This window comes from Streptopelia decaocto (genome assembly GCF_964273445.1).
Source record: "Streptopelia decaocto genome assembly, chromosome: 9".
In the NCBI taxonomy this organism is placed as follows: domain Eukaryota; kingdom Metazoa; phylum Chordata; class Aves; order Columbiformes; family Columbidae; genus Streptopelia; species Streptopelia decaocto.
This window is the reverse complement of record NC_138664.1, coordinates 5,194,498-5,296,129: the sequence shown is the minus strand read 5'-3', so window position 1 is coordinate 5,296,129 and position 101,632 is coordinate 5,194,498. Positions and strand designations below refer to the sequence as shown.

Here is a 101,632-nt window from a genome sequence, read left to right as displayed (position 1 = left end):
CAGAAGCTTTTGAGGAGAGTGACGGAGCTGGAAGTTGGCAAGGAGCAGCTGAATGAGAATGTGATGGAAAAATACTGAGCAGGTGGGCCACGTGCCATCTCCCCGGCTGTTTTGTATGATGCAGCCGTTCTCCCACCCCTGGCACTTGTCTCCTTACATTGTCAGCTCCTCAGGACAGAAGCTGGTCTATTTAGAGATCTGCAAAGTGCCCATTACGCTTTTAAACATCATTTTCAGAAAGTACGTAAGAGTCCAAAGAGCACCAAGCATCCAGATCCAAGAGGCTCTCAAGCAGCACGGCTCTGCAGCCCACAAGCCAATGCCTCGCTGGCTCTGCAGCGAAGGCAGAGCAGGCAAAGAGGAAAAAGCTTTGCCTTCATTTCCATCTGCAAAGCTTTTTTGTGCTCACATGTCACTGACAGGCACTTCGCTTCTTTTCAGCTGGCAATCAAATGCTGTCATAAGAGATGTTTTCACTTTTGCTCCTGCTACACTGGCAGAGATCAACACCCCGATGTCTCCTCCAGCAAAAAGGTTTCCTCAGAGGTGCAATGTCCCTGGGAGTCCTTCACTGCACAGTGAGTTTGCTGAGCAGAAGAAAAGCTGGGCCAGGGGAAATGAAGCAGAAAAAAAAGAGTTTGAGTTCCTTGTGGCAGCAACAGCCAAGAGAGAGGGGGATGTGAAGAACAAAAGGTGACTGTCACCATGGTGTTGTATAGGGGTGCCTCAGGCTGGCTCAGCACCACACAGAGTTCTCTCTGCCTGGGCCCTTCCCAATTGCTGGGTTTAAAAAGGTGAAATTATCATCAGTCCTTTTTTATGGCCTCATTGTACAGAGGTAAGTGCATCCCCAAAGCACAAGGCAAAGCTGTGTGTTTTTCCTGTGCCTGCAGTTTCCAGCAGTTACACGTGGCCTCTTTTGCAGCATCCACACTATTCACAGAGGGATCCTCCTGTCTCTGAAGCATTAGGGTGTTCCTGGACACCCTGAGCCCACTTCTCCGCAGGATCATCAGACAGGAGCATCTGCTGGGCTGGAGCTGCCAAATCCCTCCCTACAAGGCTGGAAACGAAGCTCAGCTCTTCCCACCACCCTTCGTTTACGGGATGGTTGGGGCTTCCGCTCAGATGGCATTTCCTGAGCATGAGCTGTTTGCTACAAGTGGCACAGCCTTGCTCCTGGCTCTGGGCCAGCGTATTCCACCTCCTGCACAGGCCACCGCTCCTCACAGTGCTCATCATCACACCCGCTCCGCCCCGCCAACATCAGGTCCCCACACACTCAAGAGGTATGGCAGCTTCCCTCACAAGCCACAGTTCACCAGCTGTTTTAGTAGCCCTAAGCCATGTTTTTACTCACAAACACGCTTGCTCCGTCCCAGCCATCTCTGCTCCCACACTAGAACACCCCAATATTATCCAGAGCAAAACACTGACACATACCGGTTCCTCCTTCCCTTTCTGGGGATACAGCGCTTTTCCCACCATATCCCACCTTCTTGCAATACGCAGACAGCTCAGGAGTTGGGCTCCCGCTGCCATGGCCACCTGTGAATTTATGTTGCCGCCTCTCCGGTGTTAGTCCCCTCTGGTTCTCCCCTCACGTTCCTCACTGATGGATCGGAGCACCCCTGGTATAAAAGATCACCCTATGCTTCACTTGAACAAGAGATGGACAGCTAAGAGCTTGGTTTGCTTTGCTTTGTGAGGCTGTGCGTAAGAGAGCTCTCTTGTAGCAGCAGAGCTTTGTTCAGGTCAGAGAAACCTCCAATGGCCTTGAGGATTTAAAATAAAAGCCTTGCCTGGAGGGTCAGCTCCAGTTCCTGGCGTGTTTTCCTGCTTGGATCTTTGTTTCCTTGCCTGGATTGATGGTGAGGAGCCAAAGTACACCTGGAATCAACTGGACTGCAATTTTCTGTAATCAAATTCAAACACATTCTTCAAATATTTAGTTAGGAGGTTGATTCCGGAAGTTTATCCACTAATGCTATCTCACAGCCTGATCACAAGCATCAACCCAGCTGCCTTCAGACATACCAAACCTCAGCCCAGCTGAGTTTCCAACCAGTTTAGCAACCACCATAAACCCTGGTTATTTTCACATGGTTAATTAAAAGCTGAAGATAAGGAATCCAGCTCCCATTTGACTGAATGGTGCAGGATCCCATCTGTAGCAAGAGAGGAGTGCTCGCCATGGGGCTGCCGCTGTTTCTGTTCTGCCCCTGTCACTGCAGCAGTCCCCTCGCTGCCCTTCCTCAGAGCTCCCTTCTTCGCCATGACTCAGTCTACAGCAGTTAGTCATCTCTCCAGATACGTAACTCTCCGTGGAAAATGTGACTTGCTCCTTGAGAGCTTTCGCTACGTAGGAAGCTCCAACTCCCGGTAAACAGAGGAAACAAAATGTCTGAAATCAGGGAAAAGATTTTTCCATCCAGTTATATAAAGCAACCACTAACATAGCTAGGAACAGTTGATGTTACTAGCAACCCAAGCTGGCTCTTTTGGAAAGCTACAAGAAAAGCAAGTTTATAAACATCGCGCTGCTGACATTTTTTATTCTATTATTTGTTTTCCTCCAGCGCCTTCCAGATGTGGCAGGCTCTGTCCACCTCCGGGCAGATTCTGCTGTCCCTGTCCCACATCCCCCTTGCTGGGATGAGACTCGGCGAGTGCTCCTGTGCCTCTTGAGGGGCTGGGGACAGACCCCTTCATCCCTGCTCCAGGCCCTGGAGGTGACCCCAGCTCGCTCCCCAGCGCCAGGGTGGCCACACAGAGGTGGCGTGGGGCTCCACGGGACACAAAACCTCTGAAGGCCCAACCACCATTCTTAAGGCTCTAAGATCTTGTTCTTAAATGATTTTTGATTGCAACGGAATATTACACGAGCAGTATTCAGCACCTTGTGGCAGGCTGGAGAGGTTCTGGCCCACCCAGCCCTCAGGACCACCGAACTCCACGTCACTGAGGGCTGAACACGCACCCCACCCGGAGCCGCTGCTCAGGCCGCCTCCATCCCGCGGCGCGGGTGGTGGCTCGGGCAGCAGGAAGCGAACAGCGCCGAGGCTTCACCCCCGCGTCACCGTACCTGTCACCGTACCTGTCACCGCGCCTGTCACCGCTCCCCACCCCGCACCACCCCGCTCCGCCCGCCGCTGCCCCGCTCTGTCATGGCGCCAGCAGCTCCGGCTCCCCGCAGGCGCCGGTAGCCCCGCCCCACCCCGCCCGCACACGCCAATCACCGCCCGCCGCCTGACTGAAAGGCGCCCAAGCCAACGGAGCCGAAGTGTCCCGCCCTGCTGCGTCTCCACCAGCCAATGGTACCCACGTAACCCGCCTGGCTCGCTCTCCCACCCTCATCTCGCTTTCCGGCCAATCCGCGCTGGGGCTGGGGCGGGAGCACCGCGGCGGCGTGGCCAATGGGAGCGCGAGGGCGGTTGCTAAGGGGCCGCGCGTAGCGGGGCTGGTGCAGACGGGTGGGAGCTGCTGGCGGCGGCGCGGCCGGGCCCGCAGGTGAGGTGGCCGCGTTCCGGGAGGCTCTTTCCCGCAGGGCTGAGGGGGTCTGGTCTGACTCAGTTCCCAGCGGTGCGGGGTCTGAGGGAGTGTTTGCTGACTGGCCGGCTGCTGCCCCGCGGCCGGGTCTGTCAGGCGCCGGGCCGTCAGCGCTGCTTCTCTCCCTCCGGCCTCGGGCTCCCTGTGCCTGCCCAGCACCTTCTGTTTATTTTCCGCAGCAGGGTTGCCTTATGTGTTTATTTCCTGGGGTGGAGGCGGGGGTTTGGCCTGGCTGTGGTGGGCTGCGGTCCCGTTCCCTCCCCGTGCCTTCGCTTTCGGTTCGTGTCGGGGTTGGGAGGCCCGTGGGGCGGTGCTGGCCTTCCCATCGCTTCACGGAGTTGCGCGGGTCTCCGGGGCAGGGAGGGCGGCCTGAGCAGCCTGTGCTGCAGGGTGAAGGCCCAGGCGGGGAGCTGAGTGCAGAGCACCCCGAGGGGATGGTGCTGGGGGGAGACAGAGCCAGGTGTATCAGGTCACCCTGCTCCCCCTAAATGAGGCTCTTCTCTGTTACTGATGCTTCTGCGCCCTAACACTGCTACTAGCACTTTGCACTGACTTTAGACTTCCTTTTGTTGATGTGTACCATATACCTGCTTGTAAGCTTGTGTGATAGAGCTTTGTCCACTCTATTCTATAACTTCATGTATAACTTGTGATTTACTCCAGTGCAGGATGGGTAGATGGATATATCACATGTGATGTGTTACAGCTGGTGAAATCCCTCACCTGGTGCTAACTTTTTCAAAGAGGTATGTTAGCAGCAGCTTTATTCCCACTGTTATGGCTGGAGGGATGGTGTTCTGTAGCTGTATTCTCATGCAGGTCTCCTCAGAGAAGTCAAACAGCTTCCTCTTCTTGCTGATGTACTGTTGTCACTGGTGCAATAGGTACTAAAGATTCCTGTTTGCTGCTTAGAGGTTGCTGTTCAGTGCCTCCTTCTGTAACAAATGTTTGTGGCTTATTAATCAGTTCAGTGGTACAGTGTGTTCATCTTACATGCCGTGTTTATCAATGATTATCATGCTCAGCCACGTTTGTAATATTGCTTAAGGTGACGTATTCTAATCCTCACTGATATGGTGTTCATAGAACACACAGATCAGCGGTTTGCATTTGTGGTATCTCATTTAGAGACCTTCTTTGATAATGTTTGTTTTCTGTGCAGGGAGTTTTGTTATTGACAGTCAACCTCTGGTTGTTCTGTTGTTATCTTTTCTTGGTTCATCTACTTCACATTATTTCCTAGGCACTTGTTTATATATATCGCAAGAGAAGTTTGGAAAGTTTCTCTGGTCTCTTCTGGAATCAGTGGACATGCAGCCTTTCTTATGATTCTAGCCATTGTTTATTTCAGTCTCAAAGTCAAGAGTAAGAACAGGGAGGATATTGAAAAAGAACTAAGCTAATGTTTGGCTTTTTCTGTACTCCTGCCTTACTCTTAAAAGTAGTTGTATTTCAGTTTTTGCATGGGAGGCTCTCTGTTTGATTGAATGAATTAGCTGGATAGAAGATGAGGCTGACCTAGAATTGTACCAGACTGTCTTTTCTAGAGGTAGAAAAAAACTTGGGGGTTGGCGATGAAACCTTCCATCTTGCAAAACTGTTTCTGAAGAAGTTTAATTTGTTCTGCTCTTCTTGTGAAAGCTATATTTTTCTATTCAGGGATGAATAGCAGCTTAGGCTTTTAGTGGTTCATAAAGCTGCATTATTAAACTTGTCATGTGAAAACCCAGAGATTAACACACTGAAATGTCACTGTTCTGAGATGTGGTACTGGGAGGGAGAGGTGGCAGAATAGCATCATTTGTCCTTGACACAGGCATATAGAGAGGCTATCCAAATCTACTAGGTTCCAGCTGTACATTTAGATGTAATTTGATGCACTATAGAAAATAGAGGCATTCTGGCCTCCTGTAGTTTAATCTCACTCAGTAATGGGAGCATCCTGGTGCTGTTGGATTCACATTGTCCTGCTACTCCCCTTTCTTTCTCTTCATCTTTGTTGTCTTCATCGTTACTTCCATGCTGCCAGCTCTGGCAGTGTGAGAACTTGGATTACATTAATGGAGAACAGGATTTAGCAAAGACTCTAGTAAGGGTGTACATGCTCGTGTCTTGGTGCTTGTCACTCCTGTTGAAAAGTGCAGACACCAGCCTGAAACTGGTGTTCTGGACTCTTCAGCAAAGCCTAAATCATCGTAGTTCTGCTAGTATATTGAAGTCTACATTTTCAGGTTTCTCTGGAAGATTTTTTTTTGTGATGTGTTATGCTCAGGATTGCTATTCTTAATGTGTACTATGGATCAGGTGAACTTCTGTGCAAATACTTGCCCTTCAGCCTAAATAGCTTGTGAAGATTAAGCTTATGTGCAGTTTAAAAGATCTGTTCAAACTCAGTTGATGGAGTTCAGTACAAAACAATTGATTTAATGTCAATGTACAAGGGCAGCCTGCCCTTATGGAGAAGCAAAATCCCACTTGCCCAACATATGTGGGTGGCAATGATGCTAAGCGAGTCAGGCAGCTATCTTAGCCTCTTTTTAGCTCTAGGAAGGCTTGTGTGCCCAGGGGCTTGTCTTTTCTCCAGCTATATCAGTTGATTTGATAATAAAGATTGTCTCTGACTGCCAGCCTTAACTCTGACAGCATCAGACAGCAGTAATTCAAAATGCTTTGCAAAGCAGTTCTGTACAAACCAGGTGCTTGGAACATCTATGTGCTTGTGCTCCATTAGAGGTAACAGCAATGGAAGGAAGTGTCATACTTGCAATGTACAGAGGATTTTTGTCTGTATCTCTAGATTGACCAAGAAGTGCAGTTGCCTAGTGCTTACTCTAGATACTTGAGTTTGTCATCATCATAGGTTCAGTCCAACTAAAACTGCAATGACAACTTCCTCTACAGATATGGACTGAGCTCCTGCAAATGCCAAACCCTTCTGAAACTTCTAATATACTAGTTCCTAATAATTAAGCAACAGCCCTGTTCAGAGCATTGAGTATTCAAAACTGTGTAATATGGGTTCTTCATAGAAAGGGTCAGCTAGGACAAGTGACTGGCTTCTAGTGAGGGGTTCACTGTTCAACAATTTGTCCTGCTTCTAAACTTATTTACATCTTCAAAGATACTTTTGCACAGATATACAGGTTCCAGAACAATTATGCTGAGGATGTTCAAGACTCACTGTCCTGTAACTGGGACATCTAGTTCTGTAGAGTGTTGGTTGAGCACATGTGAGTATGAAAGGCTGTACCAAGTGAAATAAGCGGATGGAGAGTCATGTACAGTGAACTTTCTTGTAAGAGGTAAGGGGAAAATATCCTCAGATGTGTGCCCCTAATTTCCCTGCCCTTCCACTCAGATTCTGCAGGATGGTGGGCAGTGCAGCTCTTCAGACTTTGAGTTGCTGGTGACTGCTCTAGTGCTCCAAACCGGGGTTTTGTTTTGGCTTTTTTTCTATTGGCATTCTGACAAAACTCAAGTATTCTGTAGTAGTGGAAGCTGTATGTTGGTCAGGTCCTGTCTCTTTGTATTTGGTTCTTTTGTCCTGAAGCATTGTTGCTTAATTTTTAATGTAGTGATGTGAATTAAACTACTTCAGCGTCAGTGTTCTGTCTTGGTCAGACTCTGAGAGAATGACTCTGCAAATCTCCTGTACTGCTGTGGAGCAGAGCCGCTCACCGGGGAGTGGGGGGAAATAATGCATGTGAAGACTTCAGAGTGAAATGGCAGCTCAGCTTTTGATCATGTTCAGATATTGGTATGTTCTGATGGCTTGAACTGGAGCACTTGTGGATAAAGTTCTGTTAGCTGTCTTAATTTGTGCTTTGCTGATAGATGCTCTCTCCCTGCTGTGCAGCTCATCTGGTGTGGAGCTGAGTAAACAGCTGTGATGTGTTTGGACTTCGAACTGCTGCTCTGATGTGCATGTCTGTGACAGTACAGGGTCTGAAGGTAAATGATGCTTTAACAGTATGATGCTTCATTTCAAAATACAGTGAAGGAATACAGCAGACTCTTTGAGGGTGGGTTAAGCCTGTACTGCGGTTAGTATTGGTTCACTTGGCTATCTGGCTTGATGCTAGTAGTATTCCCTCTGCTACCGAGCATGGGTTGTCAGGTTCTCTGCAACGTGTTTGAGTTTCTTCCCTTGAGCTTAATGCTGCCTGCTGACATGGGGTTACCTGGTAGGTAAGTGGCACCTGCTAATGCTGTTAGACTGTGGAAGTATGTTAGTCATTATTTCTTCTCTCTCAGTACTTAAAATTAAGCTCAACCTCTTCTACAGGGAGCTGAAGCGCTGTCCCGTAGTTCTGTAAGGCAACGATTTGAGTGTGACAAAGTTTCAAGTCTCTGCAGTAATCTATTAATTGTTTGCTTACATAACATGGGCCTTTCCTTTAAGATAAGATGCAATTAATTGGTTTTTGTGGAGTCATCAGAGCCTTGTCTTGTCTTAGCTTAATCTTGTAGATCAGGTGTGTGCAATAAAAGCTAATGCAGTGTTTTTCAACCCATCTGTGACAAGCAGGAACCAGATAAGGTGACTTACAGGTGGTCTATGTAGCAACCCTCTTAGATAACATACAGAAGCTGCCTGTTGTGTAGTAGAGCCATTTTGATCAGTTAAAACGATATTGTGAAGAAATAAAAGGAGTTCCTGTAGTTGGAAGGAAGTGAAATTCAAGGCTCATTAGACTGTAAATTAGTCTTGGGAAGTGAAAGACTTGAAGAGTCTGTCCTTGTTGGCTATAGAATTATTCCCAGGTGTGTTCCCAAGCCAGCTGTCTTGGCACATACACCCCGCCCTATTAGGTGCTTGACTTCTGCTCTGAAGGCATAGGACTCCTCAAAGTCAAAAAAGGGAAAAAAGCTCCAGTTAAAAGCACCTGTCTTTCTGACTGTGCTGATGGTGCCTTATGCTATGAACTTTGTCCCTGTAACCTCACAGTAACTCTAACTTTAGTATATGAGCCAAGTATTGTATCTTATGAAAAGGTCAAATTCCAGTGATGGCACCAGCCAATAAATCCTTGTTGGAACACGGTGTAAACAGTACCTGCTGCTTTTTATACTTGCCAGCCAGCCAAATCCTGGCCTGGGTGCTGGCTCTGGCACGGGGCAGAGGGATTTGCACAAAGCACTTCCACGTGCTGTCCAAATAATGTTCTTTTAAGCATCCTTGAGATGGGGCATGTCAGTGTGCCCTCTTTATTTGTAGATAAAAATCTGTCAGATGTTTGACCGCAAAAATGTGGTGGGCATTGCCAGCCTGCTGATGACTCTGGTGAGGACTGAATGTGATTTCTCATGGCCACATCTCCTGAAAGCCTAAGCTTAAGTGCTTGAAGTGTTCAGCTAATTCTCAATTATACTCTCTATGCTTTGAGACCTGAGACTTAATGGGCTATTTTAAATGGCCAGAGGTACCAAACGGTACATCAAGATGATCTTGGAGTTTGCTTCTGATGTGTTTGCTTCTGACCTAGCACTGAAGATGATGGGGGCTTCTGCATGGGGTGAGCTTGGTTAGATGCCAGTCTCAAAATAAGCAGCATAATGCCTTGTTTTGTGTGCCTAAACAGATGAGGCATAGTACTGATCTGGCCCTAAAATACTCATATCTATGCAATTCTTTGTGGAAGTCTTTTTCTGTAAAAACGAAAGCATCTCTTATACAAAAAGTGCTGGATAAAAGGCAGGATACAGGACTGCACAATAAAGCTTGAGGTTGTTTTCATGATTCCCCTTGCACAGATTCCTGTACTCATGTAGCTTGTGTGACCTCAGACTGTTCTCCAGTGATTTACAAAAACTTAGGTTGGCAGCCTTTCCCATCAATCATATTGCTTCAGTCTTTCCCAGTGTGTATGTTCCCTGTGTCTGTTTTCATCCAAATGGCCTCTAAACATCCTCCTCTGTATTTAAACCATTGAATGCTCAGCAGTGAGATACTTCTGTATACTTCCTGGAGTGACATTTGAATAATATGCTGGAATAAAACTTAACTTTGTTTAAAGACCTTTGTAGTACTCTGACTATCCACCCTTTCCTTGTTAAAGTTCCCTCTTCCATAATATGGTTCTAAATAACTTACCTGGTAGCAAGAGGCCTGTAACTTCTGGTTTTGCAGTGTATCTTTAGGAAGAGGCATTAACTTTGGCTGCATGGGTACAACTCTTTAGAGTTTTTTCTTTCCTCATGTTTAGCAGACTTGCTTTCAGAGTTTCATTCCCCAACCAGGCACTACAAATAAATGAAGCCAGTCCAAGAAACATCTGGTACATTAGTTCATGAAGTCTGTCTGCTTAATCTGTCTAGAAGCAGATGCTTTGTCTCATCTGAATCTTGATGGGGAAGACAAAGGGTATTACACTATTTGGTAGAAGCTGTAAAATGGTAGGAAAGGGGATTTTTCAATGTGTTCAGTTTGGGCCAGATAACTTCCAGTGGTTTGGCGTCCAGTGGAACTTTGGGAGCACCCGTGAGCCAGGACACTGCCTGGTGGGAGGGCATCTAGGAGGCTTTTGTATCGAACTGTCATTCCTGGAAATGGGATTCTTTCAGCATTCTTCAGTGAATGTAATGGAGCATAAAATATCTTGCTAGTGGAGCCTCTTAAGGAGGCTGCCTTTACTCCTTTGTGAGCAGTTTTGTAGAGCTGCATCTTTGCTTTAGCCCAAAGCATTTCTAATTCCTCAGTGAAATGAGTCTGCCAGGCTTTCAGTTGTTCATGAAAAGGTTTGAGGGAAGGACCCTGTGGGAGTGGCTGCCTTTAATGTCTTTGCTTTTTCACTGTTGGCTTTCCAGTATGCAGAGTCAGGTTCAGCTTCAGCATGGCTGGAGGAGCTGTGATGCTTGGTAGCTACCAGATCCCGTGCATACTGCGTTGAGTCATGAAATGAAGTACCTTTTCTTCCTGGAAAAGTCTCCTCTTCCCCAGGAAACCTGGAACAGAAGTGTGTACAGGTCTCAGATGTGTTGTCAGTTGTGACTTCGCTTACTGTACAGATAAATATCTTGATGATGGCTTTCCCAAAACCCAGTGTCTTTGAAATGATACATAAGGAATTTGCTGTAGCTCTACTGGCTTTTGTTGTACTTGGTTCTGTTCCTGTCTGGAAAGGAGACACATAAGGTTTTCTCACCATACTTGTACAGGTGAGGTGCACTCTGTTAACAGTAACACTGAAGTGTTTCCTTTAACATGATTTTCAGCTTTTTATTCCATGGTGAAAGGACAAATGAAAAGAGGTCACAAATCCAGCACTCTTTCCAATAATTGATCTTAAAGTTAATCCTCAGTCACAAATGGGACGTCAGAATATTGGATGACTTATTCCTTGAGGCTGTCATGCCTTTAGGTGACTTTTAAAGAACTGGACACATAAGGTACTTCAAAAATAACATCTTTGGCCACAAGAGCTTCAACTTCTTTGTGTTCTTCAATGTCAATCTCAAACCCTGGGATGGATAAGAAGGCAGGTATGATTGCTCCCAGTGATATACTTACTACCTCTTGTTAATTTTATCTAGGCTTCTAAAAGTGAATCTAATGTTCTGTATACAGAAAAGGACAAATGTTTGTTTGTATTAATGCTGAGCCATTTAGAGGAGATTCTAGATAACCAGTGTTGAGCCAGTCAAATTTTTATCTGCCCTTTTTTTAGTAAACAGACAAGTGTATTGGGTCAATGCAAAAAGGGTTTAACAAAACAGAAGCAAGGTGACCTTATCCCTGCTTGTAAATAGGGAGGAATTTGTCTGATGTGATTAGAGGCCAGAGCTCTCAAATCCATTTCTGCAAGTTAAACCCTTAAAATTTTAGGGCAGAGTGTTCTGGCAAATCTGCCCTGGCTAAGACAGGTCTGTTTAGGTCTTCAGAAATACCAGACCCCTGAGGAATTACTTGAAGTGCCACAACTGAGCTTGTAGGTGAGATCCTGACAAACACATGAACCTTGAGCACATACTTGAGACATGTAAGTTCAGTGAATGTGTATTTAGGCTAAAATGGAAGAATACTAGTTCACAAGTGTAAAAGCATAATCTTGCCTATCAACACCTGATTTTTCTGAAAGGAACTCCAAGCTGGTATGCTTTTTTAAGGCAGTGAGAGATAAAAGTATCAGAAAAGGTGTGGTGTGTTTTTAATCTAAAAATTATGTGGGAGAGACGACTTCCAGGAAGATACAGCTTAGCTGGATCAATTATATTGAGTCACTAGTATAAACGGCTAATGACTCATCATGTCCAGTTTTATTTTTAACAAACTCACTAATGTAAAAGGTGTAAACAGTGAGCTAACTTAAAATTCAGGTGGCAGGAAGTTCTTAGGTAACTTTTGTATTGGTGTCTTTATTAATTTTCTAAATAAAACAATGAAAAGAAGATGCCAACAGAACCTCTGGAAGTTTCAACTGGAGAAGATTTGCTTGAGCACCTGGTTGTCCTTGAGTTCAGGAGCTTGGTTCTCTCTTCTGCTGATTGTACCTTCACTGGAGAAACTATTGCTGTAATTTGCCTGTGTCTTCTGTGCAGCTGGAGGTAGTGTTGGTGGCAGTCTTGATAAAGTAGGTAACATAGTACAGATGAACATTGAACTCTGACTCTTCATTGAGACACATGATGCCAATGTAATCTCCTGATTAGAAGAATAAATGGCTTCTCATAGCCCACTCCTCTCTCCCTTCTACTGTGACACTCAGAATTGGAAAACAAAAGCTTCGGAGTTGTCTAATGTTAAATGTCTCCCCTTTCTTCACCCTCTGTTCTCCTGCAACGCACATGGTTATGGTGGCAGAAACCTGTGGCTTTCCAGCATGCTGTTAATCAATAGCTGATGTCAGACTTGTTTTCTTCCAAGGGATTTTGGTGTAACTGCATTGAGTACAAAAAGTACATATTGTCTTTCTGCTAGGGAGAGAAGAACAGGACTTTGGTATGGCCTGCCCTGTTGGTGTGTTTTCCAAGTTGGAAGCAACAACCATGGTAGAGAGCAGATGGTTCTGGAGCTTTTTCCTGGAAGCTCCAATTCCCCATCAGTTTGTTTGTGCCTGTAGGGAATCCAGTTCTAATTGTAAATATCACTTACATTGTGGTTACAGGCTGAAAGCCATCTTTTTTATTTGCATCATCAAATTCTTGTAACAAGCCTTGGGGTGTGTGCTCGTGTAATTAGGTGGCTGTATCTGAACCTCCTGGTGGCTCTTACCATCTTGTTGAAGTGTGATATGTGGTAACTTCTCAAAAAAGCAAGTTTGGGAACAAGCAGAGACTGTTCACAAGGTCCTGTCTGTAGGAGTGAACTGCCGTGCTCAGTAAAAGTAGCAGGAAACTTACTTCAGACTTGCTTCATGCTTAGTAACAGTGTAGATATTGCACAATGTTGAGAAGAACAGTAGCCTGTTAATTTTAGTCCCTTAAATACAAAAGGGTTTGTGTAGTTTTTGTAACTGGGGACAATGTCACTGTCTTGCAAAGATATGGACTGTGTGGTCTTCTGGAAGTTCACAGCTTGGCTTTCCTCTGGAGTTACGCTGGTTTTCATTATTGCTTTTTGTTTATCTTCGCTCATGGAGGAGTATTTATGTACTACAGATTAATTAATATGCTGTAGGCAACTGATCTAGTCTGGAATCTGTCCATAGGCAAGAGGTCTGCAGGTGGATCAGTGTTGGAGCAGTTATGACTGAATATACAAATTAATTGCAATGTCTGCAATGAGATGTCTGTATAAATTCATGTTCTTCCCTTCTAGCTGAGAGATGCAGCATTATTAATAATAATAAATTTACTTCTTCTCCCTTCACAGAGTAGCTCGGGTAGCACGTGGGTCCAGACACTGAAAATTCTACTGAGGACTGGCAGTTATTTCTAGTTTGAAGGAAAAGTGACATTGGTAAGACCTGACTTGTCACTTGTGATCTTATTTGGGTAACCCATGTTGCTGAGGAAAGATCTGGGGAAAAAATGGCCCCTTCAACATGGATGGAATGTCCTTGTAATAACTAAACATATGGCTCAAATAGCTGGCTATAAAAGAAGCTGGATCAGTTTAAGAATTTGATTTCAAGCTGGAAGGATATTGTTAGTTTAATTATCTCCCCTGCCACACTTCCTTTACTCAGAAGTCTTTGAAAGACTAAATATTAATCTAGTCCTTCTTCAGCTGCAGAACTACAGTGAATTAAAAGAAATGCTGAACTCACTGGTACATAAAGTGACCACCTTAAATACATGCAGGTGTTAGTACCAATGTTCTCTTGGAGTTGCAAAATTCAGGCTGAGGAGCTAATACAGTGATTCTTTCAAGTTCTCCTTTTTGAGCCTGGCTTGTATGTCTGGGAAGAAACGCACACCCGAAGCTGCTGATGTGACTTTATAGCCTGGCTTTACACTCAGCTTCTATTTGAGCTGGGTAGTCTTGGCCAAGATCCTGAAAGTATTGACTGGCTGGGGACTGGTCGGTTTGACACCTGAGACACTGTTGCAATTCTAATGCAGCACTGATTAGGAATAAATCTCCTGCCTGACAGATACCCAGTTTCTATTTCATGCGGTTGTCAGGGTGTTTAGAGCAGTACAGAATAAACTGCCTTTCATCTTAAAAGTTGCTAGTCCGAGTTGATATGCTAGGATTTCTGTAGCGGTGTTAATTGACAAATTGAGTTGGTTAGCAGTCTCTTATATTTAATATGGCAATTGATATTCAGTTTATTGCAAAAAGCTCTAATATTGTTTTTTTTATCTCCAGGCTCAAAATGAGCGCGATGTTGGAAACCCCTGAGCTGCCGGCGGTGTTTGATGGGGTGAAGCTGGCTGCGGTTGCTGCTGTTCTGTATGTGATTGTTCGCTGCTTGAATTTAAAAAGCCCCACTGCCCCTCCTGAACTCATTTACCAGGACTCTGCTCTGGCCCGCTTTCTACTCAAATCCTGCCCACTGTTGACCAAAGAGTAAGTGGTCTGCTTTTTCCATCTTGACTTACAGGGAGAAGACCTGCACTTAACCATTCTTTAGCTGTGTGTGTGTGTTTGAGTTTCTTGCACCTGAATGCAAATGAATGTCAGGGTATTCTCTTGGGAAAATAAACATGTTCCAAGTGAAACATTTTGTTATTGTTATTGTAGCCAGGTACCTGGCTTTAGGACCAAGTCTTGTTGTGCATATATCTCCATGGATATATATGGGAAAAGTCATCCCTGCCTCTTTGTTTAGTAGCTATATACTGATATTATACTATATCAGCACTATCTAGCCCACGGTCTGTGGAAATGGGGGAGTGATGGATGCAGTCAGCCCTTGTTCCTGTTCATGTACTCTCTGTTAGGGAAGAAATTTGGCGTGGCTCACAGGAAGGAAGCATTTTTGCTGTGTGTCTGTGCACTTATAATGAATACAGGGATGGCTATTAGTTTTGAAGTGTCTGCTCTTATTTGAAGCACCTTAAGTTGACTGAAGACTAATGAAATCTATTACTGGGTAGAGCACATCATCATAACTAGTTTAATAAAGTAATGACATACTGGCTAGCTCCAAGGCAGTTGAATTGACTTTCAAATTGACTTTTTGTCAACTGTGTATTTGAGCAGGCTGATCTTTACCCTCCTGTTCTAGGACCTCCAGAATCTGTGCAGCTGCCCTTACCTTCATCAATAATATGAAGCATTTACTACAATTTCATGAGGCTTTGGAGGGACAAGGACTTTGATTACAGTATTTCTCTTCTGCAATCACTTTGAAAACTTGCAAGTCCTATTTAGAAGCCCTAAATACATCAATTATCTACTAAGTACTGAGTGCAGCTGCATGAACCTTCCTTTTGGATCTCAAAAGTCAAACTGACTTAATGATAGTCATTCTGGGGGAGATGAGAGGCTTTTAGCAATGCTGTGTCAGGTGCCTTGATTACACAGGGTGTAATATCTTAGGCCATAGGGTCTGTAAACTCTTAGAGGAAACAAAGCATTATCTGTTTTAAATTGGAGCCCAAAGAGGGTTCCTGGATGCCATTTGAGTTTGGTAGTAACATAAGTTTGTGGTGAAGCTGGGCATTGAAATTGGATTCTTGATTCTGGCTAGTGCCTTAACTGCAAAGCAGTTGCTTACCTAAAAAATACCAAGTAACTAGAACCTCCTTAGTGTATCTTAGACACTTGTCACCTCAGTGTTGGCACTCCAGATTGACATGTCCCTGGTCACTGAAAGAGCAAGCATGAAGCTGTACTGATTACCAGTCTCGAAGGCATATTAGTATCAGTCTAATCTTTGGAAGCAGATTGTAAGCTACTTCAGAGTATGTTATACTCCTGTTCCAGCTGTGTTCTCATGGCAGAAGCTCCTTGCACTACTGTATTATGGGCATGTTTTTGACTTCTACTCAGTTGGAGAACAGAGCAGTCCCAAAGGAGCAAAAATGCAGAAGGTGTCTAAAAATTGCAGTACACATGTTGTACCTTAATTGCAGGAGTAAGAGCTTCTTGCAGAACCCTGATATTGTGTTAAGTGTGCAATCTTGTATTCTTTGCTTTCTCTGGATTGGGTCAGAGCTCAGGCTTGCTGACTTGTCTGAAAACTGTAACAGGGATTTCCAACCTATGGATCTTGGGCAGGACATTGCCTGAAAGGCTTGCATGTCCCCAGGAAACAAACTCAACTGAAACAAACTAGAATAAAATGTGTCAATAGGTAGTTTTTCAGTCCTGTTACCTGTATACATGTGTTAGGGGAGACAGGGATGTGATTGCTATTGGGGACTGAAAGGGTTTACAGAAAAGACAAATCTAAGATGATGTACATGTGATTTTTTTTTTTTTTCCTATTCTATTGAGGTTATCACAGACTCCTTTCAATATAGAAATTTTTAAAATATCAAAGAAACCCTGTCCTCAGGCATGAAAGTCACTTGGAGACTAACAGGGAACAAATATATTTTAATTCTTGCAATTATGCATGAAATAGTTTGTAGGACTAATTAGCAAAAAGCTATGTGGAAACAGCTTGTGCAATACTCTGCTAAAAAATCTTGCAAGGCTTTGATTACTTGCTAATTATTCAGAGTGTTAGGAGAGCTGATTAAGCAGCTCTTTTCAAATTCTACCATGAAAGCAAAAGAAGTAGCCCAGCAATCCCTCCTGTTACATCAGTACTTGGCTTGTTGTATGATCTATTATAAGACCAGTTCCTCTGTACAGCTGTGAACTGGCTTTCAGACCTGGTTTGTTCAGTTCCCTTATGCTTAAGGGAGGAAGAAGTGAGGTTATTGCTTTAAAAAAAAAAAAAACCAGGGTGGCAGAGAGAAATAGAAATAAGCAAAGTTATTCTATCTGTGCAGCTGTTCAGAAATACGTGGAAGAAACACCTTTGGATTTATTTCCCCTTTATGGCACTGTCCTCACCTATGGACTTACTCAATAGATTGTAACTGTAGTGTCATTCAGTAAGCCAAGTGGCAGTGGATGAATAATTGAAGAGCTTTGGAAAGTAAAACTGCCTGAGATGGCTGCGTGCCAGGTACCTTGTACTTGCAGATGTTAGTACTGCTTTTACAATTCTCTAAACTGCCAGAAGCTTTCTCCATATCGATCAAACACTGATAAGCAATAAAGCGTATTCCTACAGCTCGTATTTTGTTACCTCTAGATTTCCTTTCTTCTACCACTGCCCAGATCTGTACTTTGGCTTTACCAAGTGGAGTAGCGCAGTCAGACCCTCTTTCATTCAAAGAACGGTTTCTTCCATGGGAGCTCTTGCAAACGAGCGCAGCTACTGGTACCCTCAAGCACTGAGGTTTAACCCCTGCCTGCAGCTGTCTTCTTTTCCTGGCTTTCAAACTGGTACAGAAAGTCTGCCATCGGCTCTTATCCCTGCAGAGAAATGCAGCATTGGCTCTTTGATTCACAAAGACAAATCTGACTAGTGCTTGCTGGGCTGGGCTAGAGGTTTTTGGCTTTTTTGGCTGTTCGTAAGTTCTTTTTACTATTAAGTGCATGTGTATATCTTTATTCCTGTAGAGTTGTGGCACAAGTGTCATCCTTACAGAAAATAATTATTTATCCTTGCTGTCTGCACACTTTTATCCTTAATAAAGGCAAGCTTCTCAAAGATTGAAGCAGATGACTGTCAAGCCTGTTAGTAAACAGTGTCAAAGATCCAGCTTAGATCCTTCTTATCCTGTGTTTGCACAGTAACCTACATTGGATAAGCAGGCAGCCTGGTACCAGAAGACTCTTTTGCACTGTCATTGCTTTTCTCCTAGATGCAAGGAGTCAGAAAAGCTGGCTTCAAGCTTTTCAAATGTTCTTTACCTCTATCAAATAGCAAACACTGTTTGGTTCCTGTCAGCTCTTTAGTGTTTTACTCTGTGAAGAACACTTCCAGGAGAATAATAAACTAGAAGAACAGTGTTACTCCTGAAGCTTTGGCAGGTGAACATGTTGAGAGGCAGAGGAGAATGGCAGCTCCCTGTTGGTAAATTGGAGCAGTGACCTTGAGGAGAGACGTGGCCTCGGGGCATCCATGTCCTTGCTGGGTTCTCTGCTGTGGCACTGGCAACAGCCTTGAGTTCTCCAGCTTTTGTCAGCAAGGATGATGCACTGTAATATTTGTGCCCTGGTTTGACTAGAATACTTATTGTAATCACTGAAGGCTGAGGGAGGGGTATGACGGGCACTTTGCTAAATAAAAGCTGCCTAAACTGGTAAGGAGATGGTTTAACTGAGGCGGCCAGTCTGTACTTTTAAATAGTTCTGACTTCATGCAGTGTCCGTGGGCAGCAGCACTTCTATTCCACTTACGTTGGTTTCTGTTTCAGAGGCTCAGGCCACATGGAAACTCCATGAGATGCTTCAAATTTTTGCTGTTACATATATGCTGTGTCTTCATCATGTTGAACAGTCTGAGCTGATGCAGAATAAGCTGCTTTTAATATGTTTGTGGGGGGAGGGGATTGAACCCTGCGGACTTCTAGATGAGCTTTCTTGACTGGAGTTCAAATTACATTCCCTACCATCGAAAAAGAGACAATGTTCAAACAAGGTTTGATTTGTAAAGCGTCCCTTAAATACTTCCGAACTCCTCTGGAAAGGGGCAAAAAAACCCCACAAAACCTGTCACCTGTTGTAGTGCAGGTGGCAATTCTCAGGGTGTCCCCTGACATGGACAACTTGTATATTCTGCCTTCTTGTCATCAGTGTCTGATGCACAATAGCACATCAAAGGTGATGTAAGAGTTAATGTTTAAAGTGTTAATCTCCTCAGATGAAGTGAAGTAATGCTCCAGAAATAAGCCTGTTGCTGAACTTCCACTTCAGATCTTTGAGGACCTGAATGCTGATGCTTGCTAATAAAAATAGCACAGTTTTCATGTGCTTTTTGTGAGCTGCTTATACAGCTGCTGCTTTCCTAAATTCCTGCATACTGGGCAACGTACGTGCTCTAAAATCATAATCTGCTGCCTGAGAGCCACTAAAACTTAATCTACAATTACATATTGGAATTGTTTTTAATATTAAAATGCTAGGAGAATGTTTGTGCGATATGTAGGAATTCTCTTGCTCTTGGGCACTGTTTGTGGACAGCCACCTATCCAGATGTGGGGCTGTGCTGCACAGCTGAAATGCAGCATTTAAAGCTAAAACATTAGCATTTGTGAGCAGATTTATGTAACTGGCTGTGAATTCACTTAGCCAGTTAAGACTCATGAGCTCTGTACTTGTTGTGCCATGTACGTCAGCTTCCATAGCAAGTAACTGGCATCCCCAGACCTGTTCTCCTGTCTGCGTGCTGTTGCAGAATCCTGTTACTGGAAGTTATGGGTCTGGGTACTGGAAGCCATAAATAACTGCTTCGAATATGTTTTTACTCAGAGTGCCTGATATCTATTGCAACTGACCACAGCCAAACAGAGAAATGACTCAGTTAAAAGCCTTTGGGTCTGGAGAAACCTGGGAAAACACTTTTGTTTCACAGAAACTGAGTTTTTTGTTTCCAGTACGACACAACTTTTCGTTTGTATCTCCTGTGTTATCAGTACTTGCTTGTCTGTGCTGTTGTAGTACATTGTCCTGGTGTGGGCTTGCACTTTGGGAAGAGGTCTTCCTGACCACTCTTCACCACCCAGCTGGCTGCTCAGCTCCTGTCAGCTGTAAACCCGTATTGCGGAACAGTGGAAATACTGCTCATAGACATGGTGTCTGTGCCTGGGCTCTTGTACATCTTTGAGCAGCTTTGTTGGAACTGGGCACACCAAGGAATGTGTAATGAGTCATCTCTATACAGTGAAATTAGCTTTGCTGGGTAATCTTTACAGCATGCTGTTTTTCAAAACCACTTTAGTTTATAGTAGGAGTTATAGAGAATTTGAAGTCCATCATGTCCTTGAACACTTTCCCTATTTCTGCTTAATATTAATGCTGGAGGGAAGCTGCCTGCTTTTGTGAATGAAAGGGTCTTCTTTGGAAGACATGGTTAAATTTAGCAGTACTGATAGTTTTAGCATAAAATCTAAAAGGCAATCAATGCTTGAATGTTTCTTAAACTGGATACTACTTAGTTGCTCAGTCTGCATGATATCTAGCTTGTGTTCCCACAATGTCACACCCTGCTGAGCTTGTTTTGTTAAGGGAAGCCATAAGAAAAATACCAAGAGTACATGCTCTCCTGCTTACAGGATGAGTGTTTCACGAGGCATCTCTTTTCAGCTGTTTGCCATGAGGCATGTTGGCTTCCATACAAAACAGTCTGTGCTAGCTATTCCTATCAGCACTGGATAGTTGTTGTTCTTGGGTTTTTGTGTTTTTTTTTCCAGCTGGATTTAGTATTAAAATATCTCTGGAACTGTTTTTCACATAACGGGCTTAAGCAAAATTTAGTTTATCTGATCTGCACTTTAAGAGGGTGAAGACTCTTATGCAATTCCTGGCAAGCTTTTCCCCCCACACCAGTGTGGTATCACACACCTTCATGACTGAAGAGTTCTTTTGTTCCCTCCTTGTTGAATGCTTTAAGTAAAAGCAAGTTGAAAGTCCTCACAAGCCCTAGATAAACAGATGTCTTGTCCTTCAGTCCTGTACAGTCTTGCACTGTTGTGCTCAGTACTTGGTCTTGGAAGTTCTTGTGGACTTTGCCTCGCTGAAAGATATAGATAGAAACTCATAGAAGACTTTAAAAAACAGATTTTTTCCATTGCCAAAATGGTCAACAGAAATATCCTGACAGAGATCATGCACCCAATTCTGCTATAGATTTATAAGGATGCTTTGCAAGTTCAAACTTGTCCATCAGCTGAGGACAGCATTTACTGGAATGCAGTGATACAGATGCATTGCTTTGTTACTGCTAAGGTTTTATAGGGTTTTGTTGGTTAAATTGGCAACTTGTCTTGGTAAATGAAAGTGGGTTTTTTTGATAGCTTCTTGCTTTTGCATTGGTCTGGTAAGGTGAGTTTTAATTTCTGTTTTTCTCTCATTATGCAAATCTGTACAATCTGGTCAACTTCTTTCTCTCTCCTTGTTGAGATCTTGTGATGTTCAGTCTTCTGGAATCTGGATACTGAAGGTGTTTAAAGATATCTATCTCACCACTAGCCTATTGCTTGAAGGCTGATGGTCAGTAGGAAAAGATAGGTGAGATACATGCCAGTGTTAGGGTAGCAGCTTATTTTCAGAGCTATAAGTGCTTTATTTTTAAATGCGAACTGCAGGAATACACGTAACATGCTTAAGTATGACTAAGTGGGAGTAACAAATCTCTGAATCAGAGTCCTGTCCTGTGCACATTACCCACGCTGGAACTTGACCTTTGAATATTTATGTAGAAGAGTGTAGTTACATGTAGAGTGACTAACACATCTTTACTGCAGGCAGTGTGAGGTTTAAAAAACTGACTGGAATTAACATAAGATAAGCTGAGCATTTTACTTGGTGTGTAGAATGCTCAGAAACACTGATTTGTGCCCTCTGAAGGGAGCAAGCCATGAAACCACCCTTGTCCATAGGGCTTAACACAGTTTTAGCTTTGAGGGGAAATGTGTAATCTGTAGGTATCATGTGTCTGTTATATGTGGAGTCACAGGGATTCCTGCCATGGTTTTAGCCTTTAATGAGGCACATATCAATGAACTGCATGTACTGTTTGCCTATGTAAAAGATGCAGAAAGGTTTGACTTACTGAAGATCAGTTAACTTCCAGTTGGGTTATTTGAAGGCATGTTTGGGTATTCTTTTTCCCAAAGAAACCAGCTGTGACCTGAGAAGGCAGGCTGTGGTAAGCAGTACACTCTTGGTAAGCAGGATGCTCGAAGCCATTTGTCTTCATTTAAACTCCGGCAGTAGTGATGAGGCTTTGAAGACTCTAATTTCCTCTCTAACAACATCCTGTGATATGTGCTGCTGCAGCTGCTGCATCTATTGCCCTGGATGACTGTAACTTAGAGGTAGAAGCTAAAGTGGAGGTAAACATGAGGGAAGGGTTGGTGCTTGCAGAGATCCTTGATTATTTTTTTCTTTTTTTTAATCAAGGTGGTAGCAGTAATTAGTCACAGCTGTATAACTTACAATCCCTGCTGTAGCTGAAGAAACTGCTTCCCTTTTAGCACTATGGGGTAAGACTTTGGGTTCTATCTGGGATAATTTTTGATTTGGAAAGCATTATACAGAAACAGAACTGCCATAATTTTCCAAAGCATGCACTTAACCTAAGAATAGAAACCATGCAACAGTTTTGACATCTGAGTCTCTTCTAAAAGAGCTGCAAATTCTTATTATAGATTGTGTTTGACAGCTCTACTCAAAAGCTGCTAGCAAAATCTATCTGCAGAGGACTTCTGTGGAAGAAGATGAAGAGCCAGTCAAGTCCCCTCTAGTGTGGGGTACAGCTACTGACCTGAACTGGTGGTAAACAACTGGGCTGAAGCTGCTTTTTCTTGTGCTAGGAGAGTCTCTTCCATCTGGCACGATAGTTGCTGTTCAAAATCCTCTGCAGTGAGCTGCATGTGACTTGAGCAGAACCATCTGTAGTTCTTCTTGTCAAGCTTGTTTACATTGATGTTACTATCCCGATGGATATCTGCTTTAAATCGTGCGAATGTATCCACCGACTACTTTCCATCTCTACCAGCAATTGCAGAGGAGGAGTGTGCGGAGCCCCTGTCATTGCTGGGAATCTCTGCACGGCTGGTAAACACTGTGTGTTGCGCTTGGCAAGATCCACCTGCAGTGCTTGTCTCCCAGTGCAGGATGCTGGGCTGATAGAAGATAAATAATGCTGCTAGCCCCACATGGATTCTTTGGAAAGCTTTATGGTTGAGTGATCAAATCCAAGATGCACTGAGAGCTAATTTACAAGGCTACAAGTATCAGCTGGCAGCTTTTGCAGCCTTTATTGAAGTTGTATCTACTTCTACGGGAATCTATTTTGGGTCTCCTTGGGAAGTACACTTGCAAAAACTGAGTGAAACTGTACAATGAGCTGCTATGTTGCTTTGACTGTAAGAAGTCCCCTTCATAAATGAGGGAGGAGAACAGAGAGAAAAAGCGAACTGCTGATCTTGTCCTGCCAAACAAGCCTAGATAGACTTCCTATAAGATAAGAACTATTGTTTTTTTGAGGAGTGTGTGGGGAACAGGGAGTTGTGGATATGATACATAAGAGCTGGCACGGGGAAGGAGGTCGAACTGTGTGAGTAGGTAGCGTCAGAGCACAAAGGTAAGGTTTCTGTCACATTCTCTAGTATATCTGGGTCCTGAGCCACCTGGTTTTCTGTGAACAGGGAAGTGCATGATCTCTGCTTTATCTGGATAAAGAAGTCAAAAGAAATAATTGCAGGAAGCGCTGAGAAACACAATAGGGAGGGAGTTGCTGATCTCTCAGGACCCAAGGTGGCATCAGCAGCTCTCAAACTTCTTTTGGAGATCGTGCTCTGTGTAGCAGAGACCATAGCTCCTTAATTGGAAGCGTGTCCCCTGGGACTGCAGTTCTCCTAAACAATAAATCATTTGTGTTTTCCTATTGAGAGCTGATGTAACTATCTTTTTCAAGGCATTGGTTCAGTCTCTCCTCTGCGGAGTGGCCAGGTGACTGCCCTACCACCATGTGAGCAACAGTATGTTTCCTGTTAAACCACTTGCAGCTCTGCTTGTACTAAAAAAAACCCCAGTAACTAAGCCTTTAATGCCTCCAGCTAATAGCTGTGTTTTCTCCCGAATGTTTTTTGGTTTGGGGTTTTTTTTGAGGGCCTGTAAGCCAGGAAAAGACAAACAATCTGCTTTGTCACCTGGCTTTAATATGCCCTTGATAAACAAACATAACTGTTAGACTCCCCACTCTTATGTTGAAAGGGATTTATTATTCAGTGGAGTTTGGCCAATTCTGAGAGGTCCTTTTAAAACTGTCCCAGCCTTACCTAACTCTTCTTGAGAGGCAAAATCACCCTCTACTGTGCTCTTCACTTAATTTAGAAAAGCTGTTCTTTGCAAAATTGCCCCGACAAGCAAGTTTTGGGGCGTTCTGTTTTCTAGAACTCCCTATGAATCCTGTTGTTTCTGCCACTGCCTTGTACAGTCAAGTGCTTACAAAAGTTCATGTGGCTCAGCCCAGCAGGCTTCAGTGTTTCAATTAAAACAGATTTACAACACTTTACGGGTTCTGGAGGTCAGTTTGGTTGGCTGGCAACATGCTGCCCATTCTCACTGAGGCATGAGGCCTCTGCATATTTAGTGAGAAATATTTGTGCATGTAACATTTCAATATAGAGGAATGTCTGGGTTTTGGCTTCTGCTGATATCAGTGCTGGTTTGTCAGATTTGCGAGCATGTCGGTCTCTCGCCTTGTGTAAGGCTGCGAAGATCAGTGCTGCTGGTTCAGTCGCAGTAACAAATATGAAATTGGTTTTGCTATATTTGGTAGCAAGAGTTGTTAAAGTGCTTATCTGTTCTCAAAGGCTTGTTAGCACAGCAGAGATAAGGGATTAAATTACTGCCTCTTTCAGGTACATTCCACCCCTGATCTGGGGAAAGAGTGGACATATCCAGACTGCCCTTTATGGAAAAATGGGGAGAGTGAGATCACCACATCCGTATGGACTTCGCAAGTACCTCACGATGCCAGATGGAGCGACGGCCACCTTTGATCTCTTTGAGCCGCGGTCCGAGCACTGCATTGGAGGTCAGTCAAACAGCTGCTGGCTGCATCTAGCTGCTGACCTTGCTTCTGTGCTCTGGGGGATGGATGAGGACACGGTTACTTGATTTATCAGAAAGGATAGATGTTAACTCTTGTGGTGGAAGGGGACTGCTAAGCAATACTGACCAATGTGTGGAGGCTATGAGGCCATCTTGCTGTATACCTATATCTCAGAAGAAAACTCTCTGAAAATGTAGAAAATCATGGTGATTCCTTAAAACATCATGTATGTATATTCAGAGTGAGTGTCAGCTTTCACACTTACTGTTACTACTAGTAACAGCAACACTTAAAACTGAGTTACTGTGGCTTGACTTCAGCAGTACAATTTACCCCTGCAGTAGATTATTTCATTGTAAGCCTGTGACTCCCATTTGGCCTTCAGGAAAGCGGAGTTCTTTTCTGAACTGTCGGTCTTGAGATCCTCATGGTATAACACTGCACTTGAACAGTTACTGTTATCTCTGTCAGTATCACTGATGAGAATCTGAGCAGTATTTTCCTAATGAGGCAAAAATTCAGTGACTGGAGCTGCTAATGTTGGAGCTTTGCACATAAGAGTCTAATTGCTAATTCAATGTGCATGTGCTAATGCTGAATGTAACTTATTGTGCTTACTTGAATTACAACAATTACTTTCTCAGTTGATCAAATGATATCTTGTTAAACTATTGAACAGTGTCAGCAGATCAAATACCGTTAGATTAGCCACAAAGCAGATGGTGGCTAATGTCAGCTGATCAGAATGTCTGTGCTTAGTAAAGCTTCATTTTGAAGTTACACCCAACTCTGGAAGGGGAAAAATAGTGTAGCCAGTCTAATTGGTGCATGAGGGAGTGGTGGGCTCCAGAACTTCCACACACTTAGCAGTCACAACAGGCTGTCAGAAGGCAGAACGTGTAATATCAAAAACATCCTCCAAAGGGGAGAATTTATTCTTGGTCTCTAGGCAGTGCTTGTAGAACTGTTTGAGCAGCCTTCCCTGAAGTTAGAAAACTGTTCATCTCCTGTAACATGAATTACTTTTTCACATCTGTAGCACTAGAGCTGCTAGTCTCCTGTCCCATACTGGATTTTTGGCAGACTAGTAGGATTTTTAGCTTGCTTCTGGTAGATGGTTTCCCACGGATCTGAAATGGAAACCTTCTGAATCTCTTGATTTGCATGAAGTGACATTTACTTAACTTCTCTCTTTCTGTGCACAGAGGATGTCACGATGGTAATCTGCCCTGGGATTGCTAACCACAGTGAAAAGCAGTATATCCGCACTTTTGTTGACTACGCGCAAAAAAATGGGTACAGATGTGCTGTCCTGAATCACTTGGGAGCCTTACCAAATATTGAGCTCACTTCTCCACGAATGTTCACGTATGGTAGGTACTTTATGGCAGCTGGGGACTTATTTTCAAGCTTGCAGAACTTCTAGGGTAGGGCTTGACCAGCCTCCTTCAGCATAACACAGCTGCTGTGTCTGAATAAGGATCATAATTTTTATACTGTTTCTTAGGAACTAAAATGAAGTTACATGTGAGGAAGAGATAAGGCTGATGCTGGGATTCACTCTTCCTTATCTCTCCTCTCAGCTATTACGCGTGTATCTTAATCAAGGTGGCAGTTTTTTGGACAGAAAACTTTTTTGGGAAAAAAAAAAAACACCAAACAAACAATAAAAATCTCTTGTAGCTACTAAGAGCCCACTCAAATGATTTTAGAGGCACTGAAATGGTAGTTTAGTGGAATAGGAAACAAATGTGGCTCTCAGTGAAAAATACGACTCCTGAAGCTTTGTAAATATTATATAAGAGGAGATTGTACCAGCCTATCCAGAAAGTATGTTTCTCCCTTAGGAGGGACGCATGGGGATTGATTCCTGGATTTTTCACACTAATGTCAAGGAACAGCAACCATTCTACAGTGTTGCAGAAGTGGTAGTGCTTCACTGCCGTGATTTTGGGCTTTCTCCTTGAGCATAAGGAAATCTTTCTTAATCTAAAAACTAAAAGGAATAAAGGATTTGGAACTGTGTTAAAGGCGACTCCAGCTATTCTTAACTGCCCTGCTAGTGAGTAGCATGATCTTTGTAGAATGTGGCCACCTGATCTGCTTGTTCCTGAGCTCTCTTGAGCTCTCATGTCCCTCTTTACTGGAAACACCTATAGGCACATTATGTCAGGAGTCAATTGCAGGTTTAGCAGACTGCTGTTAGGTTTCTGTTTCTTTTTTAGAGATATTTAAAATACTTACTGTTAAGAGTTTAGATTAACAGTTTGAATGTTTATCTTGAAAGGTTGACTTGCCAAAATAGAAATATTGTGCTTTGAGATTCTGGGTCTAGCAAGCAAATAGGTTGTAATGTTTTGCTTGTTTTGTAGTTATTAAATCTACTCCTCAGTGGAAAACATTTCACGAATACAGAGTACATCAATTTGTATTGTGGCCCTAGGCTGTTAATGGCTACAAGCCTACCATGTTTTGGGAAATAAGCCTGGCCTCCTTAAAGCATTTGCTTTTTGTGGTAAAAATTGAGAGCTTTCTTCTACAGAGCTTTGGTTTAGACCTTAGGGAGTTATTCTGTAGTGCATTGCTTGAGACATACCTTTCCATGTCTTTTATAGCCTTGGAAAGGGCAAGGAATGCCTAGCACTTCCTTTGAGTAAGACAGTAAATCACTTGGCAGAGTTGCTGGTCAAGTGGAGTGTCAGCAAGACCATGAGCAGACTTGACTCTGTCTCTAACCCAAATATCCCAGTGTCCTTCTGGCTTTTGCTGGATTCCTGGCATATTTGTTGAGGAGCAAGTAGCCTAAATTTGGGATTTGCTGAATCCTCCAGCCTTTACATTAAGCTTGACCTGTTGCTATTCTAGTTTTGGATTTCTCAAATAGTTATCAGCTGCCCTTGAATCCTGAAGGTCAAACACTCAAGTATTTTGACTGCTGGCTTTTTCCAGAGGAAACTAGAGCAATGCAGCATTTGTCATCTTGAGGAAAATTGCTCATTAAGAATGTTTGCAAGGAAGTGCCCACGCCCTGCTGAAACTCTCAGCCAGAAGCCTGCTGGTTCATAATAAACGCAAACCCTGGTGCTCACACTCTACACCAATTAGTTAAGACCTGAGTGTGATGTCTAGCAAGGTCCCTACAGTTGGGGTGGGGCCACACTGGAGCAGTGAGTTGGCACAGGGTAGAATCCTGACTCTTAGGATTTATTGTCCTGGACAAGTTCCACAGGACAGAGCTGAGTTTCTGACTCTAGACAGGAATAAACAGCTGGAGTTTTATTTCTGTTGTTCACGTGATGCCTCCTGTGTGGTTTGTGGTCTTAAATTCAATTGGAAGTTTATCAAAGTGCATAGGCAGTTGATAGCAGTGTAATAATGCCATCAGTTTTGCAGCTGCTTCTCTTCATGTTTCCTTTTCCCAGACTCAAAGGCAGGAGAAGTAGCTGTAGGTGCTCAAATGTGGAGGCCTTAAAGTCTGTCAAACAGTCTGAGAACCCCAGTACTGACAGAAACTGGACCCCTCAGTGCCTGCAGGCTGTGGGATGCAAGAGAGTATCAGCTGAGAACAGAATAGATCTCTATAGAGGCACTTACCTCTTCTCGTGAAGAGAAGATACCAGTATGTCTTCTAGGAAGCTGCAGTATCTTCACTTTTGGTTAAGAAGGGCTTGCTGCCTCTGCTTAAACCCTTCCCTGTGATTCAGCGAGCACCTGCTTAGTCAGGCTCTGCAACAGTCCCCTGAGAGTGGTCCTGACCAGCCAACTTTGCGTTTCCATCCCCTCCCTCAGCATGGATACACGGCAACCTTGCTAAAAGCAAAGGAGCAAGCTGCTGTCCAGATACCTGAGTTCAGAAGTGGCTAACTGCCTCAGGAAGGTAACGAGGAACACTGTTCTTGGATAGTAATGTCATGGCCAGAGTTGCTGGACTCTGCTTTTTAAGCTGCTTTAGAAAGGAAGAGTTTCAGTTGTCAGATTAGCTGTTGCTGCGATTTTTAAATAAGTTAATTTCATCTGATTTTGGCAGTCTGTCAGAACTAAGTATGAGGTAAGGTCCACAGGGCTCATAAAACAGATGCACGAACATGTGTGTGAATCAGAGCTCTAAAAACCATAAGGTTATTGAAAAGTCAGAAAGGGCAAGAAGCTGAACACACAGCTGAAGCTTGAAGTGGAACTCTAGTTAAGTTAAAGATGATTATTGACTTTGTCCTTATTTTCAGGTTGCACCTGGGAGTTTGGTGCCATGGTTAATCACATCAAGAAGACCTACCCTCAGACCCAGCTGGTTGTTGTGGGCTTCAGCCTGGGTGGAAACATCGTGTGCAAGTATCTGGGAGAGAGCCAGGCCAACCAGGAGCGAGTCCTGTGCTGTGTCAGCGTGTGCCAGGGGTACAGTGCACTGAGGTGGGTCTGGAGACTTCTCCATGCTCTCTGTTCTCTTCTGGGGGGGCAGGTCCTTGGCAAGGTTGCATGTGGGAGTACAAAGTGACTGGTGTGGTGTTTCTCCTGCGCTGAACTGGTCTGACAGACCGCAGCATGCAGGATGCCATCCTCATGAAGGAGCAGCCAGAGCTTTGATTTGGCAGCACCAATAAGCTTTCTGTACCTGGCCAGGTACATGCTGGCAGCATCTGGTCTGTGTGCGTGAGCTGGCCAAACTGTCTCATTGCTACAGCCTCCTAAGAGGAGGCATTCCCTGTGCAGTCCTGGTGTAACTAACCAGGCAGGCTGGGCATGACAAATTGCTGGGATAATGCCATGTTTGCAAATAAGAGTTTACACTTTCTCATCACTCTGAGAAGTATCCCTTGGTTCATAATAGCTTGTCTGGCTTCAGTGTGCACTTTCATCTGGCAGCTCTTACCTGGGGAAGACTCAAAAGAGACACACAGCTCATACACTGGCAGTCCATGCTCCATTCTTAGTGTCTGTTACTGAAACAGAGCTGTGGGCTGATAATGAGATAGAGAGGCGCTTACAACCATGCTATACAATTCAAAAGGTGAGGAGAAGGCTTATAGCCCTAAAGTCTGCCTAAAATGTTAACTTGTGGTTCCCCACCTGGAAACCAAGGCTGTAGCACTTCATTAGAGCTGTTGCATCTCTACCTAGTGCTTACACTTGCATTGACTGATAGAGGATCTGGGAAGAGCACTGCTGCTTGAGAACTGGTGGCCCGACTTTGCAAATATGCATAGTTAACGGAGATTAAAACAGTGTAACTGGCTACGCTACTACTTTCAGTACTTACTGTCTGTACATATGGACAGCTAATAGCATAGCTGACTTTACAGTAATTTAACTACATTTTTGAGGCCTGAGATTATTTGAAAGGCAAAAGAGTGAGACTAGAGTGTTTGGGTCAAGATCCTTTGGACAGATCAACATAATGAAACTATGGCATCCCTGTGAGAGGCTTGCTATGGAATCTGGCCTCCTGGCCTGGTGAAGACAGCTGATGCTGCTCGTGCTCTGCCTGTACAGGGACCAGTTTGAGAGTCAGCAGTCTGAAGATACCTTTTATAAGTTAAGCTTTTACAAGTGAGAGAAGCTTTTCTGGAAGCATTAAGATGTGACTGAAAGCTTTATATGTGCTTGAGTACTATTCCAGCATACCTAATCCTTTTTGAGATCTGATGTGACTATGTGAAAAGAGTTTGTAACCTACAGCTAGGTCCCCGTGAGTTAGCACCCTTAAAATCTGAACAGATGCTTTCAGGAACAGTTTTTCTGTTTTGTTTCAAGTAAAATGTTTTTAGTTGCTGTGGGGTTCTGCCATGGAGCACAGAGTATCCCTTTGAAGTCAGGTCCTCAACTGCAGCCATCAGACAGTTTGCAAGGATCACATCTGGCTGTGGTCCACTTGGTTTTGCAGTTACGCAATATTGTGTTTCTGGTCTCCAAAATGATGTTGTGAGTAATGCTGTTCCCTAAGCTGATTTCTGCAGTAGTACGTCATGATGTGCTGGTAGAATAGCAGGGTAAGGACAACCTGTTTAACAATACTGCACTTGAATATTTGTGTAGAAAAGTAACAGCTGCTTGACTTTAGTGCAAGTCTTCAGTGGGTTGTGTGGATTATTGAGCTCTTGACTCCACCTGCTGGGTAAACTTCTCCTAGCAGATCTCCAGTCCCAAAACATCTGCTACATCTTACTGGGCAATCAGTAGGAACGTTTTTCAGATCTTGTCTCCTTGCCTATCATCTACTTGAAATGTTAATTAGCTAAAGATCTATGGAAAAGCAATATCAGTAAATATCTACTAAGTAAAAGACAGGATAAGGAGGGCCTTGTGTCCCTGGTTATAGAAGTGGGAGGGAGGAGGTACGGAACACCTCCAGGTGGAATGATTAATTAAGCCTTTGCCTTCCTAGGCTTAGTCTGGTGGGTTAAAACAATTGGCCTCATCCCTCTGGGCTACTTGAAAGTCGATTATCCAGGTAGACGTTAACAGTTAGTTTACAATTTCTTTTTTTATCAGCTTGTACAGCCTTTATTCCCCAAATAACTTTAGGAAGTGAAGGAAAAAAAAAAATGGTGGTGAACAAGGTGAACCAGGGATCTGAAATATGAAAGCCTTTCCAGAGCATTAAGCTTGAGTCCTGTAGATGGGCATAATAAAGTAGTAGCAATACTAGGATCTGCCAGAAGAATGCGGCTCTTAGTTTAATGAATTAACAGAGTCTGTGGAATTTGTCCCCTGAGGCTAAATGGGGACATGTCTCCTTATTCCTTAATCTCTGCCTGCACAGGCTTGATTCTACTTCTTGATCTTGTGGAATGCATCTTTACCATAGCTACAGGCTGTGGGGAGAGTCCTCAGCTTCGAAACCTGTATAGTCCTCAAAATACCCAAAGCCGTGGGTTTTTTCCAGTGCTTGCAGCTCTTTGTTTTGGGAGCACTGCTGTACTACAGGAACTGCAGGGAAGTGTAGTAGCTTTAACTTCAAACATCTTGTAATAATTTTCCAAGCAAACATTTTGAGTTGTTTTTTTTTTTTGTGAAGAAACGTGCATCTTCCTGTTGTCTTCATTCTCCTGCCCTGGTATAAATATGGGAGATCTAGTTTGCCTAGACAAAAATATAAGCTTTTTACAAAAAAGAAATTAAAAATCATACTCCAGCATGGCTTACTACAAGAAAACACAGTTTGCATTTGCTCTGGTAGGGGACTTGCAGGTTGTGACTTGGGAAGTCATGCTAAATCCACTGTAGTTCTCATGGTATGTTAATGTTTAAATGGCAGGAGTACTTCAGTAGCTGAAACTGCTCCCAGCATTCTTAGGTTGCTCAGTAAATGATAGCGTGTTTCCTCAGTAACAGCAAACCCTGCTAAGGGTGAAGTTATAACCTGCCCATGACCCTGCATAGCAAAGGAGTGCTGGTATCTGGCACAGCTCACAGAAGTCTGGATGACTTTAATTCTGTTTTAACAACAGATAAGCTGTGAAGGGCTATTTTGCTTTGAGAATAGGTAAAGACTTCAACTCAGATGCCACTTGCAGCTGCATCTAGTATTTGTTCCAACAGCTCCTGCCAATGAAGCTAAAACAATAACAGTGCCTGTACATATTAGAAACATCTGCACAAATTATTTCCTCTGCAGAGCTAATACACACAATAGACAAGACTTTGTTTAGCAACAGGTTTTAGTCCTTTCCTTGGTAGTCCCATTAGGTAAATTACATTCAACTTATGCAAAGCAATACTAAAATACTCTTGTCAGTGTTGCAGATCTTGATTGATGGCTCTTAAATGCTCTGATCAAAACAGCTAATTGCACTGTGCAAAATGAGGCTGCAGATCTGCTTTCTGATACTACCAAACTTCACCAAAGTGGAAGTCATTTCCTGGAAAAGGTTAAGCCCTGTCAGGGAAGGCCTGGAGATTTGTTTACATAGCCTCTAGGCTGCCATAAGTTGTTGCAATATATTCATCTGGTCTTTCAGGATCTCCATTAACAGCTTTGATCGTTTTGCACTGTGTTTTTTCTAGGGCACAGGAAACCTTCATGCAATGGGATCAATGTAGAAGATTTTATAACTTCCTCATGGCAGACAACATGAAGAAGATCATCCTTTCTCACAGGTACTGCAGTATATCACTTACACTGATAGTACTGATTGGGTCAATTGCTATATCAGATTTGTCTTCTTGGTCCTTTAAAATAAGACTCCTGAAAAATTATGCACCAGTTCTTGCTTGGTGGTCTTTAGATGAACCAACAGAGAAGGGGAGCTTGTCTCAGTCTTGCTCATATACCATAGCATATACAAATAAGCTCTGGTGATCTTGTTAGAAGAAAGCTTAGTCTTTTTGCCTTCCAAGGAGACTCAATGAATAAACAAGATGTGTAGAGGAAAACATTGCAATTAGACCTCAAGGTGGAGTATTCTGCATCTGTTTCACTTCTAGCCCAAGAATTCCCTGTTCAAGGAGCCTCTTGTTCTGCCACCTACCTGAGGTAGGATAAATCTGCTGTATGGGGCTGCTGCCTATCAAACAAGCAAATAGTCAAACTGTAGCTCTGGCTTCTAGCAGTTCCTCTAGAAAGAGCATGTAGCCAGTAAAATACTTAGTATTGCTGTTCCTGGAGTGCAAGTGTACTTGTAGGATCCCTGTGCTGCTGTTGTGATCTGTGGTTCTCACATATCAAAGGAATGTGTTTGTTAAACAGGTAACATGCTCAATGTTGTTTCCTCTATCAGGAAGTTCTCTGGATACTTCTTTCCAGGACAGTAGATGTGGAAGTACCTAATTGGTGTATATTTGACATTACCTGACTCAAGGGAAAAGGAGAGGAATATCTAAGATCCATTCCAGTTAAGAGCAAGTGTCACTTGCAAACTTTTGATTCATTGTTTACACTTCTGTGCAGCATGAAACACTTGTAGAAGGAATTAGGGCAGCTGACATGTGGGATGATCTGCATAATTCATTCCAGAATGACAAATATTTAGACAACTTGACCAAATTTAACATGTGAAGTTAAGTAAGCCCCCATTAAAAGGCACTTAAATTCATGACCCAGAAAAAGCCAGTGCTGGCTTGAAGGCAAGTCTGTTAAGTAAACTTTTTTCTATAATTGCTTGTGCTCTAAGTCAGCTCCCCCAAATCAAACCTTTCCTCCCTCCTACTCTGCCCTGCAGCTGCCTCTGAAAGGGAATAAAAACTCCTTTCCAAATTGTGGCTTTTGTTCTGTTTGTTAGAGGAGCAGTTTGTTCTGGTAAAGAAACGCATCCTCTCCTGAGGGCAACAACTAATTATGACAAGTGTCCATAGTAAATAGCTTTCTGCTAAGGTAATGCCCCAAGTAATTCCTGCTGTGTGAGCTAACCCAATATGTGTGCTGGGGAGACTTGAGAACCAGATGGTGAAGGAGATGCTATGCCCAGGACTGCAAGTGCTCTCACCCGAGCCACCCACGGGTTTGGGCTGAAGCCAGAGAACCCTCCCTCTAACCCAGCCTCAGTTCCAAATACCCTGAACACTGTCTGTTCTGGGAAGATTCCATTTAGAGGTCCCTCGTGCAGTTTTTCAATATAAGAGGAAATTATTTTTTTATGAAGAGGCTGTTAGGGTTTCTGTTATGCCTTGGTGTGAAGGGAGGTGGACAAAGAAGCTGTGCTTGTTCCCAAGAAAGCCTCACATACATGTAGCCCAGTTCTATTATTATTATTTTGGCAAACTTGGTAAACTTAGTTGTCCTTGAATGGGTCGTGGCTTTGTTGCCCCTTTTTATGTTACTTGGATGTTTTTGTTTCTGTTACTTTTTCAGACAAGTTCTTTTTGGAGATAACATGAAGAAGCCACAGAGCCTGTCAGATACTGATCTGAGCAAACTCTATACAGCAACATCCCTCATGCAGATTGATGATAGCGTTATGAGGTATGAAGGGTGATTATCTGATCCTATATAGATCTCTGAAACTACCTTCTCTTTCAAGTGTTGCTCTAGCACAGCCCTTGCTGTGCCTCTAGGAATCTGTTGAAATACAGTGCTGACAACCTCAGAAATTCTTCCTTGCTGTCACATTGAACAAAACTTACCAAAAAGAAAAATAACTTAGTATTGACACTCACAGCTTCTGTAAAATCATCTAGAAGGCATTTATCAGTAAATGTGAACCTGCAGCCTTCAATAACTTGAAAGAGGCCAACTGTGCTTCAAACTCTACCAAAAACCAGTATAGAATGTGGAAGACAGCTCAGAACTGCTCATGAATGTCCTTAGCCCTGCTTGAATTCTGAAACAAATCTTTCGCCCAAAAAACCAATTTCTGCCTTCTCAATAAACATTAGGGTTGGCTGAAATGGTACAACTTCTTTTGCTTGTCATACTACTACCTAAATTAAGCTCTCTGCTTTATTAAGCAGTAGCCTGTTGCTGCCTCTGTCCTTGAAAACAACACAGCACTTTCTTCAGTGGCAGTGTTCATATCATAGCATGTTCTCTATCAGGCACTTGATACCTTTCCAAAATGACGCTGTAAACTGTTGGCTATACAGCTATAACACTTTTGGCAGACTGGGAGTATTACTGGCTGCTTTTTAAAAGCCATTCCTAGGGAAATCTCCCTGCTTGTCCTTCACCCCAAGGCCTTTCTAGTTTGGGCCAACAGCTATGTTGCCTCTTAAGTTTAAAAAAAAATAAATGCACTTGAGTATAGGTTTACTGAATTCTTCATTTGGGATGGAGAGCTAAGGACTTGGCAAAGAACTGGAACCACAGTGAATTCTGGTTGGCTTTTAGGCAGGCCCTTTTGTCTGGTATGTTTGAGGTTCATAAACTGGTGGGTTTGTATTTGAAAAGGCTTTCAGGTAAAGATGAACAAGATCATAACTTTTTCTTTCCATATGTACAATTACTTAAGTGAAACAGGATACTTTAAAAGAAATGTGCTGTAGACTGCTAGACTTCAACTTGCATGTTTAACTTGCCCACACTATCACCATGTTTGAATAAGCACGGAAAGCATAAAGGCATGTGCTGCCAAAGGTGCGTTTGGCAGAAGTACCGGGTAGGAAGAAAGCATTGTGCAGGGAAATTGAGGCATCATTCCTATCTCTGCATGTATGTCCTCACTTGAAAGTAAGATTCATGTAGGTGCTAGAAGCAGGTGATTGCAATGACAGTCTTCTGTATTTCAGGAAGTTCCATGGCTACAGTTCCCTGAAGGAATACTATGAAGAGGAAAGCTGCCTGCATTACTTGCATGGGGTAAGCTCTTGCAATAGAGACTGTTCTTGTACCTTTGTTTTCCTACTGGAGAGAAAATGGACTGTGGTTTCTGTTACCAATACCTAGACTCAGCTCTTAGCTGGGATTTTCAGAAATAATCACACACAGTATATTGGAGTGGTATTTCAGTTCTTGCTACCTTCAATACTGGAGCTAAATGATCTTAAGAGCTTAAAACTGACAGGTACTACCACCCAAGTGATGTAGGTAAAGCCATTAATTCAGCTGAACCTCTGAGTGTATGAGGATAGAGTGGGAAATAGGTGGTGGTGCAGAGCCTGCAGTTGCGAGGAAGGCAAGACTTACTAGATACTGTAGAAGAGACTTGGGATGCTATCTGGCAGCAGATTTTTAGCAGACCAAAGTTTTGCAGAAGTGTAACTGGAAGATTAATTCTTCCTTGATCTACTGAGCCAGAGAATGGAGATGTTCCAAGGGAGTTTCCTGGACTTTAACCAAGGTGTCCATAATGGAGCTGGCACTAACTCCCTGATGTGCAAAGCAATGGAGAGCAGAAAAGGGTGTAGCTATTTGAATTCTGAGAATGGGAAAGATCTGTGACTCTATCTGTATCTGCTCTGATGCACCTCTGCCCATTTCATACAATTGAGTACAGGAAAAAAAAAAATCAAGTGCTGCAGAGTACTCCATTGGTGAAAAGCTACCACTCTTGCACTTCAACTCTTTCTGCTTTTTTGCTGATTTTCCAGGTACAGGACAAATCTGAAATAAGATGTCTTAATCGAGTTAAGCTAAGATGCTTTTACAGTTGGTAACCTGGAATTTAAATACCAAGCCCTTACTGGTTTTGTTTTTTTCCCTTTTCTGCTGTGTTTCTTGATGCAGATCTATGTTCCCCTTCTGTTGGTTAATGCTGCTGATGACCCTCTTGTGCATGAGAGTCTTCTATCAATTCCAAGAGCTCTTTCAGGTATGTTGAAGCAGTCTGCTCCAGCTGTGCATATTTGTGTACCTGCAGCTTCCTTATCACATCATGAGCCATGATTTCAAAGCAGCTTGACTTGGCCTCCTTACATCTCTAATCCTGTGGGAGATGTACCAAGCCTCTTTAAATCACCAGTCACTAGAACTAACAAGGTTAACCTTGAGCAGGAAGAACCTGAGTTTTTTCAGGCACCTTCTGCTGTTTTGGCTTGTGTTGATAGCCAGCACATTATATTCAAGAATGGAAAAATGCTTCCTTGTGCCTTCATTCCTCATTGGGATTTAGTAGGAAGATGGGTTATTACAGTGATAGTCTTGATTGAGTGCAGATGAACAGCCCCTTCTGCTGATGAAGGGGTGGGGGGCACATGCATGGATGTGTTATTTGGTACTCAACAACCCTTGAAAGTTCTTCAGTTCAGGAAAAAAAAGGTAAATTACCTTCAGAAGCTCGTAAGAGTGAGCTGGCTGCTGCTTCATCACACAAGCAGTTGGTGCATAGGGAGGGAAGTTTATTCTTTTCCTGGTTGAAAGCATGAGCAGAGAATTTATCCATAGCTGCTTCCAGACAGAAGCAAGCATGGGGATTTTCTCACTGTACATGGAACAGGGTGGCTGATGCACTGTCAGAGCTTTGGTGCGGCTCAACATGATGCTAACAGTCCTGATTCCAGTGTTGATGACTTAAAGATGTTCATTTGTTAAAGAATGAGCATACTTACAGCAATAAAGGTTTTACTGTAAGGGCATTTCTTGGGCAACCTTCTTGTACTGGCTGGGATTGGTTCCTGCAGACTGTCCTGTTCTGGGAAGCAGTAAAGTTATGTGCTTTGAACTTCAAAGTATCTGTGGTCGTCTTTAGTAGATTTCTGCTTCCTACATACAATGTTCCTTTAGTTCAGATGCTGTGCCAAGGATAGAGTTGATTATCACAACTTAATATGGTTTCATTCTCAGTTCTAGGATGTTAACTTTCTGAAACTTTGCTTCCTTTTGTTTTACAGAGAAACGGGAAAATGTCATGCATGTGCTGCCCCTTCATGGAGGCCACCTGGGATTTTTTGAGGGGTCTGTACTATTCCCAGAACCTCTCACCTGGATGGATAAGCTCGTGGTGCAGTACGCCAACGCCATCTGCCAGTGGGAGAAGACAAAGTCTCACTGCTCGGACACAGAGCAGCCTGTATCTGGCCAGGAGTAATAGATCCAAAGACTCTGGATCACTTCACTATGTCTCTCCCTTTGGGAACATGTTGTTCCCTCACCTGCTGCTTCAGGTTTCCATTCTCCTTGATATACTATGGCTGGGGTTTGATCACAATGTTTTCTTCCGGAGTGGAGTTAAAGCAGAGGTTAATGTTTGGTTAGAGCGTCTTTGCATATATAGTCACTTGGGTTTGTAATTTACTGCTCTGCTTGAAGAATTAGGTTGCTGACTGTGACTTCTTACAGGGTTACTGAGCTAAAGACTGCTTGCTTTAATATAGCAGAAGTTTCAAATGTGAAGATATCTTCACCTGCTGGTCAAAAACTTGATCTGCAGCATTTGCTTAGGTGTAGATGACAGGGTAACTATGATTGTCTCGTCTGTCCTGGTGCTGGAAAAACCTTGTACCAAGCTACAAGCTGGCTAATGGTTCAGTCTGTAAGCCACTAAAGTGTGACTTGGAAAACAGCTGCTTGACTGCAAGTGGAGTTCCAGCATTGCACCATCTCAAGGGAAGCCTTTTAGTTCCTCGGAATGCACTTACACAAGTGAATCAGTTTAAAAACACTGAATTTTTCCGTGCTTCAACTATCTGTGAGTTGGTGTCTTTATGCTGGGACTCCAAGTAGAGAAAATCTGTGGGCTGGTAATAGCAGTTAATGTTTCTATGTAAATGTGGTCTCTTGCACCAAGACCGAATCAGTCACCTTCTTGTCACCTTTGACACTTTTTAATGTAGTAATCTTTCTAGTACTGGATTTTTTTTGTTTGACCCAGGGCTTTTTAAAGCTGGCTCTGGCTTCCAAATGGAAACCAGTGATTAAGAATCTGCAGGATCTTTCTGTGAGCTCAATCTGTTTTTAAGAATATTTCATAGAGAATTATGTACTCTGTTAGGGATTAATTTGTTGAGGAGAAGCTATCTGTGTAGATTTACTCCCCTTATGTCAGGGTTAATCATAACACAATTTTTCCTCTTAGCTTTCGAAGCATCAAACGGTTTTCAGACCCATGACTTGCCTTACAGCTGATGAGGAACTGGATGTTTCTAGCCCTGTACAACTTAAATGATATCTCTGCATTACTGACTACTTCCATATCTGTGTAAATGCTGTAGGATTACTGGCTTCAGTAAGACACTGGGCTCTTCCTTGCTTGAACTCCTTTTCCACACCCAGTTCTAGTTTTAATATGCAAAGTGAAGTGTGAAAGCTGTTTGCAGGAAAGATGCCTACTCACTTGTGCTTTTCCCTCAAGTGGCTGTTCTGGTCTGTGCCAAGATGGTTGTTAAAGACTCTGGTCTATCCCCTCAAAGGAAAGTTGTCCCATGACAATCTGGAGAAACTTTGTGGTCAAAATATTTTTTCCTTTTACTGTTTGTTCTGTCAATATTGTCTCATTAATTCATCCTTAGGACTCTTATCACAGTGTCAATGAAGTTCTTTTCCCACATCAGTTAGCACTTTATTGCTTCAGCCTTGGACTGTGTTGCAGGCACTTTAGCTTATAGCTTAAAGGTGAAACAAGCTGTGAGACTGGTAATATCGGGGAACAAGCCTGGACTGCCCTGTTCCTGTGCTTCAGTAGGTTGGAGAGGTTTTAGGGGTTTTGTTTTAATAAAGCAATAATTAACTATTGTAGCAAAGGTGCATTGTCATATCAGGAAATTCCTTTCATTTGCCTTAGGCCAGACACCTTGGCCTGTTACAATGAACTGTGGCTATCTGCACATTCTCCTTGTTAGTAAATCCATGTTGCCTCTTTGAGGAAAAGATATGGCAAGGTAAAGCTATAGCAAGACTTGGCCATGCTTATGGCTGTTCCTTAAGAACTATTTTAGGGCATCAGTTAGCAAGGATATTCTTAGCTGATGGACACTTTGTCTGTTTTTATCCTCTTATTCATACTGCATCTGTATGTCACTAAAATGTCACAAGACACTTCAGATTTTTTTGCTTAAGTAGCTGTTCATGTAATATTCATCAGATACAACTTAAATATCTTCTCGCTTTAATAGAAGAGGGTGTAAAATACCATTTGTATACACCAAATAGATACAGTATAAATTTAGATGTGTAGGGGGATGTGGCTTTTATCTCCAGTGGGTTACAACTTCAGAAGTGTTTCAGCTTTCATAGTATGTTACAGCTGTGGCTCACACAGGCCTTGAGGAAACAACACTCTCCTTCCTCAGTCCAGCTTTACTTTGCTGAGATGAGCATTGACTTCAGACAGCTCCAGAAGAACACAAGGTGTCCTTGGTACTGATACTGCTGTTGAAGTGAAGAGCCCATCATATGACCCAGCATGTGGATACCTATGAAAGAAAGGTCAGTGACCCCCTTTGAGAGCAGAATATCTGCCTTCCTCAACTCGAGAGCCTTATCAAATCAGGGGCTCTCTGTCCAGCTCCCCACGTGTCTGAAGCTCTACTTTCCATCCCAGGACCCCAGATCTGGCTCTGTACTGTCTGGGAAGGTTAATGCTGAGGCAGAGCACATGTTTTGTCTTTGCTTTTTGGCTAAGTTGTGCCAGTCCCTCTGAAAATGGAGTTTTGTCCTAGGAAGCTTTTTTTCTTGGAAAAAAACTTCATCCTTCCCTTTTGTAAAGATCATTCTTGACGGACCAGGCCTTCAAACATGTTTTTCTGTTTCTGAGGTATGAGGAAGCTACTTTTTTAGTGCTGGTGCACCAAGATGCATGGCACTTTGTCCAATCCTAATCTGGAATACAATTCTCTCCAAAAATAAGGTGATACTAGTCTTGTGATATGGGCAGGTTGTCTTAATCTGCCCAGTGAACTCAACCTTAAATGCAGTCTGAATTTTGAAGTCTTAGAGGTGAAGGTGTCTTTTTTTTTTAATCTCTTGTCAAGACACATGAGGTTGTTGAAGTGTGCACTTGTAGATCGTGACAGTGCAGGCTGATAGTGCAGTTCAAGATTACAGCATGATGGCTGTATCATGTGTTCTGTTTAGTTTCAAACTGGGATTAGAAAAAGCATTTCTAAAGAAAAAGCACACACCTTTCCTGTTTTCCCGTCACTGGATGTAAGCAGCACTTGAACATAAACCCTAAAGACTCTCTCAATTGGTTTGCAGGTTGCAGAACTATTCCTGTTTGGTTAGGCTTGTCCAACCATCACCTTTGTCAGTGTCTGGAGAGATCTGAAGCTTGTAGGTGAGCAGCTGGGACTTGCTCTTACTGGATACAAGGAACTAGCAGCTTCCACTACATCAGATCTCACAGCAATTTGTAATGGTCCCTTGGTTACCTTCTAAATCGAAGGTGTTTTCAGATGGGTCTGACAGTGTTGTAGTTGCACTGTAAAGACAGATACTTGAATTTCCCTGTGGTCTTTTCCTGAGCATTTTTCTGCAGTTTCTGTTTATGAAGATATAAGTTAAAGACAGGGCATTAAGCAAAGATATTGGGAACTATTCTCTCTAGTACCGAATTTAGCCAAGCTGCCTGTGTGTCATCTGTCCTGGGTCTGCCACAAGTTCCTAGACCACAGCCCTTTGACACGTGGTGCCTTGCCCTTTTTCTCCTCTTCCCTTGACATCAGCATATCTAGAGACTTCAGTAACAGCCCTGTCAGAGCTTTTGGGGCTTTGCTTTTTAGTAAAGGAATTTTCAGACACAAGGTAGTGAGACACCTCTGGCAATGCACACTGTAGAAGTGTGCCCTGACTTAAAGGACTGTTGTGGGCAGCCTACAACTAGCTACAGTCTATTTTAAGGCTTAAAATACCAATGTATATAAGCAATGGATCATTTTTCAGCTCTCTGCTCCTCAGTAGGGATTGAGTCATAGAGGGAGGGTTTGCTTTGCTTAATGTGACTTGTTACCTTTCGATCCCAAAGTTCTTACGTCTATTAAATATCCAGAAGTGTAGCTGGAAGTAAATTGCTTAAGTGACTGCATCTCAAAAGAAAGAGCAGAGTAGCAACTTCAGGGTTAATTGCCAAACAGTTTAGACACCTGAATTACTTCCAAGTTTTTCTAGAAATACTATGCCTGTCTGGAGTTTACTGAAGTTCTTCACATCCTTTTACTAGGAGACCAGGAAAGTCCCTAGCCCACTGTTGCGTGTATAATTTGTTGCAATGAGCATCTTGTTTCTGGCTTGACTCATGTTCTGTGTGTCCTTACTCCTTTGGTGGTTCTGTTGGGTGGGTCCCAGGGCCACAGTGACTCAAAACAGTGTCAGTGTTTCTTTCATGGCTTCTGGGTGAAAAGCAAACAGCTCCTCTTGGTGTGAGGACTTAGTTTCCTCTGAGTTTATAATGACTCAGAGCAATACTCACCAAGGAAGGGGTGCCCTGTAGCTGTCCCTCTCTTATCACTGGAAGCGACTGTTACACTGGCCTGGTGGAAAGATTTCTAGGGTTATCCTGAACATCTGTATTTGTGGTTTTGTTGGTCAATCAATGGACACAAACACTGCAATCCAGAGCAACATTTATCAGGTTGGATTTGCTGGTGTTGAATGACCTTTTTCCAGGTCTCTCTGATGTTCTCCAAAAGCTCCAGCTGTGCATCTGCAAAAGGTGTCTTTCCTTCTCACCCAAAGGCCTTGCCTAATCCAGATGGCTTTAATGCCAGTAAGGAGCTGACCACACAAGGTTGCTCTGCACAAAGCTGTCTTGCTTCTGTCCGGATGACAAGCTCACATTGGTCATGCAAGAGCTTTGATTAGGTACAGAGCGTTTTTCTGGGATCTCCACCATGGCTCTGCTGGGATGCTGACCCTTCTGATGGCTCCTGCTAACTGGGAAGCCTTAAAAAAAGCCAAACAAAACCCATTTGTACTTGATATAACCAAACATTACTGCTTAGCCCAAGTCAACAGCTTTCTGAAGGAGCATGTTTTCTCATCGTGTCACTTGACAGCTTGACCATGATTCCCCATGACAGATCACTAGACATTCTTATTGAGAAAGCATAACTCCTTTCTCTGAATCCCGACCTGAGGATTTGTGTGGAGAGCTCAGGAAAAAACGGCCTGTGCCCTTCTCGTTTTGCCCATGCAGCTGTGTTAGAACAGGCTCAGTGATTTCTGATGTTCTTGATGAGCGGTTTACTATGAAAATATTTTTCAAATTGACAACACTGTACTCTGGAACCATCTCTAAATGCTGCCCTGAAAAAGCTTGTGTACCAAGACACCCTCCCTGCTGCCATGTTCTGAGTCAGATTCTCTGGAGCTGAGAGCTGCAGGGGAGATGATTTGCAACTAGCAATGCAATTTTTCTATATCTGCTGATGTTTACCTTTAAAATTATATATAAATATATAACAGTGTCTTTGACTTTTTTCTTTAATTTTTGTTCTTCTGTGTGGTGTAAAATGGAGGTCATTGCAAAACAAAATGTAATTTTGTTATCTTTGATTCAGTGGGATTTCTTTATTTAAAAATAAAGGACTTATTGAAGTCAGTGCTACATGTAGTGACTGTGTGTGATGTTTTTGGGTGGTGATGTCCAGCTCTCTCTTGACAGGTGAAGCAGCCATGCCTCCTTACTTCCTCTGCAGTGAGGATTGTCTAATACAGCAATATATTGGGCCAACAAGGTAACCCCTAACTGAGGGGTGACTTCATCTTCTCCCCCCTTTCTCTCTTGCAGCATGTGGCACAAGCCCCAGTGCTGCTCAAGCCTTTCCTAGTGGATTTTTTTTTTGTCTTCTGGCCAATAGAGGTCACTGATGCCTCTAATAGAGAATAGAGATGGTATCAGCTTAAAAAGCGGAATGCCTGAAGAAGGGCCAGTGGGTAAGAGCAGGTTCTGACAGTCCTGTGTCAGCCCCCAGGTTCTCCCAGGATCGCTAAGTTGCTGGCTGGAGGAATTGTCCAGAGATGAACCCATGGTTGTGCCAGGACTAAGACCTGAAGCCGTGGCCCTTTCTGCAGCATGCACAGGGACTCTCCTCTGGGGTGACAGCTTCGCTGGAGCGGGCGTCAAAGCCTTTGGCTGATGTCTCTACAGAAACAGCTATGTGTTATTTTATCCTTATTTGAGACTGAGTGGAGCTCCTAATCTTCCAACAGCTGGCAGAAAAAAACAAACACACAACAGCATCTCTGGCTGGGACAGTGACATCTAAAGGGTTAACCACTTGCTTGAGTCCAGGCCATAGAAAAGCCCAGCTAAAAGCACTCCCTGACTGACACTGAGTTCACTGGTGGGTGTTTTGTTTTGTTTTTTTTACCTAGACACCAAGTGAGACACATATGGAAGGTAACTGTGACTGATGAGCTGACTGGGTGCTGGGCTGGCCCAGGACCATTGCTGCTATTTCCCTGCAGTGAGAATTGCTCTTTGGGAGGCAATGTGTTGCTCTCCAACTCTAGTTTATTGGCCATTGTGGTTTAGCTGTTAGATCTACTTGAAAACTTCCTCCTGGCTTGGGGAGAGTCACTATGGGGTGAGCTGAGGCCAGTGTGGATTGTGCTCCCTGCTCTGTTTGCTGTGCTGCTCTCTATCCCCATCAAAGCAAGCTCCTGGCTGACAATTTGTCCCCACAGTGGTGAGCAGCCACAGGGACCTCCCAAGAGCTGTGGCTGTCCCAGTCCAAATCCCAGAGGCAGCAATGTTGTGCTCCCATCTGTGTGTATAGGCTGGGGTTTTTTGTCTTTTTCTGTCTTTACAAGCGAGCTGAAATTGCTCTGTGTCCCAAGCAAGCTATGCTGGCATGTTTGCACTGGCCTGATGGTTGTGTGGTTGTCACAAGCGGTTTCCTTGGGATGATTCCAGATGCTGCCCAGCCCCATGGGAAGCACCACACAGTACGGAGCCAAAACACAGCGGAGAGGTGCCTTTCGCTCTCCCTCTGGGCCCTCGCACAAGGCTGGTGCAGCCTGAAGCTGGGACCCACTGTGCATGGAGCAGCCGTGCTGCTGAGGCTGGAGAAAACAGATTTAACCCCAGTTGCCTCCGCCCAGACAGGCCCCATCCTCCCCGCAGCTCTGGAGCTGACATCCTGTCTGGTTTGAGCCCGAGCCAGTGCCCTGATGAATGCGGCTCTTGTCAGCACCCTTCACCTTGGCCAACTCCTGGTGGGCATCTGGTCCTCTGCTTGGCTGATGAAAGGTGCCCGTGCGTAGCTGCAGAGCTGGGAGGTGAAACGGGGCCTGCTGTGGGACCAGCTTGGAGAAGCCGCTAACCTGGGAGGAGACCAGCGCCTTGCTCCTCTGAGCCCTACTGCTCACCAAGCGGGGAGAAGATGGTCTGGAAACAGGTATCAGATCAGCTCCTTGGAGGAGATGCCTGGTTCATGAACCAGAACAGGCTCCCTTCCCTGAAACAGCTACTTCTGCCACCCTCCTCACCACCCCTGTTCTGCCGACTCCATATTAGCAAGGGCTAATTAGCATCAGGCACAGCTTGTTTGCCAGGTGATGACCCTCCTCTGTCCTCTGTGGTGGCTTTTGGTGGGGTTTCCCTGACCAAGCTCCCTCTCACAGTGCAGTGCTAGGAGAACCAGCTGAGCTGAGGCTTTTGAAGGATTCAGGAGGGTATATTTTGCTCGTCTTTCACTGTCCTGCAGTTAAAATCCATCTCCTGCAGCCTCTGTTCCTCCTCCCTGCCTGACTGAGCAGGGATTAGGTAGAGCCAGCTCCACCTGAGCTGCTGGTTGGTTTCTTGTTTGCATCTTCTGGGCTGTTTTCTCTTTCCTGGTTAGAGTGGATGACTGAGAATCGGGGATCCTTGCCTGGGCAAGGGGGGGCTCATTCTGGGACTTGGGGAGGATGGAGATGGCTGGTTCCTTGGCCCCTGTGCCAAAGGGCAGTCAATGATGGGGGACAGCGCTGATACTCCTGCCCTCCTTCAAACCAGCACTGCAGCCTGTGCTCGACAAGCTGCACCCCTGTCCCTCACCACATGCCACAAGGGACCCCAGAGCTCCACTGTCAAACACTTTATTTCTCTCTTGCTGCAGCTCTCCTTTCCCAGAGCAGACACTCTCCTCTCCTCCCATCACAGCTCCAGGGTGTGCTGCAGGACATGGCTGGTGGCCTTTCTCTGCTGGCTCCTGAGGGAAGGATGCTCTGCCAAGGATGCTTTGCCTGGGGGGAACAGGGCTGTGGGCAGCCTGCTGCCAGTTTGGGGAGGGGAGGGACAGGCATGGAGCAACACACCTGGAGTGCCTCATCATGAGCAGTCATTCAACCAAAGCTACGGTAAGGAGGTGGTGGGGGTTAGAGGGCCACCTCTGATCCTGTTAAACAGGGGAGGTGGAGAAGACCCTGGTTTAGAGAGCTGTGTCTTCAGCCTCGATGCGGGGCCCAAAGAGCTTCTCTGCAGTTTCTTTGCCATCATATTTGGGCAAGTTGCCACCAAAGTCTGCTGGCAAGATGTCAGCATCGATCTCCTGATAGAAGGACTCCAGCTCCTCCCCGTGCACAAAGACCTGGATGGAGATGAGAATGACCCTCAGCAGAGGACCAGGGTGACTCTTCCCAGCTGCTCTGTCTCACCCAGGGAGGTACCTCTGCCTCTGGGTCCCTTTCCTGCACTCACCCTCTCCAGCAGTTTGCTCTTCAGGAACGGTTTGACCACGTTGTAGGTAGTGGTGAAGTACCACGGCTGGTGGATGAAGTGGACAGCCTTGAACCGTGCTGGGAAGGAGTCCTAGGATCCCAAACCCAGACATGGATGGTTACAGAGGGTGCTGGCCATTGCGTGGGCAGCAATGGACACCCCAGCACTGCCACGGTTCCCCTTGCCCAACGTCCCCTTCTCTCTTTGATGGCCACTTTTTTATTCTGACACAGAGGATTGACCATCCCATCCCCTGGAGTACCAGGAAAGCTGAAGAGCCTCTCACATGGTCTATTGCTCCCACTCCACAAGAAGGACAACATCTTAGCTGTCCTCCTTCCCTGGCAAGGGCCAAGTGTCTATGGCCTCTGGTCCAAGGGCAGAAATCCTGGGGTGCCTGTGAGTCTCTGGGCCAGGCTGGGCTGAGAAGGTGGTGGGGAAAGGCCTTCAGGCCATATTGTAGGATGCTGCAAGGAGTGGTGGTACTGCTTCTGGTTGGCCATTTGAGAGGACAGGGAGCTGGGACCAGGAAAACAGAATCCATCTTGCAGGACTAAGCCAGTTAGCTGGCAAGGAAAGGAGCACGTGATGGGGAACAGCCTCTCCATGGTGCTCTCTTGTGTTGCCAGTGTGGTGGCAATCCCAAACCATGCTAGCTCTGCCTTCACCCTTCCCTGAGCTCTCTGCTCCCCCAGGACCCCTCTGCCAGGCACAAACTTTGCCACCTCACCTGCAGCATGTCCACCATCTTCTTGAGCTCAGAGGGTTTGATCCCTGATGCCTGCTGCATGGTGAAACCCTTGAAGTTCTCAATGATGCAGAACCCATTGATCTGTGTCTCTTCATTTTCCAGCAGCTTCTCCAAGATAACACAATAGGCACGAAGGATCTGATGGCGAGGAGAGAGGGCTAGTATTAGGTCTCACCTCCCATAGACCCCAGAAGGTTCCCAGGAAGAGTCCAATGGAGAGTTAGGCAGGGTCTGCTTGTCACAGGCAGCCCCAGGTCTTCAGAGCAGGGAGAGCATTTTGAGGGATGCTCAACAACTGCCACATTCTCCTTTCAAGGTGAGTGCCTCTCAGATCTGGATCAGTTATATCAGTTATATGTTACCACCAGAGCTGAGCAGAAACAGGAGCTGGGAGAACTTGTGAGTTACGTGCCTGGAGAACATTTTGCCAAGAAGGCCTTTCCATGCCCCATGCCTCAGTCTCCTCCTCTGCCCTGCAAGTCCCTCCTTCCTAAAGCAACTTGATTTAAGGGTGTGGTGCTTTTCCTCACCTTGTGTTACCTCAGCTGGGGGATGCACACCCCAAATTTGGCCTGCACCTTGCCCCACATTGGAGGGAAGGAAGGGGAGCCCTTAGGGATGGACCATTGGCTCCCTGGAAGGAAAAATTCAAAGGGCTACGGATTTGCTTTAACCTGGGAGGCTGAAGGCTGTGTGTGGACATATACACATAAACGTGTGTGTAAGGGATGCTGTGCTGAGTGGGACAAGCCCAGGAACGGGACCACTTTGCTCCAGGAGTGATGGCTGGGCTGGACTGACCTCATCGAAGGTGATCTCCTCATAATCCCAGTTCTCAATGTTGAAGAGCATCACCACCCGGCCGTACTTGTCTCTGTTGCTCAGGATGCCAGGGTAACCAGCTTCGATGGTGCTGCGCACGGCCTCGGGGGTCAGGTTGTCGAAGAGCTCGGGGTACTGCTGGCGGAAGGTCACATAGCCTGGAGAGATGTAGAAATCGGGGAGGACAAGGGCTGCTCGCCCAGCCTCAGGAAGCCAGGGCAGCACTGGGGAAACCACTGGAAACAGGGCAGGCTGGTGATGGTGAGATGTTGGTCCTTAGCCCAAGAGCTGGGGACCAGTCCATGTGGGTCTTCTCCAGCCAAGGGGGTGAGAAGAGCTCAGCCCTGACCACAGCACACTTGGTGTTCTCCTCCCCATGGCAGGGGCTGCCCATGCCTGCCTTCCCTCCAACACCTCAATAAACAGATAAGCTTTTTCCCCTTTATTTCCCATCTCCCTTTCTTCCCCATACGGGTGACATCCCCCAGCTCCCCTCCCTTGGCACCCTGTGGGCACAAAATAAGGAATCTCGTCCTGGGAAAATGCAGGCGCACAAAACAGCTTGTCTGGGAGCCAGCACTGATAATTACAACTCATTATCCCCCAAGCAGACACAAAGAAGAGCAGAGCCAGGAAGGTCCCCACCAGCAGCCACCCCCTGGGCTGCCCTCCCACTCCCCTACCATCCCAATGGGTCACTGTCATTGTGTGGAGGGGGTGACACAGCCCCCAACCTGCTCCAGCCCCCGAGGGGTCCCAGGGGTGCTGAGCCCACCCGTGCACAGAAGCATCAGGATGGGTGCAGGACTGGCAGGGATACATAGGGGTGTGTATAGGGCATGGACGTCTCAAGGGGATGCAACCCAAACCAGCTGTGTTTCCATTTTGTTCAGGAAAACAGCAATGAATAGGACTGTCCTGATGTTGTGGGGTGCCTGGCACCACCCTTATTTATTTCCTTCCCCATCCCAACTCTTTCCTTTGCATCCCCAGCCCTGCCTTTTCCTATTTGTCCTTTCTCCTCATCCCCATCCCATGCCAGGGTCCTGCTCTGCTGGCACAGCCCAGGGGGCTGGAAGGCTCCAGCACAGGGCTGGGAGCTGCAGGTGGATGTGTCCCCCCCATCCTCGTCCGCTGTCACTGCCTGGGACTCCTCCCCACCTTTCAGCAGGTCGTAGGCCCTGTGTACGTCGAACTTGCGTGCGCGGATGAAGCGGAGGAAGAAGGAGTCGTCCTTCCCCTGCACCTTGTCAGCCACCGCCTTGCACACCTCCTCGCCGCCTGCCCGCTCCTGCACCAGCTCCCGCAGTGCCTTCACCGCCACCGCCCTCTGCTCCTCTGTCTCATTCAGCTCATCCTTTGCCTGGGGTGGGTACAGGGAGGGGGTCCGGCTTAGTGATGCCCCCCTATGCACCCAAAAGCACCCCAAGGATCATTTAGGCACCCAAAAGCTGGATGGGGTGCAGCGATGCTCACTGCAGCATCCTGGTGTGGGGAGGGCAGGGTCCTCCAGGTCCCCTACTCAGAGATCCTCTGGAGTAAGCACGTCTCCCCCCCAAACACAAGTGCCCATCGCCCATCTCCTCTGGCCCCTGAGAAGGAGCAGGACTAGCAGGAAGTGCCTGCCCCCCACTCCCCACAGCCACCCTCACCTTCTGCAGGGTGTGCGGGGGGATCTTCTCGCACCTCCCGAAGACAGGGCCATGGTCCTTGGTGGTGAGGCGTTCCAGTTTGGTGCGCAGTGCCTGCTCCTCTTCGGAGACGATGCGGAAGGTGCCGGTCTGGGGGCGAGGAGGGGATGTGGGGTTTCACCGGCCAGACCCTCAATCCCCTGCCCCACTGCATTTCACCCTGGCTGGAGGGGCTATGGGGAAGGGCAGAGCCTTTGGACACACACCCCAAGGGGTGCAATGGGATGGGGTTGGGCTCGTGCCACCCAGGCTTCCCAATACAAAATAAGATCTTCTGGGGAGGCAAGGGGTGCGTGGGGTGTGCCTCACCCCAGTGCTGTGGGGTGGGGATGCTCAGAACCCAGGGGACAGGGCGGCGCAGGAACAGTACTCACAACTGCAGACATGTCGTCCTCTGTCCTCCGTTGGCCACACGACACTGGGAGAGGGAAGGAGGAATCAGCAGCAGTGGGGATCCCAATAGCCTCCGCAGCATCCCCTGTGTTTCATCCCATGCCTCTCTTGCTCAGAAAAGGACACCCCAACCCTCGTCAGCTCCATCACATACTGCCTTTATCCCTGCCTGCCTGCCGGAGGCTGAGCAGCTTTGAGAAACACCAGGGATGTTTGTGAAAGTCACTTAAAAATGTGGGTATCGGTCATCAGACACCTTCATCCTTTTTTTCCCAGATCTGCTTTTCCACTGGAGGTTGGGGGCATCTCATGGGGACCCTCAATGCCATGGACTCACGCAGTGCCATTTAATCTCAGACTGCCTTCATGCGGGCAGAGGCAAGACCCCAGCTTTGCCCAAGTTGACAGCCAGCTCATGCTTTTATTGCCTTTTATTTCTACCACCCTGTTATACCCAAGAAGTTTCCCAAACCCTTGAACCCCTCTGCTTCAGCCAAGAGCCCATTACCAGCTGCAAGGTTGGACTGTGAGCCTCTTGGCGGCTTTCTGATGCCTTATGGGTGAAACAGCTTGTTCCTGCATATGAGGAGGAGGAGGAGGAAGCCTGCCTTCATGCCCCCTCCGGTGCCTGACCCTGCCCTGCCTGGCCATAGTACCAGCTCTGAGACCAGGCTGTGTGAGGGATGCTTCAAACACTTCCCAGGGGCATCCTCTTCCCCACCAGCTCCCCTTTTTCCAGGCACTAAAAGCAATCCCAGCCTTGGAGATGCCAGACTAAGTCTCCGATGCAGTTATTTCAGGTGGAAAAAGTCCCTGATACTCACCAGGGAGAGGAAAAGCTGAACTGTCCGCAGCGGGTCAGTGCACGGGGCTGAGACGGATGCACGGATGGCGAGGCTGGAGTGGGACCACAAGAAAGCCGAGTGAAAGCTTTGTAGAGTCACCGGGTTGGGATTAGACTGTCACAAGGCATCAACTCACTGCAGCTTTGTAATTAAGTCAGCACAACCCAGGCAAGAAACCCCATTAAAACATTACAAAAGGCAGCTGAGGAGAGGGAAGGAGGAGCAGGGGCTCTGCCAGCCAGCCGGACTGTGTGTGTGGAGGGGCGGGCTGGGATGCCGGACCTGATTAACGAAGTATAAAAGCTTCTCGTTGTGTAACTTACTCATTAGTACGGAGCAGGAGCAGAGGCAGGCGGTGGGCAGCCTGCCACCCCCGCTGGCTCCCCCAGGTCCAGGTCTTTCTCCCAGCTTCTGCCCCAAAAAGCCTGGCAAGGTCCCACTATGAATTTGGCTCCATGGGCAGGGTCCAGCTGTGGGGATGGGTCCATGGAAGATGGGGCTGGTCCCACCTGGGGCTCTGCAACTCCTCCCCAGTGAAGTCACCCAAACCAGCACCCATACAGGGCCCTTTTCACCTTTTAAAATTAAAAAAAAAAAGCCATGGGCAGATATCTTTTATTTATTTATTTATTATTATGCCCCTGAGTGATTGTTGCCTGCTTAGAGCTTTGGGAACTGGAACCCCATTCACCCCCAGGGTGGTGCTGCGGACCCATAGGGAAGGGAAGCCCTGGGATGTGGTAGGGACTACACTGAGCCTACACGTGGGTGCAGTGGGATGGCAAAACAAGGTTTTTTTGGGACATCCCAGCATGCTGAAGCCACATGGGGCAAGGGAACCCTTGCAGCCTTTAGTCTTTTTGGGTGCAGGGTTGTGGGAGCTGGATGAGGACGTGGTGAGGACGGATGTGCCTGTGCACAGCACTTTGCCTAAGACCAGGAGAAGAGCTCTGCTGGGCTGTTACCACGATGGGGATTTTGGGGAGATGGTGGGGGCAGGCTAAGCACCAGAGCAGGACTGAAGGGGCTTACACAAGGCATGTTTTGTAATGCCACAGGATTTACGGATTTGGTTTCCACGGGGCTGCCCTGCAAAGAGAGCTGAGACCCTGCTGCGACAGAGGGAGGAGGAGGAAGGCACGAGCCTCCAGGTGAAGGGCAGACGGGTACAGGGAGGGAAAGCCCAGACCTGTGCCAAGACCCTGAGCGATGATGCTGTGAGCACAGCCACCACGTGCTGCTCTCCATGGGAGATCCTGACCTCCCCATCCCCTTCCCACGCCAGCCCTGGCACAAGGCTCAGCTGCCTCCTAGAGCTCGTTGGACATTTGTCTGCAGCCCAGTGAGCAAGATGGTGCATGACAGGGGGACATTATCAGTGTGGTGGCTCCCAAACAGGCCCAACAGCCCTGCACGGGATGGCAGAGGGGACCTGCACTCCCCTGGTCACCTAGACATCCCGGCCATCATGCTCATTGCAGATTAAATAGTTTTGCAGAGTAATGCACAACCCCTGGCATCACTGAGCGGGTGCTTTGTCCTGGGAAAAGGGGTCTTGGGAAAGGTGGCAGCCCCAAGGGGGACCCACCCAAGGTGTTGTGGCCAGATCCCTTTGGGTCTCAGCTGGGTCTCGTCATCCCCCTTCCCACGGTCCCTGACCCCAGGCAAACCTATTCCCCCTCTCTTGGCAGCATCAGCTCCCGCTCCCCGTGAGCAGAGTGTTTGCGAAAGCTCCCGCGCCATGCTGGCACCGGATCCTCCAGCTAAATCCCGCTGCTATAAGGCGGGCTAAACCTCCTCATGCACCCAAGGCCACCCCTTGTGCCCTCCGGAATTAAGGGGTTTATTCCAAGGGATCCGTGCCCCACGTGGGTGACGCTCATGGGGGCCAGACGCTGCTGCTGTGGGGTGACGCTGAATGGGCACTTTGTGCCGAGCATCCCCGTCACCTCCCCAGCTGCCCGCCCCACGTGCCTGCACCTCACACCACCCTGCACCCCACGTGCCTGCACCCCATGCTGCCTGCATCCCACAGCACCCTGCACCCAACGCTGTCCTGTGCTCCAAGCTGCCCTGCGCCCCACACTACTGCACCCCACACCACCCTGCACCCCACGTTTCTGCACCCCGCACTGCCTGCACCCACAGCGCTCTGCATGCCGTGTGCCTGCATCCCAGGCTGCCCTGCATCCCACGTATCTGCACTGCACGCTGTCCTACATGCTGCACCCCACACTGTCCTGCACCCCACACGCTTCGACCCCAGGTGTCTGCGGATTGCGGGACTCGAACCCGTGATCTCCGGGGCGGCCGGGAGCGGCGGCAGCGGCCGGTGGCGGGGAAGTGAGCGCTTGGGGGCGGGCGCTGTTGCCCGGGTGACGGGAGGGCGCTTCCGGGCGGGAATTTCGGGGTGACGGAATTGAGGGCGGCCGCGTTGCGGGCGGCTCTGCGGCACCATGGCCCAGCGCATCCTGGAGCTGGCGGCCGAGGAGGCCCCGGAGCGACTCCAGGAGGCCCTGCAGAGCCTGGGGGAGAGCGAGGTGAGCGGGAGCCCCGCGGGCTGGGCCCTGTGTGCGGAGGAGCGGGGGGTGTGCGCTGCCGGGCCCTGTCAGCCGGGCGGAGGCGGCTTCTCCTCGGGCGAGGTGCAGCTCACAGCATCCCGTTCTCTTTGCAGCTGGGCGACATGGTGACAAGGCAGGCCCTGAAGGGGAGGGAGACGGCAGCTTTGCTAAGAGGCATCTTCAAAGGTGGGTGATGTCTGAGCTGCGCTTTGCGGGGCGGGTGGGGAGGAGACTGTGGCCCCAGCCGTGCTGGTGGCCCATGGGCTACAGGCTGGCAGCACAAAGCCGTGTCGTTTTTATAAGAACCAGCCAGTCAGAGATGTCTCAGGGAAATGGGACACCCAAAAAGAGTTAGGGGCAAATAGCAAACCAGATTAATGTATTTGTAATGAACCTGTTGTAAGTGGGCTTTACTTTCAGGAGCCCTTAGGTACCTTGGAGCAGCACTGAGCTGGCCAGTCGAAACTTAATTACCAAGCTGATTCTTCTCAACATTTTGATACTTCCTGATCTGGGGCAGCAGGTTGAGTGAACCACAGGGTGTGATAACAGCGCTGAGTGCTCCAGCTGTTTTACGCAGGAGGCTCTGGTCTCCTGTGCTCTGTTTTTTACCCTGTTTCCCCAAAAATATGATAGGGTCTTATATTAATTTTTGCTCCAAAAGATGCATTAGGACCTACTTTCAGAGGGTGTCTTATTTTTCCATGAACAACAATCTACATTTATTCTTGAACAAAAAATGAACATTTATTCAAATATAGTCATATCATCACATTCTGTCACATCTGTCGTGCTGCATTCTATTGCCAATTAATTTTACTTCTTCACATGTATAGCTGCCTGGACACTATTTAAATTGACTTTTTATGAACTGTAACTAGGGCTTATTTTTGGAGCAGGGCTTATATTTAGAGCATCCTCAAAAATCCTGAAAAGTCATGCTAGGGCTGATTTTTGGGGTAGGTCTTTTTTTTTGGGAAGCACGGTATCTGTTTTGTCAGATAAATAAAATGGGGACTTGCTGTCAGGTGACAGTTTAGCCCTGCTGATTTCCTGTTTACCAACATGTTGTTACTTAAATAACTTCTTATTTTTCCCCATTCTTTGTTTTCTTTATTTCCTCATTAAAAGGCTCCCCTTGTTCCCAGAGAAGCGGTGTTCTCAGGAGGCTTCAGGTTTACAAGCACTGCATCCCGTTAGTGGAGTCAGGGGACCTGAATTTGGGCAAGGTGTCTGAAATCATAGGACTGCTGATGCTGGAGGTAGGAGCTCCTTTGGGCTGGCTTTCCTGGGGTCTGCTGGGTATAATTTCATATGTAGATTGAGATACTTCACTAGGGCACTGAGGAAAATGAGTTGTGTCTTGTCTATGGATCTGCATTGGGCTAAGTTGGCTGGTCTTGGAATTTGCGTTGTGTGTGTAAATGTGGTTATCATTGGATATTTAGTTTTAGATTCAGAACTCAAAATCTATAATTATATCAGCTTGATTGACCGCTCAGTTCTATAAAAAAACATATGAAACAGAGGTCTTGGGGCTGAATTCTCCTGTTAGGGGAATATATCGCTGTAAGAAATATTGTCCTTTGCTGGGTTTTGGTGACGGTTTGGACGTATGTGTGGAATTCTCCCATGCACTGCCCAGGTTCTTTCATGTTGCATCTTCTCCCAGGCTCGCCAGCTGCCAGGCCACGCATTGGCTGAACTTGCCACCCTGTTTGTTGATGTTGTTAAAGGCGGCAGCCTGTCTAATGGGAAATCCTTGGAGTTGTTTTCCACTGTTCTCACTGCACTGGCCAGTCTGAAGGAGAACCTGGCTTATGGGAAAGGTAACCCCTTTCAGTTCCTTCTCCCCAGCCTGTCCCCCCTTCCTCTGGAATCAGCTCCTAAAAGCCTTTTGCTTTTTTCAGGTGAACTGAACGGGGAAGAGTTTAAGAAACAACTGATAAACACCCTCTGTTCGAGCAAGTACGTACATCTCTGCCAGCTCCACCATGCTTTAGTCTGTTTAAAAATCAGTCAGTGCCTAGTCCTGTTTGGGCCTTTTTCAGAATTCCCCGTGACACCCTACAGACACAGTGAGAGGTAAATCTACAGTTGCTGGGTGTGTCTGTAGCCCCGACAGTTATGTGGCAAAACTGTTTCATGTTTTGCTTTGAAAAAGATCATGATAAGCTGGACAACACCGTCTTTCCTGTTCTATCATCTTTGATTCTGTGCCCCCTGTGACAGCACGTTCTCTGGCTGGGAGGGCAAGGGGACAGTGTGTCCCTATATCTTGTAATAGTGTTCTGTGAACTGGTCTCAGGAAGCTCTTGTTTTTATTCCTTTCTTGGTTATTTGTTATTGTGGGGACAGGGGCAGTTTGGAGCCTAAGTCTGAGTGGGTAGGGTGGTGGTGGTGACTTCTGGTGGAAAATTGGCTTCTAATTTTAATATCAGAATGTAACAGGGAAATGGTGACACTGAGTAATTGTATATGAGGAGGGAAGAGATAAGCAACAATTCTGCTTGCTTTCAATTTTCCAGTATGTTCTTGTTTTACCAGGTGGGATCCTCAGAGTGTGATACATCTTGCCAACATGTTCAGGTAATTAATTTTCCCTTTAACTTCAACATTTTCTTGTGCTGCAGTTATGACCACATCCTATTTCACATATAGTTTGAGGCAAGTATGATTAGTAGGTCTGAACATACCAGGCCAAGCCCCATGGATGTTTGAGTCCATGAACATCCACATTGGATCCGTCTGGATACAAACCACAGCTGGGCAAGCATGCCTCAGAGACTGGGCATGGAATTGTGGGTTTTGTTCCATGTGCGTGAGCCTTGGCAAATTAACAGTACATTAATGAACAAGCATAATGTGAGGGAGATCTAAGCACTGAAGGTTGAAGAGTATCCTGGGACAGTGGTAGGGTATGGAGGGATCTGTCGGAACTGCTGCTGGTGAGGGTTTGGGGATCACTTGCTGCCTTGTCTGTTCATTAGGATTCTGTTTATTTATAGCCTGGGTTTGCTGTGGGATTCTGAAGCAAATTAGTGAAAATTATTAAATGATTAGGGTATATCTTTGATTCGACAGGGATATTCCGCTATCGGGAGAGGAGCTGCAGTTTGTGGTGGAAAAGGTCCTTAGGATGTTCTCCAAATTAGACCTGCAGGAAATTCCCCCTCTGGTCTATCAGCTGCTGCTGCTTTCTGCAAAGGTAAAAGCTCCTGGGAGCTGGCCTCCCCCTAAGCATGTGCCATGAGAAAAAGTGTACGTACAGACTGAGCTATAGGCTGGATTTTGGAGAGAATTCTGATTGTTCCCAAACTGTGCTGTGGGGAGCAGAACACAGGAGGATATCAGTAGTTTGTTGGGTTTTTTTCCTCTAACTCCCTCTAGCCTGAAGAACTGAATGCTCAGAGGAAGATACAATCTTGATCTTCCTTGTGGGGAAAGAAGGAAACCTTTGGGAAATAAAGGATGAGCACAGACCTAGCAGACAGCAGAGAGGATTGTGGGTTTTGGTGTTCTTAAGTGTGGTTTTGCTCACTCTCTGTGGTTTGCACACTGTAATAATAGCTCATGCAGTGTGACCGTCTTCTGGCTTGTAGCCTGACTTATACTGGAAATGTCTCAACTCTTGTGGTTCTCCTTCAAACAGAGGTTGCCAGTGACACCGCTACTCTTTGACAGGGTGGTCTGGCTCTTTTGATTGCTGCATTCATGACCAATTCAATGCCAAAATCATTCAGTCAAGACAAATTACATGTGTGTTATAGGAGGTCGTTTAGGTTCACTGGCCAAAATGGAAAGTTAGGTTTAAGGTTAGGAGTTTGAATGCCTCCCTAATTGATTATAACATGCAGGATTCTTTCTAATTAATAATAACTTTTAAAAAAGAATAGATGGGAGCTTCAGCTTCTTCCAGCTCTTCAATAAGAGCAGTTAAAGGAAACATGTAAACTAAACCAGCATCACTTCATCTGGAAATGAACCACACAGGAGCCCTTCCACACCTCAGTGATTTATGAAGGGAAATGAAGAACACCATGACATTTGTAATTGGTGTGGGAGTAGAGTGCAGTTCTCTGGGATACTGCAGTCCCTGCAGTGCCTTAATGTAATGTCCTCCCTTGTAGGGCAGTAAGAAGACTGTTTTAGAAGGAATAATCAGTTTTTTCAATGAGTTGGATAAGAGACAAAAGGAAGAACAGAGGGTTCCACAGTAAGTTATTTCTCTGTTGTCACCTTTATTACCAGCTGGGTATTTGTAGTCACCCTGGTCCTGCCCAGGGCTCCTTCAATTTAAACTGTGAAACCAAGTTTCTTAGTACGTAAGAAATTATTTATGGTATTAGATGCCTTGTTTTTCCTCTGATAAATCTTACAGATCAGTGGACCTTAAGGTAGCCACAATGCCCCTGGACCAGCTCCGCCATGTGGAAGGTACCGTTATTCTCCATATCGTTTCTGTTATCAACCTGGATCAGGACCTAGGCAAGGAACTAATCAGACTTCTAAAGGTACGGCAAAGATGGGACAGGCACAGCTGTTGAAAGTGTTGAAGCAGAGTTTTGAAAATCAGCTCAACTGGTTACTTTTAGAAGGGATTTAATAATTTTTATAATCACAGTCACGTTCAATTTAGCAAGTGCTATGATATGTTTGAAGAGACATGTCCCTTTCTGCACCACAACAGCAGTGTGATATGGGCCTGACAGCTTCGTGGGACTCTGCAGTTGAAGACAAAGAGCTCTCTGACTGTTGCTTGCTCTCTCCTAGGCTGAGCAACAAAAGGACCCTGGCAGAGCCCTGTGTCCCTTCAGTGTGGCTCTTTTGCTGTCGGTTGCAGTAAAACACAGACTGCAGGAGCAGGTATGTGGCTGATAAGATTGTAAAGAACTCCCTTGTAAAGGAAAGGAAGCATGGTTAGGTCATAGTCCCATCAGAATTAGGCTGAAAATGGTTTCAGGATGCTCCTGGGGAGGCAGTTAGATCATTAGTATGCTGTATTTTACTGAACACTATAAAAGACCCCAGAGCAATGTCAGAATTTTCCAGAGTTGTGGTACCTGTGGATTGGTACTGTAGGATAAGAATAAAAGAAATGTCTTAGTTTTTAAATGTTTTGGCTCTGTGATGGCCACCTGAAATGCCTCTGGCAGCAAATTACTCTCCTTGAGGCACTTAATGAGGTTGGTGTGTTTGTCCTGAGAAAGAAGTGAGTTAAGATTTTTGGCAGGCTGTATTGAAACTTGTGCTCTGGCTTTTACTGGAACATGCCCAAAACTATAAAGGTCCCATTTGAAGGATCATTTCCTCACACTCAATGATTTTTGTGTTCCAGATATTTGATTTATTGAAAACATCAATCACAAGGAGCTGCAAGGACCTGCAGTTCCTTCAGGCCTCCAAGTTCCTGCAAGATTTGTTTCCTCAACAGTATGATGTAACTGCTGTAATTCTGGAAGTGGTAAAAAATAGGTGAGTTGTTGCCACATGCTGCAGAATTCACAACGGGATTTGTGAGGGGGAGACTTTTAGCCTCACTAGAATGCTCTGGGGTGCTAAATACTGTTGACCAGGTGCTGGCAGGGAACAGTATCAAAATCCAAAGGTTTTATCACTGTTTTATATTTACAAATTAAAAACCAAAGCACAACTATATAAATCTGCCCCCTCCACCCCAAATCTCAGCATCTGGTGGTACAGAGGACTAAACTGACCAGGGCCCTCTCTGTTTCTTACTGGTAAAGCAGCTGACGGTGTGAGTCATGCTGCCAACTGTAGTTTGTGTTCTGATCAAGGGATGAGTGACAGGTTCACTGTTTTCTTCCCCCACATGGTTAGTCCTTTAATCATCCCGTGGGACAGGTCTGTTATCTGTCACCCACTGTCCTTTAATCTGAGGAGAGGCCTTCATTCCTCTTCTGTCCTCTCTCTGACTTGAGGATCTCAGGGTCAGTAGGATTTTTGTATACCTTGACTGTAGAATACTGTCATATTTAGATCAGACCTCAGTGCACATCATTCCCCATAGTGAGGAAACCTTTAGACTGCAGAACAAGGACTGCAAGATTTGTTGTGCTGAGCACCTGTCCCTCAGCCTAAAGACAGTCTTGGGGCTGTGAGGGGTGTCATCTTCCCTGGAGTGACCAAACATCGCTGCTTTGGACCCTGGAATGACTGTGCAAGATTTTGCTTTAGACTGCTCTAATCTAAACCTTTTCTGTGACTAAGTTGTTTCTTTCTGGGACCGTTTAATGTTTTCCTCAGTGCATTTGGCTGGGACCATGTTACTCAGGGCCTGGTGGATCTTGGCTTCAGCCTAATGGAATCATATGAACCAAAAAAGCCCTTTGGAGGAAAAACTGCTGATACCAGTTCTGGCCTTTCAAAAATGCCAGCCCAGCAGGCTTGCAGACTGGGAGCGAGTATCCTGCTGGAAACGTTTAAGGTACTATATGTTTTGGAGAAGGCTGGGGTTTTTTTTGGGTGGGGAGGACTCTGTTCTTATTCTCTCTTGGTAAATGGTGTCAAAGCCTTGCCTGCTGTATCCATCATGAGTGTTTTACAAACAGTACTAGATTTAGTCTTCTGTTTGCCCCTCTACATCTAGAAGAGGCTGTCCTAATAAAGACCTAACCCTAATCTGTTCCACCTGCTGTGATACTTGTGTAATCCCTAGTACAGTTTCCAAGAAACTGCAGAGGAGGTAGAGAAATTCAGTGGTACAAAAAAAATCTGTCAGAGGTGAGACTGAAACCAGCATCTTCACTGAAGTGATAAATTTGCATCCCACAGAGGATCTGACCCATTATGTTCCGAGTATACTGTGTGTCTCTCTGATGTGCTGGTTCTGGTCGAACTGGAATGAAATCTGAATTGGTCTATGTGAATTTAGCTGAAAAGGGGATTTCTGGCAACCAGTCCCAGCTTACCTGTCAGATCTGGATTTGCTTTGCACTGCACAATGCATGTGCTCTGAGGTACAGGAATATCTTAAATTTATGTAGGTTTTGATTTTTATTTATTGTTCTTTCTCATTTCAGGTTCATGACCCCATCAGAAGTGATATTCTTGAGCAGGTCCTGAATAGAGTCCTTACAAAAGCAGCGTCTCCTGTCAGTCACTTCATAGGTAATGGAAAAAGGAAGAAATGTGTCCTGCTCTGTGGACACTCAGAATGTAGTTTCTCAGAACAAGTTCCTGCTGAAGTGACCTGAAGCCAAGAAAAATCAGTTGTTCCTTCCCCTCTTACTGAGGTGCCAGCTGCATCAGATTACCTTGTATTCGTCGCAGGTGAAAACATGTTTGCAGGCAGTTGCCATGGAACAGCTGACGCACAAAGAGTTCGGATCCATCAGTCAGTACCTTGTTACGCGTTCCTGGCCTTGCTTTCCTCCTTGTCCTTGGGCAGGTGCTTAGGAGTTTCTGGGGCTGCAGAGATGCTGCTGCAGCCTCTTCTCTTACACCTCAGTGCCCTCTGGTGGGGTGAGGCCCTGCAGCCGGGTTGTGTTTTACACTGTGTGCCTACAGCAGAGCTCAGATTTTTGCTGCTGAGCCTATCAAGACCTCTCCGTGTAATGGAAGAGCTTTGATTATTCTGTAATTGTTATCTATAAAGACATCTTTTGCTCTGACTTTTCTGGCCACTTGGCAGCAGCTGCTCTTTTGTCATTTTATTTTTCAGACTTGCTGTCCAATATTGTTGTGTCTGCTCCTCTTGTGCTTCAGACTTCATCCTCCAAAGTCACAGAGACCTTTGACAATTTGTCCTTTCTACCCATTGACACAGTGCAAGGGCTCCTCCGGGCAGTACAGGTAAAGCTTTGCATTTCTCCGTGAATATCCTTGCTAGTTTAGTTCCAGTGACAGCTCTAGGCCACAATTATATGCATGATCTAATAACCCTTCTCGTAAAATAAACCTTCGTACTCTGCTGTAGGTTGTTCGGTGTAGCATGGAACTGTTGTTCAAGCATGGATTTGCATGTGCCCTCTAGCAAAAAGCACATGGTGCGGTCTGGCATGGTATTGAAACTGCTCTGTGCTGACCTTTCATCTGGAAGATGCCCAGATGCTGTGCAGCATAGAAAATTAAATATACAGTGTTTAGCTGAACAGCTGTAGCTGTCATGTTGATTTTTCTCCTTCCAAGCTCCATGTCAATATTTCTTTTTTCTTGGACTGAGATATTGTCCTGGCCTTAAACTTTTACCTGCTTTGTCCAATCTGAGCATAACAGTTCTTTCCCCAAATGCCTGCACTGTGTCCGCAGTAACATGCTAAGGTGTCTCACTGCTACAGCTCTCTGGGTTTAATTTTATATTGTTTTGAAATGGTTTGGTTCTCCTACTGTACTGATGACAGTATTGGAAATGCAGGGCCAGATGGGCCTGAGGAAGATGAGCTCATGTGCCCCAAGGGCTTGGCATGTCTTAGTGCTTTTCTATCCAAAGTATTAATATATTTTCCTTTCCAGCCTCTGCTCAAAGTCAGCATGTCAGCGAGGGACTCCCTGATACTTGTTCTCCAAAAAGCTATATTTTCCAGGTAAGCTTGGAAAGGGATTCTTTGAAAAGATTTCTAGAAGTCATTTATGTTATTGTAGCAGAAGTATTTTTTGTTGGTTTTGGCTAAGTGTTTTCTTACTATGTTCTTCCTGTAACCAGGCGATGACATCTCCTACCTCTTTAGCACAGGGCTGTAATACAGTCACAGCTCTACCCACTGAGATATGAATCCCAACTCCAAGATCAATGGGGTTTGGAAATTCAGAAGGCAGGTGGGAACTTCAAACAAGTAGGCAAAATTAAAACCAATTTCAACATGTGGCTACACAGCTGAGTACATCCAGATGCTAGGGAGAGTCTGGAAGGAACCGCTGATCGGAATGTTGAGCTGCCACCTTCCCTCTGATGCTTTACAAGGAGATAGAGAAGCAGGCCTGTTGTCTTGGTAATGCTTTGAGCAAACCATCCTGCTGCCTTCATAATGCGATCGTAGACTGGATTTTGTTGGGCAGTGGCTGCCTGGTTATGAACACAGAATTAATAATTCAGGATTATTATTCAAGGCAAGAGACTTGACTTTGGGAAAGACTTGGGGGTTCAGTGAGCAAAGCAAAACACCAGCTTTTTGTGAGGAATATACCAACTCTGAGAAGAGCTCTGTGAGACGCTCCCATTCCAGTTTTCAGGGGACATTTAGTGCTTGCATCTCAGCCTGGGACTCTCCCTCGGTGCGAGCGTTGTGAGGGCAGAAAGGAATTTAATGTTGTGAGAGTGCAGACCAAAGGAGTTCCCAGCAAACCACCAAGCTCCTCACTGCCTGGGACTGTGCTGCCCTCTCAGGGAACAAAGGCCTGCTGGGCCCAGTCACCCTGTGTTTGTGTACCCTTTTTCATTACCAGGTTTATAGTGTATAATATTTCCTTCTGGGCACCTTGCTTCCATTTTTTTCTTATGCTTCTCTTTTCTCCCCCTGACTCACAGGCAGCTTGATGCTCGTAAAGCTGCAGTTGCTGGCTTCTTGCTTCTGTTAAGAAATTTTAAGATTCTGGGCAGCTTGTCCTCTTCCCAGTGCAGCCAGGCCATTGGTGCCACTCAGGTAAGTGCTGTTCTGCAGTCCCTGGTGTGGATATATGAGACAGTCTCATGTCTAATATGCGCTGTTCGAAATCACTCAAGAGTGGAGTGTTTCCCCAAAACAGAAATATATCTTCAGTAAGGGTTAGTCCTGGAAGGAAAGCTTTGGGAAGTGCAATTGGCAAAGAGAAGCTGGGGTAGGGATGTTACTTTCTAGAGTTGTTCTTTCTTACATCACCAGTATTCTGGGGAGCATTTATGCTGCTCCATGGTGATGATGACGAAGAACCTGGCAGCACACTAAGGACTATTTCAGTGATTGTTTAGGGGCCAGGTACCTTATCACCTTGCTTATGTGTTGTGATATTTGAGAACTGTAACCAGTATAATGTGACTAATATTCCCTCTCAGGTCCAGGCAGATGTTCATGCCTGCTATAATTCTGCAGCTAATGAGGCCTTCTGCCTGGAAATCCTGGGCAGCCTGAGGCGATGTTTGAGCCAGCAAGCGGATGTTCGACTCATGTTATATGAGGTAAACATGATTTCTTCAATCTGCTTTTAAACAGCCACTAGTCTGGTTCTACTGTAGCCCCAGGTAAATAGTGATCACTTTATCGTGGAAAACAACCTATCATCTCAGTTACATTCTACATGGGACACATGTACCAAGGACTACTTGAGTTTTTTCAGTCCTTCTGCTTCCTTTTATTTTGGACCATTATAAGCCCAAAGATATATTGATGTATCTTCCCCATCTCATGCATTGCTTAAGAACAAAAATGCATCAAAATTTCTCTTCGTGTGGTGCAACCTGGGAGACTGGAAGCATGTCTGATGCCCAGTGAGGAGGAGTGTTGTTACAGGCACTGGATTTAAGCAGAGTTGCTGGGAGTTAAGGATGGGCTTCAAAGAAAACTCTGACTGGACAGTATGGGGAAGCATCTTAAAGGCTGCATCAGGGATCCATCTTTTCCTTTTGCAAGTTGCTATAAAGCCTTGTCTGTCCCTTAGATTTCTTGTGACAAATGGCCTAATATAAAGAGCCATTTTGGGGTACCTATCTTAGCTCCCAAGGTAACCATGGGGTACCACCTTGAGAAAACCAAAATCTCAGGTCAGAGAGATTTGCTTCCTTCTTGACTTGGTTGGACTGACCTTTGGTGAGCTGCAAGTGTTCGTCACTGTAGCTGTAAGACTTGTGCTTTCTTTATCCATCCACTGAGTTTTCTCAGTATGAAAGATCTTTTTTTTTCCCCTCCTACAGTTTCCCCACTGTCTTGTTTTGCCTTTGAAGCAGGATTTCACAGTTTGAAGTTGGATCTAGTGCTAGTGTTAGATAGCAGCGAAAGTCACTCTGGGCTTGATGCCACCGCTGCTAGGGAGATACAGCTTGTCAGAGGGCCCTTGTGAGGAAATTCATACTCTTTCTGATTAATACCTTCTTTGTGTGGTGCCTTTGCTTTGCCAGGTATGGGGTTTTACACTGAGCACATTGTTACTTCCTTATGGTTCCTTGCAGTGCCAAAGCGTCGTTGCTGTCGTATGACGCCAGTTTGTTATGCATGTGCTTAATTTTCTTTGTTGTGTAAGCCAACTTGTCCTTCCTTCCTGTCTTCAGGGTTTTTATGATGTCCTTCGCAGGAACTCCCAGCTGGCCAGCTCTATAATGGAAATGCTCTTGTCCCAGGTAAGTACTGCTCTGTGGCGTGGCTGCAGAGACCCTAAGAATTCTGCATTGCAACCAGTATAGCAAGCAATCCAGTTAAAATATTGGCAAAATAGTTCTCCCTTACACTGGAAACATGTTTAAGTGCTGTAGCACCTCTATAATGAGGTGTTCAAATCCTTGCCATATTGAGAGAGCGGACTGGGTAAACGTCTGGAGACTGCTTCATATCCTGTCACAGGGTGGAAGAGAAGGGAGCTCTTGCAGCCCTTTCCAGCCCTTCAGTTCTGAGATGCTGTGAGAAGCGTGATGCCCAGAGAAGTGCTTTGTGCACTCCCTGTTCCTCAGCAGTGTGCAGCAGTTACCCTCCCATGCTTCCCCAACGATGTGTGCTGACACACTAATTATTATTGCTGTCCTCCCATTGGGACAATACCCAAGTCCATGTGGGATCAAGGAGGATTAACTCATCCCCCAACAGTGTTGCTCATGGCAACAAGACAATCACATTTCCTCAATCCATTGGACAGGCTGTGCTTTCTTTGAGACAAGTAATTTTCTTCCCTTTAATCATCCGTAGAGTTCATGCTGACTAATTCCAGCTTTCCCATGACAGTATAGGGTCTGAGAAGGGAATATGAACAGAGCAAAGGCAGCTTTTGGGAAGGAGCAGAGGGCACTAAATGGGGACTTGGTGTAAATGTATAAAATTGCATTGCATCATTGTATGTATAACCTTCCCTATTTGGTTGTGATCCCATCTCAGAACTCAGAGTTTATCTCCTTCCAGTGGTGTGCCAAACAGCCATGATTTGGCACAAGCATGGTCTCATGGATTTGTTTTAGTGCCAAGTGTAGCCTCCATAACTGTCTGTGCCCTTAGGCTGGGAAGCTGGATGCCATAACAGGGTCAAGTGTTAAGGACGGATGACAGGCAACAGGAGCAGTTACCTCTGTGGTGAGCAGCACTGCAGATGAAGCACAAGTGATGCCGTGTGTTGAGGCAACACAACAGCCAGTGGTCAGATAAACTTGTTTTAGGGCAGTGATGTGCCCTCGCTGAGAGGTACATAGGCAACTCAAGAGATTATTTTAATTACTAATAGAGCAGATGGCATGGCTCAGGTACATGTACCATTATCATAGGTTCAGTTTTCCCTCTGTAGAATGGAGTACAAAGATTATCATATTCTGTATTGAAACAACCTAAGAGGCTCAGTTACCAAGTAACTGGTTATTTTTATTTCTTGTTTTCTGTGACAGATAAAGCAATATTACTTGCCCCAGCCAGACCTCCTGCCTCCACTGAAACTTGAAGGATGTATTATGGCTCAAGGAGATCAAATCTTTCTGCAAGAACCACTGGTAAGAGCTATACTGGCTGGCCACAGCTGCAAGCTCATCTGTTTCATAGCATTTCAGTTGTGCTGCTACGTTGTGTTTCTTCAGCCTCTTCTAGCCTGCAGCAAGTATTTTAATAACAGCAGAGCAGGCAACCCACCCCTGCCTCAGGCTGTCTATTAGAGCTCCCTTAGCAAAGTGGTTTGGCGAACCTGTGTGAAAAATGCTCTAGAACAGCGTAGTTCTGTTACCCTCTGTTGAGCTCACTGTTTTTTCTTTTTCCTCCTTCAACTTAATTCCACATAAACCAGTCATGCAGTGTGCATGTAGCAGGGGGAGGAATCCGCCCTTTGACTTGCTCCTTTTATATTGTTGGAAATGAGACCTCAACGATTCATTGGATTTCCAAGGGAACAAACCAAAATTCATCATTTTATTTTGCCCTAAGGAAGCTTCTGTGCTATGCTGCAGTAGCATAGCAGAAAGGGAGCAAACACTTCAGCTGGAGTGAGAGCCCTTTTGGAAATCCCCTGTCCATCTCCTTCAGCAGTTGAGGGAGCTGGGTTGAGGGAGCAGCGGGAGTTAAGCCTTGTATGGGCAAGCTCAGGCAGAAACACTGAAGTTAGAACTGGGTAGCTGTGTGTAGGACTACAGAGCTCCTCATTCTGGGAAGGAGGAATGTTCTTGAGACTTACATGAACCTCTGAAGGCAGCTGTGGCTCTTTGCATCCATAATTGTCTGGCCTGTGTCCACTTCTGCCAGTGAGCTCCAGCTACAAGGCTGAGTGTGACTGTGTGGCTGCTTCCTTCAGGCCCATCTGCTCTGCTGTATCCAGCACTGTCTTGCCTGGTATAAGAGCACTGTGCATTTGTGCCAGCAAGCTGAAGATGACGATGAGGAGGAGGATGTGGGATTTGAGCAAAACTTTGAAGACATGCTAGAATCTGTCACACGGCGAATGATCAAGAGTGAGCTGGAAGACTTTGAACTGGTAAATCAGGTTTTCAGTGTGACGCAATGGAAGAATAACTGACTTCTTGTCAGGTTTTGAAAAGATTTTTCACTTGTTTTCTTTACCTCTTAGGATAAGTCAGCAGATTTTTCTCTGTCTTCTGGTGTTGGTGTAAAGAATAACATCTATGCCATCCAGGTGATGGGAATTTGTGAGGTCCTGATTGAGTACAATTTCAACATAGGGAATTTCAGGTAAAACATCAAGTCTTACCTTGTGCTATGCTGTGCCTAGCTCTTTGGAGTACAGGACACAAACTCATTGCAAGCACAGGGTAATAGTGCCAACACAGAGTCAGAATGTTGTTTTCTGAGCATGCACCCCTTGTGGCACAGGCATTCAAAGAACCTTGGGAGTGTCTTCCTTTTGAATGTCATGTGTTGTGAGAGATGGGATGTGACATTTTGTAGAAGAGCAAGTCAAGGAGAAATGGATGAGTTATGCACTGCTAGGGAAGCAGGGAGATGTCTTGTGTCATGGTTTTATCATTTAGAAAGTGTCATTTGGCAACTGAAGCTTCAAATGGGAAACTCTAAGGCTGGATTTTCTCCATTAATACTTTCTACTACTTTATTGCAGTAAGAACAAGTTTGAGGATGTCCTAGGCTTGTTTACATGTTACAACAAACTCTCTGAAATCCTGAAGGAGAAAGCCGGAAAGAACAAATCTACCTTGGGTAACAAAACTGCACGGAGCTTCCTGTCCATGGGTTTTGTATCTACTCTGCTCACAGCTCTGTTCAGGTGAGAAACTCTCATTATCTGGAGAAGGTTTAAGGCCTATTCGCAAGCTGCTTTTGTGGTGCCTGTGTGCTGGCTGTCTTGTGCACCACATAGGCAGTGCAGGCATTTTCATTTCCGTGCAAAGCATGCATGGTAACAGCATTTGTCTGGATCATTGTAGTCCAGGCAGGAACTGTAGCGGTTCAGCTCCTGGTATTGACAAACCAGCTTTCCTGGACCTTGCTCATGACTTGTAAGACCTTGGAGAATCTCTGTTCTTCCAGTCCCTGGCCATTCCCAGACAACAAACTCCAGTGTTAGAGCTCCAGTCCTCTATGAATCAGAGACAGATGTCAATCTGAACATGTCTGTTAGTATATTCAGCGAGGCTGGTAGAGCTCTATCCTCTGAGTGTTCACTACAAGCTACCAAAACAAAGGGTCTTTCCACCATGAATTCAGCTAGTGATTTTTATTCGTAAATGCATATTCAGGTTTTGAATCTAGGCCATCCCCACGCTTTTTCAGTGCATCCTCAGTTCTCTGACAGTGCTCTTGATTCTTCAGGGACAATGCCCAAAGCCACAAGGAGAGTCTGACAGTTCTGCGCTCCAGTACAGAGTTCCTGCGCTATGCTGTCAGTGTAGCTCTGCAGAAAGTGCAGCAGCTGGAGGAGACAGGACAGACTGATGGACCAGATGGACAAAATCCTGAGAAGATGTTTCAGAACCTCTGCAAAATCACACGGTGAGTCACTGTGGCACGTGAAGCCATCAGCCTTAATCAGCAATGCATTTTGGGGATTTTTGATTCTTAGGTAGGGTTTTGGAAGAAGAATGCAGTCTATAACTGTTTCAAACTGTTATTTTTACTGGGTTGAGATCATTGCCTTTCTTTGCTCCTGAGAAATCAAGTGGAGGCACTGCAGTTTCTGTGCCAGGGTGAGTGATACAGCTCTAATAACAGTACTTGGCCTGGAAGAACCAAACGCCATTAAACTCTCATTTTCAGCCTCTTTCTGATTTTTGGGTCATCACTCATTGTCACAGAGGAGGTAGGATGGTTACAGGCTGGATTCTTGAGGCCTCTGGGCTTCAATGAAGTTAAAATTCACTTTTAGCTCCAGTATAAAACAGATGTAAGAGGGACACAAGCTTTAGAAAACATTCGTTTAGGACTTTTGCAAGTCCTTTGGAAAACCCAAGAATGTTAAGCATCTAAATGTCTTTAGGATCTAGGTCATATCTGCATGTGGTCTTTTCAGATCCCAGTCAGCAGAGAGCACAAAATGCAAATTACCGCTGCCATGAATAATGCCCGTTTTGTGTCTCGACCCAAATAATAGAGACTGTTTTTGTTGCAGTCGTTAGGACTACATGTGAGCTACACGTTTTGTGTGATTGGACGTTGAAATAGAATAAGATCATCTGTGCAGGCAACAGAACTAATGAGAAGAAAGGAGAGGGAACAAAAAAGGGAAGAAGTGGGCTTAGGGGAGAAGGAAAAAGATGTTTGCCTACAAACAGAAAAGCCTTCTTTGGGCCAAACAATTTTGCTTTCTTCAAAGCTTCTCACTTCACTTTGCCTGCCTTTACCTTTCTTATTTTATTTATATAGAGCCCTATAGAGATATCTGACATTTCACAGTTTCAAACTGCCAAGAGACAAGCTCTTTTTGTCACTGACAGATCTGACACCAGTGGTCAGTGTTTGGGCAGTCTGAGACAGAGGAAAGCCAGGTGGAAGAAATGAGTGTATAAAGATGGACTTGAAATGTGATTGGAAGGTCCCTTGGCATCTGGAAAGAATTAAATTATTTAGCTGTGCAGGAAGAATGCAGTAGCTATTTTGCTGACACTGAAACAAAATCGTCTTAAAAATGGATCTCTTCTCCCTCCACTTTCCTATAGGAAAAAGACCTTCCAATTTAGTTATATTAAAAACACAACACTTAGAGTAGAACCTGTGATTAGCACTGTCGTATTTCTTGCACTGTGCAGCCAGTGTTACTGGAGTGTGTGGTGTTAACTCTTCTCCCATCCCCTAGGGTTCTGCTTTGGAGGTACACATCAGTTCCCACTGTTGTTGAAGAGTCGGGGAAGAAGAAGGGCAAAAGCATTTCGCTTCTGTGCTTGGAGGGTTTGCTGCGGATCTTCAACACGGTGCAGCAGCTCTATGCTGCCAGGATCCCCCAGTTTCTACAAGCCCTGGGTAGGCACACGGGACAATTCCATTTTGGTTTCCAGCCGTCGTGTTCCAGCCCATGTGTGGGCAGTCAATAAGCCAGTGCTCTTTGCCCATAACTAAGGAGAGGGGTCTGCTCCTCATCTCTCAGTAACAAGGTGGGCTTAGTAGTGTTGATTTGCACACCAGAGACAAGTTCCAGAGATATCTTTACCTGCTTTTATAGAACTTCTGGTCTGTCAGCAGAGGATAGTTGGAGTCTGATATAGCATTTGCCTATTCGAAGTTTGCCTTTAACACATTTTTGTGCTCACCATGGTTTTTCAGTCTGTATTCCTTCTCTAGCTGTGAGCAGTCTCAGTCTTTCCCACTTTTGGAAAGAAATCCTGTACTGTGCTCTTGGCATTTAGCTTTTTTCTGCACCTCTCTGTCTCTGCCAGATATTACTGATGGTGACGCAGAAGAAACGGATATTAATGTCACAGAGAAAGCTGCCTTCCAGATCCGACAGTTTCAGGTAAGTACCACTGTGTGCTGCAAGTGTTCCAAAGCACTGGTAATTCTGGCAGACAAACACTGCTAGCTCTCTGTTACTTGACCACGGGATTGAGTATGCGATAGCAACTGTGACCCTGGCATTTTACAAAAGTTTCTGATCCCTAAGGAAAGTTTTTTCAGGGTGCTGTGCAGAGACGGATTGAAGTGCACTTTATTTACAGAACTATAGGGTCCTTCAGTGCAGCATAAGCTTAGCCGAGTATTGTAAAAGTCACACTGAATCACATGTGGGCCGCTATGTAAGCACTCATAACAAAAACCAGCTCTTACTCTTAAGAAGAGTCCTCTTTTTATATTATTTGTCATTCTCCTTGCTGCTGATTCCTTTATCTGCTGCAGCTTCTTGTTATTTGCTTCTTCAAATGACCTTACAACAAGCATGCACGCTCTTTCCTTCCCATGATCAGAGGTCTCTGGTGAACCAGTTCAACAGTGCTGAAGATGACTTCAACTCCAAGGAAACGCAGTCACTCATCACAGTTCTCTCCACTTTGTCCAAACATCTCGATCCAGCCTCTCAGCAGGTACTTCACAACCTTCATGGACTGGCAGGGCTGGGTGTTGTAGCTATGGGTGAGGGAAGAAGATTATCTGATTGGGTTGACATCTGAGGGCTCTGACACGTGTGCATGTTCTGCCTTCTCCTGCAGACCCCACTGTGTCAAAGTGACAGTTGTTACCTTGTCAAGCATTCTCTTGTCACACGCCTGCAAGGATAGTTGAGAACAAGTTGTCTTCCCACCCTACTCCTGCACATTCTGATCCTGCCTTTGGCCACCCAGAGTCTGAACGACTTGTTCTCCTGAGCAGGGACTCCTAACAGGGCCTAGATGTGGTGTGGCTTCTACATGGAACAGAGCCAAAAAAGGCCAGCAGACTTGTGACCAGTCCAAACTGGCCAAGTGCCCAATTCCTTCCATTTAAGGAGACATTTTCTAAAGTGGACTAGAGGTGCCCCATTTTTACAAGCTATTGACTGCACTCAAGGTCTGCCAGAAGTCTGGAGTCATAATTTACTTTAAATTAAATGGAGCTTTTACTCTGTCCAAGGGAATGTATAGCCATTCCCCTGTCCTGGATCTCAGCTTTTCATTTTTTAGTAGGCTAAGTGTCTCTTATGGAACTTCACAGAGCGTGACTGGGTGCCTTTCTGCCAGAACGGGACTCTGCTGGTCTCCCTTTTCTGTTTTTTGGGGGGGTTTGTTTTTGTTGTGTGTTTCTTTTATTATTATACTTTGAATTCTGTTTCAAAGCCATAACATCTTTTCTCCTGTTATGCAGTTCCTTCAATTCCTGACTTGGACAGTGAAAATTTGCAAAGAAAATGCTCTTGGTAAGTAAGCTTTGGGGAACACGTTTAGACGTGATGTGACAGGTCTGATATTAGACCCATAGATGCTCCGCTGTTGTCTGTCCTGGTTTTACCTCTTTGTCACAGGTACAGTCAGGTCCCATTCTGTGACAGATTGCCATGACGTTGTGGTCATTAACACAAGTATGAGGGAAGAAACTCCATCTCTATAAACATTAGCATCGCTGAAGAAAGAGAAGCCACACTTACTTGACTTTTCTCCCTAATTATTTAGCACTTACGTTGCTCAAATCTGGGTTTATATTCTAGAAAGATATTACTCTTGCCAGAGTTTTTATTGCACTTCCTCAGTGCTTCTGGTCATCATTTTTCTGTGAGCTGAGGGCTCCAGTGTGCCATACCTCCCTTTGGAGTATATGTGATGCTCGATGTCGTCAACTCTGCTTTTGTAACTGCAGTATTTTGATAGGATTTTCATCTACTGCCAATCATTTCTGGGAATGCAGGCTATTCAATCCATACTAAATATGAGACTTTTCCTCACTGGATGTCTAACATTCCTAAGTAGCCAGGGGAGCTCCGCACCTGCTAATGCATTGTTTTCTTTTCCCTTCCCCACAGAGGATGTCGCTTGCTGCAAAGGTTTGCTGTCTCTGCTCTTCAGTCTCCATGTTCTGTACAAGAGCCCCGTCGGTCTGCTGCGTGAGCTCGCACAAGACATCCATGCTTGCCTGGGAGACATAGATCAGGTATGATGCAGAAGCAGCCTAACTCTTCACCACTTAGTGGTGTCAGGGCAAAACTGAGCACATCGCTGGTGCAATTATGTGACAGCAGCTAAAGTTTTACAAGAATTTGCTTTCTCTTCTCTGACCAGGATATGGAGGTGGAGAGTCGATCCCATTTTGCCATAGTGAATGCCAAGACTGCAGCCCCTACTGTCTGTGTGAGTCAAAACAGTGTGTACGGAACAACCTGTAGTGTCCAGGGCTACTCTGCTGCAGTGGCTTGTAGATTCCTGTTGTGCCAAACTCCTCCAAACCCCTGTTTTGTTGGTGTTTCTGTCTTAGCTGCTGGTTCTGGCTCAGGCGGATAAGGTCCTTGAAGAGGTGGATTGGCTTATCAAGAAACTCACCAGTCTGGGATCAGATGCATCAGGTAATAAAAGTGGTCTACTTCTTACTGTTACACCTTTGTCAAAAACAGATGAAGATAGAGAGCAAAAAGACATTTTGTGATTTTGAGGTAGCAGCATCTGAGGGCAGGTTAAACTCTCTCTTGAGCTGGTTCCACATGAACAATGTAGAATAGTGTTGTCACACAATCCCTCCAGTTATTATTTTCCCTGTGCCACACTGGTGCTTTGTGCACCAGATGCAAAGGTGGTCTCGTGTCCCTCCCACCTGCCTAATTGGATTCATTAGAGACCCATTCACCAGGTATTCATCTCTTTCTTCTAGAAGACTCTTCTCAGGCATCAAACCAAAGCCAGGCTCTGGAGAAAGGTGTAATTCTGCAGCTGGGAACTCTGCTGACAGTTTATCATGAGCTGGTACAGGCAGCACTCCCTGCGGGGAGCTGTGTGGACACGCTGCTGCGAAGCCTCAGCAAGACATACGCAATTCTCACCTCCCTCATCAAACATGTGAGTGCTGCTCTGCTGACAGTGGGATGTCAAAACTTTTTCCCTATCTGCTACAGCAAGCTCACAGTGACCCCTGGCAGCAGCTATGCTCAAGACTGGGCTGTTGATCTCTTGCAGGAGTCAAGTCCTTATTCTGTTGGCTTTTGTGCCCTCAATTTTGAGACCTTTCTGCAGCAGTGATAGTCTTATCAGTGGAGATAAAGGAAAGCTTCTCTCCAGCCAAATTTGGCTGTGTGTAGCTTGGAGTGGCTCTTCCCGGTGTATCATCTAGGTTCCTCTGTACGCAGCCGTGTGCCACAAGGAACAGCACCAGTGATGTTCTCACAGCAGTCAGCCATCCTGACGTTGCCACTCATTCCCATCTAAGACTTGAAGCATCAGATCTGAGGGTGCTGGACCCTGAAAACAGGCCCGTGGAGCTAACTTGAGTCAAGGCAGTGAATACCCCAGAGCTTTCTCGCAGCTCTGGAATGCAGACACGGAATTTGGGATATAGCAAACCACTGGGGAGGATGGTTCTTGCAAATCCTGCCCTCCCCATTGTGCTGCTGGATGAGCTGCTTTGAACCGTGCCTGGAAGTACAGGTTCCAGGATGGGAACACCACACCTAGAATAAATTCTCTTATGTTTTCCTTGCAGTATATCCAAGCTTGCCGCAGCACCTCGAATACAATTCCAGGAAGGCTAGAAAAGCTGGTGAGTGTGAGCAAATTGCTGGAGGAAATGGCTCATGGCCTTGAGTTGCAAGTAACACCAACCTCTCTGCTTCTTTGCAGGTGAAGCTCTCGGGTTCCCATTTGACTCCACAGTGTTACTCATTCATTACGTATGTACAGGTAAGGCCTAAATTAACTGTGGCAAAATCCCAATCTATCTGATGCCGAGTTGTGTATCAACTATAGCACATGGGCACCTTTGGGGATTATCAATCTTCTTGACGTGACTTGAGTTTCTTATAGTTCAAGCTTTACTATGTCAAATAATAGTATAAGACATTTCAGCAGCACTGGGACTGAGCACGCTGATTTCTGCTTGGGCAGGGAAGGAAGAGTGCTTGGGGAGCTGGGTTTTAGTTGAGATTTTTTTCCTTCTGTTTACGTGGGGTTTTTTTGATGAGATTAATACTGCTGTTAACCACAGTGGCAAATAAAGGTTAACAACCCCGCAGGCATCCCAGTGTAAAGTATGTGGGTGCCAAAGACTGCAGGGCTGAGGATGGGATTCAGCTGTTTAGATAGGAACTGGGTGCTTGAGTGAGAACCACAGGAACTGCAGAACAGAGATGGCATATTGGGGAAAGCGTAGTGGTGTGCAGAACTACCACTCCTGGGGACTTCTCACACGTACATATTTCTGAATGTATAAATTATGAAATGAATTTTTCTTTCCTTCTTTTTTTGAGATTACCCTCAATTTCATCCTTCTTGTATCGCTGCTTTCCTGTCATCTAGCTTGTAATGCTGTCAGCTGGCCAGAGCCTTACTTGGCTGGCCTTTCCTCCCTGCTGACCCTCTAATGCCACATGTTTTGGCATCCTCCTTCAGAACATCCACAGTGAGAGCTTAAGCTTTGCAGAAGAGAAGAAAAAGAAGAAGAAAGAGGGTGAAGCTGCTGCGGTCTCCACAGCCATGGTAAGATTGACTCACTCCCTATTGGAACATGGGCTGTATTTGAACTTGGGATCATATCTTAAGGCTTGTGTTACCTGATGGCTTCTTGTAGGTTACCAATGACAAATTGTCATTTGGGCCTTTAAGTAAAAATCAACTTTATTCTGCCTTAACTTCAGTGAAAAGTCTAAAAAAACCCCAACAAAATAAACAAATGAAAAATCCAACCAAAAGCCACCTTCACTTAATGCAGCTTATAAGCTCGCAGACATGAAACAAAGATTAAGTCTGTCTTGTCTGGTATTTTGTCAAGGCTTGGTGGGGCAGGACTGGTACGGAACAAGGTTACTTGAAGAGACTTTGCTGAACTGGAGCGACTGTGGTTTTTATGTCATGCTACAGCATCATGTTTTTTGGGGGGAACTAAGCTGCTGATACAGGCTCTACCTTAGTGCCGTAGCTGGGATGCTTGTTAGTGATGACATTTCAAGGGAATTTTCAGGCTGTTCACTTCCAAATCTGATCTTTTGCCCTCCTTTCTGCATTTCAGGCTAAGGTGCTTCGGGAGACTAAGCCAATCCCAAATCTGATTTTTGCAATAGAGCAATATGAGAAGTTCCTTATCCATCTCTCCAAGAAATCAAAGGTAATGCACAGCGGAGCTCATCTGTGACCTGAATTCAGCAGACCAGTGGCAGGGTGAAGGGCTATTGCTGTTCCAGTTTTTAAAATCTCCATTGCTGCTCAAATTAGGAAAGTGTAAGGACATCACCACTCTCCCAGCCTTTGCCCAAGCTCCTGGTCCAACATGACAGGATTGCTGGCACACTGGGGGGGGTCAGTGGCACAACCACCTGGGACCAGCACTGGACGGGTTCTGGTTGAGCAGAAACTTAACCACCTAATGCCAGCTTTCCTCACCCCACTTCCCCAGGCTGTTTCATAAACAGAAGTGTACCACAGTGAGGTCTTGACTACACGAGAGTGAGAATAACTTGGCTTTTAGGAAAACATAAGTGGGCCACTGCTTTGCATGGGGCAGGTGCTTTTTCACGTAACCTTTTTCTCCAGTCCTGCATAATTACTGTGATTGACTCAGTCTCAGTGCTGTACAAGGGATTAGGCAGAGTAGAAAACTAAACTAAGATGCTAATGGTATATGTCCTCTCCTCCTGGTGTCACCTTGGCTGCTGCAGGTGAACTTGATGCAATACATGAAGCTAAGCACCTCCCGGGACTTCCGCATCAACGTGTCCATGCTGGACAGCACCTTGCAGGAGCACAACACAGAGGATGCTGAAAACGAGCCAGACAATGACCAGGTCAGAACTCATTTAGCTGCTTTTACCAACAGGTTCCCCCTCTTTTGAGGCCAACTGTATTGTGAGCGGTGCAGGTTTATGTGAAATTAGGACAGTTTCTCTTCCTCAGGTTAGCTCTCACTTTAAGCTGATACAAAGGAGTGAACAGTTACTTAGGCTAACATCCCCTACACTCCACTCCCCTGCCTTAAGTGACCTTTATTTCCATCTGTATCTCTGGTCTTAGGAAGTGAGACTGCTCTTAAGGCCAGGTTGTTGGCCTTAGCAAGTAGAGAGGTCTATCTACGTTACCTCTGAGGTAACTGGCTGCCCGGGATCAGATCATGCAATGTGGTTTGGCATCCTGGTTAACTTTTGTAGATAAACAGCTGGCAGGGCAAACTCTCCAAGGAATCATTCTCTCTGAACCCATCTCCTCTACTAGACAGTGCTGGTGAATGTAGCACAACCTGTGCTGGATTCAAACAAACAGACAAAAAAAAACCTACACAACAACAATTTACTTTGCTGATTGTCCAGGTTTTTATTGGTGCTTCTGTCCATATTTTCCTGAGTGTTTCAACAAACCAAAACCCAGCAGAAACAGCCCCTCTTCTGTGCCACTGTTAATCTGTGGGCTAAGTTACAGCGTGAATTGGGAGGGGCCACAGGGAAAGTCTCAGTGGGTGAGAGGAGTCCCATATTCACATCATTTTGTTAGGGAAAAAGAGCTAAATCCTGTTCTGCTCATCTGGTTTCTTGCTTTAGATAAACATTCCTTAAACTAGCCCCACAAAAACAATCACAGTCTGTACTGCTACTCTCTCCATCCCTTCTCCAGAGCTGCACAGCAGAGCAGACAGATGAGAACCAGGAACCCAAGAAGAAGAAACAGCGAAAAAAATAAAGCTGCTGCTGCTGCTCCCTCCTCCCAGTGCCTCCCAGGGCTCACCTTGACTTTGGAGATGGTTTGTTGTTTCTCTTGCCAAATAAACACTTATGACTTCTTCCTTTGTGCCCATGGGTGTGCAAGCAGTGATTCTGGCCTTTGTATCAGGTTTTACAGCTAGCTGCTGCCCTCAGACACACTACGGTTAAGATCTCCTTCCCCAGAAACACCCTTTCTTACAGCAGAAAGGAAAGAGGATCAGGATCAGTCCCTGCCAAAAGATCTCCTGAAAGGACAGCCAGGCTCTGGCACACAATCTGGACAGTTGTCATTCTGGCACTCTAGCGTCATCATTTCTTCTCCAGTGAACCTTTGGTTATTTCAATTAGCTGATAGATATCCAGTGCTTCTCCTGGAAGACAAGAGGACAATCAGTTCCCTGCAGTACACTCACAGTGACGGTCATGATTTGCTTTAATTCAGAGTATGTAGCACAAAAAGTCCTGGGCAGTTCTGTGAACAGAAATGTACCAGGCTAAAGGGGAGCGGGGAAGGAGAGAATGCTTCAAAGGCTGGAAAAATTAGGGGCTTGAGGGCAAAATACACAAGGTTCCTTCTCCTTTCAGCTTCAGCTGTGTTAAAAGTGCACAGGAGGGCTCCTCTTGAGGGGCACAAAGCAAACGTGTGCAGGGGATAACGGAGCCAAGCCCAGTTCATGACTGTCAGAAATGTTTGGAAGCAGCAGCACAAACTACTCAGGGACTGAGAAAGGGAAGAGGGGCTGGCACTAGGGTGATGGTTGCCCTGCAGGGTGACCGATAGGTCAGGAAACAAGGGACTGGGGAACAGCTGCTTAGGCCCAATGCTCCGCCTAAGCTGGGGCAGCTCGTGCAGAGGGGTTTGGCTCGCGCAGCCACAGCTCACCTTGTGGGATGCCATATTTCTTCTCCATCCCGGTTGGATTGGAGGGCGTTGTGCAGTTCATGGTCACCTCTTTCCTTAAGCACTGGTCAACATCCACCGCGCTGAAGAAAGCCACGGACTGGGGCAGATCCTGCAGGCCCAGTTTATAGGCAAACATGCACCTGGGAGAAGACGAGACTAGGTCAGGCAGTGCTAAACATCACCTGTAGCCTTGTCACACCTGGCTCCCATCAGCCACAGGGTCACAAACCACTGGGCAGCCATCGCTATAACGGGTCACTTTGCACCCATGTCACTCAGCAGCTGAACACAAGGTGCTGGGTAGCAGGAGGGTCATGTATTGCTGAAATGGGTGTGGGAGGAACAGAGTAACCATATGTGGAGCCTCCTCAGAAGAAAGAAAGGACCTGGCCCATCACTGCTGGCTAATCCTCCCCTGCAGCAGATGCTGTATTTTCCCAGCAGGAAGCTCCTGTGCTCGCAGGAGCTGGCACAAAGGCACGAACGTCAGGGCTCCTGCACCTGCCACACCGGCATAGAGAGGCTGTTTGCTGTATCCCAAAAAACAGCTCAGCTTCAGCCGGCTCCTGTGTCACCAAACACCTCACAGTGCCAGGAAGGAGATTTGACACAGCTGGCAGTGCCGAAGCTGGAGCAAAGGGCACCTTTTGAGCTCCAGAGCTTTCTAGGCTGAGCTTAACCTCGCACAGGGGGAGGAGGTAGCAGGAACACCCCATGCTGTACAAATGGCAGTTTGCAACAGAGACAAGCAGCTGTGCCCCTTGCTGTCCCCTGATGGCAGTGGGGTGACAAGGGATGGGGACAGTTTCAGACTCCCGGCTGCTCCATCGAGCCCAAGAGTTGCTGCCACACAATGTGCTTGCATCCCAGTAGGGTGGAACAATTGGCCTCATCTCTGCAAGAGCCAAAAGCTGACACTATCCCCCTCTTGCCAGCAGATTATCCCTGGAAATCAAAGCTGAGCTCCATTTATAGCCACCTGACTCACACAACCTCCAGTGTTGACAGCTTCCCCTGAGCAGAAGAAAACTGCTCTGCACCAGCTTGCTGCAGGCAAATCCAACCCCTCCACTGTCACCCCCATCCCTTGGGCTGGCCCTGTCCCACCCAGAGGTGCTGGGGCTCGTCCCCAGGAGACACATCTGTCACATCTCACCGTGTGAGGAGGTTGGTGACCTGCAGGGCCAGGGCTGCCCGGTAGCGATCCTGGTGCTGGACCAGGTAGCGCACCTCATCGTGGATGCTGATGCAGAAGCGCCCGTTGATGTCGAATTCCTCGAAAAGCCACTTCATGGCCACCAGCATGAGGTGCAGGTAGTCGACAGCTGAGCTCTGTACCACCCAGTTCACTCTGCTGGTCAGAAACTGGTGGAGGAAAACACAGATAGATGCTCTGGGAGTATCAGGTTCCAGTGTCTGGTCCTGATACAGGACAGGTCCTAAGAGAAGCCTGTTAAATCCAGTGTTGTTGGGCTTTCATGATAGCATGCAGATAAATCATAGAATAGTTTGGGTTGGAAGAGACCTTCAAAATTCACCCAGTCCAACCCACTGCCATGGGCAGGGACATCTTCACCAGCTCAGGTTGCTCAGAGCCCTGTCCAGCCTGGCCTGGGATGTCTCCAGGGATGGCTCATCCACCACCTCTCTGGGCAACCTGGGCCAGTGTTTCACAACCCTCAGTGTAAAAAATTTCTTCCTCACATCTAAATAAATAAATAAATTAATTAATTAATAAGCTCCAACAACCTACTGGGTCTCCAACAACTGAGGAGGGCTGAACTTGGGGCTGTTGTTTTGGAGAAAACAAGCAAAGCCAAGAGCTCAGCAGCACAGAGCTGCACCTTACCTCGCCCTTGGCCACAGCAGGCTCCAGGGCCCTGCTGATGTGACAGCCCAGCACCGGGGTCTGTGGGGATGGAGATAAGGCGATGCTCTCCAGCTTGTTGAACATCTCGGACTCAGTGCCTCCAGCCCACACTCGGTGCTCCACCACATCCCACTTCTTCTTCCTCCGGGACCTGGTGAGGCAGAAGGAAAGTTTGCTGGAAGTGTGGGAGGAGGCTCCAGGTCCCATTTGAGAGCCTCAAACGTTCCCTCCCAGTTTGTGACAGTCTCCTGCTGCTAATTGCTCACTGGGAGGGACTGGGAGCCTCTAGATTAAACCTCCTCAGCCCTGGCGGAGCAGAGGGGGAGTATCGGGACTATCCAGCCTCATCTCCTGTCTCTGCCTGACAGCACTGGGCTGCAGCTCCCCCCACCTCGCACCTCGATGGCACAAGAGCCACGTGGGGTCAGAGCATCTCACCTTTTCGTGGCTTCTCTCTGGAGCCGCTGAACATCCTGGAGCGACACGGATCCATCCTCTGCCCTGTCCAGAGCCAGGTCCAGCTCCCTCACCAGCCACTCCCCTTCCTCAGAGAGAAAAAACCTGGAGAGAAGAGTGACCTGTGCCCAGGTCCCATGGGACACCGCCGCTCTCCCTGTCCCCACTCAGCAGCACCCACCTCCGCACACCCTTGGTGACCGCGTACATCTGCTGAGCCTTCTCGCGCGCCTGCTGCTGGCTCAGCCGATGGTTGAACTGCATCAGCAGCCGCTCGGCAAAGGGCTGCCCGGCCCCGTAGATGCGCCCATAGTTGAAGATTTTGGCGTGTTCCCGGCTGATGCCCACCGTGGCGGCCGTCTTGCTGTGCAGGTCTGTGGCGTTACTCTTCTTCCCCTGCAGAGTCATCCAGCCGAAAGCCGTGCAGCCTGTGGGGAGGGGAACAGGAGTTCGACTTCAAACAGGAACGGGTTTGAGGGGGTAACCCCACTACCGCGCTCACCGTGCATGCCGGCAAAATGTGCCTCGCCAAGGACAGCGGCGATCCAGAGCTCCTGGGAATCCACGTCTGCTCCCACCAGGGAGTAGCCGGGTGGCACCTGGACCATGGCTTTCAGCTCGCTGCCCACCCGGTCAGCCTGTGGAACACAATGCTCAGCTCAACGCCAACCCTGCACCTCCCCAGCGGCACAGAAGCGACCGCTCCCCATCCCCTAAATTCTGTTCTGAAAGTCAGAGATAGGTTTAACACACACGTGGGGCATCACCCATTTGGATACTCTCTCCACATTCTTCCAGCATGGAGGAAGGGGAGCTTGGGGAATGAAAGAAACAAGCACTTCAGTGTTTTCTTCTTTCACCAAATTTTGAAGCTCAGAAGCCTCTGCTGACCTCTCTCCCAAAGTCAAAACACATCATCAAAAGGGCTCCAGCACCAGCCCTGCCTGTGATTCTGTGATTCATACCCCAGCACCCAACCCAGGCTGCTCCCACCAGTCCAAAACACGCAGAGGGTGCCCCAAGACACCCCCACAAGGACTCAAACGCGGGCGTACCCGGGCGTTGCTGGCCGTCAGCCAGGTGGGCTCCACCGCCCGGCGGGTGATGGTGCCTGCGGTCACCACCTGTGGCAGGATGGCTCCGTAATCGTCCTCCTCGTTATAGTCGGGGTGCCTGGGACGGAGGAGAGGCTGAGCAGCATCCTGCGAGAGCCCTCCCAGTGCAACACAGAGGGGACCGTGGCCCCAGCTGGGGCTGTTCCTCCCCATACCTGGTCACCGCGCGAGGCAGCTCCCCTTTCTTCAGCCACACCACCATCTGCGAACTGGGGGGACACACAGCAGGTGAGATGCGGAGCCCCCCCACATCCACACAACCTCCTCTAGGTGCGACGCAGCCTCTGCCCACAGGGATGTCACAATTCAGCTGAAGGCAGCCACTCACCTGATCCGCTTGTGAGCGTTCCTCCAAAATGAGATCATTTTGTTAATCTCAAGGGCTCTGGTCCCGTGGGTACGGCCCACGGCAGCTCGCAGGGTGCCGTCCTCCATCTGGGGCAAGAAATCCTTGGCAAAAGGGCTTCCCACGTTGTTATCGTTCCCATCCTTTAGGAGCAAAACAGATGTCAGGGCTCAGCGTATCAGTAAAGCTCTACCCACCCTCCTGCCCAGCTAGAGAGATGCATTCCCACCGCCCTGTCTCATGGGGCAAGATCATGGGGTCCCAGGAGCTGTGCAGCATGGGGGTGACGGGCAAGGGGACACAGGACCACTGCAGAGCCCCAGAAGCACCCAGATGATGCTGTCCATCACCAACTTGCCTTGTGAGGCAGCTTGAAGAACCAGCACCCAGGGATGTTGACATCGTTGTAGGGCCCGTTGCCGTGGTGGTGGGATGGCCGGCTGCTCGCCTCTGCCACCTCGCACAGCTCATCCGCGTCCTCCTGCCACCAGTGATACGAGGTGGTGCTGGGAACCCCCCCAAGCATGGCGGGAGGGGGAAATCGAGGAAAGAGGGATTGAACTGATAGCCCATCCCACAGTAAACCCGTTTCACCTGCACCAGGCTTTGGTTTGCTCTGCCCATTTTCTCCTCCACATCCACCTCCAGCCGGCTCAACTCCTCCACCTGCAGCACAGATGGACCACAGAGGGAGCCAGGTCAAACAACAGTTCTCCAGTGATTTAACACTTATTAAAGGAAATTTCTTACTTCCACATTCTAGAGACATGGGACTGGTTTTTGCATGTACATGGAAAGCAGCCCAGCCCCACATCTCCCTCCCACCAAGGGACCCTCCACCCCTTCCTTCACCTTCTGCCACATGGTGCTGCCGTCCATCACCAGCATCTCATCCTCCACAGCAGTCTCTGGCCCCGGGAGCTGCTCTTTGCCTTTCTCCAGGCAGTGCTGCCTGTACAGGGACTCGATCACCCTGGCAGGGGACAGGACAGGGCTCACGCACCCACAACAGGGACCGAGGCTCCAGGGCAGTGCCTGGGCAGGGTCCTAGGGAACTCCTGAACCCCCAAAAACGGGCAGCCCCCAGCTCAGCACCCCGCTATATCCCCTCACCTGTGTGGGCAGACAGGGCCCTTCTCCTCCAAGGGGGCTGCTGGCAAATTGTCCTGCCGCCCTGGCACCAGGTAGCCCCAGCCGTGCTTCTCCGAATAATGGAGGGGGAAGCCGTCCCAAGCCAGGCGCATCAGCTTGGGGGTCACCCTCATCTGCAGGCTGATGAGGCTGGGTCCCGGCACCCACCCGGCATCCTCCAGGCGTGGGCACAGCTTGCGGTACCAGCTGGGGAGCAGCAGAGATGGGTCAGAGAGCGCAGGGCAACCCCTGGGGACACCCAGGGTCCCCAACTCACCCCGGGTGGCCTGGAAGGTGCTGGAGTCTCTTGGGTTGCAACACAACCGTCTCCTTGAGACGCTCCAGGTGGACCCGGCTCGCAGGGGCTTCCAGCTCCTCATCCTCACCAGGGGGACCAGGGTCTGATAGGGCAAGGAGGACTAGCTGGAAGAGAGCTCTCCGGGCCACCATGACAGGGACCTCGAGCCAGCCACCCACCACACACCTCAGAATGGGGACACAGGCCAGTGATGCTTCACCCTGCTGCTGTCAAACTGTGTCCCTTCGTCTGGGTGCTCACGGGAGGGCATCCCTCAAGCATCCCTCATCCCTGGAGACCACCCGTGCTCACCCTCTTGCCACTCTTGCGTGGTCCCATCTACACCCGCTGCTGCCACGGGGGCTTTGCTGTTCCCGTTCTGATTCTTCTTCTTTTTCCCCGGATTCTTCTTCTGCTTAAATTCCTGCGTGTCCCACTCGAGATCCCAGAGCCAGGGGTCATCCTTGTACCTGCCCAACAGACTGTTGTCACACCACAGCTTTGCTCCTGTCCCCAGCAGCCACCTGGAGCCTGCCAGGGACCACCAGAGCTGCACCCCCAGCCCGCGGGTACCTGTCCTCGTGCAGCAGCTGGCAGGCATCGTTGGCCAGGTTCATCAGGGACTTCTTCATCTCCTTCTGCAGCTCCTCGTAGATGCTCTGAGCATCATCCAGGTACCTTTTCCAGTTCCCATTGACTGGCAGGTAGGACACCCCCATCTCCAGCATACCTGCAAACGTCACAGGGTGGGGGCACCTAGAGCCCAAAGCAAGAAGGAATTAGATGCTTACTGGAGGGGATTTGCCTTCGAAGCACCAGACTACAACTGACATGAATGTGTCTTCACTTAGAGCTCCCCAGCCCCATTCAGCCCTTGATGCTCTTCCCCAAACCCATAACAATCCCTGTCTCTTCTGCCTGCCCTGCACATAAACCGCTGCCCGAAAAACAACCCTGTGCAAAAACCCCAAAGCTATATCATTCTGATCTGCCTCACTAAGTCTGCTCACCTCCTCCAGCCACACTGTGCCGCTCCTTATTCTTTCTCACCTACACGGTGGGGGTCTGAACTCCCTCCTTAAAAGGGGTCAGGGCCCTCCAACCTCACACCGCAACCCCAAGGAAAAGAGGAGCTGCATCCCATCCCCAGACTGACTGCAATCTGGGGAAATTCCACAGACCACTGCCAGCCAAAGCCACAGCCCCTCAGCCAACACCAACCAGAGCTCGGCGGCTCCCACCTCTCCATGAAGAGCGGCAGCTGCTCCTGAAACACCTCGTGGGTGGCCTGGACATCACGGGCGCAGTACGACATCAGGTCCTGGGGACAAAGACAGGTGAGAGCAGGCAAAGCAGCAACCCCTCTGCTGGCACGGGGCTGTGGGAGGACGTCACAGCCCCACGCACACCCAAAGCCCTTGCAAGAAAGGGCAGCAAAATGGAAACTACTCCAGCAGCTGCTGCCGCCCCATTGCGATCTCCAGCTCCTGCCGCCCACCGGGATGCTGGGATGGAGCCCGCACCTGGAAGTGACTCCTGATGTCGGCCATCGTCCCCTTCACAAAGAGCTCCCGCGCCTCCTTCTCCAGCGGCTCCCCACCAACGTACAGAGCGTGCACGTCTGCCAGGTTGTTGATGCTGCTGACATGCACCCAGTCCCACGACGTGATCTGTGAACAAAACAGAGGTGTCACACGGTGCAGGACAAGGCCACGGCCAAGATCATGAGAGGTAAAGGATGCTGCTGTTCCATTTGCAACCACGGCAAATTCATCCGGAAGGCACAGGGAGAGCTTCATTCCGCAGAGCTGCTCCTACAGCTCCTACTCTGCCAGTACAGCAGCAGAGGGTCCCAGTACAGACGCAAACAGTCCTATTACAGAATCAAACTGTCCCCTGTCACCCATGCTACCGCCAGCGGTTCAGCTCCTTTACTCACAGCTGGTCCCTCCGTTTTGCTCCGCGTTCTCTTCATGTGCTCCTTGACCTGCTGCAGCCCCTTCCTCTTGCCGTGCCTGGCTGCCATCCAAAGGCTGCGCTGGAAGCCCGTCAGCCCTGAGATGGCCATGTGCATGCTCATGGTGTCCAGGAAACGCACCTGGGAGCCCTGGGATGCACCGAGAGGGAGAAAATAAATAGTGTGGGACATGCTGGAGGAGAAACGTGCTGCCAAACGTCCTGCAGCTGCCAGCAAGTGCATCCTGATTATGGAGCTGCAAGTCCTCTGCTCAGGTTACTTTTCTCAAGGCAAAGTTTTGCCTTGCAGCACCCCTCTTGTGAGAGCTGAGAACATCCCCAGCACAGGCTGTAGGGTGCTCAAAGGCTCCTGCCACATCCCCAGATACAGCCCTGCACCCTCCAACCACTTTAGGGGGTGCAAGAATGAGGCAAGCACAACCCTGGGGAATCCGTGCAAAACAGCACCTGCCAAACTAACCCAGAAAAGCCAGGGCAAACAAATATCAGAGTAACGAACCACAGCTGCCAATGTGAAGCAGCAGCAGCACCGCAGTTACCTGGATGAGGTACTGCTCCTTGATGAACGCCCGGTCGAAAGCCACATTGTGTCCTACCACCACTCTCTCTGGCCAGTCCTGCTTGCCGGCACAGCTGGCGCCCGCTGGGCTCTCCAGGGGAATGAGGTCGGCCAGGGTGAGGTGGCTGGACCAGGAGTAGCGCTGCTCCAGCAGCCGCTTGCTGCACCACGAGTACCTGCGGAGGACAGGCAGCACCTCACAGCCCTAGAAAATGAAGTAGGGGCTCCCAGGACCAAAAGCACCCGCTGTGACGTGGGGTGCTGAGCAGAAGGGAGGTGGCCGACCCCAGGGAGTGCTGCACTCACTAACCAGGACACATATCCCAAAGCCATGCTTTGGGGCTTTGCTGCATTTTCCCTCCAATCTGGTGTTGGTTTCCTGGAAGAGGCTCCACTCAGGAGCATCCCCATCCTTCCCAAAGCCACGTGTGCCCCCCCGCCACAACAGGCGTGACCCCAGAATCGCAGCCGGCACCGCATCTCACCAGGCGTGCGGTGACACCGCCACAGCCAGCGTCGGGCAGTGGCCGTCGGCCACGCACACCTCCACGTCCAACACCACCGCCCGCTCCTCGGGGAAGTCGACGGCTTCTGCTTGCCCATCAGGGCCGTAGCGGGTCCAGCCCAGCTGCCATGCCCACTGCGCGGGCACGGGGGGCAGCTCGCACTGCAGCAGCTCGTTGGCCACCTCCAAGTAGGGCAAGCTCTGCTTCTGCGCCAGGATGCGAAAATGCTCGTCGATGTTGTCCCCGTACATGCGGGGCAGCTGCAGGTCCACGTCGGGCAGCGTGGAGGTCTCCTTGCCCCACAGGTCGTGGCGCTGCAGGTGCTCCACGCTCCTCTGGATATCGGCTGCCGAGTAGTGCACCTGGGCACCCCGGAAGATCTGTTCGTGGAGGGTCCTGGACAGCATCTGGATGTTGAGGGGGTTCATGCGCCGCTGGCCCTGGGCAGGCTCCTGGCTCAGGTTCTCTGGCAGCGGGACGCTGGCGGAGGAGCTGGAGGTGCATCGCTGGGGCTCAGCACCGCGGGCTGCAGTGCAGCTCCTCACTGGCCTCCTCCAGAGCAAGCGCCTCATCTCCCCCCACTCTGGGGATGCACCTGCAGCACTGGCTGCTTCCTCCGGGCGGCCGGAGCTGTAGGGAAAGAACAACAAGGGGTGGGCTCGGTACCACTCGCTCAGCCCCGTCCCGGGACAGCCCCGACCGCCGCGCACAGCCGGAGCTGCCCGGGGAACCTCCCGGCCGGGAAGGCTGCCCGGCTGTGCTGCAACCCCCCCGAGCCGTGCAACCCCCTTCCCCGCAGCTCTGCACCCCCCCCTGCGGGAATGCACCCCCCGCCCCCCCAAGGAGCGCATTCCCCCGCAGCCGTGCACACGCACACCCCTTCCCTCCTCACGCATGCAACCCCCTGCGGCCGCGCAGCCCCTCCCGCAGCCGTGCGGACTCCCCTTGCAGGAACGCACCCCTCCCCGGGAGCGCACTCCCCCGCAGCCGTGCAGAGCCCCGAGCGGCAGCACACACCCCGCCGTACCCACGCACACCCTCTCCGGAGCCGTGCAAACTCCCTCGCAGGCGTGCACAGCCTCCATAGGTACGCACCCCGCGGCCGTGCACACCTCCCGCAGTCGTGCACCCCCCTATAGAACCACGCACCCCCCTATAGAACCGTGCACCCCCCTATACATCCCTGCACCGCAGACCCCCGCTCACCCGCCAGCACCCTCCGCGCGCCGCCGCGCCCGGGCCGGAGGGCGGATCCAAACCGAGGCGCCCGGAGGAGCTTCCGGCCGTGCTGACGTCCCGTCCCGTGTCGTCCTCCTCCACAGCCCCCCCCCCTCCGATATGGTACGGTCCACCGGCAGCGAACTCAGTACAGGGCGCGGGAAGTGAGTAACAGAGGTGGCCGCGTGGCCTAATGGATAAGGCGTCTGACTTCGGATCAGAAGATTGCAGGTTCGAGTCCTGCCGCGGTCGACCATGGAGCGCTCGGTAGCGCTCTGCGTTTTGATTTGCTTGCTTCATTCCTGCGGTGGCCTCGGGGCGCCAAGCGGCGGCAGCCCGGGACTGCCGTTTCCAAGCTACCGGAGCTGCTGTCGCCGGACTCACCCCACGCGTGGGTCACTTTTTGCTCGTCTGTTTAACCGGAGAGAAGGAAGGAGAGAGAGGCCGGCTGCGCGCGCGGAGCCTGAGACCCCCCGCGCTTGTGACGCGAGTGGGGTAGGGCCGCCCTGGAGCACGGCCCGTGGGGACCAGCCCCGCAGCATGGCGGGGTCCGGCACGGTGTCACCCCCGTCCTGCGGGTGCTCAGGCTCCACCCCGCTCCCCAGCTCCCCTCCTGGCTCCCAGGGGAGGCCAGGCCCCGGGCGGGCAGGTCCAGCAGCCACCGCCCTGCTCCCCATCCCCGTCACCCTTAAGCCCCGCAGCCATTCCTGCTTCGTGTCAGGTGTTGATGTGGTTTCTTATAGCCCATCAGCAGAGTTCAACAAGAGCCGGGGCACCCACCCACACCCCAAAACCTCGTGCCTTAAAGCTCCGGTCCTCAAGGGTTGTTTGGAACGAGCAGTGGGGTCCTGGGTCAGGGTGGGTGGTGTGTGGCTGCAGAGGTGAAAGTTGGGCATGGGGTGTGCGTGGGGACACAAGCAGCCCCCACTGCTGGGGTGTGTGACAAGGATGGGGAGGCTGGAGAGCCCAGGGCGGTTGTAGGGTGCAGGGAAGAAGCCATAGGGTGCAGGCAAGGGGCTGTAGGGTGCTGGGGAAGGGAATCAAGAGGTGCCAGGGTCAGGGCAGGTGGGTGCAGGCTCCCTGGCCCCCTCAGAGGCTCTGCTGGCCGGAAAGGTGGCTCATGACAGAGGCCAACCTGACCTTGACGTTGTAGGGTGCCGTGCCGTGCCAAACTGAGCCGTGCCGTGCCGTACCGAGACGCCAGGTGGCGCTGCGGCCCCACAGCTACCGGCCGTACCGGGCCGGTTCCCCCGGGACCGGGGCCGTCGGGGTGCGGGTACCGCTCCGAGCCCATCCCGCTCCGGGGACACCAGGCGGGGGGCGTCGGGCACTGTGATCCCCTCGTCTCGTCGCTCCCGGACTCTGCGGAGCTCCAAACCTGGAGTGCGCCCCCCCGCCCAGCCCTGCACACCCGAGGAGAGGGAGATGCACGGCTGAAGGCCGCAGGATTGGGAGTGCAGGATTGGGGGGCTTTGGGGTCAGTTATGCCCCGTCCTGTCCAAAAAGACTGCACCAGCATGGGGGACGAAAGCGCCATCCCTCTCCTCTCCCCGATGCTGTTTTCTGCGTCTTTGAATGCATTTCACAGCTCTCCTGGTGCCCCCAAAATACCTGCTGCCCCCGCGCCAGCCTAGGAATCGATGCGGGGCGGAGACCTTCACCCTGTTTCTCCCAGCAGCGGAGGGCACTCCGTGCCTCCTCCTGGCAGGGGAGATGCCCGTGCTCAGCCGCGGGCTGGAGGTTTCCCGGTCCTTCCGCGGGCACAGCGGGGACTTGGGGTTGCGCGGGGTGCGGATGCAGCAAGGAGGAATTCTCCGGGGCTGCCGATGCTCTGGGTGAGAGGGAGCGCCGTGAGCTACGCTGGGGCGACGCAGGAAAGGGTTTGGGGACCCCCTGCTACGGGTTGGCTCTGGGGAAGGAGCCGGTAGCGGGGGACTTGTTCTCCTCTTCGATGCATTACATTAACACCAATCTCCTCTTATTTGAGGTCCTCGATTTGCTTATTTTTATCGTGCTCTCGAAAACGTAAATGAAAAAACATCCAAACCTCCCCCACCAAAACAAATCCCTCCCGCCTCAAGCGGAAAAAAAGAAAAATCCAAACAATTCTCCCCGAAATTATCCTCCCTGCCTATTTCTGAAGCCCTCCCGGGCAGCAGTGCTATGGGGAGGGTCGATGACGAGCACCGGTGCCTTGCCCGCAGGGAGGACATCACCGGGGCTGCCTGCACCTCACCCGAGTGCGAGCAGGGAGGGTCGGCAGGGCGCGGCATCGCTAGAAGAAAAATCAACGCCATAAAAAACCCAAAACGAAATAAACCCCAAAATCCGCTGTTTCAGGAGAGCTGGTTGCAATACATTACTCTGGATGGAGTGTGTAGGCTTTTGTTTGGTTTCGTTTTGGTTTTTTTTTTCCCCCTAGGCTCTTGGTCTGTCTGTCTGTCCGTCGGGTTAGCATCCCCATCCCGGTGCGCCCCGTCGGGGTGGGGTACGGTGGAAGACGCGACTTTCCCCCGCTTGGAGACCCCGCTCGCCCCGGGGTTTCGATACTGTCAGTCGGATAATGGGGCCGTGGGACTTTGTTTAACCCCGTTGCCCCCGGGGCCAGGGGTCAAGGGCTTCCTCTTCCCCCGGGGCACGGCGGAGAGGCTGCCGGTCACACCGGGAGGGCCGAGGCGGAGCGGACGGCGGCCGCCACATCCCCCCTCCCCGCCGCGGCCCTCTCGGTGCGACCAGCGTAGGACCCCGCAAACCCCTGTCGCCGCCCCAGTATCAAGCGGCTGCGAAGGCTCCGGGTGTGTGTTTTGGAGGATCAAGGGGCGGCCAAACATTTACCCCAGGCCAAAGGGTGAGATACAAAGCAGCGGCCCCTGCTTTCCACAATCTCCCGACTCTGCCCTCCCCTCCCAGCTGGAAGAAGTCTGTTTTAACGGGGTGCCGCTCTTAACGGGGTTTTAACCCCCCGCTGCAGGCAGAGGTATCTCAGCCACCCCCCCCGGAGCCAAGAAACGGGAAAAACGGGCAATTTTTATAGGTGACGTGCGGGCTTACGTGGGAATTCGTGCCCACCACCTCTCTTTCATCTTTTTTATCCTGAAATAACACTTCCCTGCAGGTGGTACACCCCTTTTCCAGCTTGCACCCTCTTTTCCAGACTGAGGGGGCGGGAGCCGGGAGGGGGGAATAAAAAGGGAAAATAAAAGCAGCCCCCCACACCCCTCTCTTTTCCTGCTCGGGAGACGAGCCCCGAAGCTCCGAAAGTGAGAGATGGAGAAGGCGAGGGGAGGCAGGCGGGAGACGGCTCCGAGGTGGAGGGGTCGGGGGTGGGATGAAGGTTGGAGGGAAGAGTCTCATTTTCGGGATTAAAGGAGAACCGGCGAGGGAGGGAGGCTGGCGGCACCGCGGGCACCCCAGGTGAGTCCTCTCCTGCCCGCAGCGGTGGTACCGGAGCCGGGGCGCTGCTGGCACGGGCGGTGGCGGCGCTGGGGGGAGTGGAATGCTTTGAGGGTGCAAAGAGGCCCTAATCTGGGGGATACCCAGGCCCGGGGCTGCCCCATCGCCACTCCCGGGCCGGGCTCCTGCGGGGCCGGGGCTGCTTTAGCGGCTGCGGCTCCCGGGGAAATCAGTGTCGGTTATCCCGGCCCGGGGGCTGCGGGAAGCCCCTGCCCCGCGCCCTGCCCGCTCCCTCGGGGCTGGGCCGGGGTCCCCCCGGGCGGAGCAGCACACGGAGCCCGCTCCCAGCCCCCGGGACTCCTCCCGTGTGTGTCTCAATTCGCTCAGGCTTGACTTGGCAATAAGCTCTCTCAATAGGGTGACAATAGAGCCCCGGTGGGACCCGAACAAAGAATTTGAAAGTGGTTAAATTGCAGGACACGTCCATCGCCTGGGTGCTTGAATAAAAAAAAAAAAAAAAAAAAAAAAAAAAATCGGAGAAAAGAAAAAAGGAGAGAGACTTTTATTTGCGCTGGTGAGAAAATGCTCAGGGTAAAAGTTGGTTTGGCGTCTTCATTTCAGCGACAATGGAGCAGAGCTAATTCAATAGGAAACGCGGGGATTTTTTAATGAAAAGACCGCCAGGGTTACACCGAAGTTAAGCTCTTGTGAATTAATTATTAGGGCAAATAAACTGGGGGGGGAGAAGCGCTCTGGAGGGAGTGTTGCAATTTCTTAATATTCTCCTTTTCGTGTTTAACGACAATGCCATTAGGTTTTCGACTCTGGGTGAGCAAAAGGATTTCTTACACTCCTGGAGAAGAGGAGAAGACACGCCTTTTCTTTTTTTTTTTTTTTTTATTTTTAATGATGTTACTTAATTGCTTTTAAAATAAAATACTACGGAATTTGGCAACGAGCTCCGGTTTCTGCTGCTGGTGGCACTTGGGGTTATATTTCCTTTCGTGTCAACTCGCAAATGCAAAAAGGAAAATAACGGGGGAATTTAAAAACATGAATGTAAAGGCGAGGCGGCGTGTTCGGCTGTTGCAGTTTTCTCGGGCTCGATCGGTTTATTTTTTTCTACATAGAAAACCTGTCTGGAGATCCCTGTGTATTCATCGGGGCGGCGAGAGACTCCCCAGAGCCGCTCCGGGGCATCGGTGGAGTGAATCGGAGATAAAAAATAGGAGCCAGGTTACACGCAGGAGGGAAGAGGAGGAGAGGTCGGAAGCGAAGTAAAGGTGTGCCAAGAGGGGATTGGGGGTGGCCGAGAAGGGGGGCTGGGGTGGCTTTTTTGCCTTACCGCAAAGGCTGCAGGCGAAGCAATATGTGTGTAATTCTGTAAAGAAGATAAGGCAGACGGAAATGGAGAGGGAACGGAGGAGGGAAGCGCAGGCGGTACCTGCCGTGCCCGCGCCCCGCTTTCCAGCTCGCTGCGGTCGCCGGGAGCTGCGCTACGGCTGTCGGGGCGCAGAGTGCTCCGGGGCTCGGCCTGGATATCGGGGCAGGGATGGCCCGGCCCAGCCCGGCTCCAGGAAGGCCCCCCACCTCCAGGGCCGGGGCCGCAGCCCGGGGGCAGCCGGTGCCCCGCTCTGCCCGACGGCTGCAGGCGGGCTGGGCCGGGCCGGGTCGTGCCGGGAGCTGCGGGACGTTCAGCATTTGGACAGCGGTGCGGGGCCGTGCCGGGCAGTGCCGGGCCGTGCCGGGGCGGGGGAGCTGGGGGAGGCGGCCGGGGGGCTGCGGGCAGATGCCCGGGGCAGCGGAGGGCTGGCGACGGCTACAGCCCTTTCCCTGCTCCACGTGGGGGGGGTCTTCCTCGAGGGAAGGGGGACACTGCCGAGGGGGTTCCCGCACTGCATTTGGGGGGTTGGCCTCGGCACTTCCCCTGGAGAGCTGCTCCCGGGGCCGGGAGAGAGAGCGGGGTGCCCGGCGATGCGGCGAAGCACCCAGCTGAGCGGCGACAGCCCCGCGGGAGCGGGTGGCAGAGGGTCTCACTGCGGGGGGGGGGGAGGAGGTTGGGGGGACCTGGCTCCTCTCCCACGCGCAGCCCCATCCTCGGGGGGTAATTAAGGGATGAGGCAGAGGGGCTGCGCTTTCTGCTCGGCGGAGCCTGGCAGCCACCAACCCCCGCCGCCACCGCCGCCTTCCTCCCGTCCTCCTCCTCTCCCCCTCCTTTCCCCCGCCTCCTCCCCTCCCCCTCTCCCTCCTCCTCCTCCTCTCCGCCATGGTTGGAGTGAATAGGAGGCTGCCGGGCTGACGTCAGTGCGGGCAGAGCCTGCCGGCGGCGGCAGCTCCTGGCCAGCAAGCAGAGCCGGCACCGGCAGCAGCCGGGAAGACGCAAGGAACCCGGGCAGAGCCGCCCCCGCCGGCCCGCGCCCGGGGCTGGGGCCCGCGGAGGCCGCTGTTCGGCCGGGGACAGCCCTGCCCGCCCCTCTGCCCGCCCGGGTTTGGTGGCCCCCGCCGTCTGCTTCTCCCGGGGACCAACGTCTTGCCCTCGGCACGGCAGCAAGAGTGAGTGTCGCGGCCGGGCACCGCCGCCTCGGCGGGGCGGCCCCGGGAGGCGGGAGGGCGCGGGGGGACTTTTCCCCTGGGGGTGAACAGGCCCGCTGCCAGAGGCGGAGGGCGGAGGCAGGGAGGGGGGAGACGAAGTTGGGTCGGTCCCCGGGGGGAACTTGGGCACCTCTAGGTGCCGGCACCACACGGAACCGGGACCGGGACAGGGACCGCCCCGCGCCGCTCCCCGGCCCCAGCCCACCCATCGCGGGGGACGAGCGGGAGACACGAGGGACCTTTTCCTGCCGGGGACGCGTTTGCTCCGGCAGCCTCTCCCCGGCTGCCCGGAACGCAACAGCTCGGCTGCGGAACCTGGGGCGGGCTGAGGCCCGACGGGACGGGGGAGAGCCGGGGCCGAGCGCTGCCGGGGGTTGAAGAGTTGCCCCCAAGCCTCCCCGATCGCCGGACGGAGAGGCGCACCGGACAAAACGCCTAGATAAGGCCGAGCATCCCGTGGTACCCAGGCTTTAGGCCGCGGGAGAAATCATGGGCTCCCGGGGAAGTTCTTCCTCCCGGTGCAGCGGGGGATGCTGCGGGGCCTCGTTTCGCAGGGATGGGGCGCCAGGGTGCCCTGCTCCACTGCTCGGATATACCACCTAGGAGCATCAGCGGAGCCACTGCTGCCCCTGCCCTGATCGTCCACCGGCTTCTGGTGCTGGAGGATTTATTTTATTTTTCATTTGCTGTATCTTTTTTCTTTGACCTCCCCCCTTTTTATTTTTGTTCCCCCCCCCCCTTTTTTTTTAGTATTTGATTTAATCCTTTTTTTCCTATTTTTTCTTTCCCTTTCTTTTTTTGCTTTCTTTGATTTTTTTTTTTGCTTTTGCGATTTTTTTCTCCCATCCATTCTTCCCTTTTGCTGCCTCCCTTCCTGAAAATGCTTATTTCCTCGGGATTCGGTGTTTTGTTTTGTTTTTCCCGTATCTCCCTGGAAGTGAAAAGCGTTTTAGGCCTCAGCCTTAAGGAAACCGAATCATAGCAGTGCAGGTCACCCCAGAGCCTGCATTTGGCCGGATCCCCTCGACGTACCTCCAGCCCCGATCCCCGGCCGGGTAGAGCCTCGCTCCACCGAGCAAGGAGGGTCCGGGACCGTCCCCGCCTGGGTCCCGGGCCCCGACGGCCGGAGAGAAAAAAGAGCAGCCGGGGTCCGAGGGCCGCTGCTCTGCCTTTTCAGCGCCGGGGCTTGCTCAGAGACGGCTTTTAATTGGTAAACAAAGCAACTCGTTTCCTTCACGCCCGTCGGGAGCTGCCGCTTGTATACGAAACCGGCGAAGCCCCGATTGTGGGATGAAAAAAAAAAAAGGAAAGAAAGAAAGAAAAAACCCTCCCACAATTAATAGAAGATGCAGCTCGAGGCGGCGAGGCGCGGGGGGTTACTCCAGGTTGGCTAAAAATAACTTCTCCTAATTAAAGAAAGGTGACGTCAGACGTGCAGGACGTAGAAGAGGGGAAGGCAGCGGACTCATTACAAGGCGATCACGTTAAATAACTCAGGGGCGGCCCGGTGACCGGGCGGGCGCTGGGCAGCGGGGCTCTTCCGAGATGCGGCCGGCGGGACCGCCCGTCCTGCCCGGCGCCGGGGTCACCCGAGGAAGGAGCGGGCAGCGGGGGCCGTGCCGCCCGCAGGTAGGCGCGGAAGGTCCGCGGGCGTGGCGGGGCCGCCGGGCGGTGCAGCACCATGGCCAGAGCCGCGCCGGAACCACCGCCCCTCCGCGTCCCGTCGAGCCGCCCGCAGCCGCGGGGTGTTTTCTCACGTGAGTGCATGCAGGGGAAGGACGGTCCCACGGTCCCCAGGGCTCCCGTGGGCTGCCCAGGTGAGGCAGGACGCGGGCGGCCTCTGGGCGCTGCCCACTGCGGCTGCCGGAGCTCGGGAGCCCGGGCAGCCCCCGCTGATCCCTCCCAGGCTGCTCGCTGGTGCTTTGCGCTGTGCCAAGGAGACATTTTGTAAGTATCCTGCTATAATTGCGAAAAAAAAAAAAAAACCCACCGAAACAACTCCCCCCCTCAAAAAAACAAAAAACACGGCTCGACGCCAAAAGGCCCCCAAACCAAACGAGAACAACAAAAATAATCCAACGCCTAAAAGACCCCAAAATACCCCAAGCGCAAAGTGCAATTTTCTGCCAGGTGCTTGGGCTTTGCTATCTCGGAGCAGACCGAGGCGGGGGCTCCGCAAAGCATTGTCGAAAAGTAACAGAGGGAAAAAACATATTATATATATTCTTGTCAATAAAATCACCTCCTTTGCCCAGCGGAGAGAGGGGACCTCGTTCCCAGCTCCGAGCAGCCCGGCGGGGTGCGGTACCTCACCCGCAACATCCTCGTCCGAGAGACAAGGGGGCCCGGGGCCTCGGCCCGGCGGGCGGGCAGAGCTGCGGCTTGGTGGGTCTGGCGCTGCCTGCCCGGTCCCCTTGGCCGTTGCCGCAGGGACGGCGGGGCCGCATCACCGCCAGAACGGCTCCGGGAGCGGGGGAGGCTGCCGTCGGCACCCCACGCTGCTCCCCGCCGCTGGGGCCCCGCAGTGAGTCAAGGAGCCTCCTCTCGTGGGTGGTAAACTGAGGCCGGGCCGTGGCCCAGGTGAGCCGCCCGTGTCCCTGTGTCCGCCCGACAACGCCGTTCCCGCACCCCCGGGCTGACCCTCGAAGGCAGCGGGGCGGGCGGGCTCCTTTCCCCGTCCCAGCCGGGGAGCATACGGGCGGTGGTCACCCTAACAGCAACAGCGATAAATCGTGAGAAAGTCCACGGCCGGAAAATTAAGGAGATCCGATTCGTGGCAATTTATTTCCCGCCCTCTCTTCGGGGCAGGTTAAAATAAACCCCGGCCAAAGCCCTCCTGAGCAGCTACGGGACGCGGGGAAGGCACCGAGGGGCTGTGGACGGAGCAAAGATTTCCCCCTACCCTCCACAGACCCGTCGGTGCGGCCGGAGTACCCCTGGGCCCGTTTCTCGTTGGGCATGAGGCAGAAGGGAACCGGCGGTTACCGGGCGCCGGGCAGGGCGGCTGTGCTCGCCCGGGCGCCGGGAGCAGTGCCGGCTCCCAGCGGAGCTGGCAGCGCTGATCCTTTAGCTTTTAGCATAATTGAACTGGTAGCTTTTTTTAAAAAAAATATTCTATTTATTTTTTAAAAATTATTTTAAAGGGGATGGTGGGGAGGGGAGAGACGAGGAGAGGAAGAAATAAATAATCCGAGCCGAGCTCGCCGAGAGCCGGAGCCAGGGGGACTGCAGGCTGCGCTCAGCCGCGGCTGCTCCCGCCGCGATCGCTTCGTTTCGTGGATTCCTCGTTTTGCAGCAGGTCACATTTTACCCTCGGCTCGGATTTAAAGGAAAGCGATGTTCGGAGCCGGCGAGGGATTACAATTTAAAAAATGTTTTTTATTTTATTTTTTAAAATCAGAGTAGGTCAGATAAGCAGCCCGGATAATAATATTTACCTCCTGGTATTTTATTATTATTATTGCTGTTGTTATTATTTGTAAGTGCCTGATTCGTCCCTATAAGCATATCACGGGAAACAGCAGAATCTGGAGGGAAATAATTAACACAGTGGGGGAAAGGGAGCAGGGAAGATCGGTGCGGGATCGCGGGTGCGTCCACAAACCCCGGGTGCGTCTCGGGACGGGCGGGCCCCGCACCTGGCTGCGGAGAAAGGGACACTTCGAGCTGTCCCCGGGAGCAGAGGTCGGACAGGGCAGAGGTTGCTGGGGGAGGATAAGGTGTGAGAGGGGTGCGCTGGATGGGGGGGGGATAGCGTGGGTGGGAAGTGGGAAAAGGCAGAAGGAGAGGGCTCGAGAAAAGAGAAGGAAAATGGACAGAAAGGGAAAAGGAGGGGAAAAAAGAAAAGGCCGGGGAAAGGGAGAGGGAAAAGGGAAAGGGAGAGAGGGGAGTGCAGAGAACAGGGAAGTTAGTTGCAGGTGAGTCGTCCCGGGCCGCGCCGTGCAGGGGTGCAAACCCGCCTCTCCCCCCTCGCTGCCGGCCCAGCGGAGCTGCCGCGGGGGCACGGCGGGGCGGGAGGAGGCGGAGGGGGCGCAGAGCGACCCGCGGCGCAGCCCCGCCGGCACAAGCTCGGCTGGCGGAGAGAGGCCGGTGTCGGGGCGCCGCGGGGGAGCCGGTCCCGCCCTGTGCCGTGCCGGTCCGTGTCTGTCCCGATCCGCCCCGTCCAGCCGCGGGGGCGCGGCTCGACCGGCCGCTCTCTGCCGGTGGGACCGGGGCTGGAAAGCGCGGGAAAGGGGGCGCTGATTTAAATGCGGGGTCGGGGATTGGCTGTGCGCGGCGTGACGTCACTTCCCAAAGGGGGCGATTACCATGCGAGGGGAGTAGAAGTTGGGCAGCGGGGCGGGAGTGCGAGCGCCGCTCGCCCGGGCCGGTACCGCGGCAGGCTGGGCACGGCACGGCTCGGCGCAGCCCCGCACAGCCCTGCTCGGCTCGCTGCAGCGCGGCTCGGCAAGGCCCAGCTCGGTACGGCTCGATTCGGCTCTTCACAGCCCGCCCCGAGCCACCGCGGCAGCCCCGCAGCTGGCGATGCCGCCTGCCTGCCGTGCGCCCGCGGCTCAGCCCCGGCTCGCCCTCTCCGCCTCCTATTTATCTTTTTTCTCTGTTTTCTCTGTTTTCTTTTTTTTTTTTCTTTTTTTTCCTTTTTTTTCCTTTTTTTTTTTTTATTATTATTTATGTGTGTGTGGTTCCCGGTGGCAGCTCCCGACCGCCCTGCCCCGGCCGTGCCCACACCCTGGAGCGGACGGACGGACGGATGGCCGGCATCCCCGACGGAGGGATGTTTCTGTCTTTGGTTATCTAGCTGTATGAGTGTTGTGGAGCCATCATAAAGCTAGATAACCGAAAGTAGAAATGACTTCCAGACCTGCTCGCCCGGGGGAAGCGGCCGCACCAGGACCGGCGGTGCAGAGACGAGCCGACCGGCCGCCCTCGGGGCTCCAGGTAAGGGCTGCGGCTCCGCGCCCTCCCCGTCGGGCCGCTCCGGACAGCGGCAGCTCGGGGCTCCGCGACAGCAGGCGGGAGGGCCGGGGATAAGGAGGCGAGCCCTGCGCGAATGCTTTCATTGCCAAAGAAATTCGGGGTTTAATACTCGGTTAAACGCATCTCGAAATTCACTCCTAGTCTGTGGGGTGTCACAGCTCTGGGAGGATGGAAGGAACGGGCACTCTTTCCAAATAAATTCTCCCCCATCCCAGCCTGCGGGTCAGACCTCGAAAAAAAAAAAAAAACAACAAAACGGCTTTTGGACGTTTTCCCTTTTCTCCTCTCTCCCTTACTCTCTCTTTATTTTTTCGGCTTTGGGTTTGATCCTGGCCTCTCTTTGGAAGGTCAAGTTGGTGATAATGTGATCACTTTTCTTGTGCGGTGGCTGTTGCTTTTGTCCGTAGCTGGAGGGGGGTCTCCGGGGAAGGGGATGCCCAAGGAAGGGGTCCTGCTGCTGGGAGCACCCCTCCGGCGTGCAGCCGCCTGGCCCTGGGGTTTCTTTGGGAGCCGAGAGCTTGGCGAACACAAAGCCTCCCTCACCTCCGCGGCAAGCCTCAGAAGTTGAAACATAATATGTATTACAATGTCTGGCAAATAATTAAAAAAAAAAAAAAAAAAAAAGAAAGAAAAGAAAAGAAAAAAAAGCAATTGGCAAATCTGCATTCCGTTCCCATGGCGACACAAAGCACCGCGCTCTCCACCGAGCCTCCCCGGCACGTTTTCCCAGTTTTCCCAGCTGGTGTGGGGCGACCGTCCCTGGCCGGGGTCCCCCGGACCTCCCGGTCACCCTGGGCAGGGCCATCGCCCCCAGCCCCTCGTCCGGCTCTGGCAGTTTGCATCCCACAGGGATGGTTCCCGTGCTGCTGTGAACCCACGCCGGCTGTGACAGCTCCGGGGAGGCTGCCGAGAAAAAGCTTCCCGTGTCTGGGGTCGCGAGTGGGCTGTTCGCTGGCTCTGTGCACCCCGGGAGATGCTGCGGGAGATGGGGTGGGAAAGATGCTGCTGCGCTCCCACGGCTCGGAGAGGTGGAGTGTGGGTACCTTGTTCCATTATTGCGGCTGGGCATCCTTTGCCGAGGGGAGCACCGTGGGGCTGAGCCACCCGTGTCCATCGGCATGCAGGGCTGGCGAGAGGTGGGAGCCCCGCACACCTCGGAGGCAGGTTTTCCACCTTCCCTAGCACGGGGTAATGGCGTCAGATGCCATGTAGGCCCGCAAAGCTAAATATGCCTGTGCACCCTTCCAGGGCCAGCAAAGCACCGCCATAACCACAGTAAGGAAAAAGGATCTCAGCCTGAAATTGGCTATACCGGGAGAAAGAAAAGTTCTGAGGAGCTGTTGTTATTATGTATTCTAATGAGAAGTCATTGGAGAAATTAAAAAGGGCAGAGAAAGACGAAGACGCCAGCACTAATTCCGCAGGAAGCCTCCCAGGGAAAAGTCTGTGTGAGTGTGAACGCTGAAAAGCATGAAGGCCTGGAATTAGACTATCATTTAGAAAGCGTTACTAATCCGAAGTTACAGCAGTAATTCCATGATTTGCTGGGTCCCACACGCAGCGCCAGAATTAAAGATACGGATTTTCTAGAAATGTAACTCAACTGTGGCACCGAGTCTCGGCAAGATCCGAATGAATCATTCATTCCAAAGGCAGCGAAAGACGTGTTGTTAAGAACCAACCTCCTCTCCAGCCCATCTGGAATATGTATGCTTGATGCAATCCCAGAAATTGTGGAAGGGATCGGAGGTGTGGAGGAGGGAATGTAGTCCTTTCCCTCCTTTATTATGTTGGCTATTTTTAAGAAATAATTTTCCAATTATTTCCACAATATTGTGAGTGGCACTCAGTTCTTCTCCTATTTATTTTCCCCCCGCCTTCTGTACGCTAGCATCGAGTCAGGTACAAACGGTTTCAGTGGAGATGCTTTAAAACTAGACTGAACAAAGCAGGAGGGAACTGAGCAAGGTGCTTGATGAATGCATTTATTCCGGAGTAATGATTTGATGGGGGGATGGAGGAAAGAAGCATTCAAATTCCTAATGAATATAATTCAGTAGGAATCATTCGACCAGTGTGTTACAGAAAAATGTGTTTGGTGGGAGTGTTTCTGCACTGACAGAACCCAGGAGGTATTTCTGTCCCTGGCTTTTGTAATTGCAAAAGGCGAAAATATAAAAAGAGAACCTGAGGGGAAAAAAAATTTTATATATATATATATATATACACACATATGTATATACACACACATATAATAAATATCTTTGTGTGTGTGTGTGTATAAATACATATATATATATATATATAATTATATGAAATAAAATGGAAGCGTGGAAATCCGTGTCTACATGTGAACTCTTACAAAGGATCGATGCAAGCTTTTTCACCTTGCTATTCGATCAGCTAGTCAGAAACCACCCTTGACTCTCAGATTTTTTTTCTCCCCAAGATCACCTTTTCTGAGATGATTTTTCAGGTAATTTTTCAGGCTATGGCCTGGGTTCACTTATCCCAGAGCAGCTTCTCCAAAGGGAATTGAGACAGGGGCTGAGCAATTTGGCCTTTAGTTTCCAGGAGAGAGGAACCGTGGTTGAATTTTTGCTGGCCCTTATATTCTTCATTTTCACCCCCGTTGTCAGTCTGAACCTGTGGTTATTTGGGGAAGGTGTGGAGGCAGCCCCCTCCGT

The 101,632-nt window shown here is 48.8% G+C and overlaps 4 protein-coding genes across 13 annotated transcripts; 2 read left to right on the top strand and 2 right to left on the bottom strand.

Moving 5' to 3' along the window:
• The first annotated feature begins 3,427 nt into the window (after nt 1-3,427).
• On the top strand, nt 3,428-43,576 carry ABHD2 (abhydrolase domain containing 2, acylglycerol lipase). Of its 8 annotated transcripts, XM_082061503.1 has the most exons (12): nt 4,235-4,295; nt 7,406-7,500; nt 13,361-13,447; nt 14,303-14,503; nt 24,535-24,710; nt 25,934-26,101; nt 28,952-29,135; nt 32,730-32,822; nt 34,513-34,623; nt 35,886-35,955; nt 36,823-36,907; nt 37,926-43,576. In XM_082061503.1, exons 4-12 carry the CDS (start codon nt 14,310-14,312, stop codon nt 38,120-38,122), a joined length of 1,278 nt encoding a protein of 425 aa, XP_081917629.1. In that variant the 5' UTR covers nt 4,235-4,295; nt 7,406-7,500; nt 13,361-13,447; nt 14,303-14,309; the 3' UTR covers nt 38,123-43,576. The 8 variants fall into 8 exon arrangements, with proteins under 8 accessions (XP_081917630.1, XP_081917627.1, XP_081917628.1 ...); XM_082061501.1 differs by lacking the exons at nt 4,235-4,295; nt 7,406-7,500 and adding an exon at nt 3,444-3,510; XM_082061502.1 differs by lacking the exon at nt 7,406-7,500 and having other exon boundaries at nt 4,213-4,295.
• Nucleotides 43,577-43,656: 80 nt separating this feature from the next.
• RLBP1 (retinaldehyde binding protein 1) lies at nt 43,657-50,325 on the bottom strand (the record flags this gene model as incomplete). Its single annotated transcript, XM_082061087.1, has 7 exons — nt 43,657-46,544; nt 46,655-46,765; nt 47,406-47,564; nt 48,228-48,406; nt 49,410-49,611; nt 49,901-50,029; nt 50,314-50,325. The coding sequence occupies 7 exons, from the start codon at nt 50,323-50,325 to the stop codon at nt 46,386-46,388; spliced, it is 951 nt and encodes a 316-aa protein (XP_081917213.1). The 3' UTR covers nt 43,657-46,385.
• A 3,257-nt stretch (nt 50,326-53,582) lies between these two features.
• On the top strand, nt 53,583-77,692 carry FANCI (FA complementation group I). 2 transcript variants are annotated; one of them, XM_082061497.1, is made up of 37 exons: nt 53,583-53,717; nt 53,852-53,924; nt 54,870-55,000; nt 55,411-55,567; nt 55,649-55,706; nt 56,286-56,327; nt 56,823-56,946; nt 57,869-57,954; nt 58,120-58,252; nt 58,512-58,604; nt 59,077-59,213; nt 60,006-60,186; nt 60,782-60,869; nt 61,423-61,553; nt 62,214-62,284; nt 63,226-63,340; nt 63,730-63,852; nt 64,939-65,007; nt 66,250-66,351; nt 67,140-67,319; nt 67,413-67,534; nt 67,920-68,084; nt 68,630-68,809; nt 70,110-70,273; nt 70,687-70,763; nt 71,212-71,328; nt 72,086-72,137; nt 72,738-72,865; nt 72,994-73,062; nt 73,187-73,274; nt 73,580-73,761; nt 74,402-74,458; nt 74,539-74,598; nt 75,307-75,393; nt 75,923-76,018; nt 76,569-76,694; nt 77,515-77,692. In XM_082061497.1, the coding sequence occupies exons 1-37, from the start codon at nt 53,634-53,636 to the stop codon at nt 77,578-77,580; spliced, it is 4,014 nt and encodes a 1,337-aa protein (XP_081917623.1). In that variant the 5' UTR covers nt 53,583-53,633; the 3' UTR covers nt 77,581-77,692. The 2 variants fall into 2 exon arrangements, with proteins under 2 accessions (XP_081917623.1, XP_081917622.1); XM_082061496.1 differs by having other exon boundaries at nt 73,577-73,761.
• Nucleotides 77,693-77,831: 139 nt separating this feature from the next.
• POLG (DNA polymerase gamma, catalytic subunit) lies at nt 77,832-88,022 on the bottom strand. Of its 2 annotated transcripts, none has more exons than XM_082061498.1 (23): nt 87,982-88,022; nt 86,745-87,395; nt 86,240-86,435; nt 85,663-85,830; nt 85,247-85,393; nt 84,965-85,044; nt 84,297-84,479; nt 84,036-84,193; nt 83,703-83,826; nt 83,408-83,632; nt 83,147-83,267; nt 82,889-82,960; nt 82,653-82,775; nt 82,277-82,437; nt 82,104-82,157; nt 81,889-82,006; nt 81,336-81,471; nt 81,015-81,261; nt 80,816-80,938; nt 80,357-80,528; nt 79,664-79,872; nt 78,487-78,647; nt 77,832-77,974 (listed from the first exon to the last, which is right to left on the bottom strand). In XM_082061498.1, exons 2-23 carry the CDS (start codon nt 87,335-87,337, stop codon nt 77,913-77,915), a joined length of 3,633 nt encoding a protein of 1,210 aa, XP_081917624.1. In that variant the 5' UTR covers nt 87,338-87,395; nt 87,982-88,022; the 3' UTR covers nt 77,832-77,912. The 2 variants fall into 2 exon arrangements, with proteins under 2 accessions (XP_081917624.1, XP_081917625.1); XM_082061499.1 differs by having other exon boundaries at nt 87,972-88,012.
• Nucleotides 88,023-101,632: the final 13,610 nt, after the last annotated feature.

What these genes read in the sequence shown, in the direction of transcription:
- ABHD2 (XM_082061504.1), top strand. Translation starts at nt 14,310, where the DNA reads ATGAGCGCGATGTTGGAAACCCCTGAGCTGCCGGCGGTGTTTGATGGG. An exon ending in ATTGATGATAGCGTTATGAG is followed by an intron (nt 34,624 to 35,885) that starts GTATGAAGGGTG and finishes TCTGTATTTCAG; the next exon opens with GAAGTTCCATGGCTACAGTT. An exon ending in GCCTGCATTACTTGCATGGG is followed by an intron (nt 35,956 to 36,822) that starts GTAAGCTCTTGC and finishes TTCTTGATGCAG; the next exon opens with ATCTATGTTCCCCTTCTGTT.
- FANCI (XM_082061496.1), top strand. Translation starts at nt 53,634, where the DNA reads ATGGCCCAGCGCATCCTGGAGCTGGCGGCCGAGGAGGCCCCGGAGCGA. An exon ending in TCGATCCAGCCTCTCAGCAG is followed by an intron (nt 71,329 to 72,085) that starts GTACTTCACAAC and finishes CCTGTTATGCAG; the next exon opens with TTCCTTCAATTCCTGACTTG. An exon ending in TCTGGGATCAGATGCATCAG is followed by an intron (nt 73,275 to 73,576) that starts GTAATAAAAGTG and finishes TCTTTCTTCTAG; the next exon opens with AAGACTCTTCTCAGGCATCA.
- POLG (XM_082061498.1), bottom strand. Translation starts at nt 87,337, where the DNA reads ATGAGGCGCTTGCTCTGGAGGAGGCCAGTGAGGAGCTGCACTGCAGCC. An exon ending in CAAACCAAAGCCTGGTGCAG is followed by an intron (nt 82,776 to 82,888) that starts GTGAAACGGGTT and finishes CACTGGTGGCAG; the next exon opens with GAGGACGCGGATGAGCTGTG. An exon ending in TGACGGCCAGCAACGCCCGG is followed by an intron (nt 81,472 to 81,888) that starts GTACGCCCGCGT and finishes TGTGTTCCACAG; the next exon opens with GCTGACCGGGTGGGCAGCGA.